At 38.3% G+C, this 144179-nt stretch overlaps 2 protein-coding genes across 3 annotated transcripts; one reads left to right on the plus strand and one right to left on the minus strand.

Annotated features, from left to right (window-relative positions):
- Positions 1-16153: 16153 nt before the first annotated feature.
- On the minus strand, positions 16154-99844 carry MICU3 (mitochondrial calcium uptake family member 3). Of its 2 annotated transcripts, XM_040243159.1 has the most exons (15): positions 99436-99844; positions 67047-67200; positions 63268-63299; positions 56874-56952; positions 53320-53367; positions 49961-50043; positions 46401-46472; positions 43233-43271; positions 34744-34839; positions 28721-28821; positions 28044-28215; positions 24848-24956; positions 21634-21791; positions 20520-20588; positions 16154-18541 (listed from the first exon to the last, which is right to left on the minus strand). In XM_040243159.1, exons 1-14 carry the CDS (start codon positions 99823-99825, stop codon positions 20520-20522), a joined length of 1602 nt encoding a protein of 533 aa, XP_040099093.1. In that variant the 5' UTR covers positions 99826-99844; the 3' UTR covers positions 16154-18541. The 2 variants fall into 2 exon arrangements, with proteins under 2 accessions (XP_040099093.1, XP_040099094.1); XM_040243160.1 differs by lacking the exon at positions 43233-43271.
- A 32407-nt stretch (positions 99845-132251) lies between these two features.
- Positions 132252-142162, plus strand: FGF20 (fibroblast growth factor 20). The gene is made up of 3 exons (XM_040243161.1): positions 132252-132537; positions 138271-138374; positions 140915-142162. The coding sequence occupies exons 1-3, from the start codon at positions 132252-132254 to the stop codon at positions 141158-141160; spliced, it is 636 nt and encodes a 211-aa protein (XP_040099095.1). The 3' UTR covers positions 141161-142162.
- The last annotated feature ends 2017 nt before the right edge of the window (positions 142163-144179 follow it).

Here is a 144179-nt window from a genome sequence, read left to right on the forward strand (position 1 = left end):
CAATTCAATGGACACGAGTTTGAGCAAGCTCTGGGAGAAGGTGAGGCACAGGGAAGCCTGGTATGCTGCAGTGTGTGGGGTCACAGAGAGTCGGCACCACTGAGTGACTGGACAACTACGACTACTTTCAAAGCATATGCAGGAAGAAATGTCTTACAATAGTACACTCAAATTCCTACCCATAAAGCTACATCTTGGGTTTAGTTTTTCATCCAAAAGTGCTTGACACAGCCTTATTTGGGTATAACTCCAGCCTTCAAGCACAGAATCATGTGTCTTCATCCAGCGGCCATCAAGACCCTTTCTGTTCTTTTGGTTGAGCAGATAATAAGCAAGGGGACCCGAAGAACAGTTGGTTATATTCAGCACTATTTCTGTCAAGCTGCAGGCTAGATTGGTCATGCTGGATTTTCTGTATGGCAGATATAGGAGGAGGTGGAATTAATATGTCTTGCCCAGCGGTCTGTACAAACTCACTCACACTGGCTCTGGCTCAAGACATGCTTTTGTCCTGCTATATATAATATATATATACAACGTTTAATATTAATAAGTATTTCAAGTGTTGTCAAAGATTTTAAATGAAACTTAAGAGATCAAGCTCACATTGCAAGTTTTTTACTGTAGAAGAAAAAAAAATCTAACCAGAGTTTTCTCAGGTCTTTAAAAAGAGCAGGGAAAATGAAGAAAAAAATGTTTAATGATATTTAACAAAAAAGGCATGTTGGCTTCGAATTTGTAGTAGAAAAGATTTTGATTATCGGGAATTCGTCCATCAGCTAGAATTTACTCAGTGTCTAAGTTATGGTTTATAGCTTAGACTTTTTGCATAAATGCTAAGTTGCTTCAGCCGTGTCTGACTCTTTGTGACTCTACGGACTATAGCCTGGCAGGCTCCTCTGTTTGTGGGATACTCCAGGCAAGAATACTGGAGTGGGTTGCCATGCTTCCGGACTCAAGGATCGAACCCTTGTCTGAGTCTCTTGCATTGGCCGGTGGGTTCACCACTGGCGTCACCTGGGAAGCCCCAGACTCTTTGCGTCTACAATGTGATGTATGGACACTCCAAATTCTGAATTTTTTTGGACTGTTTCACAGGTTGATAAAACCTTTCTCCATTTGCTTATATTTCAGTCTTTTTGATAATGGGTCATGCTATGAAATGCTATAATAGATTGGCAGTGGAATATCAATAACTTTTATATGAGACGACATGGATGTTTGGTTTTTCAAGCACTCTATATAGTGGTTGAAAGTCCAAAATCCCAATGATTAGTGGTTCTGGATTTTATGCTTTAAACCAAGTAATGGGTTTGGGTAATACATTTTCATTCTTTTAAGTTTTCTCTTAAACTCCATAAAATAGTGAAGATAACATTTTTAATTCCCAAGTGGAAAAGATTCAACAACTTGCTTGGTCATCTTGTGAACTGTTCAAAATATTAATTTAATCATAATGTAGAAATTATACAGTTTAAAAATATTTTCGATTGATATAAGGTAAATTGGACTTTATATACAATGTGATAATGAAACTTTCACAGCAGTAAAGATGGTCACCTATAGAAATTTATAATTACTCTTTAATTAGCGGGAATATGAACACACATATGTGAATGCAAATTCCAGTGACTTAAGCTAATGTTAAAAGCATCAGTATTCTATTATTTTGTTAAATATAGAACACTGCAGTGACTTATACTGCCTGCAACACTGGGATAAAATAGTTTAAATAAGAGTAGTAATTAACTTTGTTTATAAAAAAATAAGTTGTAACTATAATCATTACAAAAAAGCTGATGTTTCCAACATGTTTATAAACTATAAAAATCATGGTTCTATTGAGGCTGCTTTACTGTCAGTAGAGGCTTTAAAAGATAAAGTCTTAATAAATCCATTCAACAAATTTTGATGGCTTCCTGTTGAGATATTAAGGTGGGTGGAGATTACATGGTGAGCAGCAAAGCAAAGCAAACCAAATCAAATGAAACTCAACCCAACAAGGAGCTTTCCTTGGTGAGATTCATGGTTCAGCTAAAGGATATGTCCACTTCTACATCTCTTATTTCAAAGGAAATAACTTTACCAGGGGGGTCACTAGTGTGCATATTATTGAAAATGTTCTTCCGGTTTGTGTACATATTGTCTATACTAAAATAAAACCTGGTATAAGATATGCATGAACAAATGCAAGAATCAGTACGAATTGCAGTGATCTAAAATGCAGGCAGTGCGTGTGTGTCTAAGGGTGAAAATGTCCATAACCAGTGTGATATCTGGACATGTTTATGTGAACAGTTTGATTGCCAAAATATATAGTCCTCAAACATTGTTGATATGTATTTTTGGTACAGAGGTATAATTGTAAGATCTTCAGAATCTTCTCATCAGAGCATCTCCCAGCTAATTTAAATAATCCCCATATGGTAGGCATTTCCACTTACGCTTTCAGATCCAATTTTTTCCCTTCTTTGTGTTATATATGGGATCACCTTTTATCAGAGAAGTCCTTCCACTCTGGAGTCTGGTTGGTTCCATCAGTGGGAGGTGGGCAGGTGGTCTAGAGAGTCAGAGAATAGCATGGGGTTGTTTGTTTCACTTCCTGGAGCCTGATCACTGAAGATCACAGCTTCCATGAGCTATAGCTAGTCTCTCCCTCTGCGTCTTCAAGACAAAGCAGGGTGAGTATCTTAACTCCCTAGAGTGTTCAACCATACTCTGTCTCCGTTAATTAAATTCTCAACTATTTACCGCTTTTCTTTGAGTGTGTCACCACTTTCCTACTCTTTCGTCACTAACATAATTGCTCTGACTCTTGCAACCCCGTGGACTGTAGCCCGCCAGGCTCCTCTGTCCATGGGATTCTCCAGGCAAGAATACTGGAGTGGGTTGCCATTCCTCTCTCCAGAGGATATTCCTGACCCAGGGACTGAACCCAGGTCTCCTGCATTGCAGGCAGATTTTTTACCATCTAAGCCACCAGAGACTTAACCCCTTAGAAGTCTATCTAAAATCTGATCACAGTCTGTTTTTTGCTACATAGGAAAAAAAATATATATAAATGCCTATTGAATCCTTATTTAGAAAGTCAGTATTATCTTGAATTATCTTTTAAAATAAAAAATAATCATAACAAAATTATACATTATAGAACAATACATAACAGAAGTCTTGGAAACAGCTACACCACAGAAAATGTGGAAACAGAGAAAGACAAACCTCCCATGATTTCACCATTGTTGTTATTTTGGTATGTTCCCATCTGATCTATTTTTTATGCATATTTTTTCAATGTACAAGTTACTGTTTTTTCCTATATTTCATCATAAATGTTTTTCATGTTAATATACAGGCTTCTGAGTGATTTTAAATAGTTGCACAATATTCTCTTCCATAGAAGTACTGTAATTCATCAAACCATTCTTCCATTGCTGTATAGTTAGGTGTGTTTTCTAATTTTTCTGGTAAAACATAATGTAAATAGCTTAGTTAGTATAGCATTCTCTTGTATCTTATCATTTTTTTTAATAAAATCAAATATTTTGAATAAAATTAAATCAAGGAGTCAGAGTTAAAAAAAAATTATGCAGTTGTACTGATTTTTAAGTATGTCTACAAATTCTTTGATACTACTCCTTTCAAGAAGTGGAGGTTAATTCTCTTCCTTTTGAGTGTGGACCAGACTGAGTGACTTACTTTTAATGAACAGATTAATGCAGAATTGATGGTGGATGGCTTAAAAAACTAGGTTAAAAAGGACACTGTGACTTCCTCTTCTCTCTTCCAGATCACTTTCTCTGGGAGAAGTTAGCTGCTATTTCATGAGCAGACCTATGGAAGGGCCATAGCAAGGGACACAAGCCTCCCGTCAACAGTCATGTGAGTCTTCCTGGAAGTGGATATTCTAGCTCTGGTCAAGTCCTCAGTGTCTCTACCATAGAATGCAGTAGAAGTGAGAGAGGGAAACTTCAGAAACTAGGTCGTAAGACGCACTGTGCCTCTCCTCTCTCTTGGATCATTCATTCTGGCAGAAGTGATCTGTCATGTCGTGAGCAGCTCTGTGGGTTGGCCTAAGTGCAAGGAATCAAGAGCCATGTGGGTGAGCTTGCTCAGAAGTCGATCCTCCAGTTCCAGCCATATTTTCAGATGACTGTAGTTTTAGCCATCAGCTTGACTGCTCATCATAGGGACCCTGAGCCAGAATCTCCCAGCTAAGCTACTCTTGAATTCCTCTCAGTAATTGTGTGAGATAATACACATTTTCCTAGACCACTGCATTTTGGGATAATTTGTTACATAGCAGTAACTAACAGAGCAGCAAAGGAAATGCTGTTTTGCAGCATTTGTCAAAATAAGTTCAAATATGGGACACTGTACTCTTGCCCGGAAAATCCCCTGGACGGAGGAGCCTGGTGGGCTGCAGTCCATGGGGTCGCTAAGAGTCGGACATGACTGAGCGACTTCACTTTCACTTTTCATTTTCATGCATTGGAAAGGAAATGGCAACCCACTCCAGTATTCTTGCCTGGAGAATCTCAGGGACGGGGCAGCCTAGTGGGCTGCAGTCTATGGGGTCGCACAGAGTCGGACACAACTGAAGTGACTTAGCAGCAGCAGCAGCAGTGAGCATCCCAATTCGTGATAATCATGGCAAATTATTGCCACTAAATGCATACGGAAAAAGCTGGTGAGAGCCATGGGGAGAACAAATGAGGAGAGAAAAGAAGAGGGAAGAGGGGAAAAAAGAAGGAATAAAAGAGAAAAAGAAAGGGAGGGACGTGGGAAAGGTGACAGTATGTCCTAGTTTTCCCAGGACAGTCCCCGTTTGTGGTGAGATCCTGGTGTCATTATGAGTGAGTTCCCTTTCATTTTCAAATGTATCCTGGTTTGGATGATCAATTATATGACTCTAGATACAGGCCAGTTTTCTGTCTTGCTATTCCTTTCCCCCATCCCTCATTGATCACTTCTCACCAGTCTGCTGAGAAGCCTCAGTTTCTCACCCAACCATAGCTGCCACTGATCTCTTCTAGGTGTCCTCTTCCTAGAGGAAGTCTCTTCTCTCTGCTTCTCAGTAATCAAGTATACAGGAAGTAATTTATCAAGGCAGTTAAGAGACTGACTCAGCAATTAGGCAAACTGGGGTCTGACTCTTGATTTGAAGACTGTTCTTTCAGGCTTGATATGCCTTACTTTGTTTATTTATTCACACATTCCATAGGTTTACCCACTTATTCTTTCAACAAATTTTATTGATAATTCACCAGATCCCAGGTACTATGCTAAGGGCAGGATTGAGCAATGTTTTTCAACAAGAATAAAGCTTCATTCCCATTTCTTGAATATTACATTAAAAAGATATAAAAGATGTTTGTGTGGGACTATGAGTGACAAGGGATCTGCAAGCAAATTTTAAAAATATACATATTTTATGTTTTTCAGGTTGAGTGGATTTTATTCTAAATTAGCTTTGAGCAATTGAAGCTATTTTCTGCTATAAAAAGCAATGCATTTTAGTTTTTGACTTCATGTTGTTGTTTTTTTAAAAAGAGTCAGAAAAACCAAATTATGTGAATATATAATTTGGAGTCCTGAAATATCAGCAGAAGGAACTGACAAGAGATAGAATTTTCTTTTTAGCCGTAGGCATTCCGCTTTTCTGTTTTTAGAAGCAAGAAAAACTAGTAGACAGAAACAGTCCTAGGTACATGGACTATATATTTCACATGCGCAGCATAAAATATTCAATAAAGTTAAGAAGGTGCCTGGAAACCAAGAGGATTCAGTAGACGAAGACAGTATCAACAACCTAAACAGGAACTATGTACAGGATCGGTTGAAAGTGCTTGGCTATATTTATCAAAAGAAATTTTAAAAAGATATTTTCTTTTCGCTATTTTTAGTCCACTTTAATAATGAATACCACTTTATATTTTTCAGTAGCTCATGAATTTTTACCTTTGTGTTAATCCTCATGGCTAAGTTGATGAACCTGATTACAAATAAGCAAATTTTAAATGCATAGAGATATCATTTAGGAATACTAATAACTAACATTCATTGTCTGTTTGCTAAAGTCAGCTCTCTACAGGCAATTTCTCATTTAATTTTCACAACTATCCTAAGACTCAGCTGCTATTGTCACCTCATCTTACATACAAAAAAGTTTAGATATGTAAAAGGCAGTAAGAGCTTTGCTTAACTACAAAGGTAGAATGTGACAGTCAGGATCTGAACCATTGAAGCTGACCTCAAGACCACACCATTCTGAATGGATAGGCTAACTATCTCACCTGTTCATGCCTATTTTTCAGTATGTCCTTTTTGAAATAGCTATGTCATCTTGAATTCTGCCTTAAGTCTTTTCTCATTTTCTCAATTCTATTCAAGCATCATTTAACTTTATAATTATGCAGGTCTACACCTGTCTAAATGATACACTGACTCATACATTTAGTTGAAAGGTTGAAACCAAATTGACTTTAAAAAATACCATAGGAATCTAATTGAAAATTTTCATGAATCATCTTAATGAGAAAACGGCACCAGGATATCAAGCACAGAGAACCTCAGACAATGGCTTTCTGAAAAGTGCTAATCAGCCACCTATTCACCTTGAGTGAAACTGCCTCTCTAGCAAGACACTGTGACAGCAGTGATGACCGAAGCACTGGGTGTGGGAACCACTGCAATGGCTGTTAAAGAACTGTTCCTTATTCTTTTCTTCTGCTTGAAGCTGATTTGTCTATTTCTTACTGAGGTGACCGGTATTCTTTCCAGTACTGGGTACATTACAACGTCGACTTCGTTATTTGCTAGCTCCTGCTTTTTTTCTTTCTTTTCTTTTCAGCTGTCATTCATTTCCTTCCTTAGTTTGTTCCAAGGTTAGGTTATCTATTGGGGCTTTCCTGGTGGCTCAGATGGTAAAGAATCCGCCTGCAAGGCAAGAAACCCAGGTTCAGTCCTTGGGTTGGGAAGATCCCCTGGAGGAGGAAATGGCAACCCACTCCAGAATTCTTGCTTGGAGAGTTCCATGGACAGAGGAGCGTGGTGGGCTACACTCCATGGGGTTGCAAAGCGTCAGACACGACTGAGCAACTAACACTCACTCACTAGGGTATCTGTTACAGTTGTTTGCCCAGAGCCCACAGCTCAAACCCACAGTTGAAAGTATGTTCTGTGGGTCTTTTAAACCCTTTTTTACCAAAATCCCTTCTGCCTTGTGAAATTTAAACCTTATAACATATTGCTGTGATTTATTCTTTATAAATTTACATTCTGCTTTAGTTATAAACTTAACTTCATACATTTTCTTTTTTATTATAAATTTTTATTTTTACTTTATTTTACTTTACAATACTGTATTGGTTTTGCCATACACTGACATGAATCCTCCACGGGGGTACATGAGTTCCCAAACATGAACCCCCCTCCCACCTCCCACTGCATATCATCTCTCTGGATCATCCCCGTGCACCAGCCCCAAGCATCCTGTATCCTGCATCGAACATAGACTGGCGATTTGTTTCTTACATGATAATATACATGTTTCAGTGCCATTCTCCCAAATCATCCCACTCTCTCCCTCTCCCTCAGAGTCCAAAAGTCTGCTCTACATATCTGTGTCTCTTTTGCTGTCTCGCATACAGGGTCATCATTACCATCTTTCTAAATTCCATATATATGTGTTAGTATACTGTATTGGTGTTTTTCTTTCTGGCTTACTTCACTCTGTATAATCGGCTCCAGTTTCATCCATCTCATTAGAACTGATTCAAATGTATTCTTTTTAATGGCTGAGTAGTACTCCATTGTGTATATGTACCACAGCTTTCTTATCCATTCATCTGCTGATGGACATCTAGGTTGTTTCCATGTCCTGGCTATTATAAACGGTGCTGCAATGAACATTGGGGTACATGTGTCTCTTTCTATTCTGGTTTCCTCGGTGTGTATGCCCAGCAGTGGGATTGCTGGGTCATAAGGCAGTTCTATTTGCAATTTTTTAAGGAATCTCCACACTGTTCTCCATAGTGGCTGTACTAGTTTGCATTCCCACCAACAGTGTAAGAGGGTTCCCTTTTCTCCACACCCTCTCCAGCATTTATTGCTTGTAGACTTTTGGATCGCTGCCATTCTGACTGGTGTGAAGTGGTACCTTATTGTGGTCTGGATTTGCATTTCTCTGATAATGAGTGATGTTGAGCATCTTTTCATGTGTTTGTTAGCCATCCGTATGTCTTCTTTGGAGAAATGTCTATTTAGTTCTTTGGCCCATTTTTCGATTGGGTCGTTTATTTTTCTGGAATTGAGCTGCATAAGTTGCTTGTATATTTTTGAGATTAGTTGTTTGTCAGTTGCTTCATTTGCTATTATTTTCCCCCATTCAGAAGGCTGTCTTTTCACCTTGCTTATAGTTTCCTTTGTTGTGAAGAAGCTTTTAATTTTAATTAGATCCCATTTGTTTATTTTTGCTTTTATTTGCAGTATTCTGGGGGTGGATCATAGAGGATCCTGCTGTGATTTATGTCGGAGAGTGTTTTGCCTATGTTCTCCTCTAGGAGTTTTATAGTGAACCCACTTGGAATGTTTTTGTTAAGTAAGGTCCATAAGTCACATAGTCAATACTCAAGTGGTCAGTTCAGACAGTTCATCAAAACTGCTCTCTGGACACCAAGTTCTCCTAAGGCCTTAGTGCTGTGCTGTTGCCATACACCTTGGGTATCACGAGCAGCACACTTACCACCTTAGCCTTCTTTTCTCGTTTCTTTTCTAACACAGAAACCATTTTCTCCATAAGTGTTTTGAGAAACTCAAAGTCCACTCCCAAGTAGTATATTATTTTTTTCTTTTGTTTTTTTACCATCCTGGATCTCACCAAACCCACAGAGACCCCTGTACAGTGGCCCCAGTGTCCACATTCCAGGGAAGGACTGGCTACATAATTTTTGGAGTCTTGTGCAAAATGAAAATGCAGGGCTTTGTTCAATAAAGCAGAAAAAAAGGGCTAAGGTATTAAAATATAAAGCTTTTTCTTCCTTCCATAGTCTCTCAGAATGTCATGAAGTTTTTAATTGGCTATTTAATGTCATTTTAAGTAAATACAAATTTAAAATTTTAAGTTATTTGCATGACTCTTACCATTCACCTTTATATTATGCAATGCCTGTTTAAGGTGCAAATATCAGAGCATTTACCTTCTATGTGAAATCACTGAAATAATATAATTCATATTTAATGGCACAGCTTCTGAGAATGCTTCTGAGGCATCGCGAGTCAGACTCAGGAAGGCTGGGAGGAGGAAGAGAAGCTTCATCCAGCATGAAGCAAGCCAAGGGCATGCTCCTTCCAGTACGGGGATGCTTCCTAGGTGAGTGCACACCTCACAGGTGTCCTGGGCCCCCATCCCGTGACTCAGGGTACACACGCACCTGCTCATGCTGGCTGCTGGAAAGATGCACCAGGCTTCAGCTGGGGAGCACCTTGGAGAAGTTCAGACAGATATTTCTTCTTCCTATAGGCGTGGTACCCCAACCCATAGTGGATAAGCCACCCTCAGGGTATTGAGATGTCAAAATTAAAAAGCTCCCAGTCCTCAGGTTAGGGGCAGGTTCATCTAAGCAAGCCATGCCCTTTGGCTGGCTGCCCGCTGAGGCACCATGGCACCACTAGTCCAGGGCATGATGGTCTCCACCATACTCTGCCCCAAGGCTCTGACTGGTGTGGGTGCCCTTCCCCATTCCTACCCATACCTACACACAGACCCCTGCCAAGGCACTGGATTCTGGAGGCAGTTGCTGCTCAGGGTGGGGAGGCTGAAGCTGGGCAAAGGAGAGGGTGGCCAAGAACCCATCCTGGGGAGTGGGAAGGAGGACTGGGTGTGAGCAGAGGCTCCAAGCCCCTGCACAAGCTCCAATGTCTCACTGACTTCATTCACAAAACAAAAATCCAAAGGTAACGTTATTAATTTCAAGATGGTGACTGCAGGGCTAAGCATTTTATATAAATTTACTTTCTATGAATTATCTCATCTCATCCTTATAACATGGGGGCAGATACAATTTTTAGCTCTAATTTAAGAGATAAGGAACCTGATATAGGAAAGGCAACCTGTCTAAGACCAGGAAATGAAAGAATGGTCTACTGTGATCAGAGTTTATTACAATAGTGTATGAGCATTTAATACTAGGAAGCCTATAAAGCAGATATATTGCATGTGGAGATCAAACTGGAAAAATGTTTAATTATCTCAGTTGAAGCTGAAAGGCATTTGAGATGATTCAACACTCATTCCTTTTTTCAAACTCATCCAAAATGAGGAAATAAAGGATAGTTTAACAAGATAAACTATTTGTCTCAGATTGACAGGAAAATATTATACTTAATTTTCCTGCTATTGCTATTAGTATTTTACATTCTTCTGAAAGCTATACTCAATGCAATAATAAAGGAAATAGAAATATGAGCAGTAAGATAGGAATGGCAAAGACAGTTACTATCATTTGCATATAATATGACTGACAAACAGAAAACTCAAGAGAATCAATAAAAATGTCAGAACTAGTAGGAGTTAAGTGGCTGAATAAATCAAATTGTTTTTCCATATACCAAGAGTAATCAGATAGAAAATCTAATGGGAAAAATTCCAACTATTAAAAGCAACCCTAAGTATGCAGTAATCTAGAAACTAGTAATCTAGATCTGTAAGTATGCAGGATCTAGAAAAGACCTTCTAAATATGACTTAGATAGCAAAAGCCATAAATCTTAAGAATAAATAACTGAAATAATTGTTTCTGGGTGGGACTAAAGTATTGTAAAGGCATTATAATGTTCCCAAGTCTCAGGAAGTCCTGAGAACCAAGAGAGCTGAGGGTTTAATTCCAGTCCGAAGGCTGGCAGGCTCAAGAGCCAGTGTTTCAGGTCCAAGGGAGGCAGGCAGGAGGAATTCTGTCTTACTTGGGGGAGAATCAGCCTTTTTGTTTTATTCAGACCCTTGACTGATTGGATGATGCCCACTCACACTAGAGAAGCAATCTGCTTTACTCAGTCTACTGATTTAAATGTTCAGTTCAGTTCAGTCACTCAGTTGTGTCCGACTCTTTGCGACCTCATGAACCACAGCACGTCAGGCTTCCTGTCCATCACCAACTCCAGAGTTCACCCAAACCCATGTCCATCGAGTCAATGATGCCATCCAACCATCTCATCCTCTGTCGTCCCCTTCTCCTCCTGCCCTCAATCTTTCCCAGCCTCAGGGTCTTTTCCAATGAGTCAGCTCTTTGCATCAAGTGGCCAAAGTATCGGACTTTCAGCTTCAACATCAATCTCATGCAAAAAAAAAAAAAAAAAACCTCTCCCAGAATACTGTTCGACCAAGTATCTGGGTCCTCCATGACCCAGTCAAGATGACACCAAAAAAATTAACATTATACCTCTATAAGCTGAGTTTTCTGTTGGTCAGTCATGTTATATGCAAATGATAGTACCTGTCTTTGCCATTCCCGTATTATTGTTCATATTTCTATTTCCTTTATTATTGCATTGACTAGAACTTTCAGAAGAATGTAAAATACTAACAGTGATAGCAGGAACCTTTTGATTGCCTCAGTAACTTTTCCTTTTTCTGTTGTCAGTTTGGATAGCCTTATTTCTCTGCCTTCATGTTTACTCATCCTTTCTTTCTCTGTCTCAAATCTTCTATTATGTCCATGTGATGAATTTTTATTGTAAATGTTATCTATTTCAATCCAGGAGTTTCCATTTGGTTATTTTTCATAGTTTTAACTTTACTGTATGTAATTCCCACTTCTCCCACTATGCTCATCCTTTCCTTTAAACCTTTTAATACATTGGGTTCACCAGAAAGTTCGTTTGGGTTTTTCCATAACATCTTACAGAAAACCCAATACTTATAAGAAAATTTTTAAAGTTCATATCTACTAACTCAAACATTTGTTTCCATTGACTGCTTTTTCCCCTGGTCACATTTTCTTGCTTGGTATATATACTTGTTTACTTTACAGCAGATATTATGGATATTTTTTTCTTTTACTTTTTTGTTTTTGTGAGTATATGTACTTTTTTTTTTTTTTTCTAATTTATTTCTGGCTGTGCTGGGTCTTTGTTGCTGCACACAGGCTTTCTCTAGTTGTGGTGACCAGAGGCTACTCTTCAATGGGGTGCACGGGCTTCTCACTGCAGTGGTTTCTCTTGTTGCAGCATGGGCTCCAGGTATGTGGTCTTCAGTAGATGCACTTGGGTTCAGTAGTTGTGGCTCACAGGCTCTAGAGTGCTGGCTTAGTAGTTATGGTACATGTGCTTAGTTGCTCCGTAGCATGTGGGATCTTCCCAGACCAGGAATCAAATCTATGTTCCCTGCATTGCCAAGTGGATTCTTAATCAGTAGACTATCGGGGAAGTCCTGTTGTGGATATTATTGAAAATACAGATTTTTGCTATTTTCCTTTAGAGTACTGAATTTTGTTTTGGTGGGTAGTTACTATATTGGCAGATCAGCTTGCTTCTACTGAGGATTAATTTTAGGTTTTATTATGGTCTTACTCCTAAGGCATGTCCTTAATTTAATTCTTGGGTTGTTCAGTGAGGACTTTACACAGTGGATGATTTGAATTCCAGTGTCTCCTAGCCTTGTGTGACCTCCAGGAGCCGTTTCCTCATCTCATTTCTTCCATCTTCTGTTTTCTGTTTGGGCTTCATTTCTCTCTGTTGCAATGTGGAAAGTGCGTCCAGGCAGCAAGCCAGAGTGAATGTAGAGGTCACTGCATGAATGTCCTTCCTCTCAAGGATCAAAGCCTTGAAGTATTTGTTGCATAATGCTATAGTTTCTGACAGAACACTAACTCTAATACCAGTTAATCACAACTGGACCCACAACTCTTGAGTTTTTGATTTAATGCCTGCAGGTTCCCTATCATTCTTAGTTTCAAGCACCTGTGAACTTTGTTGCTCTGGCCAGAGATCCTCACCTATGTTCCTGTTTCCAGGGAGTCCAATTTAGGCTTCGAGCTACCTTATCTATCTAGTTAACTGGGGCTTGGCTTGTGGATTATTTAAAATTTTACTTTTACTTTTTGGGGGGAGGGGAGTCTAGCTATTGTGGAGGAGAAGTTAACTTCCAAGTCTCTTAAACTTCAAATATTAGGGAGCAAAAACACAAGCATTAACATTATAATCAGAAAAATAACAGAAAAGGACAACAGGTATCTGTATGAATTAGTAATGTAATATTTATGTGGTAATTAATCACTATGAGAAATTGAGTTATTAGTATAATCTACTCAGCATTTTGTGCTCTTAATTTATTTCTCAAGTTCAGATACTAGCTAAAGGACACTTTCCATAGACTTGAATCTTTGTAAATTTTAGAAAAACATATTTAAGTTGACAAATGAAGACTGACATTTGGCCATGCTTTAATAGGCTGAACACCAACCAAATCCTACTGCTTTATTTGTTCATTTTGCAATAAGTCTTGACATCACCTTCTCCACTTTCTTAAATTTGCTTACTTAGCAGGGCACAATGCAGTTCTGATGTACAATCTGATTTCAAAAGAATCTTTGAGACAGCTAATCTTCTGTACACTCACTGTAATTAAATATTACAGCACAAATGGTACATAAGATACTCACCTTCTTGAGAACCTCTTAGCACCAAAGAGCAACGACATAAAAAAAGGTATAGATTTTCAGCGTGTTTTTTGGATAGATTTTTCAGCTTGAACTTTTAACTCTTATAGCACCTAGAGCTTGCAAGGAATAAAGCATTATATACCATGGATTAGAAATATCTTTATTAGTTGTCTTTCCTTCTGTCCTAAACTCTCATTTTACCACATTTTAAACTCTGCTAGAAGATGAATCTCCTTAACCATCAAGCTGCCTGCTCCATCCTTGAAAATATGCAATAGGAAATGCTGTACTGAATTAGACTAGTGGTCCAGTTCAGTTCTTTGTCTCTTCAGTAATCATCACTAAAATATATTTTGTAAGAGAGTACGGCTGCTCTCTTTAACTTTCCAATAACTGATATCCACTGGCTTTCCTTTATCAATTAATGTCTTTCTCATCCCTACCATCCAAGCTTAAATATGTGGTGGTTCTGTAAGTCCACAATCACCATCATACTTTAATTTTTCTTAAAACTATTACTATCTGGTTCAAGAAGAGGTAACTTAACTCTGGATTTGGTAAATAAATCCATCTAGCACATGACTTTCATGATTTAGTTTCATTTTTTTTCCAGACTGAGGTCCTAAGTTTTTAAAATGTGCTTTTCTCGAAAAAGTAAACAAAGACATGGTGAAAACATTCAAATCGCTCAATAACAGCTCATTAAATATATGAGCTTATGGCTCCTTTCATTAAATATACCTATGGCTCCATCTTCAAAGGGCCTTCTGAAAAAAACAGTAGCTAGGCTGTTACCAGGTAGGAGAAATCTGACCAGGCAAAGAGAAAAAGACCTAGCAATACCCATAGTCAAGGTGCCTCGCCTGAAATAGCCTCGCCAAAAACAGCAGTGAGCTGAACCCATCAACCAAAACTCATTTCGTGCACACAGAGCTTCCAATTTGTTTTAAAATACAAACATATAGCAAAAGAAGACCAGAGATTTGAGAAGAACCTTTAATATGAGACACCCAAAACGCAAACAGAATAACATAATGAGGCAATGAAGAAAGAAGAAAACTTCAAAGAAACTGAAATTAAATAATCAGAATAAAACTTGAATATACAAAACATGAACAGCAGACAATAAAAAGTAAATTCAGAGAAAAAAAGTTTTCCTATACATACATACTTATGATACAGATGAATTTACAAATTAGGTACAGAAACTAATAATAAAATAGAACAACTGTAATAATATACTGTGATAACAGTTACATGAACATGGCCTCTCTCTCTCTCAAAATATCTTCTTATACAAATTAAATGACTTTTCCATCTTAATTGGGCACTTACCATGCTCTGTGACTTTTGCAGCTTGAGGTGTGACAGTAAAACTGGCATGAATTTCTTTTTCCTTCTTCACAATTTTGGGAACAGAAGATTTGTTCTTAGAATGGTAGATCTTAGCAATCTCAGCAAATGATTTGTATTCTTTTCCTTATTAAGTTAAAAACTTTCACCTCACTTAAAAGAAGCACTGTACAGCTTCTTGGGCTTCCCTAGTGGCACAGACAGTAAAGAGTCTGCCTACAATGCAGGAGACCCGAGTTCAGTCCCTGGCTTGGGAAGATCCTCTGGAGTAGGAAATGGCAACCCACTCCAGTATTCTTGCCTGGAGAATCCTATGGACAGAGAAAGCTGGCAGGCTACAGTCCATAGCGTCACAAAGAGTTGGACGCGACTGAGCGACTAACACATTTACGTTCACGGCTTCTCTTTAACATATCCAAATTGCCAGCACCACTAATCTTGTGCTTTGGGGCCATTATTAAGTAAAACAATGGTCACTTGATCTTAAGCACTGTGATACCATGACAATCGATCTGATAACTAACAGGCAAGAGATGCTGAGCAAAGGACTGATTCGTAACTCAGGAAAGACATAGTGGGATTTCATCCTGCTACTAAGAATGACATACAGTTTAAAACTTATGGATTATTTATTTCTGGAATTTTCCATTTAATATTTTTGGACCCGAGTTGACCATGGGTAACTGAACTCATGGAATGTGAAGCCGTGGATAAAGGAGGACTACTGCAGTTTACTTTGGGAACTAGTAGATTTCTAGGAGTTGTTTTGGTAAGACGATGCCTACAAGATACCAACACTAGTCAAATGGGCTGCTGTAGTGTTGGTATAATTATTTTAAGCCATTTAAATGGCCTACCTACAAAGCAAAGTTGATATTCCATTCACATGTAAACTTTCTGAAAGTTTTCCAGGACCGATGATATAATGTATGACTCCTATTAGGCACTTTGAAAGGTTTTATGGCTCTGTGATTTATTTACTTACAGAAGTGTTGATGAGATTAATTTCTTGGCCTGTACTGATATAGCAGACGGCATAAGATCAATGGAGGTTTGGTAATCAGCAAAGATTTTCAGAGTTTATATGTGACATTTTTCAGAAAGACGTATTTAGTTCACAAATATACATAGAAGCAAAGTACTACATTTCTGATTTGAGAGCAAGTATGTTTATTTTATGATAACGTAAGAATGTAAGACAGGTCACTTTACAGTTATTTTTTATAATAAGAACAACAGACTACAACTTAAGTTAAATGAAATTCTTAGTATGAAATGATTTTTAGAAGACCATAAACCTTTTATCATATAGTCTCCTGTAAACAGTATGATACTAAAATTTTATGAATAGCTTCATCTTTCCAAAGAATAATTTGTAGAAGATACTGAGAACTGCATACATGTACTTAGTATAGTACTATTTTCAAAGCATTTAAAATTTCTTAAATTGATGTAAACAACAGTCCAGTGAGATATTTTTACCTCCCATTTTATAGATGATAAAGTTCAACAGTGATAACATGGAAAATCACCATAGTTTACTACTCTTTCCCATTTCAATTGATCAGAATACTTTATTTATTTGCAGTATAATATTATGCTGCAGTTTTAGATGAATATCATTGTGATAAGCAATAATGAGTAAAGTTTGCATAGGTAGTATTCCTTGGGAGAATGGCAGAATTATTAATAATCATTAATAATCTTAATGAGCTAATTCAGTTTTAATCTTGGACTGTTCTAAATATCAATTTTTCCAGGTATGCAAGGTAACTTAGGTTATAATAAAAGATAAAAATAAGTTGCATTATTTCCATTATTATAATTTTCCATTAGTTCCATAAATTCTTTGCATATTTTGCATTATTTTTCCATTATTTTAGATAGTAAATAATATTGAAGACATTCAATGTAAGGTAAAATAAAGCTGGGCATGTTAAATGAGAAGGTATTTTCACTTAGTCAATCACAACCTTCAAAGCAGGTGAAATTAAATTATACTATATGAAATTCTAAAACTTACGAGTCATATATTTCTATATCAATATAATAAATTAAGTCAGATGAAGAATGTAAAAAGTCTACCAAATGCACTGTCAATGCTAACAGCATTTTCTTGGAAATAATAATACTTTTATAAATAGGCTGATGCAGAACTATCAATTTCACATTTAATAACTTATAAAACCAAAGTCAGTATTTATTTTCCTGTGCAAAGCAAGGTAATAGTTGGAGTGTGTGCAATTTATATTTAATACATCCAAGAAGATAAATTAACCTATCTTCCACATACAGTATATAAATTAAATCCACTGTTCTATTTTTGTATAGTATCCTTTTATAAACTACACTCTTTAAATTGAAAAGATTTCCAATAAATAGTATTGAGTTATTTTCTCCATGTGAATATTGAATTTTGTTGTTTTTCAAAAGAAAGTTTTTCTTTTATTTTTAAAGACATTTTAAAATAATGAATTATATTTAAATTATTCATCATTACTGCCTGTTGGGCTCACTAGTCCATGTGGTCCTTTCACAAGAAACAAAACATAAACTTCTACCTAATATATACATCAGTCTTCTAAACCATTTTATATTAGTCTTTATAGTATTCATTTTGATACTACAGACATATAATAACAATATGCAATAAGTTACAGTGCCATAAGATACTAATTTTATTAGTGTTATTAACATGTACCATCTGTTGTCGGAGCTGCACCATGTTTAAAACAATAATGGCAATAACAGTGACTACTGCTACAAAAACTACCACTGTTTCCACCATCAATGTATGACTTTTTTTGAGAAAGAAAGATCTACATTTTAAATTTCTTTACTGTACACATAAAAGAATACCAGATATTCTGTTGACCTTGGTAAATGAACAAAAACTTTAAAAAAAAACTTTGTATGATTCAAACAATAATGCTAATTAAGTACTTTTAAAAGTTAAAAGTACAATGTAAACCATCATATTGTACAGTAGCTTAATTTCTACTCGTGTTTCAAAATTATTTCAGTGTAATTAAAATCCTGGTAAGTAATAGAGATCTATTAATGATTCTAAGGGCCCTAACATAAATCTCAAGGAATATTCACTTTCTGAAAATAAGTTCACAGTCCAAAACCAAAGGGAATATGTTGCTGTTCATTTTTAAGTTATCTAGATTCCAGGAGTCATACATTATTCAAAAATGAGACAAACTTCTAATAAATTAAAAAAAACATTTAAAATACATTCTTATATAGTCCCTGAAAGAATCTATATACTTCTGAAGGGAATGAAAAAGTGCAGAGTTCAGTAAATAACACAAAAGCTCAACATAACACGCAACATCTGTAATTAGTAAGAAGATGTATCTTATCTGTCTTATGTTCAAGAATTCAGTTCAAGAAAAAATTATAATTAGCGTTTCACCTTTTCCTTCATTTCTATGAGTTCTGATTTCAGTCTTGCTTCCGCCCTCTGAAATGTTTGCTTCTTGCATTTTCAAGTAGATAATAACTCTTTAAACTCTGCTTTAGCAGTACCTAATTTTAAAAAAATATGTAATAACATAAAAGTAACATTTATTTAGGATGAAATTTGGACATGATGGCATTGATCAGTTACTATAATAATGACAAGAAACAGTAAGGAGCATAATAAAAACACCCAACAGATAATATAACGATTTCCTTTAACTTAAAAGTTGAATGAAAACTTATCTAATCCTCAGTCTTACAAAGTTCTAGAATCTATGTAGTCATTTTTAGCTATGGTTCTATATTCTACTACATAGAATCAATGATGTTAATGTGACACTATTTTAAGTTGGTTAGATACACTATCTATATAACATATAAATAGTATAATCCTACTGCTTTTTAAAAAAATGTTTAGTTTAACTTTTTATAATAAGGGCAATATAAAGTTCCCAGAGATTAGGAAGACCTGACCTCTGTTAGCTCAATCATGACAGTTACCCCCTTAGCTAAGTAAATAAGCCTGGTGCTGCTGCTGCTGCTGCTGCTGCTGCTAAGTCGCTTTAGTTGTGTCCGACTCTGTGCGACCCCATAGACGGCAGCCCACCAGGCTCTGCCGTGCCTGGAATTCTCCAAGCAAGAATACTGGAGTGGGTTGCCATTTCCTTCTCCAATGCATGAAAGTGAAAAGTGAAAGTAAAGTCGCTCAGTTGGACTCTTAGTGACCCCTTGGATTGCAGCCCACCAGGCTCCTCCGTCCATGGGATTTTCCAGGCAAGAGTACTGGAGTGGGGTGCCATTGCCTTCTCCGAAGTAAATAAGTCTACTTATCACTAAACATTTTAGACCAGCAATCCCCTAATTGAGTTCCATAAAACATTAGGCTTCAAAGCTTTGCAAAATATCAACTACTCCTGTTTTCTTTTAGGAAGACAAATCAATAGTGGCATGTTAAGATCTTAGTCCTATTTAAGTAATGTATTTAATCATGTTTATTAGGATTGTTTATGTTTCTCATAGTTATTTCTAAATAGCTTTTGGTCTTTTAAGTAACATACACTGATATCCTATGCATATGGACCTGTTGGTAATGATGCTATAGACAAATATAAATGCTTCAAGCTTGAGAAAAATAGGAAAAAACAGATATTTGCAAGCATGAAAATGAGCAAAACTTTCATTTCCGAGAACTAATCAGCACTCACAACTGACCAAAATTTTATAGTTGACTTTTTAAAGAAAAAAGAAAAAAACTGAAAGAAAAAAGGAAAAACACATCTCTCATTTTGGAGATCATCAACAAGTTTAAGGTATTTCTTTGGGTTGATACAAACTGAACAAATCTCCTGTATCTTCCTCAACTATTTCATTCTCTGGTGATAGTGCAGTAAATAATAGCTAAGATGGTTTTGTCATCACATAGAATGAGGTTCAAATCCTGTTTTGCAGCTGAGTAGCAGGTTATCTTGGGTAACTGACTCACCAAGTCTCTATTTTCTCGGCTGTTAAATGGGATTTCTGTCTGTAAGGATTAAATGAGATATTGCATGTAGAAGAACATCTAGTATAGTGCCAGGCACCCAAAATAACTCAAAAAAAAATTAGTTGTTATTATTGTAGCAGATGTTTGGACTCATGATTCTAAAAAACAGTAAAAGATATCCCTTAGAGGCTGATGATCCTTGATTATACAAATGCAATCTGGATTCATTCTACTGTACCTGCTCAGATACAAAACTGAAGGTTAAACGGAAAACTTTTCAGTCAAGACATTCCATGAGAATTTCAGCTGGAGTATTCCAGTTCATTTTTAGATCACAACTTAATAGTGGCAAACTAATGCTTTGTTATAACAACTATTCTTGAATTACAGTCCAAAATGAAATCCTTAAAAGACTGACTCTGAGTTAGTGACCTAAGATTTAAAAATAAATTACAATTCCATTTCTTTTGGCTATTACCTAAATGTTATAATAGAAAAATAAATGACCCCTTTCTTTTATTGTTACTGAGCAAATTTTGACAAATAGAGATGCTAACATACTTATCTACTATGAAGTTCCTTCTTCAGACAGGATTTGAAAGTGGGATACTTCTGAACTGTTTTATAACCCTGTGGAACAGAGGATTAAAAGTAAAGTATAAATAAAATATGAAGTCATAGATATGCAATAAATAAAGCAAAAATAAAAATGATTAACACCTGAGAGAGGAAGACAGTGTCAGGGGTTTATAGCATATACATAATTTATGTGTTAATTTGATCTTGCTACTCTAAAATATTTGAGGAAAAAAATGATTTTCACTTGACTTGTGCCACCAATGTGAATGTTAACAACTAACCACTAGGTGGCAGTTTAATACACAGTATCTTTATCAAGGCAGTTTGGATTAAAACATTGTCTCTGTTGAGTCTTGATTTTTTGTACATATATATTTTTTCTCTTTTTAAATGTATAATACTCAGAGGTATTCTTACCAAAGAAGGAAGACTGAATATTCTAGCTGAATAGAAAACAGTTTTTTTTTTCTTTTTCTATTTGTGGCATATCAAAATAAATTAAATGTGTAAACATGCACTGATTTATGCACCATTTCACTCTTTAAAATATATTTTTGAGATAAAAATCATTGAATTTCTTGAAATTATTTTTCAGTGTGAGATGTGAACAGGAACGAACAGTTTCAACAAACAAAAAAACACTTTTTACCTGATTTTCCATATAAAAAGTACTGAATATGCAGTGACTTAAGAACCTCATGTTGCCTAGTGGAAATCTGCATCATATAAAATGAGAAATGGTGATATTTCTTTGTATACTAACAAGTCTTGAACAGCCAGTGTTCAGAGTGAAGTAATAAAAATGTTTGGCAACATTTCCACCCCCGCCCCCCAAACTGGGATAAATACATTAAACTAATGAATATGAAAACAAGTTTTTGAAATTCAAACTGATTTTATATTTTAAAAAGTATGACCTTTTATCACCTCAAATTATTTTTGAAAGTAGGTAGGACTTTATGTTTTACTCTTCAAATATATAACATTTCTTGTTTATATACTTAAATATTCATATAAACTATTTCTGAAACTTAGATGGATTTTTTTCCCCCAGTTTTTAAAAGGAGAGCAATAGGCTTGAAATGTATAGGTTTACCCGGAATCCTCTATGGAGTCTGTCTTTCATAATTCCAATAAATTCTTTATAGCTTAATTGATCATCTTTGTCAACGTCAAAAATCTTGAAGACTGTGTTCACTAAATGTGGTGAAAGTTTGAGGCCAGTGGCTACATAGACAGCACGCTTAAATTCATCTAGATAAATGACACAGAAAAGGGGTAAATCATTAATATTATTTTTATAATATGTGTTAGTTATCAGCAAAGTTATAACGGAAGTTTTTTCTTTCCCCCCATAAATGTGGGTCATGATCTTATGTTAATGTAACTCTTTTCATTAATCATCCTATCTTTTAGGGAACAAAAAATTTTTGTGGTTTTGGTTAAAAGGCCTGGTATCAACCACAGATACTTTAGAGGTTATTAAAGTGAATAAGTTCTCAAGGAACTTGCAGTTCAGGTGGGAGATGAGACACCTGCCCAAATAATCACTGCACAGGATCATGCAGAAAGCAGCAACAGAGCACCATGGGAATTTGGAAATGTATGGTGGATGTCCCATAGTGTGGAGCCAGGGAAGGATAGAGAAGAGAGCCATCAGGGAAGCCTGTCAGTTTGTACATGAGCTGAGCCCTGAATAGAGGACTTCAGCTTGCAGAGATGAGAGGAAATGGCAGATGACAACATGGAAGAACAAAGGCGGGGGGCCGGGCTGTGGGGATAACAGGAGCACAGCACATGTTCAGAGCACGCACAGCCTGGACACATAGAGGCTGGGACACTCTGACTTTGAGGCTCTGACTTTGAAGAACCTGTGTGTTCTTCAACAGGCAACTGGGGAACTGAAGAGTTGTCAGTGTGTCAAGAGTTGACAAATCTGTTTTATAAGAAGGTTATTCTGTGCGTTGTCCAGGAAACATGGAAGAGGAGAGTAGATAATGGTGGGAGTACTACTTATCTGGCTACAGCACTAGTTCTTTAAGTGGTAATTGGCAGAAAGTGAAGAGGAACTAAAAAGCCTCTTGATGAAAGTGAAAGAGGAGAGTGAAAAAGTTGGCTTCAAGCTCAACATTCAGAAAACGAAGATCATGGCATCTGGTCCCATCACTTCATGGGAAATAGATGGGGAAACAGTGGAAACAGTGTCAGACTTTATTTTTGGGGGGCTCCAAAATCACTGAAGATGGGGACTGCAGCCATGAAATTAAAAGACGCTTACTTCTTGGAAGGAAAGTTATGACCAACCTAGACAGCATATTCAAAAGCAGAGACATTACTTTGCCAACAAAGGTCCCTCTAGTCAAGGCTATGGTTTTTCCAGTGGTCATGTATGGATGTGAAAGTTGGACTATGAAGAAAGCTGTGCGCCGAAGAATTGATGCTTTTGAACTGTGGTGTTGGAAAAGACTCTTGAGAGTCCCTTGGACTGCAAGGAGATCCAACCAGTCCATTCTAAAGATCAGTTCTGGGTGTTCTTTGGAAGGACTGATGCTAAAGCTGAAACTCCAGTACTTTGGCCACCTCATGCGAAGAGCTGACTCATTGGAAAAGACTCTGATGTTGGGAGGGATTGGGGGCAGGAGGAGAAGGGGATGACAGAGCATGAGAGGGCTGGATGGCATCACCGACTCAATGGACATGAATTTGGGTGAACTCCAGGAGCTGGACAGGGAGGCATGGAGTGCTGCAATTCATGGGGTCGCAAAGAATCAGACACAACTGAATGACTGAACTGAAGTGAACCTGAATTAAGGTGCTAGAAGTTGCAACAGAAAAAGAAAAAGAAAAAAAGGCAGATCTATTCCTAGCACCTGCCAAGAATGATGTTTTTCATTTCCCAGTTCCACAAAGTAAAAGAGCAGCCTTCCATTCTGAACCAGGTAAGCAGGTACTGACTCTTTTTCTCTTTTAAAGGTTAACTCTCTTTCCTTTTTAAGGTTGATTAGTAGATTTATTGGGCTTCCCTGGTGGCTCAGATGGTAAAGAATCAGTCTGCAATGCAAGAGACCCGGGTTCGACCCCTGGGTTGGGAAGACCTGCTGGAGAAGGGAAAGGCTGCCCACTTCAGTATTCTTGCCTGGAGAATTCCATGGACAGAGGAGCTTGGCAGGCTACTCATCCAGATTTATCATGGCAATAAAACACCGGTGTGTTAAGGCAGGGCTCCCAAAGGTTTTGGTTTTAATTTTTAAAAAAAGGTTTTTTTGGCTGCACTGCCTGTGAGATCCTAGTTCCCCAATCAGAGATCGAACCCATGTCCCCTGCAGTGAAAGCATGGAGCTTAACCACTGGACTGCCAGGGAAGTTCCAGGTTTTGGTTTTAAAACACTAAAATGCGTTAAGAACATCGAGATCAGTCAAAGGGTGAAATATGAAAATTTTTCAGGTTTCTTTTGCTCAATGAAAAAGTGAATAAAGCTATGGAAGGGATTCACTGTGTTTTGGAGAGAATTGTCATGTAGGGGCTCCAGTGTGCTTTCTCCCTGGAACTTGGTAATAAAATAAAGAGACTGTCCTCTGAAATTAAACTGGGGAATTAGCACTTACTAGATATGGCATAGGTAAAATCACTGTAAAGATATAACCAAAACATCCTTATATGGCAAGAATATTTAAAAAATGATATGACCACAAGGGAAGGGAAAATGGTCACAGAATCCTGGGAAAAGACTTGACTTGTAAAGTCTCCCCACAGGGAAGGAAAGAGCTGGCCCTGAGGACAACAGCCAATTCTAGGACAGCTGTAGTTTTTGGTAAATTAAGTAAAACTGTCATTTTTATATAACATTCTTAAAACTTGGTTAATTTAAGTCCATCTCTAAGAGGTAGCTTTGCTGACAAAATTTGGGTTTCTGAGCCAGCAGAAAGTACAGGTCAAGTCAGTAATACAAACAAACAATATGAATGTCAACCTGTGATGATGTGTGTGGCATGGCTGGCTGGCCCTTCTATAGGGAGACACATACCCTTCTATGTTACTGAGCAGCCATGAGGTTTTTTCCTCTTTGAACCTTTACAAACATCATTAGCTTTTCCCCATAATATGTGATGAAAGGCAATAATAAGTTTAATACCAAAATTTAGAATATTTCCCTAAACTGTGCTTAGGGAAAACGAATTTCCCATTGAAGTATATACCAAACTTTCAGGCAAATGGATGATGAATATGACAGACATATCTAGTTAATTTGTTGTCAAAGGTTGCTAAAGAATTATGGTTTGCTTTTAATTTTTGGAAGTTTATTACTTACCTTGTCCTATAGAACGACTTGCAAAATTATACATATTCAAAGCTATTGCAAAGTCTTCTAGGTTGTTCAAAAACTGGAAAAATGACCTGAATTCATCAAATGTAATGCCCTATATTGGGAAAATACATGTAAATATATTTAGCATTGTCAAATTAATTAAAATAAATATCCACTTACTAGATATAAATACACTAAGCCTCAGCAATATATCTTCTAAGTAAATATTTCCAGGGTACTTTCTGAAACCTTCTTTCTCCAAATGGAATGTAAAATTTCACTAAATTTTTTCCCATGGGTAATGTGCTACTATTAGCAATGATAGGTGAAAACACTGTCATATCAGCACAGAGTTTAAAAAAATGCTACAATAAAAATAAACAAAAATTTCTATTTTATTTCAAGCCTGGATTTTTTAAGCCTTAAAAGTAAATATGATCATTAAGAAAAAAAAATTTACAAACTTTCTCCTGTAGATGTATTCTTTAAATATATTTTGGCATTAGGTCATTAATGCCTTTATAATGACAATGCAAAATAAAAAAGTCCAAAAACCCACAGCAGTGTGTTTTAACTTGTTCCTGCTATGATAAGGCCCAGAGGAAAGAGGTACAATGCACATAGAGCTCTGGGAGGCCCAGCACGGGGCTTGGGGTAGGATCACGGACAGGACTCAGTAATGCTATTTACATAAAATGAAATTATTGCCACTGTTATAGATTCAGTTAAACAGGAGAGTTACTTGAAGTAAGCACAATGTATCTCTGATAATACAAATTTGGACACGAAGAGCTGTATTTAATTAATGTGTTCTTCTTAGCAAAATGAACAAAACTGAAAGAGAAAAATAAACTGAGAAAGGAGCAGAGGGCCAAGAGCTTAGGCTTAACAAATTCTGACCTTCCTGCTGGGGTAGCAGGAGAGGGGAAACTTATTATATAAATAATATTTATATAATAGGTAAGTATGTTATAGGTTGGAAGGAGAGACCTCATTGAGAAGTAATATAGTGAGCCCTGTGTATATCTAAGAGAAGAGCTTCAGGGACTGTCTATCTCCTTTTCTAGTCCTCATGACCTTTGGTCCTCTTCATAATATTTACCATTATCTGAAAAGATATCATTTACTATTTTTCCTTTACTTGTTTGTTGTATCTCTCCAATGAAATGTATTCCATGAGAGAAGGATTTTGTTGATCTTATCACTTTATCCACAGTGGCTAGAATAAGGCCTAGTAAACAGCAGAATAAAACCTAGTAAATACTATAAATAAGAGCTTAATATCTCATAGACAAATGAGTGGAAATGAAAAAGCATTTTAGAAATGTAAAGTGCTATTGAAATACTATTAGTTGTTATTCTTTTGGAGAGATGGAAATGACAGGAGAAAAGAAAGGCAGAAGTAAGATGTGGTAGGAACAACACTGGCTGAGAGTCTTGGGTTTGAATCCTTGGCAAGTGTCTTAAGTGCCTGAGAGCCTTAGGTTTCCATTTTCTAAAAGAAAGTTGTCAATATCTGGAAGGTTGCTCTAAGGATTGATGAGATAATGCAGAAAAAATCAGTGAGAATCAATGCTGGTTCACTTGCCATACTTTCCTTTTCTCATTGTAATGATTCGTTACGTTTAAGATGTGCTATGCTCAGTCGCTCAGTCATATCTGACTCTTTGTGACTCCATGGACTGTAACCCACCAGGCTTCTCTGTCCATGGGATTCTCCAGGCAAAAATACCAGAGTGGGTTGCCTTGCCTTCCTCCAGGGGATCTTCCTGATCCAGGGATCGAACCCAGGTCTCTTGCACTGAAAGTGGATTCCTTACTGTCTGAACCTCCAGGGAAGTACAAGAAAACTGTATGCTTAAGGGATATCTGTCAATGAAAAGTTTTCAGAAGCTGAATTTAACTTAAAAGGAAACTTTCTGTTTTTTTTTTTGGCTACCCCATGTAGCTTGCAAGATCAGAGTTCCCGGACCAGGCCATAGCAGTGAAAGCACCGAGTCCTAACCACTGGAATGCCGGGGAATTACCCAAAGAAAATTTATTTTGAAATAATTTGATGTAAAAAAATAGTTACAAAGAGTTCAAATGTAAAAATGTATATGTAAAAAACAGTACAGAGAGTTCCCGACACACTTCACCCTAGAATTGAATTTTTTGAATTATGTATTTTTATAATTTTCTACTGGATAAAAGAGAAAAAGCAGATACCTCAAGGCCCTAAATAATACACCTGTAGCTTGAGAAAATAGTACAGTTTCCAATATTTATTCTTAGGGAAGTGTCTATGAATTGGAAGAAATTTAGTTCAACATGTAAAACAGATTAAAAAAAAAAAACCCTAAGAGATTATATAAACCAATAGTCAAAACATCCAGTCCTTTTTTCCTCATTCCATGGGGACCTGCAGAATTGTCAGCACCATCACAGTGTAAACAAAGTCAAACTGTTTGCAAGTTTTCCTTGGATAGATTAACTTGATCCTTCTACAAACACAAATAGAAGGCAATACATCCCAAACATCCCATGCTTTAAGAGGTGCTTGTAACACCAGTTCTATTCGGTTGCAGTGATGCATTCAAATACCACTAGATAATGTAACTGCTCAGAACTGCTGAAAATATGTGCTACTAAACAAACAGACAATCAGTTGTCCCAGGTTCTTAACCATTCATGCCGTCCAAACTCTTTGAAAAACCTCACTTCAACTACTGATAAAATCATTCACTCATCAATAGCTGTCTTCCAGTGACCTTTTATTAAGGGTATTAGGGAAATGAATAAAGTGTGACTGAAATTATGTCAATATAAACTATTTTATATGAGATGATGTTTACATAGTAGCCAAAGCATATAGCTCAGCAGAATTCTCTTGAAAAATGATATTCATAATGTGAATAAAACAACTGTTGATAACACTAAAGGTTTTCAACATGTCTAAGAAAAATAAGGGTAAAATTAAATAAAAAATTTAATAATTTTTAAAAAAGAAAAATAAGGATATGTACCCAGAATTTTAAATTCATCAGTTTTTAAAATTTATCAGAGCACTTAAGACACATAGGAACAAAGAGTGGAATATATTCGAAGTATGTATGAATCCACAGGGGAGCAGAACTTAACAGGACAATATATTTTACAGACCTATATAATTACAAGCTAATAACATGCTGTTAACAAAATAAAAATGAGGACCAGATACCTTTTCTTCAGGTATACTGTAACGCACATTTTCCAAAAATACTGATGTATTTTCCACATTTGTATATCGTAAAAGAATATGAGCAAAGTCTTCTTCACTGATAGTATTCATCCCATTAGAGTAGGAAAGGAATTCTATTTCTAAAACTTCTGTTTGGAGGTTATCCATGAACCTGTGACAAAAAATATATAAGCAATGAATAAGATAAGTGAAGAGTGACGGTAACAGATGGTACTTGGCCTGTGAAGACTTTTGCGCCTTACTCTGTAAAATGGGCATAACAACAATACCTTGCAGGGTAGTGATCAGACTTAAAGGAGTTAATGTGTCCTGCCTAGTATTTACTATCATAAACACTGTATACGTGCTTATTATTACTTATTGTTACTGTGGCTTACTAAGACTAAGGAATTGGTAATATTCTTTCTCCTGAACACATAGGAAATAATCCAGATATCTAGACTTTTTTTTTTTTATCATTCAGTGACTTCTTATTATATTTATCAATATGACTACTGGTACACAGGCACTGATGGAAGTGGATATTTGTTATATGTTATAGAGAGTATCTTTAGCTAAAATGAAAGCAGCAAAGAGGTGAGTGTCACTGCAATAGATGATTCCTTTCTGACTTAAGCATGTTAACATTTTTCAATGAGTATAAAAATTAAGCTCACCTATAAAAATCTTCAAAGTTGAGTTCAGCTTTTCCTTTCTTCCCAAAAAAGTGTACAAGAAGTGTAGTATCTGTTACTAAGTTTGTAATGTCATCAGCACGCTTAAAAAAAAATCACAATTTGAAAGTTAGTTACAGCAAAACAGAATAGGAATACCCAATATCCCCCAAAGAATGTAAATATATCAAAATTAGAGTAAAAAGCATAAAGATGTATCAACACATGCCATTACAGTTAATAAGAAGTTCAAAATGTGAGAACAGAATTATAGATGAAATTGATGTTTATCTTCAAAAAGCTTAAAGCTCTGATTATATAAGAAGTATTCAACCTCACATTGTGGTTTGAGTCTTTCAAGGCCCTTTATGTGACAATACAGATACTAAAGTGTTAGTTGCTCAGCTGTGTCTGACTGTTTACAACCCCATGGACTGTAGCCCACCACACTCCTCTGTCCATGGGATTCTCCAGGGCAAGAAGACTGGACTGGGTTACCATGTGCTCCTCCAGAGGATCTTTTTGACCCAGGGATCGAACCCAGGTCTCCAGCATTGCAGGCAGATTCTTTGCTGTCTGTCACCAGGGAAGCCCCTATGTGATTCTAGGTTAGTATAATTTTTGAGTAGTGCTTGAAAGGCACTACTACTTTTACCAATAACTTTAGGTTGAGGAGGTAGACTGATGTAATGGAAAGAGGATAGGATTTGAAATCAGAAGACCTGAACTTACTGACTTTTTTGATCATCGGCTTCCTTACCTGTAAAATGGGAAAAACCCTATCTGTAATAACCATTTTGAGGATGAAACTAGAATGTGAGTGTAAATGAAATATACAAATGTCCTTATTGGTAGTCATAAGATGTTTTGGATAAAAGCATTAAAACCTTTGGAGGGGGAGAGAAGATATCTCCTGTTAATTACAGACATTCTTCTGTGATTGTGTATAATCAACTCTAGTCAGTTTGTTATCCAAGGAACAGCTTAACTTAGTAGGGAGAGGAAATATCAAGATATTGAGAAGCATGCCTAAATGGAGCATAAGAGTGGAGGCTCAAGCTGATCAGAAGTCAGCAAGAAGGACTGGAGTATTCATCTGGAGGCCAGAGGGATGGGATGTGGAAGGGGTCAGGATGGCTAAGAAGAGGAGCAGGGGACAGGTTTTAGAACAAGTTGCTGCTTCACAAATAAGCAGTAGTGTGATGAGCAAACAGGAACAATGAACTCAAGAGTCAGATTTCTGAGCTTTAAATCCTGACTTTTTCCCTCATTGGTTAAGTGGCCTTGGGGAAGTTAATCTCACTGAGGATATTATTATCCTCAGGAATAACAGCAGTACTTACCCTAAAGAGTTGTCATGAAGATTAGATAACCCCTGTTAGTCAGCACTATCACTGGCATATTGTAAATGCTCAATAAATGTTAGCTATTATTATTCATTTCTGTCAAATCTGTATATTCTAAGAAGTTGAAAAAGGACATGACAAGAAATAATGTTGGAACTTAATGCAAAAAATATTTTTACATGGTGTACTCTTACTTCTTTTGTGTTATTGAAACTACATATATTATATAGATCTAACAAAATGCCTTACAATGAGAGGATATAGGAACACTAAAAGTTAGTGAACTCAGATAACATAATTACGAATGTTTTCCTCTGGTGTTGTCATGTTCCTGACCTCGAGACATAATACACTGAAATGAGATGGCTTTGTTTCACACAGCTTTTAAATAATGACCTCATTTGGCCAGTTTTTCTCATGCCCATTGAGCAGAGAAAGTCTTCATTTACAGTCTTTCATCATCAAAATCTTATTAGACTTAGGTTGCACTTATCCAGATAATCCAGATTCACAGAGGCATAAATAACAGTTGGACATTAGAGAGAAAAATTAGAAAATGGAAATGGTGAAAACCTTTTCCCCTCATTCAGTGAAACAGAGTACTGTTGGCAGTCATTGAAAACTATACCAGTATCCTTGGTATCCTAACAGTGTTATATAACTTAAATCACAGGAGCACTGAGACAAAAATAGAGACTTTATCCCTTTGATTCTTGTGCTTATTGTTAAAATAAAATGAATTCAGGTGTTTTCATAACAAAGCAAAAAAAGAACCCCATGGGCCATTTACATGAAGAGCCATTATCTAACTCTGTTTTGACTAAAAATTACTTTAAATGACTTCATAAAAAATGAAATAAATTTAAAAACCTGCATAAAATAAAAATATGTCAAATTATTAAAGAGTTTTAAGAAATTCTTTCAATGTATTTTTATTGATTACTATGTGATAATAATCTTATCAAGCTCTATTCAAGGGCTGGAGGAAACCTTCAAACTCTTGATATGTTAGTGAAGGTTTTAAATAACCTACTAAAACTTATTAAGGGTTAGTAATGTTTAAAGCAAATAAGAAAAAAATCTAAATTTCATCTGTAAAGCTCAAAACAGTTTGTATAATTCCAGTACTCACAGACTGTACTCAACAGTTGCACAATAGACATAATGTACTATGAATTTATTATCTATTATTTTGGCTAGAAAGTGGTATAATTTTTCTGAAAGCGGCATATTCACATTTTCATTATCACAGGGTTTTACTATCATTGAAAAAAATCTATGGTTAGAAACAGCTCTGAAATAAGCATATGAGAGGCTAATATCAAGTTTACCTACATTATGTAAAGAGACCTGCTTTACTCTCAATATTTACATTTTAAATATAAAAGAAACAAAGAAATACAAATATATACAGATCTAAGCTTTCTTTCTGAACTAATTTGAATCCTGAAATACTGATACTATTAACAATTCAATGTTACACTGGCATCAGTAATAACTGATAAGGAATTATAATGAGTTGGAATTTAACTACAGCTAATTCTCAATTATCCTCTCTAATGTTAGGAAGGTAGTAACAGAGATAATCCCTCAATAATTATTTTACCTGAAAACACAAGTTTTGTTTCCTTTTCATTTTACTTCATACTTCCCTCCATCCAATTTATTTTCATGATGTTTTAATTAAATTAGCCAGCTTATGATTATAGCTGTGGATTGATTACAGTCAATGGTGTGCTAGTAAACTAGCTTGCAAAGGAAAAAAAAAGCCAGATTTGTGGTGTTTGCCAATGTCTAATACACTCCTATCACGGCCACTTTGAAGGTATCAATTGGATGTCACAGAATGCTGAGTTGGGAAGAGATGTGCTGTAAAAGCCAGCCCCAGGACAAGTCTGAAAGAGTGATAAACATCTTCAAGAGATCCTATGCGAATCTTATATATAAGATCTTTGAGTATATGTACGAGCCGACTGGTCTTCTGATGTTAAACCTCCCAAGATTTAAATTAAAGCAGATTGTGTCTAACTGCAAGAATTTCTTTCTAGCAGAGTTAAATGAGATTAAAGATAGGCTGGAGGCTGAGAGGCAAACAGTCCATGGTGGAGAGAGACAGCAAGACAGAACTGCTAATTTGAAGCCGGGCACAGCTGGCTTGTAGGGACTCTAAGGACTAGTGTCCCCAGTTGCTCTTACTTCTAGGCACTGACTACTTACTATGTGCCTCCATAAATGATTACAGAATCAAGCACTTTTAAAATATGTGTAAGTGGAATATCCATTAGCACTTTATGCCCCAACATAGCTAGAATTTAAAAAGGTGATTTTTTTTAAATTTATTTTTTATTTTATTTTACAATTCTGTATTGGTTTTGCCATACATTGACATGAATCCACCACAGGTGTACATGTGTTCCCAAACATGAACCCCCCTCCCACTCCCCTCCCCACAACATCTCTCTGGGTCATCCCTGAGTACCAGCCCCAAGCGTGCCATATCCTGCATGGGACATAGACTGGCAATTCGATTCTTACATGATATTATACATGTTTCAATGCCATTCTCCCAAATCATCTCTCCCTCTCCCTCTCCCACTGAGTCCAAAAGTCCATTCTATACATCTGTGTCTCTTTTGCTGTCCTGCATACAGGGTCATCATTGCCATCTTTCTAAATTCCATATATATGTGTTAGTATACTGTATTGGTGTTTTTCTTTCTGGCTTACTTCACTCTGTATAATCGGCTCCAGTTTCATCCATCTCATCAGAACTGATTCAAATGTATTCTTTTTAATGGCTGAGTAATACTCCATTGTGTATATGTACCACAGCCTTCTTATCCATTCATCTGCTGATGGACATCTAGGTTGTTTCCATGTCCTGGCTATTACAAACAGTGCTGCGATGAACATTGGGGTACATGTGTCTCTTTCAATTCTGGTTTCCTCAGTGTGTATGCCCAGCAGTGGGATTGCTGGGTCATAAGGCAGTTCTATTTGCAACTTTTTAAGGATTCTCCACACTGTTCTACATAGTGGCTGTACTAGTCTGCATTCCCACCAACAGTGTAGGAGGGTTCCCTTCTCTCCATACCCTCTCCAGCATTTATTGCTTGCAGATTTTTGGATCGCAGACATTCTGACTGGTGTGAAGTGGTACCTCACTGTGGTTTTGATTTGCATTTCTCTAATAATGAGTGATGTTGAGCATCTTTTCATGTGTTTGTTAGCCATCCGTATGTCTTCTTTGGAGAAATGTCTATTTAGTTCTTTGGCCCATTTTTTGATTGGGTCGTTTATTTTTCTGGAATTGAGCTGCATAAGTTGCTTGTATATTTTTGAGATTAGCTGTTTGTCAGTTGCTTCATTTGCTATTATTTTCTCCCATTCGGAAGGCTGTCTTTTCACTTTGCTTATATTTTCCTTTGTTGTGCAGAAGCTTTTAATTTTAATTAGGTCCCATTTGTTTATTTTTGCTTTTATTTCCAGAATTCTGGGAGGTGGATCATAGAGGATCCTGCTGTGGTTTATGTTGGAGAGTGTTTTGCCTATGTTCTCCTCTAGGAGTTTAAACATTAATAATTACTAGCCACAATCACATTATATTTATATATCACATACAGACTAAATATAGGGCAAAATGCTTTATTTACTTGTTTTAGGATTTTAAAATTGAGCACAAGTGGCAAAATTAGCAATTCTAAGTGTCTACCATGCTCTCAAGATGTAAGTTGAGTAACACTATATATATGGGTAACAGAAGTCATATCTGATCCATTTACTTCTCTAGATATTTTTAAGTGTAATTTTAAAAAACAAAACCTTAGAAAAAGAAATGAGAAGCCAACTTTAAAGACAAAAAGATAATGAAAAAATATATTTCTTAGTATTTGCTGAAAAAGTCCTTTATGATAAGCCAGCCAGCCATCTCTAATAAAGTTCTTAAAAATTCTTAATAGGAAATATAGAACAGTATTCAACCTATAACACAGAGCCCATCTTTTAAAATGATAAATTCCTATTAATGGGCAAAAAGAGAATAGAGTGGTGGGAGCCGTCCGCCTGAGTGCAGCAAAAAGGTACATGTCTCTATGGAATTCAAAAACAATAATGAGTGATGTAATGGTCGGTCTGCTTTTAATTTTCCATGCACTGGCAATCCTAACCAATGTCAAGGAAAAATGTTCCTCCCTTCCTGGACAGACTGCTCTTAGCACAATTCCCCCATGCCCACACTTGGTGAGCTGCTCACTATGAATAGTGGGAAATTGGATTGTTTAAATCTACTGTAATTCTAAAGTGTTAGATATCTTTTACTAAGTTCACGTAACATTGAAGTTTATAAGGTTAAAAGAGTCAGTGAAACTATAAACAGTATTTTCAAATTTCCTAAAAGTGATCCTAAAGTGAAAAATAATATTTCCTTTTAATTAGGTTGGAAAGTCAAGTTTCTACAACAAGCAGGCAGATTTAGACAATTAAAGGTGACCTTGCAGCCCCTGCCAGCACAGCTGACATATTCAAATATACCAATTTATATATAGGAATTATTGCTTTCCTGGAGAAAAGGGAAGATACAAAATACATTTTTGGTTTAATCACTGTGACTCTAAAATGAAACAAGGACCAGATTAAGAAAGTGGTATGTGGTACAAGGACCTAGTTGAGGTCCGATTATACCTCTGCGAGGTCTGAGAAGAGTGCTTGGCTTGTGTTACGTCTTAATGTATCCCAGTAGCTTCTGGAGACGAGTTCCTCAGCATCTGTTTTAAGTACCTGTGGAAGTTTTTAAGAAGCACAACTGAAATCTAAAGAACAGTCCCAAACAATGATAATTTATACACTCTAATCTCTTCTAGCCAAACTTGAAAAGGAAAGAAAACACACTAGCTTACCTTTTTTGTTTTCTGCTGCACACAACAGTATTGTATTACATTGGTAGTAAACCCAGGCCATTTTCAAAGCAGTAACGTATATAACCACTATTTCTAAGTACAATGTGGCTTTGTCAAAAAATCACCTTCTTCACTCCCGGGCCCATGCCCTTCTACTGAGACATACATCCCTTCTAAGAAAGTGTGAAATAAAAATTTTATTCACACCTGTGTGAAGTAAATTCATTTGGAGGAGATTTTGGTAATTTTATAGCAACCTAGGAAAATTCTGCTTAACTTAAAAATGAATTGTTAGCTAGCATGTGTTAGTGCATCAAAGAATCAAAATGACCACATCCATTCATTAGAGAAAATTTAGATTAATCCAAAACTTGTCAGGAAGAAGTACGTGAGTTTCAGGCAAACCACTCAGAGCTAATCAAGGATTTCTTAAGTGTGTCTATGGTAAATAGATCAGCTACTTTCTGCTTTATCCCAAGGACACAGCACCAGCTTCTACCTCAGCACAGGCTAGTCTGAAGGTGATAATCAAGATGAAGAAGTGTTGTCTAATCTTCATATGAACTGTAGAACTTCAAGCTTAACTTTGGCTGTAAACAAAAGTAATTAAATCTGGTTTCTGTCAGAATTTACCATGGAAGATTTCACAGATTCTCAGGCTTGGTCTTCTTTGGGTTACTGGGAGAAGAAAAATGCTGCATAATGAACTAGGGGTGAGTGGCTGACGATGAGAGAATTTTCATTTCTCGTGTGCATTAATTTTTAAAAGTCCAGTGCCCTAAATGAAATTATAAGCATCTGGGAATTATTTCAAAGACCTATATTTTAATTCATAATTATGAACTAGAAAACATTGCCTACTGCCTATATTTTAATAAACTCTTAATCAAATGTTTCTAATATGGTATCATTAAGCAGGAGTCACTTATATAACATAGATGTATTTACTACTGTAACAATAAACATAGTAATATGGCAAGAGAGTGTGCTCATCACCTCCTTTAGTAACTAAATAAGCTTTCACCAAGTAAAATTAGCTGAGTGGAGAGCTAACACAGTTCTTTTTCTTTTCCATAGATATAATAGAACTTTGATAAATGGTTACTAGATTAAATACTCTGCCAAGTTATCTAAATATTTTAACCATGGATATATTTTTAAACTGTAACTATAAAGTTGGTATACAAAAAAAAAAAGATTGTTAAACCAATGAAACTAGAAAATAAGGCTTACTGCACAATTATTAGGAGGATAACAGGAGATTTGTTCTATGAAGCCAGGCCTCTCCCCTACTTTCAAACACTGGTCACCATCGCCCCTCCCTGCCATCACACACAGACTTTGATGACATTAAAAATATTTACAACATATGAAGGGATAAAATTAGTTTGACAACTTATATTGACATGGATCGCTATAGGAAAAAATGTATGTTCTGAGAATAGAAGAGAGAGAGAGGAGGAAGAAAGGAAGGAAAAGAGGAAGAGAGAGAGGAAGGAAGAAGCTAGAGTGTGAAGAATTCAGGTACTGTAACCCTAATCCCCAAGGAGATGGCATCAGGAGGAGGTGGGCCTTTGGGAGGTGATTAGGTCATGAGGCCAGAACCTGCAAGAATGGGATTGGTGCCCTTAGCAAAGGGGCCTGAAAGACTTCCCTTCCCCTGCCTACCACCTGAGGACACAGTGAGAAGGTACCAGGAAGTAGGCCCTGAGAAACTATCACACTGAGGCTGTTGGCTTGCTGACCTGGGACCTCCAGCTCTCAGAACTACGAAAAAATGAGCATTCATTATAAGTCATCCACTTTATGCTATTTTTATATAGCAGCTCAAACAAACACAGAGGAAAAGAAGTAAGGAAATAAAATAAGGGAGAATGGGAGGCTAGAAGAAGGGAATAAAAAAGGTGGTTGGAGGGGAAAAAAAAGACTGATTTAGAGATGGGAATATACCACTGTGGGAAGCAGAACAGTGGTGTCCTAAGGTTGTTCATGTCCAGATAGGCAAATAAACTATATACATAGTATATTTGAGAAAGATTATACCCAGAGATTAGGCAAACTAGAGGGGAAAAAAATCCCAAAATAGCAGCCCATAGAATTGGGCAGGAAACTGTCTTTGCTATTAGTAATATTTAAAAACACACACAGAAAAATAGAAACAAAAGAAAATTACATCTTTATAATTTGAGCCAATACAACAACTGTGCCCTGAGACACCATAATCTGAGAACTGTAATTTAAAGTCACATGGGACTACAGGTCTCTGCAATGTATCACAGAAATACACCCACACACAAGTCTTCCTGGAAAACACACACCCTTAACCCAAGCCTTCAAGAATCATCACAGACACATTCCAACAAATACATGCTCATAATATGAGATCGTGCATTCGTGCTAAGTTGTTTCAGTCTTATCGGACTCTTTGCAACACCATGGACTTGTAGCCTGCCAGGCTCCTCTGTCTGTAGGATTCTCCAGGCAAGAATACTGGAGTGGGTTGCCATGCCCTTCCATGAAAGAACATAAGTCACCACAAGTAGGAACTAGCAGAAAAAAACAATAGAACCAGAGCTGCAGATTTCAGATGTTGAAATGATTAAATATGGAATACAACATAAGCTTAATAAATTTAAAGAATATGAAGTTGCATGTGACAGGATTTTTTAGGAAAAACAGACTACTGAAAATTATTAGGCTGATTAGAAAAAGTAAAACTCCTAGAAATGAAAAATGAACCACTGAAATTTAACTGAACTGAACTATATACAGCTAGAGAGAAAATCATTAAACTTAAAGGCAATATGAATAAACTATACAGAATGCAGTGTGAAAAAAATAATGTGGCAAATTAAAGAGGAGTTGACAGACATAAAACATGAGTATCTATGAAAGCTCTAGAAAGTCACAGTCGAGAAAATGGGAGGGAGGAAACATTCAGAGAGACACTGGCAGTAAACATTCAAGAAATAATGAAAGCAAACAATCCTCGCATTTGAAAAGCCCAATAAATTTCACGATAACTAAAAGCAGGAAGATAGACTGTAAGAAAATTGTAGAATAGCAAAGGGAACCTTAAAAGCACCCAGAAAGAAAACAGATTAACTACAAAAGAATAATTAGACCCAGAACATATTTTTCAATTTCAACAATAGAAGCCAGAAGACTAGAATGACATCACAAGTTGCTGAGAACAAATGTTAATCTATAATAATATACCTAGTAAAATTACCTTTCAAAATAATGGCATGTATACATATATCAAATCATTATACACCTGAAGCTAATATAATATTGTATGCAAATCAGTCTCAATTAAAACAAATCCACAGAAATGGAAGAGACTGGCGGTTGCCAGAGGCAGGTGGCTGGAGGGGGCAGGGAATTGGGTGACAGAGATGAAAAGGGGCAAACTAACACGAATAAGGTGAGTGAGTCTTGGGGTGTAATCAACATACCTCCTGGTAACGACGGTCAACAATACTCTACAGTGTACCGGAAGCTGCTAAGACAATACATCTTAGTTTTCATCACAAGGAAAAAAAAATTGTAACTGTGTGATGGGACAGATGTCAACTAGACTTACTGTGGTGATAATTTTGTGATAAATACATATATCAAATTACGTTATACACCGTAAACTGATACCATGTTATATGTCAATTATATCTCAATGGAAAAAAAATAAGGGCAGAATAAAGAGACTTCCTGAGAGAGAGTTTTAAAAACATTATCAGATCATCACTTGGGGATATACTTTGTGAGTATAAGATTATGAGATTTAAGAAGGGGAGAAATTAAAGAGGGAATTACTGAGAAAAGAATAGCAAATTATAAGTAATTTGAAACAAACGTGGCTGATACATATTTTAAAGTCTAACTTGGTGGATTAAAAAAGACAAGGGTAGATGTTGTTTTAAGTACTCATGTCAGGAGCACAAAGAATGGTACTAGAGAAATTTTAAACTCTATTTTTGAGAAAGAGAATAAAGATATAGTCCAATCTAAGACTTTATTATTTTAAGTATATTTACTAAAATTTCAAGAATAACTACATAAAGAAAAGAAATACAGTGAATGTCTTCTAAACTAAAAATAAATCCAGTTTGTATTTGTATGAATACAAATGAAGAAAGGAGAAAAAAAACAGTATATAGGATGGCTAAAGTAAATCCAAATAAGTTAGTCATCACAGTAATATAAACTGAATTTCCAATTAAAAAGCCCATGTTATCCACCCAGAAAAAAGAAACCGAAAAAGTATACAAGATACACTTAAAAAAAGACATATCCAAAATATAAGGAAAAAAATAGGTTGAAAATGATAAACCAGGCTTCTAGTAATGAAAAGCTAGAAAACAAATGCCAGTCTTCTCACTGAGAACAACTGAAGAAACTGGACAAAATATAATACAGATGTATCTTAAAGCATCTTAAAGACACTATCTGCCTTTTGTACTATATCTTCAGGTACAAAAGCAATGGTAGGTAAAATTTCTGAAGCCTTAGTACAAATTGACAGCAGTGGGACCAAAGACCAAAGTCATTACATTTTTCAGAAACTGTCACATTCTTCAGTTTCATACACTCACATTAAAATAAAATTCACTTAAGAATATACTTGCTGAAGAACAGAACTCATAATTTTGTTAATTTGATCTTTGAGCACACATCTTTTTAACATTCAGTGTGAAGGGAAGCAAGCATAAAGCACTTCTGCTAATGAAGTACTATGGTTGTCTTGAGAAAAAACATCCAGGTGGTGATTTATGTTGCAAGGTAAATTAGCCACTTTTTTCATGAACCATCATTTTTACTTGACAGAACAACTGATAAGACAAACTATGGTTATTTGGACCTTGGTATATGGCAGACATCTTTTTGGAAAATGAACACAGTGAGCCTGTCGCTTCAAGGGAACCAACTGATAGTATTTGCTGCCAAAACAATATACTGAATAGACTGAATACAGAAGCATCTAAGAGAAACTGGCTGTCTTCTAAGTCAGATGTTAAAGAGATTTGAAACAAATGTAAAAATACTACTTTCCTCATTACAGTTTTGAAGTTATTTTTCATAAAAAATGTTTAGGATAACAAGTGAGTTTTTATTATCTTTAAATATATGAATAACTACTTAAAAATTTCTGAGTTTTAATTTCTAATATGGTAAATATAGATAACTATATCCAAAATATGAACAAAATGTCTTTGGATTCTCAATAATCTTCAACAATGTAAAGGGGTCCTGAGACCAAAACATTTGAGCACTGTTGCTTACAGTCATAAAAATGAATGAACTAGGACCATTCATTAGATTCAATAACGTAGATGAAGCTGACAATCATGATAATGAGTCAAAGAAGCAAGACACAGAAAAACTCATATAATATGATCTCATTTAATTGAAGATCAAAGTGGGGAAAATCAAACTGTATCATTTTAGATACATAAAAAGGTTGTAAAATGACAAAGCAGTGATTGACATAAAGGTCATGATTGTGATTATCTTTTCCAGGAGAAGGATTATGACTGGACATATATGAAGGGGCTTCTTAGGGCATAGTAAAGGTAATGCTTAATTTCTTGATCTATATTATATAGTAAACTTCTATTATTTTTTATTTCATATTTACATTTTATAAGCAGTAAATTTCCAAACTAAAAATATATATTTTTAAAAAATCAAGGAAAGCTTCATCATTACTAGAGGCAAAAATAGATAGTAAAAAACACAAAAAGGGAAAAGTCATATGTTAACAAAAATAAAGGTAGTATATTTATTTTGACAACTAAAATAGATTTTTAACACAAACACATTTCTAGAGATCTAGGGATAGTATTTAATCAAAGATTTAATTTTCTAAGATGATTTAAGTGATCTAAATATATTCTTATAGAGGCAATAACAAGGGTTAGAAATATATAAAATAAAACTGGAATTACAGGTAGAAATTAATAAGTCTATCATAGGAATGTGTAATTTAACACACTATTTGACCAAACAAGTGGACAAAAATTAGTAATGATAGAGATTTAAAACACATACTTAATATGTTTGATCATGCATATATTACAACCCTGTACCCCAAGTTGGAGAATACACATTATTTTCAAACAAAGATCATTTATGAATACTGGCATTGTTTTAGTCCATAAAACAAGTTCAATGCATGTTAAAAAATTATATAATAACTGGTACATTTTTGGACTCCAGTGAAATTTGGATAATAATCTTTAAAAATCTGTCAAATATAAGGCATGTCAAAGTCATGCCTTGACTTTGCATTACTGACCTCATGTTTACCTTACTTATTCTTCTGGATGTTTTACATTTCTTTTCACCATAGTAAGATAATCAAGAGCTGACTATATAAGAAATATGAAAAGAATTAGGGTTGTTTGGAAGAAAAAAGGCTATAACGTAACTGTCTTCCAGAATATAAAGGAGCATATTCAATCTTACACTGTGGGAAGGGATAATCTGACAGAGTAGAGGCAAAATATACCATAAGAAAGATTAAATTTTGGAACTGGCTACTGCAGACACCACAGAACTTCCATCTGTAATAGTAAAATCCAGGGGTACTGCATTTCCTGAAAGAACTTATTCCTAAAGGTAGAATCTGAGGTTATAATTAGTTCCATGAACTACAGTCAAATTACATACTTTATCACTCCAGATGATCTACAGTTTTGGAAACTAGCAGGTAATTGCCAGCTAATTCATAACATTATACTATTATATTATTCTCTTAATGTCTAAGTAACTACAATTTGTTTATGTGGCTTAAACTAGAACCATATTAGTACCTGTTTCCTTTTAACAATACTACTCTGAAATATATTATTTTTTAAAAATGCTTGTCTCTTATATGAAGATTATTTATGAGTTTAAAGGAAATATATAAATTGCCACAGTTGGAAAAATGGCTCATGCAATGACATATTAGATTAGAAAAATAAATAACAAAGTCATAATCATTATTAACATTTATTAAGCTTCATAGGGCATGTGGCATTAGAATCTCTGAGATTTCCATCTTTCACATTCTTATATATTTTTGAAATAATTAACAGAGGAATCTTTAAAAATTTTCAAGAGAACAGTAGGCTTTATTCCATGGAAAACAGTGAATTTTGCAGAAAAATTTTAAAGTATCTTGTAAGGAATCAAAACCAGTCAGTCATAAGATTCCCATGGACTTGGCTTGTTTTCCAACCCATTCTAGGTCCATTCCTTGTGACTTAGATATTTTACATTTATTTTAGGCTGCATCAGCCTTTAGTGTATACTTGAGTCTCAAAGAGAATTAGTTTTTATAGTTTGGAATTTTTATTAAATATCAATTTCAGGAGGCACACAAGCTAGAGTCTACACTATAATGGAACCTTTCAGTAGGACAATACTGAGTAGGTCACTGTAAATTCGAGAGTTTCTCTCAGGTGGATTTGTATAATTTGAGGGATCTGCCTAAGTGACTTAAGGAAGCCAGGGAAAATCAAATGGACAGTGCCTTTTACATTCAGAAGAGACCATGGCCTATTCTCAGTTGTGCAGCAACTGGGCTAATCCATAAGCTATGACTTTCTGGGAGAAAGAAAAGAATGAAAGCGTAGCATGAGAAGAGTACATCTGGAAGATCATTTGCAAGAACTCCCAACATTTTCAGGAAAAGACGAGTTTGAAGATCCTAATCCTCTTTGAGAAACAACATGATACAGTGATATACTGAACATATCAAGTGCCATCTTATCCAAGACTTTTGTAGAGACCAAAGGCAGTAGGCAAGCATCAAAAGTTTTAGAAAAAATAATGGGGAGAAATACTGAGAACTAGCAAAAGTTTATCCATTAATATCTTTGGTATTAGAATTAAGAAAAGACTGTACATCAGATGGAGAGATCTAGCTCTTAAAATACCTGTGTCCTGCAGGAGCATAGCCTGAGAATCTGCTCCATAAATTGTACTTAACTCTTCAAATACCACTGAAAAATATAAAAGGTCAATTACTCTACAAGAGTTTTGGGTTCTTGTTCACTCACCTTCACCTTATCTTAATCTAAAGCTAAAGAGAAAGAATTGCTCTGTAAATTTAGTTTTCTTATAAATCCAGGAAGGAAATAAAAATTGGGGGCTTGGTTTCACATTATTATACTCAATAAATTCCTAAACAGTCTCAATAGTAGATCTGGCTTTATAAAAGAAATAGCATTGTCAAGTATAACAGGTGAGGGCTATTTACATAAAGAACATTTAAAGGGTTGTACATACACTATTAGTAGGAGAATGGTATCCATAAAGTTGAAGACGCTGACATAGAGCACAAAGGGCCAAATGAAGTGTCACATTTCAGAATGAACCCAAGTATAGCAAAAGAAAAAAAAGAAAAAGACGACAAAATAATCAATTAGGAAGGGCAAATCATTATGCTACATTTTCTATAGAGCACGCACACAGTAAAAGTGGGATAAATGTTAAAGATGAGTAGCAAAGTTTTTTAAATCTCGTATAATTCAACATTAAGTGAACCTGTGCTCATTTCAACCACTTTCATTGTAACTTCTGATGGAACTATTGCTTTGAATTAAACATGGTACTCCGAAGTACGCAGTTTTCCTGAGACATGCTTCAGCAATTCCATGTGCGATGAGGGGGCAGACCTCGATGCAGCAGCATGGCGGTGGGGACATGAGACCTATGCTGGAATCCTGTTCAGCGCCTGTTAGTGCCGTGGACCCAGGCAACTTAATGAACCTCTCTGAGATGGTTTTCTCTTCTGTGCAAAGGTGTGAAGACTTACCTGAGAGAAATGTAATGAGGACTAAATGAGAGTAACATGTATAATGGAGATAGTACAGACCTTAGCACATAGTAAGTGTCCCAAGAAATATTATGCTCATTTCTCTCTTCTGAAACAGTTCATTTTGATATGTAAATATTTTAAAATTTAGTCTTGCCTAATTTTTGATTTGGGGATGTACTATTCAGTTTAAAATATTCTACTAATTAAAAGAGAATTTCATGTTTCACAATTAGCTAATCTTTTTGAGTATTTATTATATTTCAAACCCTGTTTAGTGGCTACATGGTTTAACTCATTTAACCCCCATAATCATCATATGTGCTCATTACTCCTATTCTAGTACAAATGAAGAAACTGAGGCACAGAAAAATTTAAGGACCTGGTTCAAGGTCACAGAGGTAATGGATGGCAGAGCTAATAGTCAAAACTTGAAAAATCTGACTCCTACAATGTCTAACATAATCTATATATTTTCACCATAAGCTAAATTTCAGTTGCTTCAAACCTCAAAAATCTCATCAGTTCAGATATGCATTGTTTAAAATGTGACAGCTATTAACAATGCTACCACTAATTATTACTATTACTGTAAAACACAGTAAAAAAATATTTGAAGAGAGCTGTATTGTCCTAGAGTGTTGCTTAGTTCAGAAGCTGTACTAAAGATTATTTCTGGATTGTTTTAAGAAATAGTTCGGATAGCTAAATTCTGGTGAGATTCCCGGAGCATTAACTGAACTGTAAGATAAACACCTCTGGGATACCTATGGAGATCAGTGTCTTTAGCAACATTCGTTTTCATATAAGTAAGTGATAGAATACTTAAAAGTTATTTTTATCTGTTCTTTAAAACAAGTCTCCTTCCCCATATATTTGCTAGATAATGTTTCACTGATCTATGTACGTTCATATAAAATAACACAATTTAGGGTATACTGATATAATTTAGATTTCATAATTCAGATAGACTTTCCCTAAATAATCCAAGTTAATAAAGTTTTACTGTATTACTGTTATGAACTTATTTGCATTATATCATCGGTATTAAATTTACTTCACCTGGGATACAATGAAGCTTTTGTGCTGACATGGTAGCTTTTCCCAATGTGGGTTGACTGCTATTATTTATTATTCCCTTTCCTCTCTCCCTTTGTTACTCACTTAGGTATTTTAGTAAAGGTTACTGATTAGAAAAGGATTGTTACTTTACTGGAAGATCCGTAAGTCTCTTCTGGAATTAGTATAAGTAAACAAACAATTAAATCTGTATCCACTGAAACACTATCTACTTTATCACTGAGGTATACCAAAATATTCATTAACATAATTCAACTTCCTAAAAGATGTTTTATCAACAACTTGCCTATCCAGTCAATCATTGGCAATCCATCAAAGTTAAAATAATTGTTTACTCTTTTAGTATATTATCAGTAGACAGTATCTTCTATAAGTGTCCTCCATAATTTAGTCTATCAGGGAAGTTAAAAAAATACTGATAAATATACCATAGTTAAATATTCTGTGAAATAATAAACATTCATAATCCTGATAATCTGCTTTTATTAATATAAATACACACTTTGTAAATCTACTGGGATGAAAATGATACCCATCTGCTACAAATGACCCATGTTTAAAAAAATCTAATATATATGCTTGTAACAGTGAGAAAAATAAAAAGTGTTGCAACTCTTTGAATTATCTGAATTTCAGATAAACCAATTAAACTATTTCACAGGGCCACTAATTTGCAAATGAAACGATTATCATTTACATACTAACAAAATTCACCATGTTTCTGCTAAGTACCAGAGGAAGAAATATGATACAGTGGGTAAAAGTATAGGTTTTGGAGCTGGCCAGCCATGGGTTCAAATCTTGGCTTTGCCATTGAATAGTTATGGAATTTCGGACAAGATATTAACCTTTCCAAGTGTCAGTTTTCTCATGTATAACTACAGATAATAACAGAACTGTTTGGTAGATTAAAAGGGGGCAATGCATGCAAAGCGTCTAATACAATGCCTCATACTAAAGTCTTAGTACCTGTCTGTTATTTTTATTAAGTGAACCTAGGATGTTGTCAGGCTGAAATATTTACTTGGGACAAGCAAAAAGAAAACTAGAAGGAAAATGGAGGGAAATGTTGCTTAACTCTACCTTCAAAATAAAATGAAACATTACTCTTCCCAGAAGAAGAATCTATAATACATATTTCTGTGAATGCAAAGAAACATATTATTTTCTTGTTTTTGCTTCAACATTCATATTATTATAGTACCACTAAATTTACTCACATGTATAATTAAATCTTTGCAATTCACCTTTAAATTTTTACATGCATAATGATCTGTATTAACCTATTATATGATATACCCTTCAAATCTCATGAATAACAACAATATGGATGAAAATGATTTAATGAATATGGTTATGGATACAGATGTTTAATATCAATACTTGATATAAATATTGATATCAAAGCATATAAATACTGAAGTTTTTTCTACATAAGAACTTTAGAAAGTTTTCAAGAAACAGATCCAAAGTTACAGGCTTTAATTACTATTTCTCAACATAAATAAAATAATTCTTACCTAGAAAACCCAGCTGAAACCATTATAAATTATTCTTACCAGCATTGCACGCTTTTCTTCATCTCCTTTAGTTTCTCTCTTTTCATTTTTTTTCCTGAATATTTCTTGAAGCTGAAAAGAAAACCAATCAAAAATCAAACACCTGATAAGAGTTTCTGGGAACCTATCTAACACCCCATGCTAGATATAGTCTAAGAACAAAGAAAATAATTAGCTTCATATACACCAAGAACATTAAAACGAGTATGAATACATTTTCTGATACCAGGTTTTTTCCTAAGAAAAAGTTTTAGGTCCATCATATAGTTTTACTTTATGATAGTATCTCCTATAGTTTAACTTTATTGCTAAGACACAAAGACATGGAGCCTGTGGTATATACATAAAAAGAGGTGAAGCCTACTGAGGAATAAAGGACACTGGACCATAAATCAGGGGTCTAGGCTTGAGCCCATCTTCTGTCATAAACCAATTTTATGGACAGGGGACAGGTCCTCACTGGGCTCCAATTTGCTCATACATGAAATGAAGATGGACTGAATGACCTCTAAGGTCTCTTTCAGGTAATGGTAGGAACATGGGCTCTGCATGTCTAACCTTTTGAGCAAGTTACTCTAATCATTTAAGGCTTGTTTTCCATGTGGGGAATATGAATAATTTCTTACCTTAGAGCAATATTTTTTTTCTCTAGCTTTACTGATATATAATTGATAGGTCTTATAAAAATAATGTTGTGCAGAGTAGACATTACAAGTAATTACTTAGCACAAGCACATTGCCTGTCACACAGTAACTTCTCAAGAAATGTTAGCAACTATTACACATGTGGTTCCCAGGTAGCTCAGTGGTAAAGAACCTGCCTGCCAGTGCAGCAGACCCAGGAGACATCGGTTCAATCCCTGGGCTGGGAAGATCCCCTGGAGGAGGATGTGGCAACCCATTCCAGTATTCCTGCCTGGGAAATTACATGAACAGAGGAGCCTGGTGGGCTACAGTCCATGGGGTCACAAGAGTCAGACACAGCAACTGAGCACACATACCCTATTATACATGGCATTATTTCCTGTTTAAAATCCTCTTTTACATATGGAAGCTTAATTCTATCTTTATCTCAGTTTTCTGGTGAGGTCCCTGTTCTTGTCTGTGTAATTTGAACAGCTATCTCAATTCTTTTACTTCACTTAGTATGGCTAGAGCTGAAATCCAAAATGTATTCCCTCCCAAGACATATAATAACAATTTAAAACTACAGTACAAACTGTAAATTATTTTATTAACACATATATTCCATACTTTATCTTAGTGAAAACAGTTTTTCTCTTTAGCAAGCATTATTAATATTTGCTTTATAAACAGGCAGGAGGATCATAGATTTTACAAATCTATTTTACAAATCTACAAGGAACTCTGCCCAACTCCACCTCTGCTTTTAGGAACTCTTAGCTGTTTATGTGCATGCGTGCTAAGTCACTTCAGTCGTGTGTGACTCTGTGCAATGCTATGGACCGCAACCTGCCAGATTCCTCTATCCATGGGATTCTCCAGGCAAGAATACTGGAGTGGGTTGCCATTTCCTCCTCCAGGGGATCTCCCCAACTCAGGGACTGAACTAGGCGGGTTCTTTACCACTAGCACCACCTTGGAAGCCCTTAGCCATTTACAAACAACAAACAATAAAACATTAGTATGGCCACTGCAGAGTAGACCTCTGCTTTAAAGGAAGAGCAACTTTTTTAAGAGTGTAGAGTAGAAACAAATTGAAATTCTACAAGAAAGTTTTACCTCCCACCTCCACAAACAGACAAGAGTCCCAAAGACATCTACACAGGCAGCTTCCAATGCACTGAGTTCCAAAAGGTAACCTTTAAGACAGTGGGGTGGAACTTGGCCATGTTGCCATAGAAAGTCTGTTGAAGGCTGTTTTGATTACAAGGCCCATTCTGAAAGTCCTGAAGTACAGCTGTACACTATCATGACAGAGCTCTAGTGAACTAAGTCTGCCCATCTTAGGATGTTAGCAACATGTCTCTCTCCACTGCAATGAAACTCCCCACCTCCGCACCATCGCGAGCAGCACTACAGTGAGAGACCCTTTGTGGGTTCAGCTCCCCAGACTTGCTCAAGGGGTGTACTCAGCCAAGGGCTACATGGAAGCCTTTTGACAGATCCCAGTAATTAGTTCCCTGCTTCCTTTTGAGCAAGCTGTTAATTTGTTCTGGTGAGGACTTCCCTCTCGCCTTTTTCCTACCATGGAAAAGAACGATTTCATAATTTCTCTTCTGTGCTCCAGCCTCTGAAGAAAATACTAAGCTATCTAAGATGTTTTCCAAGGGATTTTTATTGGCTTGTTACAAAAGAAAAACAGAAAATGAAATGGCTATTTATGTTATTTTCCCCTTCTCTTTTTGCTAAGAGAGTAGAAGTAAATATTGAGTTGCACAAAAAGGCTAAAGGTAGACCTTGTTACTGGGAGGAGTAAACTAATGTTAATCTCTGTTTTGGAGAAAATCAGAAAAGGCATTTTGCCACAGACATAGATATAGGATACATGGTAAAAAAAGAAAAATTCCAGAAGGAGAGGGTGGTTAAGATGAGTGAGTAGCTGATGATGCTGCCAGACCAGCACCAACATGGGACCAGTCAGGTAAGAAAGCCTGAAAGACAAATACCAAGAACACGCTTATCAGCCCTTGGTCAAAGACAAGGGAACGCAATAGGAGAATGGGCTAAGACTGGAATATAAGGCAGCAACGAGTGGAAGAGAAAAAAAATATTGTAAATCCTTTAAAGAGGAGGAAGGGAAGTTTCCACAGGCATGCAAAGAGCTGCCTATGGCTGGGTGGGTGATATGACAGGGTCTGGGCGTGTGTAAGCCCAGGATTGCCTGTCTCTCACTCCATGGAAAATATACATTTCAGACCTCCAGAATATGTGTAAACAATTATAATCATCTTCCTGTGTGTGTGTGCTCAGTCACTCAGTCATGGCTGACTCTCTTGAGATCCCACGCACTGTAACCCACTAGGTTCCTCTGTCCATAAGAATTTTCAGGCAAGAATACCACAGTGAGTTGCCATTTCCTTCTCCAGGGGATCTTCCCACCCAGGAATCAAACCTGCGTCTCCTGCATCGGCAGGTGGATTCTTTATCACTGAGCCACCTCAGAAACCCTATAATCATTTTTATATACTGAATAAATTTATAGTTTATAGTGTAAAAATAATTCAAAATAAAGTACATGAGTATAATATACTTTATTAAAGTAAAAGCATAACACTTTTACTCTTTTTTCAACAATGTGCTGTGCTTAGTCACTCAGTCGTGTCCGACTCTTTTCGACCCCATGAACTGTAGCCTGACAGGGTCTTCTGTCCATGGGGATTCTCTAGGCAAGAATACTGGAGTGGGTTGCCATGCCCTCCTCCAGAGGATCTTCCCAGCCCAGGGATCAGACCCAAGTCTCTGGCATTGCAGGTGGATTCTTTACTGTTTGAGCCACAGGGAAGCCCTTTTTCTACAACGGTATTCTAAATAATGCAAAACCATAAAAAATATAAGCAATAGATGTATTGATAAAATGTAACCAACAATATACATACCACCAAAAACTCCTTTTTATCCACCATCTCATTGCCATCTGTGTCAAACATGTTGAAAGCTATTCTAAAACCTGCATGTGGCTCTGCCAGACAAAAACAGGAAAGTATTGGTGAAATGGAAAAATGTTTTCAAAGTTCAAAATCCACATTAGTTGTAAACAATTCATATTCTGTGCAGAAATACTTTAACGAAGAAATTAAAAGCAACATATTAACTATTAGTTAAATATAATAAAAACTAAAGGTAAGTATATATACTTCTGCTTCATATATTAGCACACTTAGTAACACAGTTGATAATATACTTGAAATCTACTTGTGTGATACTTGCTGCATATCATTGACAGTAAAACCTGATTACCTTCCTTCCAAAAATAAATATTTCTTTCTTTTCCAAAGTCTGTCAGTTTGTTTGAAAGGAAAATATCATCTCAGTACATTTGAAATATTTTTAATATGTCAGCTAGTTAGAGCAGAAGAAAAAAAATATAACACAATGGACCAGCCTAAAATCCTGGAGAAATTATAACAGAATGACCCACACAAAAAAAAGTCAGGCATGAGAGATTACCTACTTGGGGTTGAACTTCCAGAGGCTTCAAATACAGAAATATAAAATAAAAAGGACTTGAATAATTAATTCCTTATTTCCCCCAAATACAAGGAAAAACTGCTTTTCTGAGAAAGACTTTCATACACTATGAACTGTTGTAATTGTATGAAATTTATAATAAGATTCAATACCTCTTCTCCTTCCACTTCTAAAGCAAAAAGAAGAATGCTTGGACAGAAGAAAACTTCAACGCGTCCTTCAAAGAGGATCTCAGTGTGCATGCCTTTTTCAAAACATTTGACCTCTTTTGAGATGACTGGCAAAAAGTTTAAAAAGGGACCTCCCACAGGTACACTTGCCACTATGTGTTTTGAAATTGTGAACCCAGCAAAGTGAAGCACATAGACTTGCTTTCTTAACCAGTAATAGCTGTCTCTGAAAATAATGGAAATGAAAGCCTTTTATGCAAGTTCACTTTTTGCATGTATTTTAGGAATCTAAACTTACTTTCATTCTCAGTCACTTGAGGAAGAAATAAAAAGTTACACCATCTCCAATGAGCAAGTTTTAAGCTTTAAAAAGATCTTGAAGATACACACAGAAAGAAGTCCTCACAAGCATTGTTTGGAAGGGAAAATAAAGTCAAAGTAATAAAAAGTAAAGGCGGAGCGGGGGAACTATAAACAGCTAACACAGATAATCTAGCTCACTTCCTGTGTGCTTAGTCGCTCAGTTTTGTTCGACTCTTTTCGACCCCATTGACTATAACCCGCCAGGGTCCTCTGCCCATGGGGATTCTCCAGGCAAGAATGCGGGAGTGGGTTGCCATGCCCTCCCACAGGGGATCGTCCCAACCCAGGCATTGAACCCAGGTCTCTCACACTGCAGGAAGATTCTTTACCATCTGACCTACCAGGAAAGCCCAAGAATACTGGATTGGGTAGCCTATCCCTCTTCCAGAGGATCTTCCCGACCCAGGAATTGAACAGGGGTCTCCTGCATTGCAAGCAGATTCTTTACCCACTGAGCTACCAGGGAAGACCCAAACAACACCCATAATTACAGAAAAGTTAGGATTTTTGAGTGATGTGACTTCATTTGGAATTCAGAACTCATCTTAGAAAAAGAGTTTAAATTGAAAAATTATAATTAAATAGCACCCATAATGTTTTTTGGGTTTTGTGTGTGTGTGTGTGTGTGTGTGTGTGTGTGAAGAGTCACAGCACTCAAATATCCTAACTTTTCTGTAGCAAGCAAAAATCACTATATGGGATTTTTTCTAACATGCTGAAACCAATCCTGTCCAAACTCAACATGTGGTTTTCCTCACCAGTTTTGTTTTACTTGTACCTACCACTATGCTGGTTCAGAGACTTATAACTTCTAATTTTGCATCCAAAGTTGTACTAGCTAACAAGATAACTCTGGAACAAGTCTCTGAGACACTCCTTGGCACTCACTCTTCTAATTTCCATGGTGGCATTCATCCTTGACTGGACTCAAAACCCATGGCTTTCCAGTCTGGAATGTCCTCAGGCATTACTGTTACTAACTGCACAATACTTACTTTTCTTCAGTCATTTTAAATGATTTTGAGCCACGAGAAAAAAAGCAAGGCAAAAAAAAAAAAAAGGCAGTAATTTCTGAACCACACATGTGCACACACATACATGACAAGTTCCTAAGCTTCCTGTGACAGAGCTCCAACATACATCATCCATCGCTAAACTCAGCGTAAAACAGTGGCTGAGTTATCTTCCAATCCTAGGAGCACAGGAATTTTAAGACTGGTTTCTAATGATGCAGTTTTATTGATGTTCTTTTTTTCCACACATCTCCATAAATATCCACAATTGGAGATTCCAATAGTCACTTTCTTGCGTTCATTTGCCAGTTATTTTTTGAGAGGCTACCATGTGCCTGACACTGTTCTTAATACAGAAATGCACAAAAAAGATAAGATCTTTGTTACTGTGGACCCACACAGACAAAAACATGTAAACCAATAAACAAATACTTTCAAATAGTTTCCGTGCTATGAAGAAAATACAACACTGGACAGGGAGAAAAAGGGAGAGGTGGAAGAGGGAGCTATATTAAAGAGAGTGGTTAAGTAGGGCTTCCCTAACCTTTCATGTTTCAAAGAAAACCTGAATTATTTTTATTATCCGGAGGATCTTGAGGAAAAGCACTGATGGTAGAAGGAACAGAAAGTACAAATGAGACTTCAGAGATTTAAAATGTCAAATAGATGGTTGGAGCACAGTGAACTACAGGGTGTAAGTTCCCCCATTAAATGCAATGAAATTTAACTGAACACTTTAGTAAACTCTTCAAATAGTTCAAAAGAATTGCTGCATATGAAAAGAAGAGAATAATGAAGCTGTTGGAGGATGTATGATGGGTCTCCTGATAGACTCAGTAGTTAAAAGACTCATTCTTTCACACTAATCTTGCAGAAAATGTGATTTGAATGAGTGTAGCAGAAAATTTACAAATTATTACCTGTCCTGACCTTTAGGCTCCCACATAGATTAAACCACAAGGATTGATGTAGGATATTAAATTCTTAATTTATGAGCATTTTATTACCATACCATAAGCTGTAATCATATTTATGGTTTTGACACTTGATAGTATTATGCTTAGCATTTTCCACTGGCATTTAGACATGAATTTTGCAAGACAGCGTGGATAGAACTAAACTGATTTTCAAAGTAACAGAATCTAAAAAAAGATTTATTTCCCAAGGTTATGCTTGAGAAAGAAAACTGCATCCAGAAACAGATTTAAGGAGTACACTTACTTGTTAAAATACATAAAAGAAAAAGATACTCTGTGTAAGAAATCACACCTAGAAGAAAAATAGTATTAGTTATGCTATATATAAAATATTTTTCTTTCATATTTATCAAATAAAATATTATTCTTATAATAGCAGTAAGTAATAGTTACAAAAAATTCAGACTTTAAAGAAGATGCTAAATATTGTTTTAAATGAGACCAAACTATTACCATAAGATCAGAGCAAAAGAAGCAAGAAATAAATTTTACTTTGTTTCATATGCCCTCTTAGAAACAAAATTCACATTAATGCTTCCAGATATATTGACACAAAAGCAAAATTATTAATAATATTTACATATAGCTGTAAATTTTAAACGTGTTGCTAGAGCTTTCAATATATGAATCTAATTAAAGATTAGAAGGTTGAAGATGGTTAACTCTGTGAAGTGCTTAATGACTTCTTAGACATCCTTGAATAAAACATTTAGATATTCTTGCTTAGAGATCTGACTGCTGTATTGCACTCAAAAAATACAACTCTATAGTTATTACTTTTCTGCCTTTAAGTTATCATTCATTATTCTTGACACATCTCATGCTTCTATTAAGTCTAAGAAATTTTAATTTTAATTAAATGGCTTACACTTTCTGCATATTGCATCCTGAGTTCTCTGTAATCTCATAATTATAAACTTTAAAAGGAGTTTGTTTAAAGTAAATAAAAATATACATTCTGTTACTCAAATTCTTGCTCTTGAATGATGACACCCAAAACTAGAATTAATGGCTTAATTGATTTTCCAAGCAGATCCTGAGAAAATTAAAATCAGGAATAAGCCAATACTTATCCAGATACAAGACAGTCCTCATGTTTGGTAAAACAGTATAAAATTTCTTAAATGATCAGATCGTAAACCTTAAAACTCCACTTTACCTGATGTTCTTTGAGGCTATCCTCTTTGTTTCAGAACAAAGAGAAGAGGAGGCACTGTCAGGCGGTCTGTCAGGAGAGGTGAAGGGACCGAGCTAGGAGGCCTGAAAACATTCCCGTCTTTTGTTTATACTAGAATATTGTGACCTATAGACATAGTTCTGGTTGATTGCCATGAATGTTATGGGAGAAAGATTCTGGAATGGTCAATGTGTATAAAGATACAATACCTAGATTCCATAGGGATCCCTCAAAAAAAAAAAAAAGAATTGGAAATGGGCTCTGTATCTCCACAATCCAGTCTCACTGACTTGTTCTAACTGATGTGGCGGAATACACAAGAGATGCCAGTCAGTGAAAAGAAGTTCAATATCTACTGTACATCTTTTACTTGGTAATCAACTCAAGAGTCCCGTCAGTGAAGGATTACTTAACAGTAGGTGTCTTGATCATGAGTACTGCAGTAGACACTTGTTGGAAGTACAGAGCTTTTGAGGTGTTTCGAGTTTTTGGTTTTTAGGTGATGTCATCCACAGCAGAGAAAAACAAAGTGAGAAGTTCATGATAAAATTTAATAAAAATGGTCAAGGAGAAGAGAAAATACTACTAAACATGAACTGTAGATTCATGCTTTTAATTACAAAAATGGAGAATCATTAAGACTAATCTTTCAATTTGTTTTAAGGTCACCCAGAGTCAAAAATAAAATAATGGTAAACGCTAAGCATATAGTAAACTTGTGATCTTTAGAAAAAGAGGATAAGAAAGATGCCAACTAGGTTTCCTTTGAAAGTTCAATTTTAAAAATTCTAAGAGAAGTTCCTTTAAAAGCACCACACTGTTTATTTCCTATATCCTGATACATTACAGCTGGCTATTATAACTAAGTCTGTGTAATTCATGTTTCCATAAATGTTACATACCAATTAAATTTTTGTAAAACTGTCTAACATTTTCTTGCTGGGTTGTATTTTAAGCTGATAGAATTCTTTGTAAGTTAGTCTTCAACAGCTCTAAAAACTTAGCTCTAAGATTCCTCTTCCACCTAATCTCTTTATTAAGAAATAAGACTGTAACTCTCTACCTAACCCAATGGTTCTAAAACTTGGGTACATGGGTTACCTTGATAATCCCATCACTATGACATAGATCTGCACTGTTCTACAGGGTAGCCACTGACCACACAGGGCTACTTAAATTTAGAAATAATTAAGAGTAAGTAAAATTTAAAATTCAATTCCTCAGATACAGCAGCCCCATTTCAGGTTTTTCAATAGCCACAACTGACTCAAGGCTATGGACTCTAGGGATATGGACATTCCGGCCACTGTGGACAGTTCTATTGGATAGCATTGAATACATTATCTTCCCTGAAAAAAGTACAAATCTGCATACAATTTAAGTAGGATTAGGACTTGCCTAAAGCTATAGCTTCCAGATTTAAGCCTCCCTTTAACTAAAAAGAATTTCCTTCTTCCATCCATTTATCTTTCTTAGATTATATTTGATCCAATTTTATTTTCCCATGAGAGGTATCAAGGAAATACTTTTTACATTCACCAATTTACCCCGTTCTTCTGAGCTTTGAACTTTCTTGATCCTATCATTCCACTCTAAGATTTGAATGGCAATCTTTAACACAATTTCCAGAAAAAAATTTCTAAGAACTTTAAAGATATTGTAGCCCAGACTTCACAAAGATATATAAACCCTAGTTATGAAAAGCCTACAATTAAAGATAAGGTGTCTCCTCCATCCAGAGTCCATGATATCTAGGTACAAGCAATTTGAATTTCTAATTATACTTAGATAAACATATATGAATTATAACTACTCTTTTAAAGTATTTATCTTCATATTAAATATATTATTTTCAAACCAATATTGGTTAAGTGATAGAAAAGAAAAAGGTAAGTTTATATAATTGCTTTATATTTTTATTTTGTATATTCTTATACTTGAATATAAAAATATATATTTCTAAAAAACATTCCTTGATAAGATTAAAGAGATTATATTGATTAGTTTCTACTATAAATATTTATAAAAAGTACACTGTAAAAGAAAATTGCAATAACAGCTATATAATTTGATTGCAAGGACATACATGAATTAATGAGTTAACATATATATAGATGTGGGTAATACAGTAAGTTGAAACAATTGGATTTTGTAGTGAGTTTTGTCTTAAAAAAATGCTCAAATTGTACAGCCAAAAGATATATCCAATAAGCTTTTCATACTGATTAAATTTAAGAAAATCTGTAATCCCCTGGAAGTAAACAGAAAGAAGAAAAAATATATTTGGAAATCAGTATTTCTGAAAAATACTTTCTGTAGGTAAATATAATGTATACTTCTCAATATGGTTAAAAAGGGTTTTTTTAAACTGTTAAAGTTCACTTTGTTAGAAGATATGAATAATGTATCATAAATAAAGTAACATAAAAACCACCCTTAACCTGACTATCAAGAAACATTCATTATTAATATTTTGGTATTTTTCTTTTTAGTTTTTTTCTCTCTGTACACAGACATATATAACTGTAAAGTTATTTAAGCATGAGGAAAATATACATGTATAAATAGTATAAGCAATACCGTGTCAGTACTAAAATACATAAATACTAAAGTTAACTTACCTTTTTCTTTAAGATTTCGAAATAGCTTTGATGATCCTTTCCAAACTGGTGGTGTTTCTGATAGCATTTGATTTAATTCCTGTTATATAAAGTATCATTATACTGATTAACAGGTAAGCCACTTATTTATAAAATAGACCAAAAATATTTAAATGCCAATGCAAAAAAATTCTCTGCTTAGAAGACCTCAGATAATGGCTGTATTTATACTACTATCTCTGTGGTCCATTCAACAGTAAAACCCAATATTTGACCAAAAGTATAAAAGTAAAAATGAGTGATAAAGATGCTACATTAAATTCAGTTAGAGCTACCAAAAATTTCAGATAAATGTATTAATTGGGGATATATAGGGCTTCCTCAGAGAAGGCAATGGCGACCCACTCTGGTACTCTTGCCTGGAAAATCCCATGGATGGAGGAGCCTGGTAGGCTGCAGTCCATGGGATCACTAAGACACAACTAAGCGACTTCACTTTCACTTTTCACTTTCATGCACTGGAGAAGGAAATGGCAACCCACTCCAGTGTTCTTGCCTGGAGAATCCCAGGGACTGAGGAGCCCGGTGGGCTGCCATCTATGGGGTCACACAGAGTCGGACATGACTGAAGTGACTTAGCAGCAGCAGCACCTCTTTAGGCTAAGTGGAATGACTAGATTTTTCTTTAGGGGAGGACCTTAACTACCTCCTAAAAAATCACTAGTAAGATAAGGCACAGACTGAATGTACACCAAAACCATTTAATTTTTTTTTTTAACTGTGTTGTGGACATTATGAGAGAGTAATATAATTACTTCCTACCTTTAGCAGCTATTAATGTTTTACCAATTTTGTTTCACTTATTTCTCTTTTCCCACTTTTCTTCTGTGGGGGACTGCAGGGCTTCCTAGGCGGTGCCTGTGGTAATGAATCTACCTGCCGATGCAGGAGATGTAAAAGACGCAGGTTTGATTGCTGGGTAGGGAAGTTGCCCTGGAGTAGGGAATGGCAATGCACTCCAGTATTCTTGCCTGGAAAATCCCATGGACAGAGCCTGGCTGGCTATAGTCCATGGGGTTGCAAAGAGTTGGACACGACTGAGCACCAGCACCACCACATATATATATTATATGTGTGTATATATGATAATCTAATTAAGATAAAACACTGAATTTAAGTTCTGGGGCCAGTTAGTAAAGGATGGTTCCATGGAAGCCATAAGAAATGGTACACGCCTAATGCAGGTCAGATATGATCAGCAGGTTGCACATACTGTCTGTTTTCTGTAGCCCATTTGGATTTAGGCAATTCTGGGGTGGATGAAGCAACTGGGCAACAGATTATACTCGGAAAGAATGAAGAGTATTTTATAGTGACTTAAAGAATGACAACATCAGGTGAAGTGGGAAAATTGGCTATTGAGTTATTACGGTCACTGTTGCAATTTTTTCCTAATTTTAACCTAAATATGCTGTAAATATACACTCCAACTGCTGATTAGTCAGCTTTTTTTTTTTTTTAAACCAAGCAGAAGTGGGACTATTTTGGAAAATTTAAACATTTGACTCATTACTCAGATACTAAAACAATTTTGTATTTATTGTGCATATTTGTATTAAGAGCAACTAAGTGAAAATTATAAATAGGTTAATTGTGAAAAATTATTAAAGGATTTGGTGAGATAACTTGAAACAATTTAAAATTTAAAAAAATTAGTCTGCTAAGTAACACACTGAAAAACAAACACTAGGAAGTGCTTCTTTTCCAGATCTGATTTTTGCTACTCAAAAGTTTGGTTCCCTAAAAGGCCCTGGCATCATTACCTTGCCATACAGCTTGTTAGAAATGCACAATCTCAGATCTCATCCCAGACCTACTGAACCAGAATCTACTTTTAACAAGATCTACGAATGACTTTTATGTACAAGTTTGAGAAGCACTTTAGACCAATCCTTTCTGATGTGTGTGCTAAGTCATTTCAGTCGTGTCCAGTTCTTTGCGACCATGTGGACCATAGCCCATGTATATCAAAATGCTGTCCATGGGATTCTCAGGCAAGAATACTGGAGTGGGTTGCTGTGCCCTCCTCCAAGGGATCTTCCCCCCTTTCCCGATGTCGTTGTACCTTAAAAAGCCCTATGACATTTATAAACCATCTTTTTCATTACTGAGCTGAGTTAGCAGACAAATAGGGAATCGTTGGGATGCCAAAGGCAGGAGAGGTATTTTTAGGGGATTTATAGAGGCCCTGAAGTCCATCTGTGAGTCCTTGCTCTCACTTCCTTTGTACTGTTATTTCCGCACGGCAGGTAACAGATGCCACCAATGCTGAGTACTGTCTCACTAGGATAGCAATGGCACAGAGGTCAGAATTCACAACGACTAATGATGCTTAATGTTTAAACAACAGTAAATTCATGAAGATTTTTGTTAAAACAGGAGATTAAAAAGTGTTCTGAGTATACTTTATACACTTTCATTTATACTGTCTCTATTATATTGATATTACCTCTCTTTCTCCCTTTGAACTCTTTCCTTGTATTAAACTCCATTTCTTCTGCTCAGCAAAAATTTAAGACCAAAAAATCAGAGCTACCTTTTATTTGAGTTTCTTCTGTGTGCTTAGCAATGGGCTATTACACACTTCTTTTAATTCTAAAAATTAATTCTCCTTCTGCATATATTACTGCATCTTAAAGAAGATAAGTAACTCACCCAGGATCACACAATTAATCAGTGACTGGCCAGATCCTTACTCACTCTAAGAAGTTTATTTTTGTAATAATTTAGTTCTGTCTGGTCTAGATCATCCAACTGACACATTGATCTTTCATATCAATTTTAGAGACTTTAAAATTTTATTAAAATTTGTATTTCCACTCAGGCTCGGACTCTCTCTCCCCACTGCCAGAGCCTATCTTAGTCTCCTAAAGGCAGTAATATTGAAGACAGAAAATTTGATCGGCTTTTGTCCTTGGTTTCTGGGAGCAACACTCCATATCCTTAGACCACACCAAAGTGTATGCCTAGGAGAAGAATCAGGATGGGGGCTGACCTTCAAAAACAACCCCGTGACTCAAGGGTTGGGGGTATGAGCTAGCCTGACCTCTGGGGAGGGGAGAGGAGAGGAGAAGAAATGGAGATTGAATTCATTTGTGTAGTCAATGATTTGATCAATCGCAGCTATGCGATGAAACCCCCAATAAAAACTCTGGACACCAAGCTCAGCAGAGCTTTCAGGTTTGTAAACACTTGGGTGTGCCAGGATGGGGCTATACCCTGATCCTCAGGGAGAAGGCACAGAAGCTGTGTTTGGAACCCTCCTACACCTTGCTGCATGTGTCTCTCCCTTTGGCTGGCCTTGAATTGTTCCCTTTCTTTGGGATTGGAATGAAAACCATCTTGAGAGTCCCTTGGACTGCAAGGAGATCCAACCAGTCCATTATAAGGTGATCAGCCCTGGGTGTTCTTTGGAAGGAATGATGCTAAAGCTGAAACTCCAGTACTTTGGCCATCTCATGCGAAGAGTTGACTCATTGGAAAAGACTCTGATGCTGGGAGGGATTGGGGGCAGGAGGAAAAGGGGACAACAGAGGATGAGATGGCTGGATGGCATCCCCGACTCGATGGATGTGAGTCTGAGTGAACTCTGAGAGTTGGTGATGGACAGGGAGGCCTGGCGTGCTGTGATTCATGGGGTTGCAAAGAGTCGGACACAACTGAGTGACTGAACTGAACCAAACTGAACTGATTTGTTCCCTTATAATGATAATTATAAATTGGAAATCGAAGTGTAGAATGTTTCTGAGTTCTATGAGTCTGTCTAACAAATTATTAAACTTGAGGGAAGTTGCGGGAACTATCTGAATTTGTAGCCACTTGGTCAGAAGTGTGCGTGGTCTGGAATCCCTTGAAATGCAGCTGGCATCTGAAATGAGGGCAATCTATTGGAGGACTGGGTCCTTAAATCTGTGGGATCTGATGCTAACTCTGGATGGTCAGTATCAGAATTAAATTGCAGTACTGCAAGTAGGGACTAAATAAATATTTGCTGGATTGAATTCATTTACCTAAAATTATAGATGCCTTTTAAAGGATTTATACAATTTTCTTGAGTACAATTTTTTTCCTTTTAATATAAATTTATTTATTTTAATTGGAGGTTAATTATTTTATAATATTGTATTGGTTTTGCCATACATCAACATGAATCTGCCACAGGTATACATGTGTTCCCCATCCTGAACCCCCCTCTCTCCTCCCTCCCTGTACCATCCCTCTGGGTCGTCTCAGTGCACCAGCCCCAAGCATCCAGTATCACGCATAGAACCTGGACTGGCTATTCATTTCATATATGATATTATATATGTTTCAATGCCATTCTCCCAAATCATCCCACCTTCGCCCTCTCCCACAGAGTCCAAAAGACTGTTCTATATCTCTGTGTCTCTTTTGCTGTCTCGCATACAGGGTTATCGTTACCATCTTTCTAAATTCCATATATATGCGTCAGTATACTGTATGGGTGTTTTTCTTTCTGGCTTTCTTCACTCTGTATAATAGGCTCCAGTTTCATCCACCTCATTAGAACTCATTCAAATATATTCTTTTTAATGGCTGAGTAATACTCCATTGTGTATATGTACCACAGCTTTCTTATCCATTTTTAAGTAAATACTTAATATATATGTTATAGGAAAATTAGGAAGTGCAGAAAATAAAAACAGATTGTGATCCAGGGATTAACCACAATTAAAATTTTAATTTCATTCTTTATCTATTTATTCATTCTTGTTGTAAATATTGAATAATTTTCTATGTAAAGTTTTATAACTTACTCTTTGCACTTAATATATCATGATCATATTTTCCTGCCAAACATTCTTCATTTTCATTTTAATGGCTATACAGCAGTTCTGAGTAACTTTTTATGTTCTTAAATCCTGTGAATCCAGAAGAAATATTGCTTATGTGAATTACATTTAATTATATTTAATGTGTGTGGAAATAGAAATGATACTTTTCTTATTGGTCACACCCCATCGCTTGTGGAATCTTAGTTTCCTGACCAGGGATTGAACGTGAGACCTCAGCAGTGAAAGTGCTGAGTCCTGACCACTGTGGTGGTGGTAGTTTAGTCACTAAGTCATGTCCGACTCTTTGTGACCCCATTGATTTAGCCTGCCAGGCTCATGTGTCCATTGGATTTCCCAGGCAAAAATATTAGAGTGGGTTGCCATATTCTCCTCCAGGGAATCTTCCTGACCCAGGGATCAAATCCGGGTCTCCTGCATTGCAGGTGGGTTCTTTACCAAGTGAGCCACCAAGGAAGTGCCCTAACCACTGTGCAACCAGGGAAATGATATATTCCCAAGAAACAATATATTTTTAAACTGCAAAAGTACATAAGCACATATTCTATTATCTCTCAGAGTGATGATTTCATCACTCATCATGAAAACTCTGGAAAACTCCACTGTACCCTTGTGAGAGAATGAGAGTAACAGAACAAGTAACTTCTCCGTTTATTATGAAGATAGTCTTGACTTTATGGATGCCCCCAAAAGGTCTTTGCATGTTAAGAAAAATCAGTTTATATTATTTTACAATGTGCTGTTTTATTCAACCCTATGTTTTTAGGCCTATTCATGTTGATAAACATAGGTCTTATGTATTACTCATTTTAGCTCTTCTTCATTTGTCCTTCATATGCCTACTTCACATTCTTTTATTAATCTTCTACTAATTGACATTTATATTGTTTCTGATTTTTTCAGGACTCCTGGTATAAGCATGCAAATGTTTCTCTTATAAACATATCTAGAAGTAGAATTTTTGATATGCATAAGATATTCCCACATTTCTCTCAAAAGAGAAAATACCAACTTACATTCTCGCCTGGTTCCTCCTTTCTATCCTTGATAATTACTGGTATTGTTAGATTTCTGGAAGCTGACTACTGGATGGGTGTAAAACAGTATCATATAGTTGGTTTAATTTGCGTATCCCTGATTACTAGTGAGGTCTGCATATCCCTGATTACATACATTTATTGGCCTCTCTGGCTATGGCCATCCATTATTTTCTTATTGATTATCTTTTATATATTGATTTACAGGAATACTATATAATTATAAGATACTTAGCCTTTTCTGTTCATAGGTTGCAAGCATATTCTCCCACATGTCATACCTCTTTTAACATTGTTGACACTGTCTTTTGTGTGCCAAAATTTTTAATATTTAATTTAGCAAAATTTGCCAATAATCTCCTTTGAGTTTAGCTTTATGTATATTTATACGTGTATATATCACAATGTACGCATCATAAATATATATATGTGTGTGTGTATACATATATACACACACACATTTAATTGTGTGCATGCATATGTATAGCAAGAGCTTTAACTTACCTGCTTGGAAAGTGACTTCCATGTTTTAGCAACTATAAAAAACAAACATAAAAAAGTGGATAATAAATACTTCATGTAATGTATATAAAAATCCAGTAACCATCTACATCATAACTCATGACACTGACTTTTATATCTAAAAGGCAAAGTTTTTTTTAACTTCAAGATGTGGAACTATGTATGTTATACATTTTGTATTTGTCTCATGTACTATAAATTATTCACAATAATATCAGTGGAGTAGAAAACATATTTTCCATAATCATCATCTCACTTTGGGGATTTCTGGATTTACAAAGTAAATTAACTTACTCCAAGTTAAATATCCTATGGGCTTAAAACCCAAATAATGATATTCATTAAATGTTGTTAGAATATAAAGTAATAGAGAAATTATAATTTCAAGGTGTTACCTGTGATCTCTGCTGTGTTAGTATCTCTGATTACAATTCAAAGATTGGGTTTCTGTACAGTGAATGGGAAGGACAGGGCAAAGATAAAAAGAGATGAAGGAGAGAACAGGCGATGTTCTAGAAAGACTCGGCCTGTTTTCCACTCTTTTTCTCTAAGAATGTTACAGTTGAATAAAATACCGGAGGTCACTTTCTCTTTCTGATTTCTCCTCACATCCCTGAAGACCTCAAACACCATAAGTCTTATAATATTAAAATAAGTGCAGTCAACACTGCTGTTTCTTTGCTCAGATTTGAACACTGTGAATATATAATGCCTGTCCAAGAATTATCTCCAGGTTTGGATGGATTAAGTCCTATAAAACAGCTGTATTAGCAACTAGTAAATATTAACTATTTCAGCTACAGTACAATAATGACAAGCAATATTTTTTCTCCATGGTCATGTGGGTTTTTCTATATAATTAACCATAGTTAATATAAATAATATATCAAATTCAAGATTATAAGATAGGCATTTTTTGCTCTGTACTTTTCTCTCTTTTAAGCAATGTAATAAGTCATTTTAAGATCACAAGGGAAGAACTATATTGTAAAATTTAGCAAACTGATTTCTATGAAGATAGTCTTCTTCTCTATGCAGTAACAACATCCTTTCTTTACCTAAGATAGTTAATATGGAACCCTGTAATCAAGTGATTAAAATCACAGGTCTATAAGGTAGACTTCAGCATTTAACCCTAATTATAATAATTTATACATTCACTTCATAGACATCTTCCTTTACATAGTGAACATAATAATGTAAATAATTTTATTATTCTGTTGCTTTTGAAATATAGCAGTAAGAAAGGAAGAAAAATAAATGGTACAAAAGTACATGCATATGCTCCTATGCAATGTTCAGAAGGTATTTATCAGAAGAGGAAGTTAGACACTCTTGAGTTTTGTAGGGTTTATGAGATTTCCAGGGTCAATTATTCACAAAAGACATATTCATTCTGCCGGATATGTCACCGTGTTCAGTATTACTAGCTTTTTAAAAAATAAAACTAAAGAGCCATTAAGATTGTTCTTCAAAGGGTTTTCTGATTTTCTAAATTCTTTATTTCAAATGAAGTTACTGCATATATAAGGTGAAGAGAAACTTCCTTCTTTTGGACATATTTTATTTCTTAGGCTATAGGTTGATGTTCATTATATTTTTAATAATTTTATAAGTCTAAACTTTTTAAACAATAAATTCTTTAAAATTAACAAATACTCGAAGCTACATGAAATAATTGCTTATTTTAGTTCTAGATGGAAATTTTACCTTTTAGGTTCTATATAAATAGGTAAACTAAATTTCCTTGATTTCAAACATAAAGTTATAATTAGTGATCTGACATATATCTCAATTAACATTTATTTGAATGATAATTATTAAGCAAATGTTTACATGGCATAGCATTTTCCTGTTGACGTTGCCATAAAATTAAGGATTTTAAAAAATAACAGTTCTGAATTCAAGTGATAATGATGATGATAACAATGACACCTAGCAAAGCTTATTAAGTTCCTACTCTATATTGGTATTACACTAAATATAACTGATATCATTCAATCCTCAAAAAACCTAAGACTTTTTTACTTTCACTTTTATAAATGAATAAACAGAGGTTCTCAAAGCTCATAAAAAATGCCAAGGTCTAAACACAAGTCTATCTAATTTTAATATGCTACTTTGATATGTATATGATTTAATATTCCATCTCTAAAGCATATTTTCTTTTTTGAGGTAAATATTTCTTTTTAAAGCCCTATACTTTAAAAAAAAGTTTTTACAAATACCTTGATTTTTAGTTATCATTCTTAATTACAGCTTAGAAGTACTGATTAGAAATTAACTGATGTTTACAGAGAAGGAAAAATATCAATGACATATGACATTTCTTATATGTGGAATCTAAAAAGAAATGATACAAATGAACTACTTACAAAACAAAAACAGACTCACAGACTTAGGGAATGAACTTATGGTTGCCTATACACACTGTTGTTCTGTTTAAAATGGATAATCAACAAGGTCCTATATATAGCACATGGAACTCTGTTCAATGTTATATGTCAGCCTGGATGGGAGGGGAGTTTGGGGGACAATGGATACATGTATTTGCACGGCTGTGGCCCTTTACTATCCACCCCATCACAACATTGTGAATCGGTTATACCCAATACAAAATAAAAAATAAATTAATTAAATTTAAAAAATAAACTGATGTTAATCTGAGTTTCTTGCTTAAAGAAAACACCTGACAATATTTGTTGTCAATAATAACATCTGAGATTTCAAGTGAAAATTAAAATTTTGGAAAGCTTGTATACACCATGCATTTGACAGCTTTCCAACAAGCAAAGACTTTTCTGATAAGATTCTGATGGTATTAGTGAATGTGATTTTTAAAAAACATTGTACAATGTAATATGGCAACATTTGACAGATCAGTGTAATTTAATGAACCAATATTTTCCAGCGGATAGTACAAAATTATATCAATATAAAGAAAAAAGAGCCATTCAAATATGTAATGTAGGCCAAAGGATTTTAACAAAATCCTTGACAAAAATGTCAGAGTCCACAATGCAACTAAACTTTAAGAAACTATCAGCAGCCAAGTATTGATATAATACCAAAGAAGAATATCTATGATTATTTGAAAAGGTTTTTGTAATACCCTTCCCTTTTCCTCCTTCTATATATCTGTTAGGCAGATTTTGTTCATTTGTCAACACTTTCTGAAAACAAACACTGCAACAAATTGAACACAAAGGTAGATATAAGAATCCAGATGTCTTCTATTAAGTCAGCCATTAAAGTGACTCTGTAAGAATGTACATAATGCCAGAGTTTGAGAACCACTGCCCTAGCACATGGAAAAGTGAGAAACAATCAATCTCCATTTACACTGCAGGAACCATGAGATAGAAGAGATACAGGAAGAATTCTTGTCCAAGTCTAACTGCAAAGCCAGTTCTCGGAGTTTTTCTGTCCAGGCTGGATATAAGAACTGATTTGGCAGAATAAGAACCTTTATCAAGAATATTAAAAATAAGGTGGGTGTTCAGTCTGATGTACTGAGAAAGAGGGCACAAATGAAATTTCTGAAGAGAAAAGATACCAGTAGGGGTTTATAAGAAGTATTAGTCTGGTAACATTGTATCTTTTGATACACTGTATCAAAACATCAAAGCATAGTATCTTTTGAAGTACCACATTACTTGGTTAGTTGTTCTGAAAAACTTACACTGCTCCACAATTTTAAAAAATAGAGATAAGAAAAAATGTTATAACATTGTTGAGATAAACTTGATAAATATACTTACTTTTGGGCTCATCTGTTGTAACAGCCAAAATAAAATCATAGGGAGTCATGAACAACTGCCCTTCACATTCTATAGAAGCAAATAAACGAAATCGCCTTTCCCGAGATGTGGCATAGAGGTCCAGGTCTTCGACTTCTGTTCTGCCAACAGCAACCTGAAGGTAAGAAAGCAAATAAGTCTAGACTGTGTGAAGTGACACCTCCTTCAAGAAGATACATGTCTTCAATTATGTTGATAGGGAATTAGCAGAGCAAAAGAAAAAAGGTGAAAATACATAATCATAAACAAATATCCACATGAATAAAATGAATTAATGTTCAGAATATCCTACTATGAATATCATTCAGATTCTGAAGACTTTACACTGGCTCTTTGAAGGAGTTGTGATTTCTTTCTTTAGTTTCAGTCTCAGAGAACGTTAAATTTCTGAGCTAGTAGTTTCTTCAGAAGGAACACCAACACTTGTTGAATGCCTACTATGTACTCTCTGTATAGGCCTACTTATTTAATTACAAGTCTTTCACTGTAGTCTATTAATTTTCTAAAAGAAGAAAGGGAAACCCTGATAGGCTGTTCATGGCAACCACTAAGGAAACCATTTAGTGGCAGAGTTTAGATTTGTGCTGAAGTTGCTAACTCTAGATCACTACGGTAGAGTTACCACCAATGCTCACTCTGAATTCTACCCAAGGTTAAGATAAGCAGAATGACGAGTGTGTGTGTATGGGGAGAAGGGAATCTCTTTTGTTTTCCTTAATTTTAAAATCTTTCCTTGTAGATAAATAATTTCTATCATTTATTTTCTTTGAACTGTAACAAAACAATTTTTTTTCCTGATTCCATAAGCAATGCATAGCTATTGTATATAATTCAGAAGACAGAATTTAAAAACTTATAATTGTTTATGGGTGTTTTTGCCAAAAAATCAGGGTTATACTATACCGTCCGGTTATCTGATTCTTTTTACTAATTAATATATCATTTTTCCATGTCACTAGTCTAGTTTTAGTAACTATGCAATATTTCATAGTAAATATTTGTTGCCTAACTAAATTAATGCATTCCACATGGTTGAATACGTATAGTATTTCACTACTATAACACAATGTTATTAACATAATGGCCAGCCTTGAAAATATTTAGATGTATCTATAAATAATTCCTTGGGATTAATTCCTGGGAGTAAACTTGATTGGTCAAACAGTCATTTCATACACATTATCGAGATGCTTCCAGGAAGCTTATGGCAATTTACATGGCTATCAACAGTATGAAATTATACCTTTGCACATTTCACACAAAACATTTTATATCAGAAAAAAATTCTTATTTACGATGACAAACTTAATGTCCTTATTGCCTCTTCTAAGTCATTATCCAAACTGTGTACAAACTTAAAGTTATTTAAACATCCACTATTTTGAGAAGTTGTATCAAAACGGACCATAAGAACTTTCAGTAAGGAAAGTACATTTTATATTTCTAAGTTATACCTTATTAAATGAAAAGCCAGGCAAATTATTAATCTTTTTTCTACTACTCTGAAGACTAAGACTTTTTAAAACATAATGGAAATAGTCAAATAAAAAAAAATTTTAATGCCTTTTTTAAATGGCCTATGATCTATGCTGCTGCTGCTAAGCCACTTCAGTCGTGTCCAAGTCTCTGCGACCCCACAGACAGCAGCCCACCAGGCCCCCCAGTCCCTGGGATTCTCCAGGCAAGAACACTGGAGTGGGTTGCCATTTCCTTCTCCAATGCATGAAAGTGAAAAGTGAAAGTGAAGTCGCTCAGTCGTGTCTGACTCTTAGTGACCCTATAGACTGCAGTCCACCAGGCTCCTCCGTCCATGGGATTTTCTAGGATCTATATAGGTGGACAATATGCTAGTTGGAGGGACAAAAGGTACAAACATGGAAAAGAAAGTCAGAGTAAATAGAAGAAAAGCACAATAGATTGAGGTTAGTAAGAAGGCTTTAAGAAGATTTCCCTGGTAGCTCAGTCGGCGGAGTCTGCCTGCAATGTGGGAGACCAGGATTTGATCCCTGGACTGGGAAGATAGCTTGGAGAACATGGCAACCCAATCCAGTATTCTTGCCTGGAGAATCCCTTGGACAGAGAAGCCCTGGCAGGCTACAGTCCATGGGGTTCCAAAGAGTTGGACATGACTGAGCAACTAAGCACAGGAAGAAGAACATATGAATTTTAATGTCAGGAAGAGATATGAGCATTCTAGGTTTACACAGCATATTTGAAGGTGGAAATCATCTTCCTGCAACAAAAGTTTTGCATTCATGGAAAAGTGTATAAACTGTTAACAGTCTTTCTGAATGAAAGACTAAAGAACCAGGATTTAATCTGATAGAAAACAAAAATGGCCTTAGGAGATTCTTGAGTGAAGTAATGACAGAAAGAAAATGGTGCTTTACAAAGACAGAAATATAGATCAATGGAACAAAATAGAAAGCCCAGAGATAAATCCACACACCTATGGACACCTTATCTTCAACAAAGGAGGCAAGAATATACAATGGATTAAAGACAATCTCTTTAACAAGTGGTGCTGGGAAAACTGGTCAACCACTTGTAAAAGAATGAAACTAGATCACTTTCTAACACCATTCACAAAAATAAACTCAAAATGGATTAAAGATCTAAACGTAAGACCAGAAACTATAAAAATCCTAGAGGAAAACACAGGCAAAACACTCTCCGACATAAATCACAGCAGGATCCTCTATGATCCACCTCCCAGAATACTGCAAATAAAAGCAAAAATAAACAAATGGGATCTAATTAAAATTAAAAGCTTCTGCACAACAAAGGAAACTATAAGCAAGGTGAAAAGACAGCTTTCTGAATGGGAGAAAACAATAGCAAATGAAGCAACTGACAAACAACTAATCTCAAAAATATACAAGCAACTTATGCAGCTCAATTCCAGAAAAATAAACGACTCAATCAAAAAATGGGCCAAAGAACTAAATAGACATTTCTCCAAAGAAGACATACGGATGGCTAACAAACACATGAAAAGATGCTCAACATCACTCATTATCTGAGAAATGCAAATCAAAACCACAATGAGGTACCACTTCACACCAGTCAGAATGGCAGTGATCCAAAAGTCTACAAGCAATAAATGCTGGAGAGGGTGTGGAGAAAAGGGAACCCTCTTACACTGTTGGTGGGAATGCAAACTAGTACAGCCACTATGGAGAACAGTGTGGAGATTCCTTAAAAAATTGCAAATAGAACTGCCTTATGACCCAGCACGGAGAAGGCAATGGCACCCTACTCCAGTACTCTTGCCTGGAAAATCCCATGGATGGAGGAGCCTGGTAGGCTGCAGTCCATGGGGTCGCGAAGAGTCGGACACGACTGAGTGACTTCCCTTTCACTTTTCACTTTCATGCATTGGAGAAGGAAATGGCAACCCACTCCAGTGTTCTTGCCTGGAGAATCCCAGGGATGGGGGAGCCTGGTGGGCTTCCGTCTATGGGGTCACACAGAGTCAGACACGACTGAAGCAACTTAGCAGCAGTAGCAGTATGACCCAGCAATCCCACTGCTGGGCATACACACCGAGGGAACCAGAATTGAAAGAGACACGTGTACCCCAATGTTCATCGCAGCACTGTTTATAATAGCCAGGACATGGAAACAACCTAGATGTCCATCAGCAGATGAATGGATAAGAAAGCTGTGGTACATATACACAATGGAGTATTACTCAGCCATTAAAAAGAATACATTTGAATCAGTTCTAATGAGGTGGATGAAACTGGAGCCTATTATACAGACTGAAGTAAGCCAGAAAGAAAAACACCAATACAGTATACTAACACATATGTATGGAATTTAGAAAGATGGTAACGATAACCCTGTATGCAAGACAGCAAAAGAGACACAGATGTATAGAATGGACTTTTGGACTCTGTGGGAGAGGGAGAGGGTGGGATGATTTGGGAGAATGGCATTGAAACATGTATACTATCATGTAAGAAACGAATCGCCAGTCTATGTTCGATGCAGGATACAGGATGCTTGGGGCTGGTGCACGGGGATGATCCAGAGAGATGATATGGAGTGGGAGGTGGGAGAGGGGTTCATGTTTGGGAACTCATGTACACCCGTGGCTGATTCATGTCAATGTATGGTAAAACCAATACAGTATTGTAAAGCAAAATAAAGTAAAAATAAAAATTAAAAAAAAAGAAAGAAAATGGTGCTTTAGAAAGAGAAAGCAACCTGTTAACAGAGATAAGCTAGCTCAGCAGTATGTTAACAGCAAAGTCAGATCATCCTTGTATTGGGAAGTTATATTCATGGGGTCGCAAAGAGTCGGACATAACTGAGTGACTGAACTGAACTGAATGGGTAAGGAGGGCTTCCCTCATAGCTCAGTCGGTAAAGAGTCTGACAGCAATGCAGGAGACCTGGGTTCAGTCCCTGGGTTGGGAAGATCCCCTGGAGAAGGAAATGGCACCCCACTCTGGTATTCTTGCCTGGAGAATCCCACAGACAGAGGAGCCTGGTAGGCTACAGTCTATGGGGTCGCAAGAGTAGGACATGACTGAGCGACTAAGCGCACATAGGTAAGGAGTCACTCAATCACTCAGTGTCAATAATGAGCAATAATTTCCTTGAATACTCCTCAGGGATCCATCTACCATCTTAAGTCCCCTTCTGCATCTATATCTCAGGGGCTTTTTCTTCCTCTCTGGGCAGGGGAACCAATCTTGTCTGTGACCATAGTTTACTCTCCTGTTTTCTTCTTGCTAAGCCATTTCCTTGGGTCGAGGTGGCCCCCATCAACCATGACTCATCTCCAGTGAATTTCCAGGAGGACCACTCGATGTGGGGCATTCACTGCTTCTGCATAATCTGAAGTTATGCTTCAATCTAACACCCAGAACCACAATTTTTGCCTATTTCCTGTGACTTAATATGCACTTTATGTGTGACTTCTGCCCTTAGCTGGTGCTGCCACTACTGCCCATGAGGTGCCTGTTGCTTTCTCATCAAACTATCCCTCCTTAGGCCTAGTCCCAGCACACCAAGCCTGCCTGCCTGCTGCAGCTGGTAATTTGATCTACCTATGAACTAATGCTGACAAATCCTCCTTTTCCTTAACTTCTACCAACAATCAATTAACAAAGCCTGTTGTTCTCCCTCTAATTTCTCACATCCACCCACTGCTACTACCTTTGTTTAAGCAATCACTACTTCCCTAAAATTTTAGTCATAGCCTGTGGTTTTCACCTCTATTCTATCCTATGTTGAAAGGAAGAAAGAAAAAAAAACATGTGGAACTGTGGAACAATTTGTATTCTTTGAACACAAGAAACAGTTTCAGAAAAAATCTGACTTAAAGGTTTTCATTAAAACATCACTGTATGTATGAGTTCTACCTCTTGTTGCCTTAGCAGAAGTACCCGTCATTTTTGATAATGGCATTAGGTGCCTACTGCTCTATTTATCACCTTAAAAGAAGGTGTGGGGAGGAGTTTGGGAACAGTTTGTGCCCCAGACTAATACATATATTTATAAATATATATTTCTATCCCTAAAAGGGATCTATATATATACACACACATATATTTGGTATACATATACAGATCCTAAAGGGGAAGAATATGATTTACATATAAAAAAGATAACCAGAGCCTGAGTGCTTAAAAGGGCCTTCAGCTACTGCAGTTCTGTAGGTTCCTCCATTGCATCTGCTCAATTTAGTGTGATAAATCACATGTTGCAATAATATACATTGTTGTTGTTCAGTCACTAAGTTGTGTCCAACTCTTTGCCACCCCATGGACTGCAGCAGGACAGGGTTCCCTGTCCTTCACCATCTCTTGGAGCTTGCTCCAAACTCATGTCCACTGAGTCAGTGATGCCATCCAACCATCTCATCCTCTGCCACCCCTTCTTCTCCTGCCCTCAATCTTTCCCAGCATCAGGATCTTTTCCAATGAGTCAGTTCTTGGCATCAGGTGGCCAAAGTATTGGAGCTTCAGCTTCAGTCCTTCCAATGAATATTCAGGGTTGATTTCCTTTAGGATTGACTGGTTGGATCTCCTTGCAGCCCAAGGGACTCTCAAGAGTCTTCTCCAGCACCACAAATTGAATGCAACAATTATTTGTCATTCAGTCTTCCTTATGGTCCAACTCTCTCATCCATACATGACTACTGGAAAAACCACAGCTTTGACTAGACGGACCTTTGTTGGCAAACTGATGTCTCTGCTTTTAATATACTCTGTCTAGGTTTGTCATAGCTTTTCTTCCAAAGAGCAAATGTCTTTTAATTTCATGCCTGCAGTCACCATCTGCAGTGATTTTGGAGCCCAAGAATATAAAATTTGTCACTGTTTTCACTTTTCCCCCATCTTTTTGCCATGAAGTTGGCACTGCTCAAATGAACCACAGATTGGTAGTAAGCAAAAAACAATTTTCTCATGCGATCATAGCAAACCAGCCTGATCCTAAAACATTCTAGTTATCATTAGCTGGTAGGACTGGGCTCATCTGGCTGGAGGATCTGATGGGATAGAGAGCAAAACAGAAAATCAATACTTGGGTCGGTTTTTATACTTTCTGTTCACTTCCACTGACTGATTTGTCTCTTCATACTCAAATACCATAATGCTTTAATTGCTATAGCTTTTGATCATGTTTTTGACTTTAGGTAAAGCAAGACTCCATATGACTGTCAATCTTTTAAAAATACTTTTGCTGACGGATATGCAATTTTTTCTTCTACGTGAGATTTGAAATTAATCTATCAGGTTCTGTTTTTAAAATTCCATTGATACTTTGGGAGTACACTGAGTTTTGGTGCAATTTAGGATGACTTGACGATAACAAAAAAGCAGCAGACTCACAGATATAGAGTACAAACTAGTGGTTACCAGTGGGGAGAGGGAAGGAAGGCACAGTATAGAGGCGGAGGAGTGTGAGATACGAACTCTTGGATGTAAGATAGGTTACAAGGATGCACAATGCAACACAATGCAGGGAATACAGCCAATATTTTGCTATAATAGTAAATGGAGTGTAACCTTTAAAAATTGTATAAAAAATTTAATTTTTTTTTCAAAATTGCCATTTCATTTTACAGCTGCTGAGAAATTGCATTTTACACGTTATAGGAAATTATTTCATGGGATTTGTTTAACATTCTTTTCAAGTTTGCTGAAAATGTTTAGAGAATCTTCTTTCTAGCTCTAAAAAAAATGCTATCTTTTATTTTACTGAGAAATTGTAAAACATTCTACATTCGAGTTCTATAATCTCAGTCTTGCTACTTACAAAAATAGAATATGTACGTGTATACATATATATATATATATACAGAAATAAAATTTTCAAACATACCTGTAAAATAACAGTTATAATTTAGTCATAAAAATAAATAATGATCATTTTCAGGTAACTGTGGATCCTCTAAATTATGCCAACATAAGTAAGACAAGTGGTTTAAGAAACAATAGAAATGATAAAAGTTACATTTGCAATTACCTCATCTTCCCAAAAGAAATAAAAAAATACTGTGTCAATGCAATTATTTTCTCTGGAATTTCCAGCTCAGACCTTTGCAACTAGTACTTGGATGTTGCTTCTTAAGGTACTGAAATGAGGGCCTTCAGGCCACATCATTATCCTTCCTGTGAATAACAGAAAGCAAAGGTTCACTGCCAAGGCACAGGCTCATGTTACTTCAGGTCAGCAATTTGAAAATTTACTCTGTAGTAAGGTCTAGTTTTCCCAAGGAGGCAAGATTAAACGCCAGATAAAGGATTCACTACTTAACAATTAGAGAAACTGATGCCTACAAGCTGATAATAACCTAAAAAGGTAACCTGAAACAATTATATCAATTATCTAAACACCATAAAATGCATTACCTTTTAGCAGCTGAGAATTGGAGACCTGAGAACAGAGGATGGAAGAAGGAAAAATAAAAACCATTTGTACTGAGTAAAATTATTTCAATTACTCATGCTTAGTAGCTTATTTTTTAAATGTTTTATGAAATCAAATCAGTACTATTTTTTTTTTAAGTAAAGAATGATTAAAACATGCATTTGATTTCACGTAGGATGGTGATCATTTGGTATGAGGCCCTACCTGATATTGGCAACTGTACCAACATTTTTATAAAACATTAAAAAGCAAATATTATTTGAATTTAGATCTTTACTTTCTATTTTCTAGGCAAGAATCTTATGAGATGTGCATGAGATTCTATTCACATCTATTTTTATTCTAGCTAAAAAGATGTTCATGGAAGTATTACATTTGGCTTTCTCAAATGGCTTCAGGCTGATTTAAAAGCTTCTAAGAAGATAAAAGGGGTAACATTTTCTTTGCTTGTTGGGTGGTCGAAAGGTTAAACATCAAGTTCTCAGTGTGGGAAAATCCCAAAGTCCTCTAAGAGAAATGTTTTGATGCTTGGTAAATGTGTCCATTTGGAAATATACACAACTGAAGATCAGTCAAGAAGCACTTCCCTGGCTGACATCACATTGGGAAAAAAAAGTAACAGACCACTTATTTTAAAGTCTCCACTTGCACTGTTACATTAGCTTACACTACAGGATTCTTTTATAAGTTTACAAAGAACCTTCACATATATCATCTCGTCATTTGATAGGATGGTAGGTGAACGTCCTATCTGAGGTGTTAGTAATCACGGTTGATACGTACATCTAGCCTCTTCCTGTTATTCTAGGGCCTTGCTCCAGCAGTGACCTCCCCTGCCTTTCCTACCTCACTGTTTTTGCCTCTTCCATGCCCACTGAGTGCTTCCCTTCAGTGCACACACATTTCTCCCATCTTGGAAGCTTTCCGCCCCACCTCTCCATCCGCTTGTCACAGCGGGTTTCCTCTCAGCAAGTTCTCCCATTCACCACTCCGCTAATACTGCTTGTAAGGTCACTGATGACCTCCATGTTGCTAAATCCAGAGGTAAATTCTCGGTCAATTCATCTTACAGCATCTGACCCAGTCGATAACTCTCTTTTCCTTGCAACAATTTTTCCTGTCCAAGTCCACCCACTCCTCATTTCCTTTCTGTTACCCAGGCAGTTCCTTTTTGGTACTTTTGTTGATACTGCCCTAGGCCAGTCCTTGGACTTCCTCTCTTTTTTGAATCTATACTTACTTCGTTAATCATCTCATCTAGCCTTTACAGATTATAAATATACTGACAAATCCAAAATTTCCATCTCCAGCCTTCTGTGATAATAAAAATTCCATGAAGGCAGGAATTTTTGTCTGACTGGTACACTTTTGCTTCCCCAGTGCCTAGAAGAGTTTCTGGCTTGGAGCAACCTCTCAAATATTTGCTGAATAAATGAATGACTGAATATGGTTGTAAAACTTACTGTAATTGTTAAATAAGGATTCCCTTAAAAATTAAAACATACTATTAAAAAACCAAGTTGATAACTCTTTTCCTTCCTCAGTGATCAATGCAAAGAAACAGAGGAAAACAACAGAATGGGAAAGACTAGAGATCTCTTCAAGAAAATTAGAGATACCAAGGGAACATTTCATGCAAAGATGGGCTTGATAAAGGACAGAAATGGTATGGACCTAACAGAAGCAGAAGATATTAAGAAGAAGCGGCAAGAATACACAGAAGAACTGTACAAAAAAGATCTTCATGACCCAGATAATCACGATGGTGTGATCACTCACCTAGAACCAGACATCCTGGAATGTGAAGTCAAGTGGGCCTTAGAAAGCATCACTATGAACAAAGCTAGTGGAGGTGAATTCCAGTTGAGCTATTTCAAATCTTAAAAGATGATGCTGTGAAAGTGCTGCACTCAATATGTCAGCAAATTTGGAAAACTCAACAGTGGCCACAGGACTGGAAAAGGTCAGTCTTCATTCCAATCCCAAAGAAAGGCAATGCCAAAGAATGCTCAAACTACCGCACAATTGCACTCACCTCACACGCTAGTAAAGGAATGCTCAAAATTCTCCAAGCCAGGCTTCAGCAATACGTGAACCATGAACTTCCAGATGTTCAAGCTGGTTTTAGAAAAGGGAGAGGAACCAGAGATCAAATTGCCAACATCTGGTGGATCATGGAAAAAGCAAAAGAGTTCCAGAAAAACCTCTATTTCTGCTTTATTGACTATGCCAAAGCCTTTGACTGTGTGGATCACAATAAACTGTGGAAAATTCTGAAAGAGATGGGAATACCAGACCACCTGACCTGCCTCTTGAGAAATCTATATGCAGGTCGGGAAGCAACAGTTAGAACTGGACATGGAACAACAGAGTGGTTCCAAACAGGAAAAGGAGTACATCAAGGCTGCATATTGTCACCCTGCTTATTTAACTTCTATGCAGAGTACATCATGAGAAACGCTGGGCTGGAAGAAGCACAAGCTGGAATCAAGATTGCTGGGAGAAATATCAATAACCTCAGATATGCAGATGACACCACCCTTATGGCAGAAAGTGAAGAGGAACTAAAAAGCCTCTTGATGAAAGTGAAAAGAGGAGAGTGAAAAAATTGGCTTAAAGCTCAACATATTGAAAAGCAGAGACATTACTTTGCCCACAAAGGTCCATCTAGTCAAGGCTATGGTTTTTCCAGTGGTCATGTATGGATGTGAGATTTGGACTGTAAAGAAAGCTGAAGAGTTGGTGCTTTGGAACTGTGGTGTTGGAGAAGACTCTTGCGAGTCCCTTGGACTGCAAGGAGATCCAACCAGTCCATCCTAAAGGAGATCAGTCCTGGTTATTCATTGGAAGGACTGATGCTGAAGCTGAAACTCCAGTACTTTGGCCACCTCATGCGAAGAGTTGACTCATTGGAAAAGACCCTGATGCTGGGAGGGATTGGGGGCAGGGGGAGAAGGGGACAACAGAGGAGGAGATGGCTGGATGGCATCACCGACTCAATGGACAGGCTTCTGCTGCTGCTAAGTCGCTTCAGTCGTGTCCGACTCTGTGTGACCCCAGAGATGGCAGCCCACCAGGCTCCCCCATCCCTGGGACATGAGTTTGGGTAAACTCCGGGAGTTGGTGATGGACAGGGAGGCCTGGTGTACTGCGATTCATGGGGTCGCAAAGAGTCAGACACGACTGAGCAACTGAACTGAACTGAACAGGAGTGGGGAAGGTGATACAGGAAAACATGTTCAACGATGTGTCTTTTTTTGGAATGGTAATTTGTTTTTTTTTGGACTGGTAAATTTTCTTATACCAATTTATATCAAGTTTCAGATGTATGTATTAAAATATATACAGTTTGTTGAAAGTGAAAGAGGAGAGCAAAAAAGTTGGCTTAAAGCTCAACATTCAGAAAACGAAGATCATGGCATCCGGTCCCATCACTTCATGGGAAATAGATGGGGAAACAGTGGAAACATTGTCAGACTTTATTTTTTGGGGCTCCAAAATCACTGCAGATGGTGATTGCAGCCATGAAATTGAAAGACACTTACCCCTTGGAAGAAAAGTTATGACCAACCTAGACAGCATATTCAAAAGCAGAGACATTACTTTGCTGACTAAGGTCCGTCTAGTCAAGGCTATGGTTTCTCCTGTGGTCATGTATGGATGTGAGAGTTGGACTGTGAAGAAGGCTGAGCGCCAAAGAATTGATGCTTTTGAACTGTGGTGTTGGAGAAGACTCTTGAGAGTCCCTAGGACTGCAAGGAGATCCAACCAGTCCATTCTGAAGGAGATCAGCCCTGGGATTTCTTTGGAAGGAATGATGCTAAAGCTTAAACTCCAATACTTTGGCCACCTCATGAGAAGAGTTGACTCATTGGAAAAGACTCTGATGCTGGGAGGGATTGGGGGCAGGAGGAGAAGGGGATGACTGAGGATGAGATGGCTGGATGGCATCACGGACTCGATGGACGTGAGTCTGAGTGTGCTCCAGGAGATGGTGATGAGCAGGGAGGCCTGGCGTGCTGCGATTCATGGGGTCGCAGAGAGTCGGACACAACTGAGCGACTGAACTGAACTGAAGGTGATATGTAACCACTTGGAGACTGGAAATAGGATGTATAATTCTCAAAGCACTAGAGAAGAGAAATGATAAAGGAAGAAAAGACCAATCTAATGCCAGGTGATAAGGGGAAAGAGATAATAACACATACACATAATACAGCAAGAACGCATGCAAACATGTCCACAATTATAATAGGCAAGATTGGGTCAAACTCCTCCATTAAAATGAGCAACTCTCATATTGTGGTTTTTTAAAAAAAAACTATTAAATGTTCCTTACAAGAATAAAACAATACCAAGAGTGTTTGAAAATACACAGAATTAAGAACCAAAGCATTAAATGGGACAAAGAAAGATTCACCAAGAAGGTACTACACACATGAACAAAGGAGCTTAAAATTATATGGTGAAAAAACTGTTAAAAGAATGCAATCTGATCAACTCACAATCATGGCTGAGATGTCAATACTTCTTTACTGTCAATACTTCTTTACTAGAAATGGATAGGTCAAGTGGAGAAACAAGAAAAAGAGTAACTAAACAAAGAAGGTGCTTATTAACTTTGATTTCAGTAAACAAAGAATGTAAAAACTTTATCATGAAAACATCAATAAGATAAAACTGTGAAAGTTATACAGGTTTAATGAAATATTCATATAGTAGAGGATTATGCAGGAATGAAAATAAACTAGAAGTACATGTGTCTAGATGGATAAACGTCTTAAACATTAACTTAAAAGACAAATTATAAAAAGGTAGGTACTGTTTATATAAAATATTTTAGTTGCAAAATAAGTTCAGTTCAGTTCAATCGCTCAGTCGTGTCCAACTCTTTCTTTGCGACCCCATGAGTCGCACCACGCCAGGCCTCCCTGTCCATCACCATCTCCTGGAGTTCACGCAGACTCACATCCATCGAGTCAGTTATCCCATCCAGCCATCTCATCCTCTGTCATCCCCTTCTCCTCCTGCCCCCAATCCCTCCCAGCATCAGAGTCTTTTCCAATGAGAAAGTGTATACTATTCAGAGATACATACATTTGCAATAAAACTGTGAAAACTTATGGGAATGATAAAATGGTTATCTCTTTGGGGGAGAGAGGATCATGACAAGAGAAGGTACATATGTTGGTAGTTTTTTCTTTAAGCTGCTAGTACATACACAGCTAATATGCATTTTAGCATTATTGTCTATTTAAAAGTTAGATATGTTCCATTTTAAAAAACAAATTCTTTCAAAGCTTATTCCCTGAGGCACATGGGAAAATGCTAAAAAGACTAAAAGAAAAAAGGCCACTTCAGAAAATTTAAGATACACTATTAAATAAACAATGATTGGATTAAAAAAGAAATAAAAACTGAGATTATAAGCTTTTTGTAAATAAATGACACTTAGGAATTTACAAAGAGCCCCCTGTATAATTTGGTCAATGTCATTACTGACATAAAAAATTCATCTATGTATTTACTATAAGAACAATTAAGAATTTAAAATAAATGAACTAAGTATTTATTTGCTAAGTTGCTTCAGCCGTGTCCGACTCTGTGACCCCATAGATGGCAGCCCACCAGGCTCCCCCATCCCTGGGATTCTCCAGGCAAGAACACTGGAGTGGGCTGCCATTTCCTTCTCCAATGCAGGAAAGTGAAAAGTGAAAGTGAAGTCCCTCAGTCGTGTCCGACTCTTCGCGACCCCATGGACTGCATCCTACCAGGCTCCTCTGCCCATGGGGTTTTCCAGGCAAGAGTACTGGAATGGGTTGCCATTTCCTTCTCCAAAGTATTTATCTACATAGAAACTAAAAAAGAGGATAAGAACTCAAGAAGTTAAAAAATAAGATAAGATAAATTTGATGAAAATAGAAGGGAATAGACAATAAAGATAAAAGCAGAAATAAACTCCCCCAATAAAACAGTAAACACAAAAAAGTGGCATTTGAAAAGATGTAATGAAACAGACAAACCTCTATCAAGTCTGATTTTTTAAAAAACTGAAAATGGAATAAACATTAAACTTGAATTATGACATATCCATAGTTTGGAAGAGCATCCAAATATAAGAAGAGACCTATAATATATTGATATCTCAATATAATATCAGTTTAAAAGGCAAGAACAATATGTACAGTATGGTCACATTTTTGCTAAAAAGGAAATGATATGTGTTTAGTTTATAGGCCTGTAAAGTACATTTTTAATAGCACTTAGGGCAGAAAAGCATTTGTGACCTATAAAGTAGAAACAGGATTTAATATTTTGGCATATTCTAAAAATCAGTCAATAAAAAATAAAAGTTGGCAAAGGATATTAATGGGCAATCCCCAGGAAACTATAACCAAACAAAAAATTCTCCACTAACAATCAGAGAAGTGGAAATTATAACAATCATGGTAAATCATTTTTCATACTCAAATTGGGAAAACAAATTTGGCAAAGTGAAAGGGGACACTGGAAGCCAATTACTTACTGCTGGCAAAAGTATACCTTACTATAACCATTTTGAAACAAATTGATAGTTTCATCAAAATATAATAGCTATGGACCCAGCAACTTAACATTTGCATCTACAAAGAACCCTGGATATTCACTGTAGCACAGTTAACAGTGGAAAAATGGAAACAATCAAAATTCCCATCAGTAGAGCAATGGTTAAATACATTATGGCACATCACTGGAGTGGTCTGTGGTCATTTAAAAAGGATTCGAATTAGGATTTGATTAAGTGGTTTTATGGTAAGAGCCACAAGACACATAGCAGAGTGAGAAAAAGCAAATTACGGAAGAATGGGTAAAAAATAAAAAGATAAAATTTTAAAAAGCTCTTTCTTAAACATAAATCATTTATATATCACATATAAATACACATACATATACACACGCATACATAGACATGCGTATAGACAGAAAAAATTGTGGAATGGTGTATTATTTCTTAAAAAGCAAATGGAACATATATTAGCTCCACTTTACAAAAGAGTTAGCTTAGTCCAGCATCTAGAGAGGACTTAATCAGGGCCACTCAGGCAGCAAATGAGTCTGAGACCAAAACTCAGGTTTCAGGACACCCAACTGAGTGTTCTTCCGCATCACACAACTTGGTACACTGAAATACAAGGGCACCAATTTTACAATCCTCCAGGCCTATGTTCAAATGCCAGTTTCAATACTTCCTAATTAGGTAAACTCGGGAAAAAGAGATTTCTAAACTTTAGCATTTTCACTGTAAAATGGATAAATTAAGACTAACTCTGCTGGTTTCCCCAGTGGCTCAGTCGGTAAAGAATCCGCCTGCAATGCAGGAGACCCAGGTTCGATCCCTGGATTTGGGAGATTCCCTGGAAAAGGAAATGGCAACCCACTCCAGTATTCTTGGCTGTAGAATCTCATGGACACAGGAGCTTGGCGGGCTACAGTCCATGGGGTAGCAAAGAATCAGACAATACTGAGCGACTAAACAGCGAACGTTAACCACAAAGTGTGAACATTACATGAAAATTAAATGAGAACACTTCCATCTCCTCTGGTTAATAAAATCAGTTTATGAAGAGTATCCTATGTGTTAATCAGCAGGGTCCAGAAATAGTCTTTGACACCTCAGATCCACGCATATATTTGCCAGCTCGGTACTTCCCTGTCACTCTAAGTTGGGAGTTCTCTAAATACGTCCATGGTGACCAAACAATTCCAATTGCCTGACATTTCCTTGTGGCTCCCATTTGCTTCATGTGCTACGACCTTTCTCTCAATCATCCTGACTCAGCTCCAAACATCTAGATTATGCAATATGTGCATATTGCATATGTGGTATTATGCAATACCACATATTCTACTGATTTCTTGAGAGTGATGGCTGACCCTCAATGACAAAACCTCTGGCTATGCAGAGAGCCATTGTCTTTGGGGCTTGATTACATAATCATTCCAGTTTTTCTAGATTACAACTGAAAGAAACAAACACGCCATACCATTAATAGTTGGCCATTTTTCCTTAAATAAGTCACCTTGAATTTACCTGCAGCTATAACAAAATAGCAGAGACTGGATGGCTTACTGACAGAATTTACTTTGTCACAGTTCTGGAAGCTAGAAGTCCAAGATCAAGGTGCCAGGATTGACGTGGTATGATCTCTCTCTCTGGCTTGTAGATTGCCACGTTCTTTCTAAGTCCCCATATGGCCCTGCTGCAGGGTGTGGGCACACAGAGAGAGGGCAAGCTCTCTGGTGCCTCTGCTTACACTAATCCTATCGGATCAGGAGGCCACTCTCCTGACCTCATTTAACTTAATTACTCCCTTGGAGGTCTCACTTCCTAATACAGCCCTAGGGGTTAGGGCTTCAGCATATGAATTTTGGGGAGATACAGATCATTTAGTCCAGAACACCAACCACAGAGCAACCCACCTGCCTTGTCCTTTACTCACATATATAGTCCTTAAAAATGTTCTTTTATAGGCCATTCCCATCAAGTTGGAAAATTTACTCTCTGGAAGAACTTGAATATTTGGAGATTTAACTATGTTCCCTCTCTTTTGGATAATTTATAAACAACCAAACAAAAAACATTAAATAAAATCAGTCTCAGACTCCTCAACCTATCTGTACCCCATTGGGGGTGAATGTGGTGGATCCCTGCTTGCTAGTCACAACTTAAGATTGCCGGCCCAGCTAGCCTTGGCCTGTATACTTCCCAGCTGGGGGTGGGGGGAGTGGGGTCAGGCATTTCCCGTCCAGGATTCCCTGTCTGCCAACACTGGCCCAGTGGTACCCCAGCAGGAGGCTTGCAGACTGCCAGTCCCCGCTTGTGGTTCTTTCTACGCCAGCCTTGGCCCAGCAACTTGGACAAACTCTAGCAGTGAACACACCTCTTCCAACGAGGCCTGATTCCCAACTAAGGGAGGCCGCTGCTGCTGCCCTTCCAACTTTGTTCCTTCCTTGGGTATCCTCTCTTAGCCCACGGGTATTCTTTATAATCCTGATTCCTTCTTAGTAGTTAATCCCCTGTAAATGGTTAATATTTCTTTATACTGAGCCTTAACTGTTCAAGTTACCATGTGCCTTTTGTTTCTGACTGTTGAAATTATTATTGAAAAGGATAAACACGTTTTAAAATGATGTAGTTTGGGTAGTTTATTCCCATTACACTGGCATTAAATTTTTTGGAAGAACTTAAATGTTACCTGGATTTAATAGAAAGGAAAGCTGAAAAGGCATTATCTGGGACAAAGTTTATAAAACTACTGCTTTCATTTATAAAACAGATTTAAAAATTAAGTTTGGAGAGTATTAAGGGATGGGAACAAAATTAAAGCAACTACTACTAACAACCCAATAAAGTATTCAGTTCAGTTCAGTTCAGTTCAGTTGCTCAGTCACGTCCGACTCTTTGTGACCCACGGACTGCAGCACACCAGGCTTTCCTGTCCATCACCAACTCCTGGAGCCTGCTCAAACTCACGTCCATCGAGTCGGTGATGCCATCCAACCATCTCATCCTCTATCGTCCCCTTCTCCTCCTGCCTTCAATCTTTCCCAGCATCAGGGTCTTTTCAAATGAGTCAGTTCATATCAGGTGGCCAAAGTACTAGAGTTTCAGCTTCAGCATCAGTCTTTCCAATGAATATTCAGAGCTGATTTCCTTTAGGATTGATTGGTTTGATCTCCTTGCAGTCCAAGGGACTCTCAAGAGTCTTCTCTCAACACCACAGTTCAAAAGCATCAATTCTTCAGTGCTCAGCTTTCTTTATAGTACAACTCTCACATCTATACATGACTATTGGAAAAACCATAGCTTTGGCTAGACAGACCTTTGCTGGCAAAGTAATGTCTCTACTTTTTAATATGCTGTCTAGGTTTGTCATAGCTTTTCTTCCAAGGAGTAAGCGTCTTTTAATTTCATGAGTGCAGTCACCATCTGCAGTGATCTTGGAGCCCAAGAAAATAAAAGTCTCTCACCGTTACCATTTTTTCCCCATCTATTTGCCATGAAGTGATAGGACCAGTTGCCATGATCTTAGTTTTCTGAATGTGGAGTTTTAAGCCAACTTTTTCACTCTCCTCTTTCACCTTTATCAAGAGGCTCTTTAGTTCTTCTTCACTTTCTGCCATAAGGGTGGTATCATCTCCATATCTGAGGTTATTGATATTTCTCCTGGCAATCTTGATTCCAGCTTGTGTTTCATCCAGCCTGGTATGTCACATGATGTACTACTCTGCATATAAGTTAAACAAGCAGGGTGACAATATACAGCCTTGACGTACTCCTTTCCCAGTTTGGAACCAGTCCATTGTTCCATGTCCAGTTCTAACTTTCTAATATTGGAAAGAGTAAAATGATTTTGAGATTAAAAAACTATATAGGTGAAATAGACCTTACAGACAAATCAATCATCCCTACACCTAATCGGTAGAGTGTGTTTCACTATAGTTGTATTTCCCTATTGCTAGTGATATTAAGCATCTTTTCATGTATTTATAGGTCTTTTGAATATCTTACTCTTGAATTACCTATTCGGACCTTTTGTCCATTTTTCTCTTGTGTTGTTTTTCTTATTAATCTGTAGATCATCACTATATATTCTGGATACTTACTTCATGGGAGTGCTATGTATCTTAAGTATCTTCTTCCATTCCAAGACTTCTTTGTATTTTCATAGATATTTTTGTTTTAGTGACGTGAAATGAGGCAGTGTTTTCCATCCGAAATTGTGTTCTTTGCCTTATTTTGAAAATCCTCCTCCTCCTAGGGTCAAAATTTCATTTTCATATATTTTTCTCTAAATATCTTGAAGTTTCACCTATCACCTTTAAGGCTGTAATCCACCTGGGTTATTATTGCAATGGGGTAGGTATCTAATTTTCGATATTGATGCAATTGGCCGGAAGCGTGGCCATGGGCACTTCGGAGGCCAGAGTGAGCAGAAGAACACCCTGAACCAGCTGCTCGTGGAGATGGATGGATTCAACTCTACCATGAACGTCATCGTGCTGGCTGGCACCAACCACCCCGACGTCCTTGACTCAGCCCTGATGCGGCCGGGCTGCTTCGACCGTCAGATTTACATTGACCCCCCAGAAATCAAAGGCAGATCGTCTTCAGGGTCCACCTGCGTCCACTCAAGTTGGACGAGAGCCTCAGCAAGGATGCCCTGGCAAGGAAGCTTGCAGCCCTCACTCCAGGCTTCACAGGTGCTGATATTTCTAATGTTTGCAACGAAACCGCCCTGATCGCTGCCCGCCACCTAAACCCCTCTGTCCAGGGGAAGCACTTCGAGCAGGCCATCGACAGGATCATTGGAGGCCTTGAGAAGACGACACAGGTCTTGCAGCCCGGCTAGAAGACGATGGTGGCTTACCATGAGGCTGGCCATGCCATGTTGGGCTGGTTCCTGGGACACGCAGACCCCCTGCTCAAGGTGTCCATCATCCCCAGGGGCAAGGGGCTCGGTTATGCCCAGTGCCTGCCCAGGGAGCAGTACCTGTACACACAGGAGCAGCTCCTTGACCGCATGTGCGCCATGCTGGGCGGCCGCTGAGCAGCTCTTCTTCATGCGGGTTACCCCGGGGCCCAGGACGACCTGAGGAAGGTCACCCAGAGCACCTATGCCCAGATTGTGCAGTTCGGGATGAGCGAGAAGCTGGCCCAGGTGTCCTTCAATCTCCCACGGCCACGCGAGGCGGTGGTGGAGAAGCCGTTCAGCGAGGCCATGGCCCAGCTCATAGAGGAGGAGATGCGGCGGCTCATCGTCTCTGCGCCTGCGCGCACCCTGGACCTGCTCACACTCTGCCGCGAGCAGGTGGACAAAGTGGGCAGGCGGCTGCTGGGAAGAGGTGCTGGAGCCGGCCGACATGGTGGAGCTGCTCGGGCTGTGGCCGTTTGCTGAGAAGATCACCTACGAGGAGCTCGTGGAGGGCACAGGTGGCCTGGAGGAGGACACGGCCCTTCCTGAGGGTCTGCAGGGCTGGTGTGGGGGGGGGCGCTACAGGAGAGCCCAGCCTAGCGCCTCCACCTGGAGAGCAGCCTCCAGGACCCCCAGGAAGCAAATTAAAGCACATGTAACCCGAAGCAATGGCACCCCACTCCAGTATTCTTGCCTGGAAAATCCCATGGATGGAGGAGCCTGATGGGCTGCAGTCCATGGGGTCTCTAAGAGTCGGACACGACTGAGCGACTTCACTTTCACTTTTCACTTTCACACATTGGAGAAGGAAATGGCAACCCACTCCAGTGTTCTTGCCTTGAGAATCCCAGGGATGGGGGATCCTGGTGGACTGCCATCTATGGGGTCGCACAGAGTTGGACACGACTGAAGCGACTTAGCAGCAGCAGCAGCAGGCATCTAATTTTACTTTTGCTTCCCACACAGAACACTTCAACTCTAATCAAGTCCTACTGTTTTGTATATCACTGTTATCCAATATTTGAGATCCAGTTTGGGTTAGCTTTCAAGATAATAATAATTATTGTTGTAATATGTAGTCAATAAGATTTACTTCATCTTTACCAATTTCTTTATTTACTCTTGCTTCTTAAATTTCACCCTTTTTCATGTTCATTTTTTCCTGATAGTCACTCTTTAATAGTTCCTTCAATGATGATCAGAGATTGGTAAGCTATCTCAGACTTCTAAAAAATGAATTTATTTTATCCTCATTCCTAAATGATAATTTATCTAGGTAAAGATATCTAATGGTAGTTATTTTCTCTTACCTCTTTGAAAATACAGTCTAGTTGTTTCCTGACTTCTATCCATTGTCACAAATTAGTCTTCAATCAGACCAATAGCCATGCCTTTCTAGGAAACTGGTTCTATCTTCCTTTATTTTTGACTTTCAGTTTCACTATAATCTGACCATTTTTATTTATCCTGCTCAGGACTGTTTATGCTTCCTGAATCTGAGGATTACTGTTTGTGTTCCTTCTAAGAACTGTTCAGGTATTCTCTCTTAGAATACTGCTTCTCATTCTCTCAGTTCTCTGAGCCTGTAATCCCTAATTGAGGAATTTTAGACCCTTTCAGTCTATCTTCCACATCTCTTAAACACTCCTTAGTATTTGCCATTTCTTTTTTTTGGCTGTGATGGGTCTTGGTCACTGTGCGGGCTTTTCTCTAGTTGAGACAAGTAGGGGCTACTCTCTAGTTGTGACCTCAAAGGCTTCCAATTGTGATGGCTTCTCCTGCTGCAGAGCATGGACCCTAGCGTACTCACGATTCAGGAGTTGCGGCTTACAGGCTTAGAACACTGGCTCCGTAGTTGTGGCACATGGGCTTAGCTGCCCCACAGTATGTGGGATCTTCCTAGACCAGGGATCTAATCCATTTCTCCTGCATTGGCAGGTGCATTCTTTACCACTGGACCACCAGGGAAGTTCTGCCATTTCTTTAAAAGTGTGTTACATTCTGTGTAGTTCCTCAAAATTATCTTCCAGATTACTAATTGCCTCTTCAGTTATGTTTTATATGCTGTCTAATCTATCCAACCTCAAAGACCATATTTTACATTGTGAGAAGTTCTGTTTGATTCTTTATTATAATCTACCATTCTTCATACTGATTTCCCATTATGTCTTTAATCATTTTGAATATCCTTAATTGACAGACTCAACCAAATGATCCTATGATTAAACTGTGAGGAATATAATCACTCAATTAGCTGAGTTTATAAATTTATCCTCCTAGAGGCCTTCTCTGTAGAAATTACAGGTGGCTGGTGTTTGGGGCATCTCCCTCAAAGAAGTTTTGAATTTTTTTCTGCCAGCTTTATCAGTTGTTGTTTTTTTTTCCCACCCAGGGTAATAGAAGTGCTAACGCTAAACCCATATGAGGCAGTGTTGTTGTTTATTTGCTAAGTCATGTCCAACTCTTTTGCAACCCCATGAACTGTAGCTCACCAGGTTCCTCTGTTCAGGGATTTTCCAGACAAGAATATTGGCCTGAGTTGCCATTTCCTTCTCACAGGGATCTTCCCAACCCAGGGATTGAACCCGCATCTCCTGCATTCACAGGTGGATTCTTTACCACTGAGCCACCTGGGAAGCCCCATGAGGTAGTGTGGGACCATTTTTTCACATTCTCAGGAGAGTCCTTTTTTCCACTTAGAGCCCATGCAGACATCTTCAGGCTTCCCTGTCATTGCCTAGTACCGGGAGGGAGGGGAGGGGTCTGGGGAATCACTCATTCATCATTTGTTCTGTTGCTGTAGGCTCTGGCTTTAGGGAGATGGAATTTCAGTTCCAACTTTCCAAGGTCTTGTCTCCTGTCCCCACGAAGGCCTTAAAATCCAAACCCCCAGGATTCTATGAATAACGACTCACTGCTCTCTCACTGAAGCCACAGCTCACACTATTCTAGCTCCTAGTTTCCTCTTTACTTCTGCCCTGGCAATTTCCTTTAGTTTCTTAAAAGGGTGGAATGGTATTTAAAAGGATGTTTAAAATATTTTGATGACAGATTATGGAGCATGCTGTATGGATAAAACCAGAAGTCTAAACCATTTATTTTATTAAGTGAATATCCCATAATTTATTTAGGAGCATTTTCTTTTCACTATTCTCCCAACACAATATATTTCACAACCGACAAAGACCAATATATACCTACTGCTCATTCTCTAGTTTTTCCTTAGAAAGAGGACTAGTGTTAGCTGGGCCCAAGAGCACATAGAACAAGGTCATATCTCTCAGGCTTTGTTGCAGTTGGATAGGCCGTTTGATGAAGTTTTTGCTAATGTAAATAAAACTGTTTTTTGAGACTTCCTGGAAAGTCAATTTAAAGGCTGCTGACTCAGCCAGACAGGGCACAGGAGAGTAAAGGCAAGGTCATCATCCTGACTTCTTTCTCCTGACCTCAAGCCAACTGCTCCTCCTGGCACTTTGCTTTTACTTATTTCAACCTATGTTATTTCCACAATCACTTTAATCCCTGAGTTTAAAGCTGTGGCACAGGGCAATCAGTAGTCATGTACAGATGTGAGAGCTGGACCATAAAGAAGTCTGTTCAGTTCAGTTGCTCAGTCGTGTCCGACTCTTTGCGACCCCATGAATCACAGCACGCCAGGCCTCCCTATCCATCACCAACTCCGGGAGTTCACCCGAACTCATGTCCATCGAGTCGGTGATGCCATCCAGCCATCTCATCCTCTGTCGCCCCTTCTCCCCCTGCCCCCAAATCCCTCCCAGCATCAGGGTTTTATCCAATGAGTCAACTCTTCGCATGAGGTGGCCAAAATACTGGAGTTTCAGCTTCAGCATCAGTCCTTCCAAAGAACACCCAGGACTGATCTCCTTTAGGATGGACTGGTTGGATCTCCTTGCAGTCCAAGGGACTATCAAGTCTTCTCCAACAGCACAGTTCAAAAGCATCAATTCTTTGGCACTCAGCTTTCTTCACAGTCCAACTTTTACATCCATACATGACCACTGGAAAAACCATAGCCTTGACTAGACAGACCTGGCAAAGTAATGTCTCTGCTTTTGAATATGCTATCTAGAATGGCCATAACTTTCCTTCCAAGGAGTAAGCGTCTTTTAATTTCATGGCTGCAGTCACCATCTGCAGTGATTTTGGAGCCCCCCAAAATAAAGTGTGATACTGTTTCCATTGATTCCCCATCTATTTCCCATGAAGTGATGAGACCAGATGCCATGATCTTCATTTTCTGAATGTTGAGCTTTAAGCCAACTTTTTCACTCTCCTCTTTCACTTTCATCAAGAGGCTTTTTAGTTCCTCTTCACTTTCTGCCATAAGGGTGGTGTCATCTGCATATCTGAGGTTATTGATATTTCTCCCGGCAATCTTGATTCCAGCTTGTGCTTCTTCCAGCCCAGTGTTTCTCATGATGTACTGTGCATAGAAGTTAAAAAGCAGGGTGACAATATGCAGCCTTGATGTACTCCTTTTCCTATTTGGAACCAGTCTGTTGTTCCATGTCCAGTTCTAGCTGTTGCTTCCTGACCTGCATATAGGTTTCTCAAGAGGCAGGTCAGGTGGTCTGGTATTCCCATCTCTTTCAGAATTTTCCACAGTTTATTGTGATCCACACAGTCAAATGCATTGGCATAGTCAATAAAGCGGAAATAGATGTTATTCTGGAACTCTCTTGCTTTTTCCATGATTCAGCAGATGTTGGCAATTTGATCTCTGGTTCCTCTGCCTTTTCTAAAACCAGCTTGAACATCTGGACGTTCATGGTTCACGTATTGCTGAAGCCTGGCTTGGAGAATTTTGAGCATTACTTTACTAGCATGTGAGATGAGTGCAATTGTGTGGTAGTTTGAGCATTCTTCGGCATTGCCTTTCTTTGGGATTGGAATGAAAACTGACCTTTTCCAGTCCTGTGGCCACTGCTGAGTTCTCCAAATTGGCTGGCATATTGAGTGCAGCACTTTCACAGCATCATCTTTCAGGATTTGAAATAGCTCAACTGGAATGCCATCCCCTCCACTAGCTTTGTTCGTAGTGATGCTTTCTAAGGCCCACTTGACTTCACATTCCAGGATGTCTGGCTCTAGATGAGTGATCACACCATCGTGATTATCTGGGTCGTGAAGATCTTTTTTGTACAGTTCTTCCATGTATTCTTGCCACCTCTTCTTAATATGTTCTGCTTCTGTTAGGTCCATACCATTTCTGTCCTTTATCGAGCCCATCTTTGCATGAAATGTTCCCTTGGTATCTCTAATTTTCTTAAAGAGATCTCTAGTCTTTCCCATTCTGTTGTTTTCCTCTATTTCTTTGCTGAGCGGCCAAGAATTGATGCTTTTGAACTGTGATGTTGGAGAAGACTCTTGAGAGTCCCTTGGACTGCAAGGAGATCCAACCAGTCCATCCTAAAGGAGATCAACTGCGAATATTCATTGGTAGGACTGATGCTGAAGCTCCAACACTTTGGCCACCTGATGTGAAGAGCCAACACACTGAAAAAGATCTTGTTGGTGGGAAAGACTGAAGGTGAAAGGAGAAGGGGGTGACAGTGGATGAGATGGTTGGATGGCATCGCCGATTCAACAGACATGAGTTTGAGCAGACTCTGGGAGATAATGAAGGACAGGGAAGCCCGCCATGCTGCAGTCCATGAGGTTGCAGAGTCAGAGACCACTTAGCAACTGAATGACTACAACAGGGCAATCACAAGCAGCCTTGGGCAGAGATCAATGTAGAGGGAGGACAGGAGGGAAAGAAAGGGGAGGAAGATCTGTACTTTCTCAGGCAGAAGCTAAACATTAAGTGAAGATCAAATTGCTTCTGACTAGTATGTGATACTGTGAGTGAATCAGGAGTTACACCAGAGTGTCTCCACCCATTTTTCTAGGTCAGGTAACTGTCCCATCTGTCCCCCAATACCTTTTTAGTTCAAAGGAATTAAACTTCCTAGGGAGTCACTGTACCCACCTACAATTAAGAGAGCACAGCTGCAGGTACCTGAATTACATATGCATTGAAGAATACCACTTTCTCTACAGATTTTAAGAGACTCTAAGTCCTGAATAAAACATATCAATGAAACATGGAAGAGTCATGTTTCTAGAATTTTTCTCTCAGCCGATCATCAAACAATGCACCCACTATAATCCCAGCAACCTCTGCCCTTATAAATCTTGACATTTAGATCACTCTACTGTGGTTCATTTTTCCATATCCTCCCAGTTTTCACCATTCTATTGAAGATCAATGTTCAACTCGATCTATGGCTTCAGCCAAGCTTCGAATTCTGAGAGATGACGGGTGTGGGGGAGAAGACACAAGTGCTATTCTCTTATAATCTGCCGGCAGGTGGCAGGCACCCTGAGAAGTTTGCCTCCTGGCCTACAGTTTTACAAAACCTTTTAAGTAACTACCAAAAGGACTCGGGAGAAGTTCTAGATTTTAATTATTTGGTGATATATAGGTGCAATATTTTTGAAAGTTAAATACTTAGTTCATGATAGCACTTTTGAGTAATAAACTTTAGAATATTTGAATTGTAATCTTTTGTTGGCTTCCGTGACCCTCCTGGCTTTCTTTAATCTGTCTGGGTCTCAGCTTTTTGCAGAGTTCCAATTCTCTGTTGGTCTTGTAAATTGCTGATGCTCACCAGGGCTCTCTCCTTAAGTGCTTTTCTCTTGTTATGTGTATTCTGAATAATATCATACATTCTTACGACTTTCAACACTTGACGACTCCCAAGTCAGTATCTATAGTACAGATTTCTCTCCAGTGCTTCTGACCTATGTATTGAGCTAGAAACATCCCTTCAGCTGTCCAAAGATCCTTTGATCCACTGTGCAAGTTAGAAATTCATCATCCATGTACACTACCCCTAACCTGTCTTTTTGTTATTTCTCCTGAGGACCTAGTCTCAGTGAACTGCTGCACTACCCACCCAAGTCACCCAAAACAAAAACTTGAATCTCATCCTAGACACTTCCATCTCTCTCATTCCTGAAGACCAATCAACTGCCAATCCTGCTGACCTCCTAATCTCTCTCCCATCCAGCAACTTCTAAGTGCCTCACTGTCATTTTCCTAGTAAAGCCACAACCATCTCTTGTCTAAAGAAATATCACTGTTAAAAACTGCTTGCCATGGAAATTCCTCGGTGGTCCAGTGGTTAGATCCCATGCTCTCTCTACTGAGGGCCTCAATCAGAGAACTACCATCTCACAAGCCTCAAAGCACAGCAAAAATGAAACAACATAAACTGCTTGATGTGTATTTTCTTTTTAACCAAGAATGTGGAGAACCATACCCTCAAACATTCTCTCCTAAGAGGGAACAGCATCTCACCTGGCCACCCTGTGACAAATAAATCTACCAGATCCTGAAAGTGAAAAAGTGAAGGTGTTAGTGAACTCTTTGTGACCCTATGGACTGTATGTAGGCCATCAGGCCCCTCTGTCCATGGAAGTCTCCAGGCAAGGTACTGGAGTGGGTTGCCATGCCTTTCTCTAGGGGACCTCCCCAACCCAGGGATCAAACCCAGGTTTCCTGCATTGCAGGCAGATTCTTTACCATCTTAGCCACCTGGGAAACCCAGATTCTACCAGGAAAACAAAAGAGGGGATCACCTAGTTTAACTTCCTATACAACTAGGTTATTCTACAGAGAATTTACCTATCTTCAGCTTCCCATCTATGTGACTCCTCTCATAAAATTCTTCTACATTTACACATCTGGCAAGTTCTTCAATATTCTGAGAAAGAAGAAGCATTACCTCAAGTATCAAAATGTGTTGCCTTAAAAAGAGGTTGGAAAAGGTATATAGCGAAAGAAACTTAAAAATACATGATCACTGGCCTTTATTATAGAAATACACAAAAGAGATAAAAAATTAAAAAAATATTGTTCTCTTTTCTTCTTAAGGCGAACAAATCATAAAATAGGTCATGCCTTACAAATAATATATAAAATAGTAGGTTAAGGTATGTTAAGCAACCTAGAATGAAATTCTGACCCTGAAACAGAAAGCCAGTTTTAGAACAAAAATTTTTCCACTGATAAAAATAGTGCTTTAAGGTTAACTGTAGGGTTCTAAACAAAATCTTGTCAACATCTCTCTATAACATTAATAACATTCAAGTCCATATTTACAGAAAAATTTTGGCAAGCCAAGCTTGCACAATTAAAACAAATAAAATGTCACATGATTTGGTCTCCCAAAGCCCGGAATTTTGACCTTGGCTGAAGTCTTCCCAACTCTAATGCTATAAATAACTACTTTAGTTGAATAAAATATGAAACTATTAATTCTCACAGGATGGGGTTGTGTCTTTTCAATGTGTATGTCCTGGGCAAATAATTAGCATGGGTTTATTTGCTCAACAAATATTTACTGTGTGCCTACTAGGATTAGAGGGCTTCCCTGCCAGCTCAGTGGTAAAGAATCCGCCTGCCAATGCAGGAGACACAAGAGACACGGGTTCAGTCCCTGAGTCGGGAAGATCCCTGCAGGAAAAAATGGCAACCCACTGCAGTGTTCTTGCCTGGAGAATCCCATGGACAGAGGAGCCTGACAGGCTACAGTTCATGGGGTGGCAAAGAGTCAGACACGACTGAGGGACTAAACAACAAGAAACCAGGAACAGGCTCCATAACAGGCAATGAAGATATAAAGGTGATCAAGACCAAAACTACGCTGCTCCTTAAAAGACTAAGACAGCAGAGAAGACAGTTAACAAAAAATTGCAAAAAGTCATCATCTGGGAATACAGGATAAGCAGGGGTATTTGAACAAATCTATCAGGGAAGGCCTTCTGGAGGAAGTTCAGAGCCAGTGTCTTTAAAACAAACATCTTCAAGGTAACAGAACTGTATGTCTGTAGGCTACTGTTGTTCACTCCCATCCGTTATATTATTCTCATAACAGCTACAGGTTAATTTATATGCTAGGTTTATGTTCAGTATAAAATGAAGCTTAAAAGAGGCTTTATAAATCAAAGTTTCTTAGCTATAGTATGAAACATCAAAAGGAATCACTTCTACCACTTCAGGGAAATCAAATATAAGCATAATAAACGAAGAGGCAACACGAGTTGAAACTATTTCTGACACATGGCAGATTGAGCTCATGACTTTCAGCCCCTTCCTCTTTTAACCACATTAAAATCATAATAAATGAATCTCTCAAAAGGTGTAAACACACAAGGACTGAAAAACGAAAGGAGACTTAAACACTCAAGAGAATTCATCAGACTTGTAAAATTGCAGACCTGGAGGAGTGATAATTGACCTAGAGAAGCAGAGGCGCTCCCTGGGTGCCGTGGAGGAGGAGGCCAAACAGAAGTTGGCTGATTTTCAGCACAGACCCCAGAAAGGATGACGCCCAGGGAACACATGTTGTTGTGGAAGCAGAGCAAGCAGTGGGGCTGAAAACAGAGGATGAGATAACAGCATGGAAGCCCATCCCTGGACACTCCCCCAGCATACATGCTCTCACACGAACATGCACCTGTGCCTGAATCCAGAAGAAAACTGCTCCTCCCAGCTCACCTATTCTTTATAGAAGTACAATGACACCAGAGAAAAAGACTTTTAAAATACTGACTGTAAGGTCGGACCCCGGGGGCCATGATGGGCCGCCCCTCCTCTCCCCTCGCCGGCAGGGGAAGTCCCTAACGGAGGGAGCCCCCCAGATGCCAGGGACCAAGGACAGCATACTCTGCCAGCTAAAGCCGCCCCGCCCCCAGCTGCATAAACCGCGCCACCTCAGCTGCATAAGCCGCCCCGCCTCAGCCGCATGGAGAAACCTATCAGCTCGCAACGCCGCAAACCAGCAGCCTATCCAAACTCCCATCCGCTAACCCAGCCATCCCTCGCAACGTGCATATATAAACAAACTCCCAACGCGGTTCCGCGCGGATCCCCTTGACCTGCCCTGTTCGGGAACCCCGCCCGGGAGCGCTCTGCCGTTAAAGCCTGTCAGAGATTTTTTTTGGTGTACCTGGTCGTCTTTACCTAACACTGACATTTGGATGCCAAATGAAAAGTCATGCTCAGGTACAAAGAGCTTCTCAAATTCAGACAGGCAGCAACCACAGGTAAGCAAGGAAAACCTCCAAAAAGGAAGTGAGAGCTTAGAAAATCAAACAAAAATTAAAAAAAAAAAAATCTGGAAGAAACAACACAATGCATAGAGTAGTAGACAATTTTTTAAAACCCTATAATTAATATCCTTATGATACAAAGAGTACTTCAGCAGCCATAAAACAAAACAGAATGCTGAAACACATGAATAGCAGAGAACACAAAATAGTTAGGACAGGTTGGAAGATAAAGTCAAAGATATTTCTCATAAAAATAAACATTAAAAAGCTGGAATTTAAGTAAGATTAGAATTTGAATTAGATTAGGATCTGTCAGGAAGTGTAACTTCAGACTGACACAGATTCCAGAAAAAGAAAACAGAGAAGAAACTCTCCAAGAAATAACACAAGAAAAGTACAAAGAACTTTCAGATGTGAATTTCCTTACTGAAAGGATCCTTAAGTATAAGGCACAATAAACGAAAAAATGCCCACACCAAAGCTCATTATCCTGAAATTTTCAAACACCAGGGATAAAAAGATTATAGAAGTTTTCAGAGGGCAGGAAAAATAAAATACAAAAGGAATAAGGGTAAGATACAGTTCAGTTCAGTTCAGTCGTTCAGTAGTGTCCGACTCTTTGCGACCCCATGAATTGCAGCACACCAGGCCTCCCTGTCCATCACCAAATCCCAGCATTTACTCAGACTTACATCCATCGAATCAGTGATGCCATCCAGCCATCTCATCCGTATTATTTGATTTTTAAAACAATGTACAAGAATTTTTATAAACACCAAGCAATAATAATGTAGGTAAATAAATACAGACAATAAATAAGTAAACAAATGAATAAAATAAAAATACAAATTTGCTGAATGCTCACTACATGCTAGGAGTGCCATTCTAACTCCTTTAAATATATTAACTCATTTAACTGTCACAACTCTATGAGACAGACTCTATTATTTTCACAGATGAGGAAACAGGCATTGAGTTTCAGTAATGACACAACTAGGAAGTGATGAAACCAGAGTCCCAGCTTTCTGAGTGTGGGCTTTCAAAAACTGCATGACACTCTCTCAACTTTAACAGGAAAATTGATTTTTTAGAAAGAAGAAAATACCATTTGAATCTTCAATGTTCCCAGATAACTGTGGTTGATTAAAAGGCTTCCCTTGTGGCTCAGCTGGTAAAGAAACCCCCTGCAATATGGGAGACCTGGGTTCGATCCCTGGATTGGGAAGATCCCCTGGAGAAGGGAAAGGCTAGCCACTCCAGTATTCTGGCCTGGAGAATTACGTGGACTGTATAGTCCATGGGGTCACAAAGCCTTGGACACAACTGAGCACCTTTCACTTTCACTTGGTTAAACAGGACACAAGCTTAACGTGTTTGTGGCAGGGGCAAGGGGGTGAAGGTTGAGGGTATTTGCTAGTATTTTAATCATTCACTGTATAAATATACTTTGTGCTATGTATTTGTGATTTGCTACTAGAAGGTCCTTAATGTAGATTCCCTGCTCTAAATACATCAATAGTCTACACCAAAAGAACTGATGAACTTACATCAGATCACCATCACCTATCTGGGCAAAGAATAAAGGGTATATAAATTATATTAAAGTTCAAAACAGAATAGCTGTCTTTCCCCAATTATTGTCATCTAAGCCCTTCACATACTTCCTGTCTTGCAAGAATTTTCCTAGATGACTTCCTAGTCATGCATGACTTAATACACTAGTAAGACAAAAGCTTCCTGCCGCTCTTCTCACTCTTGCCTCATACTCACCTTTACCTTATATTGTCAACTACATGATACCTGAACAGTTTCCTCTGAAGTTCCTCTACAAGAGTTAATCCTCTTTCAGTTTCCTACTTTTACTGTCCTATCCAACTTCTCGCTTATTGACCGTACTTAAGAGTATCTCGAGAAGGCAATGGCACCCCACTCCAGCACTCTTGCCTGGAAAATCCCATGGACGGAGGAGCCTGGTGGGCTGCTGTCCATGGGGACGCTAAGAGTCGGACACGACTGAGCGACTTCACTTTCACTTTCCACTTTCATGCATTGGAGAAGGAAATGGCAACCCACTCCAGTGTTCTTGCCTGGAGAATCTCAGGGACGGGGGAGCCTCATGGGCTTCTGTCTATGGGGTCGCACAGAGTCAGACACGACTGAAGCGACTTAGCAGCAGCAGCAGCAAGAGTATCTGGCTTTACTGGGGGAGGAGGGAGGGAGAGAAATATACTTCTTGAATAATTGTTGTTGTTTTTTAATCTGGTGACATCTTCACTGTTCTTTCTGACCTATGTATGATAAGGAGGCTACACAGTTTTGGCATTTCCGCTCTTGGAACTCATAAACCTCCATACAATAATGCAGTGGCCCCTGGGATCTCAGACCACGCCTTTGATGCGCTCCTATGGCGCTGAACCTCCTTGATCATGCGCTGAGGCGCGGGAGTATGTTCTCTAGCGTTATGCAGCCCTTCTTTTTGCCATGACTTTCAGCCTCCCTTGTCCCTGGCTTCGGCTGGGTCGGGGTTTTTTGTTTTATTTTGTCGTGGGTTTGGGCTTTGGTGGCTAGGTGGCGGCTGCAGCAACCTAAAGGTCCTGATGTGATGCGTCAAGACATGTGGTGCACCAGGTGTGTCTTCCCCACGCTGGGTGAACAGACTCGGGGCTGCCTGGCCTAGAAGGTTTCGGTCTCGCTCACAGGACGTCCCCGATCGGCGGCCCCAGAGTCACACCGCGACAACCCCCAACGTCGGGTCTCACGCGCGCCCCGCGCAGCCGTCACCCCGTCTCTCCCGGCGCTCAGGTGTTAACACCTGGCCGTCCTCACCCCAGGAGTCACCTGCCGGCCAGCCCAGGCGCGCGCAGGCGCTCCCACGCACGTACCGTCTCCTTGGCAGCGGCGACCGGGATGGGAAGCAGCCCCCCGCCGCCGGGCGGGTCCTCTGGCTCGGCAGCCGCGCCCTCCGAGGGGAGCCAGGCGCCCGCCGCCCGCGCGGAGTCGGCCCTGGGGTCCCCGTACAGCTGGTAGCACACCAGGCCGACCAGACCCCCGCCGGCCGCGGCCGCGAAGCTCAGCTCGCGCCAGCGCCGCCGCCGCCTCCAAGCCGCCTCCGCCACAGCCCCCTCGTCCTCCTCCCGGCAGGAGAAGGGCCGGCCCGGAGGGCCCGGGGCTGTCCCCGCAGGCCGCCCCCACGGCCCAGGGGCGGGATGATGAGGCGAGCACGGAGGCGGCAGCCGAGGCGGCGGCCACAGGAGCCTCCGCAACGCAGCCATAGCGGGAGCTGCCGGCGCCTCAGCCAGGAGGGGGCGGGTGAGGGGGCGGAGGGGGGGGGCCCGAAACCTCGCGAGAAGTCGGTGCGCCGAGCTTCGCCGCCGGCCGAGAGCGACCCTATGATTGCCGCCCCTCGCTCGAGTCACCTGTCGGAGCGCCTTCGGCTGAGGGGTGTAGAGGAGTCGGGGGCGGGGGGGTCTCTGGCTGCGAATAAGCCTGGGGAGGAAGAGGCACAACCGGCTGCTCTTCTGCCCTGCATTCCTGGCGCAACCCCGCTGTCATAAATATCTTGCGCCTGCCTCCGGAGACACCTGACTGCGCGAGAATCCAACACCGCAGGCGACAGCCCGGGTCGGCGGGGCTGGGCCGAGCCCTCGGTTGCCAGGGTGTCCCGGCGCCCCTCCGCTGACTGGGTCCGCTGCCTCTGCTTCGCGGGGGTGGGTCTCCGTCAGCCTAGCGCCCCGCTAAGCAAGTCACATCCGCTAACGGTATCCTGATCTTCAGATAGACCGTGAATAATTTGCAATTGTATCTTCAGGAGTAGCGACAATAAATGGCACATAAAAATTTGGCTCAAGTCATAAAACTATTAAATTAAGTCAAAGAATTTTTTTTTATTACGTGACAGTTTCTGATATTTTGATGGGAGAAGGCTAATACTGTTTGAGGGGAGAAGGCTAATACATTTTTTTTTTTTTGGAGAGGTACAACTGCTTTACAGCGTTGCATTAGTTTCTAATGCGCGACAAAGTGAATCAGCTATACTTAAACACCGTACCCTTTTGAGCTTCCGTCCCAGCCACCCCTTCCCGTCCCACCCATCTAGGTGATCAGAGCACAGAGCTGAACTTCTGTGCTGTACAGCAGCTTTCCACTAGCTATGTGGATCGTCTTAGAGTCTTGTCGCTCAGAGTTAAGTCAGGAAGAGAAAAACAAATAGAGTATATTAACCAGTATATGTGGAGTTTAGAAAAATGGTACAGATAAACCCATTTCCAGGGCAGGCATAGAGAAGCAGAGTAGAGAAAACATACGTGGGAGGCGTGGAGAAGGGGAGATGGATGATCTGGGAGATTAGGATTGGCATACCTGCTGTTTTTTAGTTATCCTCCATGTGTTTAAAAAACATTGCCATACCTGCGGTGACTTCATTCAATACAACAGAGCTGTCTTGAAAGATACTTTTGGGAGAAGCTGTTGATATAAAATAAATAATGGGTAAGCACACTGTGTCATTTTTGTTATTTCTGTACTTGTTTGTTTGCTATACTTCATGAGAACGTATTTATGACATTTTTATCAGTTTCCTACCCCTGAAGGCAGTTTTGGCAACTTGATTACCTAGCTTTGGTATTTATATTCTGGAATGTTTAGAGGAGACCTTCAAATACTCTGGATCTAGGGATGTGCACAATTAAATCCAGTAATCTCAATTGAGCTGTAGTCACAAGGGGTTTGAGTGTGTGCTGTCGCTTCAGTCATGTCTGACTCTTTGTGACCCTATGGACTGTAGCCAGCCTGGCTCCTCTGTCCATAGTATTCTGCAGGCAAGAATCCTAAAGTCAGTTGCCATGCCCTTCTCCAGTAAATCTTTCCTATCTAAGGATCGAACACCCAGTTCTCCTACAGCTCCTGCATTGCAGACAGATTCTTTACCACTGAGCCACCAGGGAAACATCCACAAGGGGTTTAGATCCTGGCAATTCTTATGAAGACTAAGGGTTTTCAGAGGCAAACAAAATGAAATTTTCTGGCCCAGATTCTGAAATTGCCATTCCTAACAAAGCCCTTGCCTATAAGTAATCTATCAGATACACCTCAATTACTTCTTATTTTAATATAGGCTAATGCCAACATCTGTTGGATCATCCAGAATGCAAGAGAGTTCCAGAAAAACATCTACTTCTGCTTTATTGACTAAGCCAAAGCCTTTGATTGTGTGGATCACAACAAACTGTGGAAAATTCTTAGAGATGGTAATACCAGACCACCTGGTCTGCTTCCTGAGAAATCTGTATGCAGGTCAGGAAGCAACAGTTAGAACTGGACATGGAACAACAGACTGGTTCCAAACAGGGAAAGGAGTACATCAAGGCTGTATATTGTCACCCTGCTTGTTTAACTAATATGCAGAGTACATCATGTGAAATGCCGGGTTGGATGAAGCACAAGCCGGAATCAAGATTGCCAGGAGAAATATCAATAACCTCAGATATGCAGATGACACCACCCTTATGGCAGAAAGTGAAGAGGAACTAAAGAGCCTCTTGATGAAAGTGAAAGAGGAGAGTGAAAAAGTTGGCTTAGGACTCAACATTCAGAAAACTAAAATCATAGCATACAGTCTCATCACTTCATGGCAAATAGATGGGGAAACAATGGAAACAGTGACAGATTTGATCTGGAGGGGGCTCTAAAATCACCATAGATGGTAACTGCAGCCATGAAATTAAAAGGCGCTTGTTCCTTGGAAGAAAGGCTATGACCAACCTGCTGCTGCTGCTGCTAAGTCGCTTCAGTCGTGTCCAACTCTGTGCAACCCCAGGGACAGCAGCCTACCAGGCTCCCCCGTCCCTGGGATTCTCCAGGCAAGAACACCGGAGTGGGTAGCCATTTCCTTCTCCAATGCGTGAAACTAAAAGTGAAAGTGAAGTCGCTCAGCCATGTCCTACTCTTAGCGACACGATGGACTGCAGCCTACCAGGCTCCTCCGCCCAGAGGATTTTCCAGGCAAGAGTACTGGAGTGGGTTGCCATTGCCTTCTCTGATGACCACCCTAGACAGTATATTAAAAAGCAGAGACATTATTTTGCCAACAAAGGTCTGTCTAGTCAAAGCTATGGTTTTTCCAGCAGTCATGTATGGGTGTGAGAGTTGGACCATAAAGAAGGCTGAGCACAAAAGAATTGAAGCTTTTGAACTGTGGTGTTGGAGAAGACACTTGAGAGTTCTTTGGACTGCAAGGAGATCCAACCAATCAATCCTAAAGGAAATCAGTCCTGAATATTCATTGGAAGGACTGATGTTGAAGCTGAAACTCCAAAACTTTGGCCACCTGATGCGAAGAACTGACTCATTAGAAAAGATCCTGATGCTGGGAAAGATTGAAGGCAGGAGGAGAAGGGACGACAGAGGATGAGATGGTTGGATGGCATCACTGACTCGATGGACATGAGTTTGAGTAAGCTCTGGGAGTTGGTGATTGACAGGGAAGCCTGGAGTGCTGCAGTCCATGGGGTTGCAAAGAGTCGGACACGACTGAGTGACTGAACTGAACTGAACTAAATGGAATTTTTCTTTTTTTTTAATGGTTTATTTTATTTATTTATTTTTATTTTACTTTACAATACTGTATTTGTTTTGCCATACATTGACATGAATCTGCCATGGGTGTACATGAGTTCCCAATCCTGAACCCCCCTCCCACCTCTCTCCCCATAGCATCTCTCTGTACTTGTTTGTTTGCTATACTTCATGAGAACGTGTTTATGACATTTTTATCAGTTTCCTACCCCTGAAGGCAGTTTTGGTAACTTGGTTACCTAGCTTTGGTATTTATATTCTGGAGTGTTTAGAGGAGCCCTTCAAATACTCTGGATCTAGGGACGTGCACAATTAAATTCAGTAATCTCAATTGAGCTGTAGTCACAAGGGGTTTGAGTGCGTGCTGTCGCTTCAGTCATGTCTGACTGAATTTTTCTTTCTTAAAGCCACTAAAAGTGATAAACAGAAAAGTCCTCTATTACATGAAACAAATGTGTCTATTTCAGGATGCCGTCTCTGTTTCGTTTACTTTCAGCCTGTTGGTTTTATGTATTTAGTACCATGAGGAAAACTCTGTGGAGGCTCCCTGTTTTATCACCAAGATTCCTTCAAATTCTGGTTCCTCTGAATTCTGAAAATTTCCACAGAAGCATTTATTCTCTGGATATATAATGCAGTTCTTCTTCTGGCATTGTTTACTTTGCGCTAAATACAATTTGTGGATTTTTCTCATAAATTTCTCACATGGCCTAATAGCAGAGTTCTTGGACAGACTGATGAATTTTTATTAGACGCATATTAAAAACCAAGTAGGTATAAAGAGAATTAGGGAGGTAATACAATAAGGTATTACAGATAAGAAACATGACAGAAATTCTCTACCTAATATGATTTCAGATATATATCTAACTCTATATAATTTCTCTCTAGTTAAAAATTTATAGAGTTCCTGCAGGCCATTTCTTTGACTCAAAATCAAGTTCTGCTGTGAGAGTTGCTGGGTTTAGTAGGTTCTCCAAATATTCAGAAGGCTTTGGGTAAAAGGTCTCTCTGCATGCAGAAGTTATTCTAATTATAACTTTCCTTCGTACCTCCCTCCTAAAAGCTGCGGTGGTGCTGATTTAGTCACTAAGTTGGGTCTGACTCTTTGTGACCCCATGGACGGTAGCCCACCAGGCTCCTCTGTCCATGGGATTCTCCAGGCAAGAATACTGGAGTGGGCTGCCTTCTGCCTCCAGGGGACCTTCCCAACCCAGGGATGGAACCTGTATCTCCTGTGGCTCCTGCATTGGGAAGCGGATTCTTTATCACCCAGCCACCTGGGAAGCCTGCTTTGGAGACTCGTTTCCTACAAAATAATGGAATATAGGTGATCACCTTCTGAACCCATGAGCCTAATTAACCAAAATGCTCCAAGCTTATTAGTAAACCGAATATAAATACTTTCTTCATAGCATTTTTCATATGTCATTTCCCTTCTTGAAACCCATGCTGCTGTGCTGTGCTTGTTCACTCAGTCGTGTCAGGCTCTTTCGACCCCACGGACCGTAGCCCGCCAGGCTCCTCTGACCATGGGGATTCTCCAGGCAAGAATACTGGAGTGGGTTGCCATGCCCTACCCCCGGGGATCTTACCAACCCAGGGATGGAACCCAATTCTCCCGCATTGTAGGTGAATTCTTTTACTGTCTCAGCCACCAGGGAAGCCCTTCAAAACCCTTAATTGCCCTACAGTTGCTTTTTTCTTTCCAATTATGATTTCATCTTATGACCCAATTATTTTCACCTTTTAATACTTTAAAATTGCAAACAAAATGAGTGACTTTTAAATTTTGAAAATGTGAAATTTAAGTGTAATATGTGTCATGCCTAGGCAGAAATGTCCTGTTTAACAAAAACTCCTATTAAAAAAATCCTGCTTGTCTAGTTTTATTCATTCTGAGCACTAGAATCTTGACTGGTTGGAAGAGGAGCAATTATATCTGAGATCCTACATCAGGGCAGATGAGGCCCGCCCCCATCCTTAGGCCTACTCAATCCTGACAGAGGGAGGCCACCAGCCAAAGGCTGCAGCAAGCCACTCCCCTCTTGGGAATGTGGTCCTCATCTTCAGTGCTGTTTTCCTTGGGGGAATAATTGGCAAAGTCAAAAGAGAAAGTGATGGGAAAGTATGTTCTATGGAGTTGCAGCCTTTTCTTGGTCAATTGTCTTTAGAGAGCCAGCCTCTAGGAGCCTAGAACTTTATTCCCCAGTATCCAGAGCAATGGAAACCCATTTATGGAAGGTGCTAAGGATTCTTTTTCTATTTTGACCAGCTTCCACTACCAAAGACAGGTTGATAATGGTTTGCACTCTGACCTCTCCTCTTGGTCAAAGTAAAGCCTCCTAGCTCCGTGAAGCCAGGTCTTCTACTTAGTCCAACTGCTTGCACATAGTAGGACTTCAACAAATGTTTATTAAATGAAGAAGGGAATTTATTATTGTTGTGAGGGGTAGGGGGAGAGGCTAAGATAGGAAGGTGAATTAGGAGACAAGAAAATAAAGTAGGTCATCTGATGCTAAAGAAGTTGATAAAGTAAGCAACACATCCTAAAATGCAATTAATGCAAACAGAAGCATAAAAGGAGAAAGCAAGAGGTTGGCATGGAAAGGTTGTGGTCATGACAAAGGGCAGATTCAGAAACAGATTTTGTGATTTGAAGCCATCCTCTTATATATTATAATTTGGCATAATCTAGCAACATTTATCAGAGAAGACAATGGCAACCCACTCCAGTACTCTTGCCTGGAAAATCCTATGGATGGAGGAGCCTGGTGGGCTGCAGTCCATGGGGTCGCTAGAAGCTGGACACAACTGAGCAAATTCACTTTCACTTTTCACTTTCAGGCATTGGAGAAAGAAATGGCAACCCACTCCAGTGTTCTTGCCTGGAGAATCCCAGGGACAGGGGAGCCTGGTGGGCTGCTGTCTCTGGGGTCGCACAGAGTCAGACATGACTGAAGCGACTTAGCAGCAGCAGCAGCAGCAACATTTACAGCCTTAAAGCAGTAAGCTTCTGCCTGGCTCTTTCTGTGCTCTGAGAAATTCCAGCCCGCTCCATGGACAAAGTTCAGTGATTTGACCTTGATACTTTCCTTTTGTTCTTACATGTCTCACTGGTGACACCACCAAGCTGTCAGTGGTATACATTTAAATACCTAACATCAAGACCAGTAATAATATTACTTTGACCATTACATCTGACCTATCTGATTTGTGTAATTTCTGGTTTTATAAAAGTTCCACGATTTTTGCTGATAGTGTATCATCGTTCAGTTCTTATTGTCTTTGTCCTCCATTTGGTGGCAGGGACATCTTTTTTATGTCTTTTGGAAACAAGGACCAGTAAAGCTGGCTGCCTGAAACATGTGAGCCCTTTCTTAATAGTCCTGTTCTCATGCCTGATAGTAATTAAGTTTCCAAGCCCACAAAAAGCTGTCTTCTAGTGAAGAATGGCTTCTGAGTAATATATCCATCATCCATTATGCAAGCATGACACTTGGGTAAGAAAACAAATATCATATTTTTAAAAGTATTGGCTATAACTACTAGAGTTTAGCATATGCATACCCTATGACCCATTAATTTCATTCCTAGATGAAATATTCAACAGCAATGAGTATTTATGTGCATCAAAAGACACATAGAAGAATATTTGTAATTGGCCAGAAACTAGAAAGTATTCATAAGTTCATCAACAATGCCCTGGATTTTTAAAAATTGTGATATAGTCACAAAATCGACTGCTGTATAGCAGTGAAAATTACTAAAATGCAGCTCCATGTAATTACATGGTTCAAAGAAGGCAGGCACAACAGAAATGTGTTATTCTATTTATAATGTTCAAACACAACAACATATATACATATACATGTGGTGTCAGAAATCATGATGGTGGTTTCTTTGGGCACAGGGTAGTGACTGACAGTGGGAGAAGGGGGGTCCTACAGTCCTGTTCATGTTCTGTTCCTTGATGTGGGTGCTGGTTAAACAAGGATATTCCCTCTGTGAAAATTCCTAGAACTATCCAGTTACAATGGCTATTTGTATATCATTTTAATGCATATAATACTTCAACAAAAAGTTTATATATTAAGTCAGTGTAAACTTAACTGGGGTTTTGAACCATGAATTTTAAATCATTAAAACCAGGCTCAAACACACCTTTATTAATCAAAACAGGAACCATTATAATCAACACATTTTTGCCAATGAGAAAATAAGTTAGTTTATTCCTGTACTGTAAAAATCCATGCTTCAAGATTCGACAAACTCTTGGAATATTTCTGCCTCTTGCAGGCTGTGGAAGCATTTCTTCTGTAAAAAGTTGTCGAGATGCTTGAAAAAGTGGCAGTCTGTTGGCAAGAGGTCAGGTGAATATGGCGGATGGGGCAAAATTTCATAACCCAATTTATTCAACTTTTTAAGCTCTATTGTGCAATGTGTGGTCAGTCATTGTTGTGGAGAAGATTGGGCCCTTTCTGTTGATCAATGCTGGCTGTAATTGTTGCAGTTTTCAGCACAGCTCATCAATTTGCTGAGCATACTTCTCAGATGTAATGGTTTCATGGGGATTCAGAAAGGTTTAGTGGATCAGATGGGCAGCAGACAACCACACAGTGACCATGACCATTTTTTGGTGCAAGTTTGGCTTTAGAAAGTGCTTTGGAAAGTGCTTTGGAGCTTTTTCTTGGTCCAACCACTGAACTGGCCATCGCTGGTTATCCACTTTTCATTGCATGTCACAGTCGATCGAGAAATAGTTTGTTGTTGCTACGTAGACTAAGCAAAGACAGTACTTCAAAACAATGATTTTTTTTTTTTCAGTCTGCTCATGAGGCACCTGCTTATTGAGGCTGATCTTTCCAATTTGCTCCAAATGCTAAATGACTGTAAAATGGTTGTCATTGAGTTCTTTGACAACCTCTTCTGTAGTTTTAAGAGGATCAGTTTCAATGAGCCTCTCAATTGGATGTTGTCAACTTCCCATGGCCCACCACTAGGCTCCTCATCTTCAAGGCTCTTGTCTCCTTTGCAAAATTTCTTGAACCACCACTGCACTGCTTGCTCATTGACAGTTTTTGAGTCAAATGTGTCATTAATGTTGTGAGTTGTCTCTGATGCTTTACGACCCATTTTGAACTCAAATTAAAAAAAAACTGCTCAAATTTGCTTTTTGTCTAACATCATTTCCATAGTCTAAAATAAATGTAAAATACACAGCAAGTAGTAAGTTATTAGCAAAAAAGCATAAAGTGAGAAATGCACATTAAAATGATGTATAACATAACCATATTTATTTAAGAATGTATTCCAATATCAAATGGCAAAGTTTAACAGTGCACAACTGCAATCACTTTTGCACCAATCTAATAAAAAAATAGATTTTCTTCCTAATGCTCTTGAATGATATGCTGCTTGCTATGGTGTGTTAAAACTTGGTTAGTTATGTACTATGTGACTTAAAAGAAATTGAGCTTGTAAAGCATTAAGAGGAAAAATTGAAGAATTGGAAACTAACAGAAAAGGTAGATAATCTTGATACAGCCTACAGAGATTTTTTTTTAGCATCTATAATGATATCTTCTGTTTAATTGTTTTAAACTTTTCATTTTGTAATGAAGTATAGCCAAATAACAGTGCTGTGATAGTTTCAGGTGCGTAGCAGAGTGACTCAGCTATACGTACACGTGTATCCATTCTCCATCAAACTCCCATCCCATCCATAGCCTAAAGAGATTGAATGAAGGAGCATCTTAAAAAGTGTTCGAATAAAAACAAAAAGTGTTTTAGTACCTGAAAATCCTTAAGAAGCTGCTCATGAACTATTTTCCTTATTTAGAAAGGAAAGGTATTTTAAGAAACAACCTAGTGTTTCATCTTCTTTGACTTCTAGCACTCTCTCCTGTGAAATGTCCATATGGACAGGCTCAGTAGGTACCTGGTGGTAGGGCCTAGTGCAACCAGTATATACCCTCATCTCTGGCTTGAACCCCAGAGTGTCAGGTGTTGGATGGGAAATTGTTTTAAGGGCAGATAACCAAACAGAAGGGCAGCCTTTAGAACAGATGGAAAGCTCAGCACCAAGAGGGAACCATTAGAGAAATCAAGCATAGCATAAGGTAAGTCTGTGTATGTACGTGCAGAAGCTTAGCGGGACAGCAAACCAGTCTCATTTCTTGCCAGCTCCAGTTGATTTTTACATGTTCCCTAGAACACTGTGCTGAGCAACGTTTTCAGACCAGGTCCAGAATTTCCAGTAAATAATACCAGAGTGTCTCTAGTTGAAAACAGGGGGACATCTGGATCCTGCCTACTTAAAGCTCTCTTTAAACACCCACAGTCAGGCCTGAAGCATCTTGGTACAATCTTTGGACTTAAAAACCATGAAAATGTACACGCATTTAATTTTTTTCTGATGAGTGAAAGAATTAAATAATTTTCTGTGGGTCATGCAACCAGAACTTGAGCCTTCATATTCTGCCCTCCATCTACATAGTTTCTATATTGCAATCAGAAAGTAAGAATTTAAGACAGTTTCTCTTAAGACACATTAATTTGTGAACAGTAGAAGAGAAATTGCATTAGCTCAAATAAGAGATATGCTTTATGGATAAAATCCACATCAAATTGGGGAAAAGTGGTACCATGAGATAAAAGTGGTACTGTAAGTATGTACGTAAGTGTGGTAATCAGGTAGCTCTACAAACCCACATAGTAAGAGTTCAAGGACATTTATTCTAACATACTGCTGTGACCATGTCACAGTCTAATTTCATCAGTCTCTATGAACCTTAGTTCAGAGCCTAAAGAGAAAATGTTGATTTGGTCTAGCCTAGAGGGGCTTTATATTTTAGTTAGTTCCTTACTCTAAGACCGATCTGCTGTGCCTGGGATGAAAGAGGTGGAGTCACATGTACGAACGGTTTTTGGAAAATGCAGGAATTCCTTTTCTTAGACTGCTCAGTGTGCAGGCCCCAGTGCTGCACTGGTAAAAGTTTAGCAGCTGGTTCTAAGGTAGAAGGGAGGAGAGTCCTGATTTGTAGTGTTCACAGATTTCCACAGTATAAATACTCCCACCATGGCTGATTTCAAGCTATCAACATGACATTACCAGCGGTAGAGTTGTAAAAAGAGGCACAGTAGCACCACATCATATAGAATTTGCATGATACACATATCAAAGAGGTAATAAGAATAGTAAAATAAGTGGAGAGTGATGAGGTTTTAGCACTTACTACTTCTGATTTTAATATAATTTATCTACTTATAAATTTATATAACATTTTAAAATAATGCCTCTTACAACTTGGCTCACTAAATGCCTGAAAATTTAACAATCAGTTCTATTGAGCTTGAGCAAGCAGCCTGCAGAACACTGCTACCAGGTATTTAAAGATTACTATGTCCATTAAGGAGTCTGGGGGATCCTGAAGATCAGTGTTTGACCCCAGAAAGAAACAGAACAGGAAGGATGTATTGTATAGCACAGGGAACTCTACCCAATGCACTGTGGTGACTTGAATGGGAAAGAAACCCAAAAGGGAGGGGATATATGTACACGTATGGCTGATACATTTTGCTGTACAGTAGAAACTGACACAACATTGTAAAGCAACTATACTCCAATGAAAATTAATTAAAATGATTTGAAGGATTTAAATAAAAATATGAACACAGTATGGGGAAAAATAGAAGGACACAGAACTAACCCAAAAAAGATCAGGATTAAGAATTTGCCTTTATCCACAAATGGCAAGTGAATTTACCCATCCTTTAATCAAGAAGAGGGTTAGAGACTTCCATGGCAATCCAGAAGTTAAGATTCCACACTTCCACATGCAGGGGCTGTGTGTTCAGTCTCTGGTTCCTGCCTGCTGTGAGGTGTGGCCAATAAAACTAAAATTAAAAAAAAAAAAAAGAAGAGAGTTAACAACCTTCTCTCTGTTAATTGTTTTCAAGCAACCTGCATATAGATATTACTATGGAATTATTTTTATTCTTTCCTATTAATTCTATTTGTTTTTCCAAAGAGTTGGAGTTAAAGAATCATCTCAGGTTTGGATGAGTACAACTGACTACCCAGAACCAAATAAAGACTATTTTTGTTTTTAATTTGCAGTTACTTAGATGAAAAGCATTGCATTAACAGCTGACACCAGTTAGGGATAAACTTCATTTGATATTGACAAGTTGTTAGGTCTTGCTGAATGCTAATATTGATCTTTAGGTTTGAATAAAATATGTTATTTCAAATTTAAAACACAGCAATATAATATACCTAAATAATACTTGAATTTATTATGTTTAAAATTCAGGGGTTTTGTTCACAAGAAGGTATTCACTCTTAAACCAAAGTAATAGTCAAGTTGTTTTGGTCACTATGTAGTATCTTTTTATGTTAGAATAAATCAGCTTGCCTCAAACACTAGAGATTAATCTAAAAGCAAAATGTCTCAAAATATGGGTGTTCATAAATTTCTTGGCAACTGAAGCATATCAAACTTCTTGTGCTTTGAAAATGATTTTTTTTTTTTTCAGGATTGTCTCAAATCTTGTGTTCAGGAACCTGCAAACCTCAGACCACCACATCAAGGGAAATAAAGTGAACCTTTCACTTGGTGACAAGACTTTATAGAACATCACTACACAAGTTGCTCTAAGATCACCATGCAGGTGCAGGGGGCTCCTTGAACAAATTATTCAAGAATAAGGAGGTCTGTTCCTTCATCCTTCCAGTGTTATACAAGAAAACAATGTTTGATTAGAATTTCATTGTGTGCAGTATTTGTTTCAGGGCATATGCTTTGATCAAAATCTATGTAATGGAAGCCTGTGTTCTATGATATCCAGAATTAATCATTGAACTCTTGACTATGGTTAAATATAATAATTACACTCACTTACTTATTAAACACCTATGAACCTGTGAAGAGTTTGTCTCTAAAGTGAATTTTAAATAAAGAGGAACATCAAACAGCGATAAAGCCAACATATGAAACTCAAGGTCATTATACAAACCAGGTGCTTTCTCAAAGTGAGAATGAATCAAATTAAGAAAGAAAGAGCTAGAAGTTGAACAGATGTAATTCATCATTCTTAGTCTCTTAAAAGTAGAAACAAATGAGAAATAAATTTCAGAACACAGTGAAGATTCCTTTTTTCTCATTTCCAGTCTGTAGGTTAAAATTAAATTTCCTTCTAATCTTTCTCCGATAATTGTGTCTGATTGATATGACATCCAACTGGAAGAGGCCACCAGGCAGTCAGAGATGTGAAACTGGAGAGAGATCTTAAAAGTGGTACCACTATGCAGCTTTGTGTTGAAACTTAGAGTTTTAAATGTGATTTTAATTAAAAATAACATACTTTGAAAGAAAGTTTATATATACTGTAAGTGGATTATGTTAGAGTCAAAAATTATAAAATTATGTGATGTTTACATAATAACGGAAGCTTGCAGATACATCTAAAGAAATACTGTGTTGTGTTCAAGAGCACCTCAGAAGTTGGAAGTGCATGTATAAATATCTTTATGTACACATTTGTTTTGCTAAAATATCAGTATTTGAGTCTCATAATTAGAATCACTCATCTTCTTTACTCTCTAGTTTTAAGGGATGAAGAACTGAAGTAATTTGAAAATATCGGTTTGTGAAAATCAGTTTATAAAGCGAAGTTACTGAATTCTATCTTCCAGTTAAATTTTACCTTGAAATTTGGATAGAGAATCATAAAATGTTAGGTTGAATGGGGCCATGGGGATAATCTAGCCCAAGACCAGTGTTTTATAGGAGGAAACTGAATGGATTGTGCCTTATCAGGAGGAATGTTGTAGTCTGCATTCTGTTTGCTTCCCCTCTTTAACAGGACTCTGCTGGATTCAACTTCTTCCTGAATGCTTCTCCTATTCCAAGACTGGTTTAGTCTACCCTGCCGCCTGCTTTCAATGAAATACCTTGAACTTTTCCATCATAACCGACTCCCCCCCCGCCATACACACACACACTATAATGTTCTCCTTTACTTGTTTATCAACCAATTAGAATGTGGGAGACCAGAGTTTGATCCCTGGGTCGGGAAGATTCCCTGGAGAAGGAAATGGCAACCCACTCCAGTTCTCTTGCCTAGAAAATCCAATGGATGGAGGAGCCTGGTGCAGGCTACTGTCCAGGGGGTCGCAAAGAGTTGGACATGGCTAAGCGACTGAGCGACTTTCACATTTCAGACTGTAAACTACAGGAGGATGGTGTGGAGATGGTGTTTTGCCATTTAACACACAGAGACAGTGCTTATTACATAGTGAGAACTGATGCATTTTTTGAATGAGAGGCAAATAATTGTTTTTATAAAATTATGTTGAAGGCATGCAAATTTAACATGAACAGAAATTCCTAAGGATATTAAAGATATACATTAAATTGTTCAAAGTTCAGAAACCCACTAATGAACTACTATTAAAATAATTCCCCTGAAAAATACATCACAAACATAACAGCTCATTGAAATACAATATATTATATTGATAACTTTGAGGAACTTGTAGTGGGTCTGAGTTTACTGAAGTCAGTTGTGAAAGGCTGTTGTCTGAACCTTTCACCTCTTATTTAAAATAAATACACATAAAGGTTATTTGCTGTTGTGATTGTGTCTTTTTTCTTGTGTATTTTGGTTCATGCAGTTTTATGGGTGATACAATTCTCAAAGAAGAACTGCTCTTTGAAATTTCCTGGCTATCCAATGGCTGGGGCTCTGCGCTTCCACTTCAGGGGCACAGGTTCGACCGCTGGTGGGTGAACTAAGATCTGGCCTGCCCCGCGACTAGGTCAAAAAAGTCAAATAAAAAAGGAGCTGCTCAGACTACTCTAGAATCCAGTTCCTTGCTGTTTCACTTACTCGGCTCAGCTCCTTGTCCTTGAACTCGTTTCACAATTTCATTGCCAGCGAGAAACGTGCAGCCTTGTTCGTAGGAACGGCTTCAGTCAAACACTTTCAGCGTCAACACTTTCGCGATGTCCTGACAGCTGCACCAAATCGGCTGAAGCTGCCTTTTATTTCCCATCAGGATTATTGACATTTTCACAACTTTTCCTGGATTTTTTTTTTTCCTTTGCCAAGGACCTCCTCAGAATGGTGCTGTTTTTCTGTTTTCATATATGGAAATGAGATTCCCATGAGGAATTTACCAACAGCAAAGCAGGAGCTGGAGAAGCGAAACTTGGCAGAATTCCTTCCCCTCTGTCAAGGTCCCTCTTGGCTTTATCAAGGGTCTGGCAGTGACTGTGCCCACACCGTCCCCTAGTGGCTGGCCCCACAGCGGGCCCCTCAGGGCCGGGCATCTCCTGTGCCCTGGTGACCAACAGCTCTTTCTCTCAGAACATGGCTTTTATCCCCAGGGGCGATCTTTCAAAGATATATTTTCTCTTGTGTGCAAGAGGAAATATATTTGTTTCTCTTCTGTTTTCTGACAGTTTTATGTCTTTGAATAAACATTCTATGACTTAGAACCTTTCTAAGGGGAAATAAAAAAATAAGTTCAAACATCATAGCGTGTACTATAGGTTTCTGAAAAAGTCTTAGAGTGCCTGTCGATCAAGCAACAGATATTTCTCAAGCATAAAAAGTACACCAGACACTGTTGTGGGCACTTGTTATATATTCATGAACAAAACAAAGATTCCCTGCCCAATGGAGTATATGTTCTAGTATCAGAAAGTATGAGAAGAGCACTAATAATGGACTTTTCCTTACAGTAACATTCAAACCAGGTTACTTGTAAACGTGATGTATTCAATAACTGTACTACTGTGACCTGTTTTTACATTCAGTGATGTAGTTGGTATTTGTTTCACCTTCTCTAACTTGCAGTCAGGGTAAGCTGTGAGTGACCACAAGGTGTTACTCATATAGCTGGTCCCCGCCCCAGGCACTCCTTGCCATACAAATGTGTTACTCGGCTCTCATATGCTAATTTTCTCAGTCTAGGGTGGCCATTATGGAGAGATTGGTATATCTTCCTAAGTTCAGTTCAGTCACTCAGTTGTGTCTGACTGTCTGTGACCCCATGGACTGCAGCATGCCAGGCTTCCCTGTTCATCACCAACTCCTCAGCCTACTCAAATTCATGTCCATCGCGTCAGTGATACCATCCAATCATCTCATCCTCTGTTGTCCCCTTCTCCCGCTGTCCATCTTTCCCAGCATCAGGGTCTTTTCCAATGAGTCGGTTCTTCGCATCAGGTGGCCAAAGTATGGAGTTTCAGCTTTAGCATCAGCCCTTCCAATGAATATTCAGGACCGATTGCCTTTAGGATGGACTGGTTAGTCTCCCTGAAGTCCAAGAGACTCTCAAGAGTCTTCTCCAATACCACAGTTCAAAAGCATCAATTCTTCAGCTCTCAGCTTTCTTTATACTGCAAATCTCACATCCATACATGACTACAGGAAAACCATAGCTTTGACTAGATGGATCTTTGTTGGTAAAGGTTATTACCTTCTCTGATTTTCACTATGCTGTCTAGGTTGGTCACAGCTTTTCTTCCAAGGAGCTGCTGCTGCTGCTGCTAAGTTGCTTCAGTTGTGCCCGACTCTGTGCGACCCTATAGATGGCAGCCCCCCAGGCTCCCCCATCCCTGGGATTCTCCAAGCAAGAACACTGGAGTGGGTTGCCATTTCTTTCTCCAATGCATAAAAGTGAAAAGTGAAAGTGAAGTTGCTCAGTCGTGTCCAACTCTTAGCGATCCCATGGACTGCAGCTCACCAGGCTCCTCCATCCATGGGATTTTCCAGGCAAGAGTACTGGAGTGGGGTGCCATTGTCTTCTCCTCCCAAGGAGCAAGCATCTTTTAATTTCATGACTGCAGTCACCATCTGCACTTTGGAGCCCAAGAAAACAAAGTCTGTCACTGTTTCCATTGTTTCCCCATCTATTTGCCATGAAGTGATGGGACCAGATGCCACCTTAGTTTTCTGAATGTTGAGTTTTAAATGAATTTTTTCACTTTCCTCTTTCACCTTCATCAAGAAGCTCTTTCAGTTCAGTTCAGTTCAGTTCAGTTCAGTTCATTCCCTCAGTTGTGTCTGACTTTTTGAGACCCCATGAACTGCAGCATGCCCCGCCTCCCTGTCCGTCACCAACTCCCAGAGTTCACCCAAACTCACGTCCATTGAGTCGGTGATGCCATCCAGCCATCTCATCCTCTGTCGTCCCCTTCTCCTCCAGCCCCTAATCCCTCCCAGCATCAGAGTCTTTTCCAATGAGTCAACTCTTGAGGTGGCCAAAATATTGGAATTTCAGCTTTAGCATCAGGCCTTCCAAAGAACACCCAGGATTGATCTCCTTCAGAATAGACTGGTTGGATCTCCTTGCAGTCCAAGGGACTCTCAAGAGTCTTCTCCAACACCACAGTTCAAAAGCATCAGTTCTTTGGTGCTCAGCTTTCTTCACAGTCCAACTTTCACATCCATACATAAACACTGGAAAAACCATAGCCTTGACTAGGCGGGACCTTTGTTGGCAAAGTAATGTCTCTGCTTTTGAATATGCTGTCTAGGTTGGTCATAACTTTCCTTCCAAGGAGTAAGCGTCTTTTAATTTCATGGCTGCAGTCACCATCTTCAGTGATTTTGGAGCCCCCAAAAATAAAGTCTGACACTGTTTCCACTGTTTCCCCATCTATTTCTCATGAAGTGATGGGACCAGATGCCCTGATCTTAGTTTTCTGAATGTTGAGCTTGAAGCCAACTTTTTCACTCTCCTCTTTCACTTTCATCAAGAGGCTCCTCAGTTCCTCTTCACTTTCTGCCATAAGGGTGATATCATCTGCATATCTGAGGTTATTGATATTTCTCCCGGCAATCTTGATTCCAGCTTGTGCTTCTTCTAGCCCAGCATTTCTCATGATGTACTCTGCATATAAGTTAAATAAGTAGGGTGATCATATATAGCCTTGACGTACTCCTTTTCCTATTTGGAACCAGTCTGTTGTTCCATGTCCAGTTCTAGCTGTTGCTTCCTGACCTGCATATAGGTTTCTCAAGAGGCAGGTCAGGTGGTCTGGTATTCCCATCTCTTTCAGAATTTTCCATAGTTTATTGTGGTCCACACAGTCAAAGGCTTTGGCATAGTCAATAAAGCAGAAATAGATGTTTTTCTGGAACTCTTTTGCTTTTTCCATGATCCAGCGGATGTTGGCAATTTGATCTCTGGTTCCTCTGCCTTTTTTAAAACCAGCTTGAACATCTGGAAGTTCATGATTCACATATTGCTGAAGCCTGCCTTGGAGAATTTTGAGCATTACTTTACTAGCTTGTGAGATGAGTGCAATTGTGCGGGAGTTTGAGCATTCTTTGGCATTGCCTTTCTTTGGGATTGGAATGAAAACTGACCTTTTCCAGTCCTGTGGCCACTGCTGAGTTTTCCAAATTTGCTGGCATATTGAGTGCAGCACTTTCACAGCATCATCTTCCAGGATTTGAAATAGCTCAACTGGAATTCCGTCACCTCCATTAGCTTTGTTCGTAGTGATGCTTTCTAAGGCCCACTTGACTTCACATTCCAGGATGTCTGGCTCTAGGTGAGTGATCACACCATTGCGATTATCTGGGTCATGAAGATTATTTTTGTATAGTTCTTCTGTGTATTCTTCCCACCTCTTCTTAATATCTTCTGCTTCTGTTAGGTCCATACCATTTTTGTCCTTTATCGAGCCCATCTTTGCATGAAATATTCCCTTGGTATCTCTAATTTTTTTTGAAGAGATCCCTAGTCTTTCCCATTCTGTTGTTTTCCTCTATTTCTTTGCATTGATTGCTGAGGAAGGCTTTCTTATCTCTCCTTGTTATTCTTTGGAACTCTGCATTCAGATGCTTATATCTTTCCTTTCCTCCTTTGCTTTTTGCTTCTCTTCTTTTCACAGCTATTTATAAGGCCTCCCCAGACCGCCATTTTGCTTCTTTGCATTTTTTTCCCATGAGGATGGTCTTGATCTCTGTCCCCTGTAAAGTATCACGAACCTTTGTCCATAGTCCATCAGGCATAGTCCATCTGTCTATCAGATCTAGTCCCTTAAATCTATTTCTCACTTCCACTGTATAATCATAAGGGATTTGATTTAGGTCATACCTGAATGGTCTAGTGGTTTTCCCCACTTTCTTCAATTTAAGTCTGAATTTGGCAATAAGGAGTTCATGATCTGAGCCATGTTCTTCACTTACTGCCATAAGGGTGGTGTCGTCTGCATATCTGAGGTTATTGATATTTCTCCTGGCAATCTTGATTCCAGATTGTGCTTCATCTAGCCCAGCATTTCTCAAGATGTATCTGCATGTAAGTTAAATAAGCAGGGTGATGATATACAGCCTTGATGTACTCCTTTCCCAATTTGGAACCAGTCCTTTGTTCCATGTCCAGTTCTAACTGTTGCTTTTTGACCTGCATACAAGTTTCTCAGGAGGCAGGTCATGGGGTCTGGTATTCCCATCTCTTTAAAGGCAAAAAGCTATGTCTTCCCAAACTCTGTACCAAAATGTAAGTGTTGTCCTTCCAGTCTTCCCTCCTGGCCACTTTTCCCAATGCTCTGCCCTCCAGGGGTGGACACGCGTGGCCCCCCTCCTTCAGCATCACTTGCCTGAACAACTCCTGGGCAAGTGTTGCCTGCGGCCATGCTCTGGTTCATATTAACAGGCCCAGTTATCTCAGGCCTCTATGGTTGAAAAAGTGGGTAAATAAAGTTTTAGTACTCTTATCTCATTACTGTGCTTAAAAGACATGAAATTGCAAAGTAATTTAATAAATTACTTTTTCATTTTCTGACTTTTAAAGGAAATGTGTGCATGTGTGCCTGCTCAGTCATGTCCCCAGTTCTGTAACCCTGTGGACTGCAGCCTGCTAGGCTCCTCTGTCTATGGGATTCTCCAGGCAAGAATACTGGAGTATGTTCCCATTTCCTTCTCCACTGGATCTTCCTGACCCAGACCCAGCAATTGAACCCACATTTCCTCCATTGGCAGGTGGGTTCTTTACTACTGAGCCACATAGGAAGCCCAAAGGAAATATAATAATTTATATTACTAATGTTGTAAAAGATTAAACACTTATATCTCCATTTTGTAATGATGTCTTTTATTTCTAACTAATTCTAGGGAGAGACAATGAACAAACTCATTAATTGTTTAAATTTATTGATTTCCTAAATTTTATAAATAGATTTTCTTATTTTGAAAGATGTAATTCAAAAAGATCTGATGTCAATTCTATGCCCTCCAAAAATATAATTTATTTTTAATATTGATTTAATTTTATTATAATAAAATAGTCTTTAGTGTTTATATGGCATTATGTTTCAGTAGGCTGAAGCACATTTATATAATTTAAAATACTGTTTCTTTATTTTTTTTAGAAAAGTATTTATTTTTATCTATTTATTTGGCTGTGCCTTAGTTGTGGCATGTGGGACTTTTGTTGTGGCATTGGAACACTGAGTTGCAGATTGAGAATTCTTAGTTGCTAGGATTCAGTTCCCTGAGCAGGAATCGAACCCAGGACCCCTCCATTGGTTGTGCAGAGTCTTAGCCACTGGACCACCAGAGAAGCTCCTTGTTTCTTTACTTTGAAAATGGAGAAAGGAAAACAAAGAGGCTTAGTGGTATCTGTGGATACATTCATAGTAGTTCAGTTCAGTTTAGTTACTTAGTCATGTCCGACTCTCTATGAACCCATGGACTGCAGGGCGTCCCTGGTTCCATGCCAGGCCTCTCTGTCCATCACCAACTCCCAGAGCTTGCTCAACTCATGTCCATTTAGTTGGTGATGACATGCAACCGTCTCATCCTCTGTCGTCCTCTTCTCCTCCTGCCCTCAATCTTGCCCAGTATCAGGGTCTTTTCCAATGAGTTAGTTCTTTATAGAGTCACCAGAGTATTGGAGTTTCAGCTTCAGCACCAGTCCTTCCAATGAATATTCAGGACTGACTTCTTTTAGGCTGGACTGGTTGGATCTCCTTTTAATCCAAGGGACTCTCAAGAATCTTTTCCAACACCACAGTTCAAAAGCATCAGTTATTTTGTGCTCAGCCTTCTTTATGGATGTGTCCAACACTCACATCCATACATGACTACTGGAAAAACCATAGCTTTGACTAGATGGACCTTTGTTGGCAAAGTAATGTCTCTGTTTTTTAGTAGGCTGTCTAGGTTTGTCACAGCTTTTCTTTCAAGGAGCAAGCAGCATCTTTTAATTTCGTGGCGACAGTCACCATCTGCAGTGATTTTGGAGCCTAAGAAAATAAAGTCTCTCACTGTTTCCTTTGTTTCCCCATCTATTTGCCATGAAGTAATGGGACTGGATGCCAAGATCCTCAATTTTTGAATGTTGAATTTTAAGAAATCTTTTTCACTCTCTTCTTTCACTTTCATCAAGAGGCTTTTTAGCTCCTCTTGGGTTTCTGCCATAAAGGTGGCATCATCTGCATATCTGAGGTTATTGTTATTTCTCCCGGCAATCTTGATTCCAGCTTGTGCTTCATCCAGCCTGGGATTTTGCATGATGTACAACTAGTCTATCCTGAGGGAGATCAGTCCTGGGTGTTCATTGGAAAGACTGATGCTGAAGCTGAAACTCCAATACTTTGGCTACCTGATGCGAAGAGCTGACTCATTTGGAAAGACCCTGATGCTGGGAAGGATTGAAGGCAGGAGGAGAAGGGGACAACAGAGGATGAGATGGTTGGATAGCATCACCGACTTAATGGACATGGGTTTGGCTAGACTCCAGCAGTTGATGATGGATAGGGAGGCCTGGAGTGCTGTGGTTCATGGGGTCGCAAAGAGTCAGACATGATTGAGCGACTGAACTGAACTGAACACTCCGTAGAAGTTAAATAAGCAGGGTGACAACATATAGCCTTGACATGCTCCTTTCCCATTCTGGAACCAGTCCATTATTCCATGTCCGGTTCTAACTGTTTCTTCTTGACCTGCATACAGGTTCCTCAGGAGGCAGGTCAGGTGGTCTGATATTCCCATCTCTTGAAGAATTTTCCAGTTTGTGGCGATCCACACCGTCAAAGGCTTTAGTGTAGTAAATGAAACAGAAGCAGATGTTTTTCTGGAACTCTCTTGCTTTTTCTATAATCCAAAGGATGTTGGCAATTTGACCTCTGGTTCCTCTGCCTTTTCTAAATCCAGCTTGAACATTTTGAAGTTCTTGGATCACGTACTGTTGAAGCCTGGATTGGAGAATTTTGAGCATTACTTTACTAGCGTGTGAGGTGAGTGCAATTGTGCGGTAGTTTGAGCATTCTTTGGCATCGCCTTTCTTTGAGATTGAAATGAAAACTGACCTCTGCCAGTCCTCTGGCTACTGTTGAGTTTTCCAAATTTGCTGGCATATTGAGTGCAGCACTTTCACAGCATCATCATTTAGGATTTGAAATGTCTCAAGTGGAATCCCATCACCTCCACTAGCTCTGTTTGTAGTGATGCTTCCTAAGGCCCACTTGACTTTGCACTCCAGGATGTCTGTCTGTAAGTGAGTGATCACACCACTGTGGTTATCTGGGTCATTAACATCTTTTTTGTATAGTTCTTCTTTGTATTCTTGCCACCTCTTCTTAATATCTTCTGCTTCTGTTAGATCCATACCATTTCTGTCCTTTATCGAGCCCATCTTTGCATGAAATGTTCCTTTGGTAACTCTAATTTTCTTGAAGAGATCTCTAGTCTTTCCCATTCTATTGTTTTCTCTATTTCTTTGCATTGATCACTGAGGAAGGCTTTCCTATTTCTGCTTGCTGTTTTTGGAACTCTGAATTCAGATGGATGTATCTTTTTTTTTTCTCCTTTGCCTTTCATTTCTCTTCTTTTCTCAGTTATTTTTAATCCTCCTCAGACAACCATTTTGCCTTTTTGCATTTCTTCTTCTTGGGGAAGGTTTTGATCACTGCCTCCTTGATGTCCATGTGTAGAGTCATCTCTTATGTTGTTGGAAGAGGGTGCTTGCTATGACCAGTGCGTTCTCTTGGCAAAACTCTGTTAGCCTTTGCCCTATTTCATTTTGTACTCCAAGGCCAAACTTGCCTGTTACTCCATGTATCTCTTGACTTCCTACTTTTGCATTCCACTCCCCTCTGATGTAAAGGATGTCGCTTTTTGGTGTTAGTTCTAGAAGGTCTTGTAGCTCTTCATACATCCATTCAACTTCAGCTTTTTCAACATTACTAGTTGGTACATCGGAGAAGGCAATGGCACCCCACTCCAGTACTCTTGCCTTGGAAAATCCCGTGGATGGAGGAGCCTAGTAGGCTGTGGTCCATGGGGTTGCTCAGAGTCGGACACAACTGAGCGACTTCACTTTCAGTTTTCACTTTCATGCATTGGAGAAAGAAATGGCAACCCACTCCAATGTTCTTGCCTGGAGAATCCCAGGGATGGGGGAGCCTGAGGGGCTGCCGTCTATGGGGTCGCACAGAGTTGGACGTGACTGAAGCGACTTAGCAGCAGCAGCAGTGGTTGGTACATAGACTTGGATTACTGTGGTATTGAATGGTTTGCCTTGGAAATGAACAGTGGTCATTCTGTTATTTTTAGATTGCACCTAAGTACTACATTTTGGACTGTTTTATTTACTATAAGTGCTACTCCATTTCTTCTAACATTTATAGCAGGGAGGTAATAAAGCAATGGAAAGAAAAAACATAACTGTTTTTCCTAATCCACTATTTAGTTGCTGCTCCTGGGAGTAACCAAATAAAGTGTTGTATATGAGCAATGATATCAATTTTTGGAAAAAGATATGTACTTCAGTTTTGCTAGAGAATCAGTTTCTATTACTCTTTGGGCATTTGAAGCATTATTTGGTGGTGTTGGAAAAGGATGTGAAATATTTAACTAAAAATTATGATGTTTTCCCATTAACTAGGTGACAGTTGCAAGATGAAGATGTTTGGTTGAGGGAACTTGGCAAATTCCTTCCAAAAGAAGAAAAGTAGATATTACTTTCATACTATAATTTTGTGATATATTCAAATGATGACTGAAGACCTTATAAAAGACAAATAAACGATGTAGAGTCATCCAGATGCTGTGGCTACTTCCAAAACATCTTGTATTAGGAGCATATTTCCTTCCAACCCCTCTCAAAATACTATTGGTGAAAACTTTCATTGATGGAAGCATAAATATCATTTTTTTCTGTGCTCCAAATAAGGACCACTATAAATCCTGTAAGTCATCTTTCTCTTCTTGCAACCTTGAGCAGAACATGGAATTTCAAGTGGCCCCAAACCCAGGGAAAATAGATACTGATTATTTTCGTTCACATAATTACTTAGATGTTGTGTAACTAATGGAACTTCATATGCATTTATCCACATAGTTCCTATAATACTTCTTCACGTTAGACACGTTATATTTTATCTTAATTTTAGAGAGGAAAAACTGAGCTCCAGGGAGGTAATGTAATTTTCCCAGGGTCTTGTAACTGTCGAGTGGCAAATATCTTGCCTGTATCTAGCCAAGTGAACAGGAAAAAAAAAAAACAAGGCCAAAATCAAACTATATTTGTTGTTTATTACTCTTGCTCTTTGTCATGGGGAAACTGAGAAATGGGGTTGGATTACAATAGTTGACATTCCTGAACTAAGGAGGCAATAACAAAGATATTCAATTTGTGTCAAATTTTCATTCTGCCTAAATTTGATCCCCCAAATTATATGACTTTGTGGTGAGTTAATACTCCTTTTTCTGTGAATGTTCAATACTATGCACAGGAAGATATCCAACCCCGTTCTGCTCAAGGTTTGAAATTTTGTCCAGACTGAGACCTTTCTATGTACATAGTTCAAATTCAGGAATTCTGATTTATCTCAATTACTTTACATAATAGCTGTTGAATTTAGATATTCTCTCCTATAACCAAAGTACTTCTAATATTTGTTATAAACTTTCAAATTTTACCTTAATAACAATGTCATACTTACAGAAAAGTTACAAGAGCACTGCAAAGAATTCCGCATACCCTATATTCACTTTCTTTAACTGTTAACGTTTCACTCACCTGCTTTATCATCTATTTTCTCTTTTTTTGTATATAGTTGTATATACACTTTTCTCAAACCATTTGAGAATAATTTTGAAGCTATCATTTCTCTTTATCCATAAAGTTTTATTTTGTATTTCCTAAGACCTTTCTTTATATATCCACAGTAAAACTGTCAAAATTAGGAAAATTAGCATTGATACAATACTATTGTTTCATTCACAGTTCATAGTAACCATTTCCCCATTGTCTCAATAAAGTCCCTTATGTTGGTTTATTTGTTTTTCTGTTTTAGGCTCCATATCAGGATTATCATTAGATTCAGTTTTCATGTCTCTTTAGTTTCCTTTCATCTGGAGCAGGTTCTCAACCTTTGTCTTCTTGACAAAGCATTTTGGAGGCGTATAGGCCAGCTGCTTTGTAGACTGTTCCTTAGTTGGGGTTTAGCTTATGTCTCTTCATGATTAGATTCAGGATGCATTTTTTTACAGTGACATCAAATAAGTGACAATGTATTCTTCCCAGGTTGGTTTGTCCCATTATGTTTGTTTACATTTATTATGCGGCAAAAATAGTTGTTTTTGTTGTTTAGTCACTCAAATGTGTCCAACTCTTTTGTGATTCCACAGCCTGTAGTTCTCCAGGCTCCTGTGTCCATGGGATTTCCCAGGCAAGAATACTGGGGTAGATTGCCTTTTCCTTCTCCAGGGGATCTTCCCAACCCAGGGGTTGAGCATCTCCTGCATTGGAGGCAGATTCTTTACTGCTGAGCCACTGGAGAAGTCCCGGTTAAAATGGGGTTTACTACATCAATTCATATAATGTTATTATTTTCTCTTTATGGTCAAGAAACAATTTGTAGGAGGATATTTGAGACTACGTAGATAGCCTCTTCCAGGATTTGAAATAGCTCAACTAGAATTCTATCACCTCCACTAGCTTTGTTTGAAGTGATTCTTCCTAAGGCCCACTTGACTTCACATTCCAGGATGTCTGGCTCTAGGTGAGTGATCACATCATCGTGATTATCTGGGTCGTGAAGATCTTGTTTGTACAGTTCTTCTGTGTATTCTTCCCACCTCTTCTTAATATCTTCTGCTTCTGTTAGGTTCATACCACTTCTGTCCTTTATCGAGCCCATCTTTGCATGAAATATTCCCTTGGTATCTCTAATTTTCTTGAAGAGATCTCTAGTCTTTCCCATTCTGTTGTTTTCCTCTATTTCTTTGCATTGATTGCTGAGGAAGGCTTTCTTATCTCTCCTTGCTATTCTTTGGAACTCTGTATTCAGATGCTTATATCTTTCCTTTTCTCCTTTGCTTTTTGCTTCTCTTCTTTTCACAGCTATTTATAAGGCCTCCCCAGACCGCCATTTTGCTTCTTTGCATTTTTTTCCCATGAGGATGGTCTTGATCTCTGTCCCCTGTAAAGTATCACGAACCTTTGTCCATAGTCCATCAGGCATAGTCCATCTGTCTATCAGATCTAGTCCCTTAAATCTATTTCTCACTTCCACTGTATAATCATAAGGGATTTGGTTTAGGTCATACCTGAATAGTCTAGTGGTTTTTCCCTACTTTCTTCAATTTAAGTCTGAATTTGGCAATAAGGAGTTCATGATCTGAGCTACAATCAGCTCCCAGTCTTGTTTTTGCTGACTGTGTAGAGCTTCTCCATCTTTGGCTGCAAAGAATATAATCAATCTGATTTTAGTGTTGACCATCTGGTGATGTCCATGTGTAGAGTCTTCTCTTGTGTTGTTGGAAGAGGGTGTTTGCTATGACCAGTGTGTTCTCTTGGCAAAACTCTATTAGCCTTTGCCTTGCTTCATTCCGTATTTCAAGGCCAAATTTGCCTGTTACCCCAGGTGTTTCTTGACTTCCTACTTTTGCATTCTAGTCCCCTATCATGCAAAGGACATCTTTTTTGGGTGTTAGTTCTAAAAGGTCTTGTAGGTCTTCATAGAACCGTTCAACTTCAGCCTCTTCAGTGTTACTGCTTAGGGCATAGGCTTGGATTACTGTGATATTGAATGGTTTGTCTTGGAAACGAACAGAGATCATTCTGTCATTTTTGAGACTGCACCCAAGTACTGCATTTTGGACTCTTTGTTGACAATGATGGCTACTCCATTTCTTCTAAGGGATTTCTGCCTGCAGTAGTACATATAATGGTCATCTGAGTTAAATTTCAAATCCTGGAAGAAGATGCTGTGAAAGTGCTACACTCAATATGCCAGCAAATTTGGAAAACTCAGCAGTGGCCACAGGACTGGAAAAGGTCAGTTTTCAATCTAATCCCAAAGAAAGGCAATGCCAAAGAATGCTCAAACTCCCGCACAATTGCACTCATCTCACACGCTAGTAAAGGAATGCTCAAAATTCTCCAAGCCAGGCTTCAGCAATACGTGAACCGTGAACTCCCTGATGTTCAAGCTGGTTTTAGAAAAGGCAGAGGAACCAGAGATCAAATTGCCAACATCTGCTGGATCATGGAAAAAGCAAGAGAGTTCCAGAAAAACATCTATTTCTGCTTTATTGACTATGCCAAAGCCTTTGACTGTGTGGATCACAACAAACTGTGGAAAATTCTGAAAGAGATGGGAATAGCAGACCACCTGACCTGCCTCTTGAGAAATCTGTATGCAGGGCAGGAAGCAACAGTTAGAACTGGACATGGAACAGACTGGTTCCAAATAGGAAAAAGAGTACATCAAGGCTATATATTGTCACCCTACTTATTTAACTTATATGCAGAGTATATCATGAGAAATGCTGGGCTGAAAGAAGCACAAGCTGGAATCAAGATTGTCGGGAGAAATATCAATAACCTCAGATATGCAGATGACACCACTCTTATGGCAGAAAGTGAAGAGGAATTGAGGGACCTCGATGAAAGTGAAAGAGGAGAGTGAAAAAGTTGGCTTCAAGCTCAACATTCAGAAAACTAAGATCATGGCATCATGGTCACTTGGTTTTTTAAAAAAACATTATTATTGCCTTCATTGTGGTTAATGTTATTCACTTGAATTTAATTAGGTTCATTTGTTCCTGGTTTTAATCCATTCTCCCTCCCTCCATTCTTATTTATTTACTTAAAAAGATCTAAAACATTAACATTTTTCTAAAAGTCAAAACTCTATAAAAAGTTTTCAAAGATAAGTCATTCTCCATCTCTTCTGCTCCATTCATACCCAACTAAGGTACACAATTAACAACATAACCAATTTCATTAGCTTCTGATTTATCCAACCTGTATTTATTTGGGGGGAAAAAAGCATATATAAAAAGCTTTTTATTTCCTTTCTTTGTTAGCAAAAAATAGCACATTATATATAAAGCATGCTAAAACTTTGCTCTTTTACAAATAATACTATTTTCTGGGCCCATTCCATGTTAGTTTATAGAGGTCTATCTCATTCTTTTTTGATCACTGAGGAAAGCTTTCTTATCTCTCCTTGCTATTCTTTGGAACTCTGCATTCAAATGGATATATCTTTCCTTTTTTCCTTTGCTTTTCACTTCCCTTTTTCATCATGAGAAACGCTGGGCTGGAAGCAGCACAAGCTGGAATCAAGATTGCCAGGAGAAATATCAATAACCTCAGATATGCAGATGACACCACCCTTATGGCAGAAAGTGAAGAGGAACTAAAGAGCCTCTTGATGAAAGTGAAAGAGGAGAGTGAAAACATTGGCTTAAACCTCAAAATTCAGAAAACAAAGATCATGGCATCTGGTCCCATGATTTCATGGCAGATAGATGGGAAAACAGCGGAAACAGTGTCAGACTTTATTTTTCTGGGCTCCAAAATCACTGCAGATGGTGATTGCAGCCAAAAAATTAAAAGATGCTTACTCCTTGGAAGGAAACTTATGACCAACCTGGATAGCATAATAAAAAACAGAGACATTACTTTGTCAACAAAGGTTCATCTAGTCAAGGCTATGGTTTTTCCAGTGGTCATGTATGGATGTGAGAGTTGGACTATAAAGAAAGCTGAGCACTGAAGAATTGATGCTTTTGAACTGTGGTGTTGGAGAAGACTCTTGAGAGTCCCTTGGACTCCAAGGAGATCCAACCAGTCGATCCTAAAGGAGACCAGTCCTGGCTTATCATTGGAAGGACTGATGTTGAAGCTGAAACTCCAATACTTTGGCCACCTGATGCAAAGAGCTGACTCATTTGAAAAGACCCTGATGCTGGGAAAGATTGAGGGCAGGAGCAGAAGGAGACAAGAGAGGATGAGATGGTTGGATGGCATCACCGACTCAATGGACATGGGTTTGGGTGGACTCCAGGAGTTGGTGATGGACAGGGAGGCCTGGCGTGCTGCGGTTCACATGGTCACAAAGAGTCAGACACGACTGAGTGACTGAACTGATCTCATTCTTTTATTCCAGCTATATAATGCTCCATTGTTTGAGTGTACCATAATTTATCCATTCATTTTCCCATGTGTAGAAATTTATATTGCTGCCAATAACTTGTAATTACAAATAATAAACAATGTTGGGCAAATGTACTTGTAATTTATTGAGAGTATAAGCCATGACTTATACTCTTAAATCAGCTCTTTTTTTTTCTCAAGTTAGACACATGTCGAACTATTAAAAGACATTAATTCCTTTTTTATATACAAAAGATTCCTTTGCCATTGATTCATAACACTGTGCTTGTTGCAAAACTACATCAGAATCATATAGCCTGGAAAACTTTAAGGACATTTTGTGGAAGTAGAAATTGTACCACGTATTTGTATAACAGCAAGGCAAGTGTGGTCTCTAGGAAGTATAGGTAAAGTTGATTAGATTGCAGTGTATACTTAAAAGCTGAATAATGCACTCTTGTAAAACACTCTTCAAAATTATTTAACTTCCCATGATATCATCACAGCATGTGCAAAAAAAATCTTTAGTGTTATCTTTTCCTGTCACATGACTAGTGCAAACAAAAGAAATCCTTATCTTTTTGTTTCTATTCTGGCCCTTCATAAAATGGCATTAAGCACCATTCAAAATTTACACAGTAAGGACTTAGTTTGAGGAAAAAAGATTCATTTTGTATTTCAAACAAATTATACTTGCTAAATTCTAAAGCAAAAATTTTCTCAACAACTATAGATTTCTAGCATTTCACATGTGCAGAAAATATTTTAGTTTTAAAACCACTTTCCTAGATATTTTTACATGTAAGTCTCATAGCAAACCTTGGCATAGAGAATTATGCAGGAGTTCTTATTGTACATAAGGGTTCTATAAGTACAGTATATTATACTTATTTTGCAAAAGGGGAAAGAGAGGCATTTAGAGAGTTTAAGGAAATTTCTGTGGGATGTAAGATTCTGAACTAAACCCTGAACTAGAATCCAGGACATTTTTTTTTTTCTTTAAAAAGTGAAATGTGCCTATTTCATAGCATTATTGTGGTGACCAAATAAGGTCATAGACTTGAAAATGTTAAAGTTGTACAGAGGTAATAGTTTTATTATTCAAGTTTTGGGGCTTTTGCAACTATGGGTAAAATTTCTTATATTTTACTATTTATATACATATATATTTGTATACATATATGTAATACAAGTGACTTAACAGTTGGAGAGATATAAATTTCACAGCAAGACTCAAAGTGTTCATGTGGGGAAATATTTTATAAATTGAACTGGTACCTCTAGGAGCAAATGATGGTGTTATATATCCACTGTGGAATAATTAACAGCATTATATATTGTACAGAAGTTAGACCTTGAAGCAAACCTCATTAAAGGTACTTGATCTTAGTTTTAAACCTTTAAGTATCTTCTTTAAAAGTGATCAATGTACGTACTGGCTACTTTAGTTATCCTGCTATGAGATTCATATAACTTTGATCTAACTTTCTTTGATTTAACTCTGCAATTAAGAAGATTTGGTTCAAAGTAAAAGCTCATTGGTTGATGTTTTCCACTGATGTGATAATGTTTACACAGATGTGCTTTGAAATCTTGATTATGGTGGATTTGGGGGTCCTACCACAAGACAGATTGCTGTTATTTGAAAGGTGAAATAATACGACACTTACCTGGTACAACCTTTAAAACAGACTTAGCTGTGTACATTTCTAAAGTGATTTATTTGTTTATTGTTTTAAGCCAGTGTTTTTGTTTTATTTCATATCTATCAACAGTAAATCACTTGCTTTAAGGACTCTTTTATAACTTGGTTGCATAAGGGTCAGTACTTAGGGCCATAGTGATGAAAAGGTGTAACTTTACCTACTTTAAAGTACCTGCCAATTAATTAGCAAAAATCCCTTCAGAGCAAATAAAATAAAAAATCCCATCCATCTGCACTCCCAAGTTGAGGCCTTTGTTAAGCAGACCGTGAAATAGGACTGAAAAACTCATTTTCAGTGAGTCCCTAAAACTTTTTTGCTTAGAGGAAGTGTAAAAACCTGCCAAATGATTCTCAACACTTTGGCCACTGAAAAACTGTAACATAAAGATCTTAAATTTAACTAGTGGTACAAAACCAAAGTTTGAAGTTTTAAACACATGTGTATCCAGCTCCTTCACCTCTATGACTTTGGGTCTGACAAATACGCACTGGGCAGTTCCACGTGCAATTTCCCGGGTCTCAAAAACACATCAAGAAGCAACACCATTTTCCATTTATTTGTTTTTATAATTCAAATGTGAACAATCAAAAAAATTTAGTCTGAAAGCAAATGCAACCAAGAATAGGGAGGTACTCTTAGATTGGATAAGGGTCCCAGAGGTCACTTATCATTTATGACCCTATTACAGATATTCATTTTCTGTTTGTGGTATCCATAAGAATATGGACCATCTCTTTTCAGCCTACTTGGATTTACTCTTAATCCCTAGATTCACAATTAGATTATGTTTTATATTAAGTTGCTTAAAAGTTCCCAAACTTAGCACACAATTTTAAATTTCCATGCGTATAGAAGGTTATATCATGTGTTATCTGAGTAAAGATAAACATTAAAGAGAACCTGGGTAGGGGGCGGTGTGTGTGTGTTCCTAACCTAACCTTGATTATGTAAAGAAAATCCCCCATCTAAATGATAAAAGAAACGGGTAATGCTTGTACATTTTATTAGTGTTTTAAAATTAGTGAGTTAAACTGTCAAAGCTTTGATTTTTCTTTCATGTGTGTCTGGGCAGGTCTAAGCCTCGGGTAACGCCCTTTTTCCTTCTCCCTCTCTTACCTTTTTTTTTTTTTTTTTGCACCTGTCCACTGCAGGCTCCCAGCAGCTCCTAAGGGGTCCAATTCTCTCCTTTCCTTTTCCTCCTTCTACCCATCCCCTCCTCCCTGCTTCCCCCCTCCCAGCTTCCTCCCTCCCCCCACCCCTCCTTTCCCTTTTTCAATCTACCTGCCAAGTTGGGCTCCTTTCGGCAGCAATCTATCACTGCAAAGGAGCTCACATCAAAGGCGACTGCACGGCCGCAGCCGCACGGCATCACGGTTGTTCCAGAGACGACCGCAAAGAGGGGCCTTGACTGCGCCTCCCCGAAGTTGCTGGCCAGCTCTGGCCAATGGTGGGAATGATTTTTTTTTTTTTGCGACTGCCACTGATAGAGAGCCGTCAAGGGCCCCTTCTGGTCACTTCCGAAGAGCAAAAACGTGTTGAGAGGAGGCCGGTTTAAGATTTCAAACGGAAACCTCCCCAGCGCGCATGAAAGGACTTGATTAGCATATGTCAAGAGGACCCGCATATATACTGTGTGTATGTACACAGGACTCTGATCTGATCAGTTTGCGGAGTTGGAGCCCCAGCCCCCAGCCCCAGCCTTAGTATTGGCAGCGGCAGCTTATAGATGTTTCTGCAAGGCCAGCAGCCGGCTCCCACCTACCCCGGGAGAGAAGATCGCTCCAAGACAGTGCAAGCGTCCCTGCTCTCAGTGCAAAGTCCATCCTGCGACCTCACGGGAGTAACCGGGCCTTAACTTTTTTTTTTTTTTTTTTTGGCGCTTGTTTGGCCATCATTTTTTCTCATCCACTTCCCCATCTCCGCTACCGTTTTGCTTGTGGGGTGGGGGTGTCTTTTGTTTTCCGGATCGTCCGCCTCGCCCTCTGGCCGCTCCATGGCTCCCTTAGCCGAAGTCGGGGGCTTCCTGGGCGGCCTAGAGGGCCTGGGCCAGCAGGTGGGCTCGCACTTCCTGCTGCCTCCTGCCGGGGAGCGGCCGCCTCTGCTGGGCGAGCGCCGGGGCGCGGCGGAGCGAGGCGCCCGCGGGGGCCCCGGGGCGGCGGAGCTGGCGCACCTGCACGGCTTCCTGCGCCGCCGGCAACTCTACTGCCGCACCGGCTTCCACCTGCAGATCCTGCCCGACGGCACCGTGCAGGGCACCCGGCAGGACCACAGCCTCTTCGGTACGTACGGGCGCCCGCATCCCGCGCTCCTCCCTGCTCGCCTGCTGAGCGACTGTGGGCTGGGACTTACGGGACCCCGGGATTTTGCCTGTCCGCCGGCCTCTGCGTTCGCCGGCAGGCCTGCTGCTCCAGACGCTGGAGGGGGCGGGAGGGGAGAGGAGGGCGCTCCGCCCGCACCTGGCTGCCTGGGACGCAGAGCCCTGGACTCGGAGCCACATCTTTCCCGCACTTCTTACCTCGCAGTTTTTTTTTTTTTTAATCCCTATTATTTTCTCCTGTGCCCCCCACGTTCCCCCCAGTAACTGTCCACTTAACAAAAGTTAACAACAGAAAGCCTTCTGCTTCTTTCGACCTGCCCTACAGCCAGGCAGTTGATGATGCTTTTATGGTTACTGCTCAAAAATAGGAAGCGAGCTTTTACTTGTCTACCTAGAGCACCACACATGTTGAGCAGGTAACAGATTAATTCTCCTTGGGCACCATCGCTCCTGTCAGGCTCACCTGCCTGCAGTTCTCTGCGCTGTTAAAGTTTGGCGAGAAACAAACAAAAAGCTTATCCGGCTACAGAGTATGCCCAGTCCCTTAACCAAGATCCTCTTTAGAAATTATGAAATCCTGAAGCAAAGATCTTGGTATTGACCATAGGTAAGAGGAAGTAGGGAAGCGAAAGAAGACATGGGTGGGAACACAAAGAAACGTTTCAGAATACCTCCAACAGTGCCTGTGAGCAGAAGGAGTTAAAAGAAAGAAAGAAAGAAAGAAAAAAAAAAAAACACCAAACAAAACCTGAATGATTGTTAAGGCAGATTGCTAAGAGACTAGATTGGGAAACCATAAAGTCTCTGCTGTAATTCCTCCTTACTTAGCTGTGTGACTAGCACGTGCTCTAACCAGTGAGCCTAAGTTTTCTTTTCTTGTCTGTACAATGATGGGGTTGAATTAGGTGATTCTTTTAAGATGCTCTTCTGTTCTAACAGTCCAGGATCTTTACTGTGGAAGTGTTCATCATATTCGAGATAACTTCAAGAGTTAACACTCTTGAAGGATTTTGATCATCCAAGTTGAAACTTCACTAGATAGAATCATTGTATCTCTTTTTAAAGACTCCGTTTACCTGTCAGCAGCAATGTGAAAGGGCCTACCTAACATAATGTTACTTTTCCTTCTCCCTTCCTTAGCAGTGGAATTCTCTGAGAGTCTTATCTCTGGAGGGCCCTCTCTTGTCCTCATCCCTTGTTCTTATTTGGCTTTCTCTTTTTGACTTGAAGTCCTCATTAAAACTTTGGAAAAGTGTAAATCTCAGTTTGAGAGGGCTTTTGTAACCCTAGATGTGGAAATGAGCATGTGGTGGTCATTTGGTAGCACTTAAAGGCTTAGAAAATTAACTTTTTAAACCCCACATGTTTGCAACTTCCACTGATCTCTTCCAAATTCCCATTGACTATGAGTCCAGAGTGTCATGACCTAGTGGCCAACCTTGGGGTCACTTTCAGAAAGTGGTTTCTAAATTGAAGAGGCTGAAATTTCACGTCTAAAGAACTTTGCTGACACCAGGTGGCTCAGTTCCCTCCTCTTGAGTAATTACTGCACTGCACTTGTTACAGAAAAACCCTCCAGCTACCAGAAAGGTTTAGAAATGAGGGCAAATGTGTTAATGCCTATAAGTAGAACAGGTAGGAGTTAAGCTTAGGTAATAGTCAGGCTCCCCCACCCCCTACCCCCTCTGATACATAGCAGTGATGGTAGTGAAGTTACTAAGTTCAACTCTTGTGACCCCATGGACTGTAGCCTTCAAGACTCCTCTGTTCATTAGATTTTCCAGGCAAAAATACTGGAGTTGGTTGCCATTTCCTTCTCCAGGGCATCTTCCTGACCCAGGGATCGAACCTATGTCTCCTGCTTGGCAGGCAGATTCTTTACTGCTGAGCCACCAGGGAGGTCCATGTGATACATGGTGCAACTTTGGAAATTCTACTTTTAAGATACTTGTAATTTAACTATGATCTCCCCAAAGTCAAGTAGTTGCTTCTCCTACTTTGTGTCTTTTTATAAGACTGACTCTATGAGAAAAGATTAGTAAATATTTGTTGACTTGATAACATTCATTAAACTGGTATTTTATTCCATTCTTTAAGATACAGATGTTGCCTATCAGAATAATCATCTTAGTGGAAATTTTGTTTTTGCTAAAATTTTGTATGCTTATTTAGTAATTGCAAAAATATGACTTGGACTGATTTTTGTACTGGGTTAAGTCACTCTATGGTGCAGGGGTACTTATAGGAACAAAATATTTACTGTTACAAAAAGGAAGGATAACCCAGATTAGTATGGTAGCTTAAATGAGTAACAACCTCTAGAGTGCATTACAGTGCATCCTAGTGGCATTTGATAGCTAAAGCACCATAATTTACCACAAGGAAGTGTAGATGAGAAGAAAGTATATATTTGGCATGCATGTGTAATATTAAATGGACTTCCCAGGAGGCTCAGTGGTAAAGAGTCCACCTGCTAATGCAGAAGTGAGTTTGATCCCTGGGTCAGGAAGATCTTCTGGAAAAGGAAATGGCAACCCACTCCAGTATTTTTGCCTGGGAAATCCCATGGACAGAGGAGACTGGCAGGCTGCAGGCCATGGGATCACAAAAGAGTCAGGCATGGCTTAGCAACTAAACAACAACAACAACATTATATAATTCTCTTTATCTTTGCCTTATTTTCTTAGTTCTTCAATGATTGACTATGAAATTATTTATTCTCTCTACAATTTATTTCTTTGTCATCAAAGTAAGAATTCTGAAAATGCTTAAGGTGTACTATTTGAGATGTTAAAGTAATAACATTCTTGATTATTTATACTAATTTGACCATGATTAAATAAAAAATTCATAATACTATGTTTTAAAAATTTAAAACCACATCAATAGAATAAAAACAAAAGTTCCCAGTCAGGCTTAAAAAATTCCCTATCTGAGTTAGCTCTGTATTTATAATAGAGTTTTTCTGCACAGTAGTATAGTAGAAAGATTTTACTTAATACGTAAACATGGAATCATTACTTTAAAAAAAAGTTTAGCCTGAGATCAAACATATTCCTTTAAAGGCTTTTCCTTTCTTCTCCCCTATTCTCCATAGATTTGTCTGATGTGGTTGCATTGTGGGTTGACTCACCTGTTTATTATGATTTTTTTAAAGGCTGGCTTTGAAAATGATACCAGAAAGACAAAGTACGTCCAAGTCTTTTTATGGGACACTGGGCATTAGAAAATCTATCTAAAATCTGTGATTACCTCTAAAGGAAAGTTTTTCATGTCTACTCTTTGTTAAGGAATTAGCTTAGTTGCCACCTCATATTATAAATAAGAAAGACTTGTCAAATCTCATTTAAGAATCAAATGATTACAAATTACTGTGTGGTATACTATTTCCTTGTGGAGAAAAAGGATCAGAATTTAAAAGTGTGGCTAAAATCTTTAAGAGGAACATGAAAAGCACATAACCTTTTTCCTATCAGCTCCCATGAGCCACCACAAAATTATTTCGACCTTGTTATATGTATATGAGGCTTTACATATCGTTTAATGAAGTTGAAGCTATTGAATATAATTATTCTAAGAATATATAAAATTGCTTGTCTTTCTACAATTAACATGTTTTTTGACAAGACAGCAGCATTATTTTAAGAATAGACTTAAAGTGCAGGTGGTTTACGATTTAGTTGTGAGAAAAATGAATACATTATAAGATCTGTTTTATAATTAATTTATATGGAAATGAAACTTTTATTGTACTTGAAAACTAGTTCTACTATGCAGTCTAATCAGTTAATCAGTTCCTGTTCTTTGAAAGACAAGAGTGTCTTAATGTAAATCAGATACCTAAAGAGAGTTAAGTTACAAGTGAGCCACAGTACACTTTTCAATTTGAATGTAATATTCATTACAACTTCAAGTAATTATACATTGTAAGTATATCCTGGATGAAATTCCATCAATGTGTCTTCTTCTAGCAGTCATGTTTCGGGTCTTTATTTTTGTTTCTAATAGGGATCACTGATGAGCTTGGTAGTAAGTTTAATTTTCCTCTACTTCCTACCTCTCTATCAGTTGTCATAATGGCTATCCTCTGGGGTCTGTGTCTTCCTACTATATATGTTTTCTCCTCTCAGCCTTGGGCAAGCCGCTTACAGGAAATTTGGCAGTATATTGTTGCTGTTAGATCCTTGTTAGGTCTAGTGTTCTACATGATCTCCTAATAGTTTGAAAGAGCTCCTTTGAGCTCTTAAGAATCTATGTTTAGAGCTTAAGCATCCATGTTTCTGCCAAGGAATGAATTAGGATCTGGGCAGAACAGAGCCCTTCATATAAGCGAATAGCCAGATTTTGTATTTTCCCTTGGCCTTGGTAATATCATGTGTCCAAACAGAAACTTGTAGCACAATAAATCAAGAAATGACTTAAGAGCAAGAGTTAAGCTAAATGGTACACATTTATACTGTCATGGATCTTAAGACGAAGGGGTGAAGGTAGAAAGCTACTGAGGAAGGCAGTTCCAAGCATAGAAAGTGTCTATAAACTTTTTCAGCAAAGAGTCTAAAGAGAAGAACAAGACAAAGACACTAGTCCAAAGGTTAGTGTGTGCCAAGGAAAAGAATGATGCAGAGGGAAGCATTAGGGGTTTTATTTGTTGTTGTTTTTGTTTAACTATAGTGTATTAATAGTGTTGAGTGGAGAGTTTTTGTACTAATTTACCTATTTGTTGTTGTTGCTCAATTCTGGAAAGTTTCTGAAAGTGAAATCTATTTGCATGTTAAATTCTTGGTATTTAGCTATCACATTTCATGAATTATAAAGTCATTTAACTTTTGAACCATAAAATTTGTCTTTAAGAATCACGGGATAGGAAACAGCATATTATATAACCTTTAAGTTTTGAAACTACTTTCTTGAAGCAGTGTTCCAAAGTATAAACACTGAATTAGGGCTCAGAAGATATGACTCCAAGTATCTGTTCTGTTAATTACAAATACCATTATCTTTAGGCAAACCTCAGTTTCTTTGTATGTAAAATGGAATAATAATATCTTCCATACTTATTTTAGGAGGTTGTTTTTGAGGACCAGATGGGAAAGTAAAAGTAGAAGCCCTTTATGAACTACTAAATACTAATGCATCCATATAAAGTATATTGGCTGCTGCTAGAAAAAAATTTACTTAGTTCATACTAAGCAAAAACAAAGCAAACAATTAACAGAACATGATTATAATTAGTGGAATCAAGGAGAACCAAGAATATCTCTATTATACACCAATTTATGGTAATAATAGCTTCCATTTATTGGTTGCCTAAAAATGTTAGTCCTTACCACTCTCCTGTAAGGAAGCATTTCACCCTTTTATGTATGAAGACATTGAAGTTCAAAAAAGACAAATGACTTATGTACTCAGACTAATCAGTAAGTTACTAAGCTGGATTCAAACGCAGGTTAGTTTTGTTTAAGGTTTTATACCTTTAACGCTATATCACAATGAACAATTTTTTCTTTTTTTAGTTTTTTTATCTATAAAATGGGAGTTTCATCATAATGACAATTGTATAGCACTTTTCAGTTTATGAAGGATTTCCACACACAGTATTATATATTTAGCAATTTGATCTACTTCTCTTTGGAAGATTTTCATTAGTTGTATGTCCTTTAATAAATGCAAATCGTTGTTTTGTTTATAAATTCAGGTATCCTGGAATTCATCAGTGTGGCAGTGGGACTTGTCAGTATTAGAGGTGTGGACAGTGGTCTTTACCTTGGAATGAATGACAAAGGAGAACTATATGGATCAGTACGTATTTTTTTTTTAAATTACTGTAATTCATTAAATAATGACTATCCATTTTTTTTTAATTTTTACTTTTACTTTATTTTACTTTACAATACTGTATTGGTTTTGCCATACATTGACATGAATCAGCCACGGGTGTACATGAGTTCCCAAACATGAACCCCCCTCCCACCTCCCACCTCATATCATCTCTCTGGATCATCCCCGTGCACCAGCCCCAAGCATCCTGTATCCTGCATCAAACGTAGACTGGCGATTCGTTTCTTACATGATAGTATACATGTTTCAATGCCATTCTCCCAAATCATCCCACTCTCTCCCTCTCCCTCAGAGTCCAAAAGTCCGCTCTACACATCTGTGTCTCTTTTGCTGTCTCACATACAGGGTCATCATTACCATCTTTCTAAATTCCATATATATGCGTTAGTATACTGACTATCCATTTTTAAGTAAAATAGCTACCAATAATGCATATCAGAAAAAATATATAAATATTCATACTTAAGTAGAAATGAAAAATCTTTATCTTGATAAATTTCCATATGTTTAGACTGTAGTATAGCATTAATAACTCACTTCTACTTCTTAAACCCTAAACCTTTATTGCTTTTAGTTCACTAGTTCTTTCTGCCCATTATCCTGGGACCAGAGACAGGAAAATGAGAGCAGTTTCCTCTTGCCTTGTTAGATTCTTTACATTCATTTAATATAAATTTTCTCTACCCATTACTACCTTTGTAGGTAGGTGAGTATACATCACTGACTTGCTGACCTTTGCAATATAGGAAATGATATAATGAAATCTTAGGATACTGTAAACAACAACAGACAATGGCAACACACTAGTTGGGCCATATCTGATATCTTGATAATTATAGTAGCTGTGCTCTTGGAGTTGCATTGGGAAGTTTTTAAGCTCATCACTGGGGATAAGTGCACACATTTGTAGGTCTGCCATAACTATTTTAAATATGGAAATACTTTTAAAAATTTAAACTTTTCAGGTTAATATTTCATCAGTGTAAGATTTGTTTCTTTTCTATTTTAAATGACAAAACAGCAACAACACAAGGATTAGAATAACAGGATAATATAAAGTTCAATCTGCAGTATGATGTAGACCTTTATCTTTCACTGGTAACACTATTTATTTGCTCACAGTTTCTTATAATTGATATAATTTTAAGAAAATTGTTACAGTGTAAATATGTGCCACTCCCTCCCATCATCTCACATGAAATTCCTTCTTAATGTCTAAATCTCTGTAGCTATTTCCAAAGAGAATTTAGCTTTTATGGTTTATCAGATGACACTATCGGGTACTTTCTTTTTTCTTAAAATCTCAACTGAGACCACAATGTACAGTTAGAATCTTAATATACACTGAGGAAAATTGGCTATCATATTTCAGTAAATGGTATTCCACTTAATATCTATCCTTTTAAAGGTAAAACTTGCCCTTCCTGGGCTTTCTGTCAGCTCAGAAGAAAGAGAAAGAATGCATTTTGTAATCTCATAAGAGTAGAATCACAACTGAGAGAAAAACAGTCACGTGGTGGCTCAGACGGTAAAGAATCTGCCTGCAGTGCAGGAGGCCTGGGCCCATCCTGAGGTCAGGAAGATCTCCTGGAGAAGAGAATGGTTAGCCACTCCAGTATTCTTGCCTGGAGAATTCCATGGACATAGGAGCCTGGTGGGTTACAGTCCATGAGGTTGCAAAGAGTCAGACACAACTGAGCAACTAACACTTTCACTTCAGTCTTCCCTCTTCATGTATGTGTCAGATTTTAAAAAAAGCAACTGTAGTCAATGTCTTGGGACAATATGCAGTCCATTTTGAAATGACAAGAAATTACCGAGCTTTTACTACATTTGGTGCATTTACCAAATAGTAATATCCAGACACAAGTTAATCGTGGGTATTGTATACTTAAATAATTAATTCCTAAAGGGAGGATATATGATTTGGAGTGATGATCTTGAATTAGGAATTTGAATGTTAGCAATGTTGAATTTAGCAATTTAGCAATTTGAATGTTAGCAACATCTTGAAATGTTTCAAGATGATAGTAGAGATTTGTCCATGTAGAACTTTGGCATCTAATGATGGAACAAGATAAACCAGAAGTCTGTTTGGTGGTTATGGTGTGGGAATTGAGATAAAATGAAGCATGGCCAAATTTGGAATATTTATTAAGTAGTGGGTTGCCCAAAAAATTCATTTGAGTTTTCTGTAACAGCTTATGGAAAAAACCAAGTGAACTTTTTGGCCAACCCAATATTTGGAAATAAAATTGAAAATTAACATTCAACTTAAAGTTCTTTGAATTAAATAAACTGCTGGGTGGAGTCACTTGGGAGAAAGAGTTCCAGGTAACATGAGAACTAAAACAGAACAAAGCAGAAACAGTTTATCCTTTCTCTTTCTTTGACAAGGATATAGTTATAAACAAGGAAATAAAAATATAAAAGTGGAGATTTTTCTAAGGAAATTTTCTTAAAAATATCATTTTTAATGGTAGCCATCTTCTCTCTTGTAGGAGAAACTGACTTCTGAATGCATCTTTAGAGAGCAATTTGAAGAGAACTGGTATAATACCTATTCATCGAACATATATAAACATGGAGACACTGGCCGCAGGTATTTTGTGGCACTTAACAAAGATGGAACTCCAAGAGATGGTGCCAGGTCCAAAAGACACCAGAAATTTACACATTTCCTGCCTAGACCAGTGGATCCAGAAAGAGTTCCTGAACTGTACAAGGACCTACTTATGTACAGTTGAAGGGGGTTGATGTCTTTACTGAAGAACCAATCTACAACTATTCTTTCTTGTTTCTGTTCTCATCATAAAATAGGAACCCAGGACAACATTCAGAATGTTATGGAGTCTGTTTTCCACTGAGATACTTACTTTGGAAAGAATATTGAGAACAAGAAACAAAAAATATTTTCACTTGAAGTAGGTCAAGATCTCTTTTTACAAGTGGATTTAGTTCCCTCGGGTACACGGCTCAGTCCTCACTCACAGATTGAAGCTGAAAAATCTGTTCAACTGTGATCCTGGGAACTCAGCTGAGTTTGCTGCTGGTGCCTCACCTCTCTGGAGTATGTTTACTTTGAAGGTTACATTACAAATAGATACTTCATGTTGAAGAGATGGGTTGACATAGTTGGCTAAGATTATTGCTATATAAATTCTAAGAACCTTCTAGGATTTTGCAGGTGATGACATTATATGTACAAAGTTGGGGTGGAACATGGACTAGGAAGCAGGCCCACACCAAGATGGGCCGTTTTTTTTAAAGGATGGACCTATTTATACATTTTCAGTTGGCAAATATTTATTATATATATTTATTTATTAAAGAGTATATTTTTTACTGGTATATGAAGATAATACGAAGAGGAGAAAAAACAAGCAAAATTTCTTTATCGTGCCATTCCTTTGCTGTGATATCTTTGGCTGTCAAGAAGACTTTGTTATTGCTACACATTAAGCATAGAATAAGATCCTGAATTTCTTTCAAAAAATGAAATATAGCATAGATTATATCTTTTTGCAATCAGTTGCCTTCGAAATGTAACATTGGTTTCTTTGGCCTAGAAAAATTCTGTATCAATTTGTATTGAATTCAACACACATTCAAAAAGGGAATTAAACACCGATACTTTAATGTTTTGGTGTCATTCCTTTTGAGGTGAAGTTATTCTACGTATATAACATATTTTTGTGGTGACATAATTCTAAGTTCCTGAGAAAAATGTAATATTTAGCGAACTTCTAGTGTTGAAAATTATTGGACATTGTAAATCAGCTATGCTTACTTATTTTCTTGGCTTAGTGTGGCAAAGCTCATTTCTTTTCACTCACTATGATCATAGACGGGGCTTCCTTGGTGGCTCGGATGGTAAAGCATCTGCCTGCAATGTGGGAGATCCAGGCTCGATCCCTGGGGTGGGAAGATCCTCTGGAGAAGGAAATGGCAACCCACTCCAGTACTCTTGCCTGGAAAATTCCATGGATGGAGGAGCCTGGTAGGCCATAGTCCATGGGGTCGTAAAGAGTCAGGCACAACTGAGCACCTTCACTTTCACATGATCATAGAAAGAATGAGGCTTAGTGGAACCACGGTTAATAATAGTAGGGCCCCATCTACCTGAGTGTGCCATCTTTTCCATTATATCTCCTAATTTGTCATTTTGCAATAGTCATTAAGCCTACTATACAGAAGGCAGTGCAGTCACTCAGTTGTGTCCAACTCTTTGCGACCCCACGGACTGTAGCCTACAAGGCTCCTCTGTTCATGGAATTTTCCAGGCAAGAGTACTGGAGTGGGTTGCAAGATACTGTTAAAAACTAAGGAAAATACAGTAATCAAGACAGAAGTGGGTCCTGCTTCATGAAACTTGTTATCTAGTAGGGGAAACTGACACAGAAATGGTGAATTGTAATGTACTCTATGAAAAAAACAAGGTTCAGACAGAAAAAAAAGAGAGGATAAATTTAGATAGGATGGGTCAGAGGCTTTTCTAAAGAGCTGAAATTTCTTAAAGGATAAGGCTAAGATGGGGATTCCCTGGTGGTTCAAATGGTAAAGAATCTGCCTGCAGTGCAGGAGACCTGGGTTTGATTGATTCCTGGGTCAGGAATATCCCTTGGAGAAGGGAATAGCTACCCATTCCAGTAATCTTGCCTGGAGAATCCCATGGACAGAGGAGCCTGGCAAGTTACAGTCCGTGGAATTGCAGAGTCAGATATAACTGAGTGACTCACACTTTCACTACATTTCTTTCAAGAGAAGATTAAAAAGCCACGATGGAAGAGGAAACAGTGAGTTTGGAGTCCTTAAAGCAAGAAAGAACTTTGTGGCTGCTGCTGAGTGACCAACTGGGAGAGTGGCACACACAAACTTACAAAACCACACAGATACAATCTTGTAGTTTTTATTTGCTCCTACCCAGCCGTTGCTGCCACCCTCACGCATGGTGGTCATCACTAGGGATGTGGTAATAATCATGGAGACAGCTCCCACCAGTTAGAATGCAGAAGCCTTGTAAAACAGACTGCTGGGCTCCAGCCCCACCATTTCTGATGCATGTGTCTGAAAGGGGTCCTACAAAAGTGCATTTTTAACAGGGTCCCAGGAAACACTGATGCAGTTGGTCCAGAGAGCATACTTTAAGAATCACTAGTCTAGAGCAGGGTTTCTCAAACTTTAGTGTACATGCAAAAACACCTGAGGATCTTGTTAAAGGACAGATCTGTTAAACTAGGTCTGGGTTAGGGGAAGGAGAGCTGAACTGTTGTATTTCTAACAATATCCCAGCTGATGCTCGATACAGTCATACCACATATCACGCTTTGAATGCAACACTGACTGTTGCTTTAACGTTCTCTAGACTATTCTTGCCTGGAGAATCCCAGGGACAGAGGAGGCTAGTGGGCTGCCATCTATGGGGTCCACAGAGTCGGACATGACTGAAGCGACTTAGCAGCAGCAGCAGCAGCAGCAGCAGAGTTATTCCTATTGGTTCATCCTCTCATAACTTGAATACATTAATGGTGGTGTGTGGCATGATGGTAGAAGTTCCTCACATACCTTTAATAAAGCTATATGGGAACATGTGTGTGTGTGGCTGGAGGAGTAGTGCGTGCACTTGTGTGCATATAGTGTAAGAGGCAGCAATATAGCTTAAAATCTATTGCTTTCATAAATGTAAAAAATGATGGTTTAGCAGTAATGTTTCATAATAGTCATAATTAAACAATTTCCATTTATTTTTATTTGTCAATAAAAGTA

Source organism: Oryx dammah, unplaced genomic scaffold (genome assembly GCF_014754425.2).
Source record: "Oryx dammah isolate SB20612 unplaced genomic scaffold, SCBI_Odam_1.1 HiC_scaffold_7, whole genome shotgun sequence".
Classification (NCBI taxonomy): domain Eukaryota; kingdom Metazoa; phylum Chordata; class Mammalia; order Artiodactyla; family Bovidae; genus Oryx; species Oryx dammah.

What these genes read in the sequence shown, in the direction of transcription:
- MICU3 (XM_040243159.1), bottom strand. Translation starts at nt 99,825, where the DNA reads ATGGCTGCGTTGCGGAGGCTCCTGTGGCCGCCGCCTCGGCTGCCGCCT. An exon ending in TCGAAATCTTAAAGAAAAAG is followed by an intron (nt 53,368 to 56,873) that starts GTAAGTTAACTT and finishes TTTTTCTTCTAG; the next exon opens with GTGTGATTTCTTACACAGAG. An exon ending in AAGAAAAGCGTGCAATGCTG is followed by an intron (nt 43,272 to 46,400) that starts GTAAGAATAATT and finishes GCTCTATGTCAG; the next exon opens with CGTCTTCAACTTTATGGATA.
- FGF20 (XM_040243161.1), top strand. Translation starts at nt 132,252, where the DNA reads ATGGCTCCCTTAGCCGAAGTCGGGGGCTTCCTGGGCGGCCTAGAGGGC. An exon ending in GCAGGACCACAGCCTCTTCG is followed by an intron (nt 132,538 to 138,270) that starts GTACGTACGGGC and finishes TTATAAATTCAG; the next exon opens with GTATCCTGGAATTCATCAGT. An exon ending in AAGGAGAACTATATGGATCA is followed by an intron (nt 138,375 to 140,914) that starts GTACGTATTTTT and finishes TCTCTCTTGTAG; the next exon opens with GAGAAACTGACTTCTGAATG.